The sequence below is a fragment of the Emydura macquarii genome, unplaced genomic scaffold, assembly GCF_026122565.2.
Source record: "Emydura macquarii macquarii isolate MOO-44397 ecotype Brisbane River unplaced genomic scaffold, CSIRO-AGI_Emac_v2 contig_1284, whole genome shotgun sequence".
Lineage (NCBI taxonomy): Eukaryota > Metazoa > Chordata > Testudines > Chelidae > Emydura > Emydura macquarii.
The window spans coordinates 1-106,047 of record NW_027131421.1 but is presented as its reverse complement, the minus strand read 5'-3'; the positions used below and the strand labels follow the sequence as shown (position 1 = coordinate 106,047).

Sequence of the window (106,047 nt, the reverse complement as noted above, 5' to 3'; positions counted from 1 at the left end):
ATCGATCTGAAGTTTCTTTAGTTAGTGTGAAGTTTTCTTCTTCGTTGACACTGTCTTATTTGTGGTGTCAGTCTGAGTCGTGTGGTGCTTAGCTCTGAGCAGGGCCTGCTACACCCCTCTGCTCAAGGGCTGAGGACCCAGACATCTCTCAACCAGCTCCTGGGGCAGGTGTGAGTGTGAATCCACAGCACGTGGTAGAAATCCATGTACCGGGGAGGCTCGACAATTCAGGTTGTCTGATCCATTGTCCATTCGTTGTTCAGTTTCTCTCTCTCACTCCTGTGTCTGTCGTTTTGTGTTGTCTTACTAAAACGTATACAACTACACACATTTGGTTGTGACTACGAACCTTCCCGCTCTGCAGCCGGTCCCTGTAAAACTGCTGGAGCCTGGTTCAGGGACGAGAACCTCCTTATCCTGCTCAGAGCAACGGGGAGCCTAGAACCCCAGTAAATAGCGAATACACCCGACATCGGGCTACACGCGGCACCGAGCGTGACCCCGCTTCGGGGACACTGGGACTCGTGTGTGAGAAGCTGCACCGCTGCGACCGGCAGGTACAAGAACCGAACCGAACCGAACCTTCCTGGCTGCCCCCTCGGGGCTCCCCGCCCCGATATTCACAGCAGGGCCCGGCCGAAGGAAACAGCTCGGAAACGCGCTGTGCCCGCCGCCTGTGCGGTGTAAACCCGGGACCGCCTGCGGGAGCGCTGACGTCATCCGAGCCCGGTTCTGCCGCGATCCGGCTCCGGTCTCGCTTCACTGTCCTTCATCCCCGCTGCTCCGCTCTGTGCGCTGAGCCCTGCCCCCCCGGCCGCCCCCAGAAATCTGACCGCGCTGTGACTCCGCTCCCAGCGCCCCCCCCCCGGGGTTCCCGAGCCAGCGCCGAAGCCGGTGTCAGACCGGAGCAGGGCGGAGGGGCAGGGCTCGGACCGGGGCAGGGCTCAGGCCGGACTCGTCCGACGCCCGCCGGGTGAACGCTGGAGCTGCTCTCGGGGTCGGGGCGGTGACCCGATCTCCTGATTCCGGAGGGAAAGTCCCGATACTCGGGGCTCCGTTTACACGGGCGCCTCTTCCCCCAGCCGCGTCCTGCCCCGGTTGCTCACACTCGCGGCGGCCCGGCGCTGGTGGTTCCCTGGCCCCGTGTCGCTGCGAGGGTTAACGGAGCCCGTGCCCGCCGGATTGCGGGATCACACGGATTAGGAGCGGCCGGCGGCTGCCCGGGCCCGGAGCCCCGCGGGATGAACCGAACTCCCCGGGGTTGGGCCGAGCTCCGTGTGTCGGGCCCGCGCTGCCCCTGCTCGGGGCGGAGCCGTTTCGGGGCCGGGATCGGCCGCCGAGGAGCGGGGCTGTGAGTGCAGCGGGGGCGGGGGTAGCGGGGGGAATCGGGGGGCGCAGGGGGCTGCGGAGCGGGGGGGGGGGTCCCCAGTATCGCTTCTTGGCCTAGTGGAGGATGAGATCCAGTGTAAGCGCTGGTCCCGTCACTGTTCGCCTGCAGTTACCGGTCACACCTGTCCCCGCTCCGGGGTACCCCGCCTGTCCGGTCACTGCACCCCGACCCCCCCGCGCTCTGTGCCCCGCTGAGCCGCACCTTGTGCCGGGATGTCCCGGGACTCCGCCCGTCACACTGCGCGCCCGGCCGGTGTAACCAGCATCCTCATGTCCTAGCGCTGGAATCCCTGCGCTGCGCGGCTGCGAACTGCGCTGCACGGGGCGGTTTGGGGAGCGGGGAGCTGGGCTCGGGGCTTGCCTCGTCCACCCCACGCCGGGGCCGGGCCCGGTGCCCCCGGGGAGCGGCCTGGGGACGGACCGAGCTGCTGTGCGGAGTGACCGCGCCTGGGGCTGGGACCTTCCTTTGCTTATGGCAACGCTTCAGTGCCGAGCTGCTCGCCGGGAATGCGGCGCGTTGCGGGTTCGGATTCTCTGTTTCCAGCCCGGCTCGGAGCCTGGTGCTGCTCTGCGCTTTATACCCCAGGCCAGAAACCCTCGGGCGAGCTCTCCCGGTCCGGCCCGTTCACACCGCCTCTGCAACGCACGCCTTTAACTCCGCGCCGCCCTGCCGCGCTCGCTGCTCCACGCGGGTTTGGAGCCGGGAGCGGGGCCGGGACCTCGCGCCGTGCGCCCCGCACCTGCCCCCGGCGCTGCAGCCCTGCCGGGCTCGGTGCGAGCATGGCCCGGGGGAAGGCGCTGGTGGAAAACGGAGCCGAGATGTTCCGATGTTCCGGTGACCCTTTAACGCCGGGCTGCGGTGTGGAAGCTGCGGCTTTCCTTGGGTTTTACTGTTCAGTGTCTCGTTCCCCGCGTGGGTGTTTGATGCAGGGACGAGTCCCCGCGGAGGTGCTGCCCAGGCCAGGCCGGGCCGATCCGAGCAGAGGACGAGGGAGCTGGCGGCGCTCGGAGTCCGAGGCCCCGCGTTTCCAGCCAGCGGGCGCAGGGCGCCGGGCCGGGGTCAGGGAGCGGCTACGTGCCTGCGGGGGCGGGCGGCCCGGCTCATCCGCGGCCTGGCGTGGCAGGGACCAGTCAGTACCTGGGGCTGAAGCAGAGCCCGAGGAATGGCGGGGGGGGGGGGCTGGATGGTGACGGCCCGGCCGGGGACAGACCTGGGCTGGCGCCAGCCTCTTCCCGGCGGAGGGGCTGAGAGGAAAGCGGTGCCGGCTCCGCTCCGGGCCCTGCCTCTGCCCCTCCTCCGGGAAGAGCTCGGGCCCCCCCCCCCATCCCCGCCCCCCAACTCTGCTTCAGCTCGTCCGCCCGCAAGTGCCCCCAGCGGCTCCCTGGCCGGGCTCAAAGTGGCGGCGGGACGGTGCAGCTGGGCCGCCCTGGCTGGTGCCGGGGTGCGGCAGCTCCGGCCCGCCCCTGCCTCCGGCTGCCCCCTCCGGGCTCCGCACGGCCCGGCCCGCCCCGCCCCACGGGGGAAACTGAGTCTGGCTTTGCACGGCCGGGCCGGGCCCAGCAGCCCCCCTACCATGGACGATGCAGGGGTCGGCACAGCCGTGGGGCGATGGATGACGTCGCTGTTTTAAACCCACCCGAAATGTCCCTGCACCAGATTCCCTCCGCTTCTGCACGGGACTCGATCCGGAGCAGCGGGGACCCGGAGCGACCCCGACACAGAGGGGCGGGGAATGGGGCAGGGCAGAAAGCTGGGAGCGGGGGGAGGAAAGGGGAAGGCAATAGACAGACGGAAGCAGCGGAGGAAGAGCCCAGCCTGAGCGATCCGGTGCTCCGAATCACCCCCGGTGTTGGGCCAGATTCAGCCGTTCCTAGTCAAGGGTCCCCGCTCCCGGCCCCATGGCTCGGGGTGGGGCAGCCCCGCCGCCCAGCGCGGGTCTGTGTGCGGCGGGCCCGTTCCCCTGTACAGGCCCCGCTCTGCGCCCCGACCATATTAGCAGCGGCGGCTGCCGTGTGGACGCTGCCTGCCGCCAGGGAAGGGGGATCTCCGGGTACCCAGGACTGGGGCGGGGGGGAGGAATCGGTGGAGCCCGGCAGCTGAAGCAGCACGACCGCCAGTCTCCCCCCCCCGCCCACCGCCCTCCTGGAGCCCCCTGCAACACTCAGCTCTCCTGCCCAGCGCCCCCCGTCTCTGTTCCCCCCCTGGGGGGCTTCGTGGGGGCCCCGCCGCAGAGCAGAGCGGAGCCTGGTTCCACAATGGCGTGTAGACGCGCTCGGGGCCCGGCCCAGCCTCTCCTCTGCGTCGGGGGCGGGTCGGGGGCGGCTCCGCTCCGCATGCCGGGGGTTGGGCTTCCTGGGTCACTGCGAGCCGCTGCATCCCGGCAGCGGGTCCGCGGGGCGAGCCCGGGTTCCCCGGCCCGTCTCGTCCCCCGGAGCAAACAGGTTCCTGCCCCCCGGACGGGCTGCCCCGCATGGAGCCGGGGGCAGAACCGGGGCTCCCGGCCCCCCGGGACCCCGCGGGAAGAGAGACCCCGAGCGGCGCCCGCACAGGTGAGGAATCGCTTAAACCGGCTCGGAGGGACCGTCCCGGGGTGAGTTTCTCGGCCGGGGGCTTTAAATCCTCGGCAGTTCCAGCCGGGGGAGGTTTAAAGTCGTCCCCGGTGCGGTCCCCCCTCTCGGCCTCATTCTGCGTTTGTGAATGGTTCTGTCTGCCCTGTTCCCGTGGGAAAGACCCCCCCCCCAGAACAGCGGAGAGGCCACGCGGGAAGGGGTGGTTGGCAGCCGGGCGTGGGTGACTCCCCGCGGGTGGAAGCTCTTGGGGGGGGGGGGGGGTCGGGAGAAAATGCAGCTGGGGCCTTACGTTGTCTTCAGTGATGGAGAAGCAGGAGATCAGCTTAGTTTAAAACCCAACCGGCCTCTCCACGCACGTTTGGGGTGTGTGCAAGTAGGGCGAGCCACAGGGGTCAGGGCCTGACCTGGGTTCTGTTCCCAACTCCGCCACCACCTTCTCCAGTTGTGTGCCTCAGTTTCCCTCTGGTAAAACAGGCCAGCTGGTTTACCTTTAACCCCCTTTGCACCTTACTAATGATAACCAGGGTTATGAGGTGAGCTCTGGAAGCCCTGGCCGGCGTCAGGACCCCACTGTGTTCAGAGACGGCCCCTGCTCCAGAGACCGGCCGGGTGACAGAGAGGGCACAAGGGGACACAGAGGGCTGGCAGAGGACATGGCAGACCTGGGAAGAGAGCCCCGGACTCCGGAGGCGGAGGAGTGACTTGAGGAGGGTGTTTAAGCAGCTGGGGTGGGAGACAAGAGCCGGTGCCCAAGGACTCTTTGGGTGCCAGTTTCTGGCCGTTGGTGGTGAGTGCCCGCCCGCGTGCCCGATTTCCCGTCTGATCTGGGCTGAGGTCGCTCTCCCGCTGGCTCAGCTACTTTCTGGGAATTGCTGTGTCGTTCTTAAAGGACGTTTCTAAGCCACGGACATCCGTGTGCGAAGCCGGGACGCCTGCAAAGCGCCGGGGAGACCCGCAGCCGGTTGGGGGGTGTGAAATGTGGGGGCCACTCACAGCAGCTACAGCAAAGGGGGTGTAGCTGGTCTCATCCCTAGATCCTGCACTAGCTGTCCGTCCGTCCGTCCACCCCTGGACCATCTCATCTCTCCCCCCTGCGCTGGGAATGGCTCTGTGCTGCTGCTCCGAGAGCCTGCCGTGCTGGCAGAGTGAAATCGACCTGATTCGTGTCAGGGGCGCAGCAGCCCACAGGGGAAGCAGCCCTGAAAACGGCCAGTGTGGTCGGAATTTCCTGCTGCCGGGGCAATCTCTGAGCAGCACCCGAGGTGCCTGTCTGCAGACTCAGGAAGGCAGAGCGGCCACATGACAGCCTGAATTTGGGTGGAGTTCCTGGTTCGGGGCCTCTCCTCCCACCGGGGGCAGAGTCACAGGGAGGGGATGTTTTGCACCTGAGGCTGGTTCCCTTTCCTCTGAGGTGTCAGGCGCAGGGAGTGACGGGGGTCTGGGTTCTCTCTTTATTCCAGCGCGTGGGAAGGAGGAGGAGACCAATGGGACGCTGCCAGAAGGATCCGAAGGGGACGTTCCCCGGTGTCCGGAGCTGGGGAAAGCCGCCGAGGGGCAGCGCGGGTCAGAGGACCAGCACGGGAACGCTACAGAGGAGCGGGAGGGTAAATCTGCCCATTGTGGGGGCGACGCACTGGACCCGAGTGAAGCCGCCACGGCCCGGCCGGGGAGACTCTACACCTGCCCCGAGTGTGGGAAAAGCTTCGCGCAGAGCTCGCACTTCATCAGGCACCAGACGGTGCACACGGGCGAGCGGCCCTACCAGTGCGCGGACTGCGGGAAGAGCTACCGGCAGAACTCGGACCTGGTCAGCCACCGCCGGCTGCACACGGGCGAGGAGCCCTTCCACTGCGCCGAGTGCGGGAAGCGCTTCCGGCAGAGCTCGGAGCTGATCATCCACCAGCGCAGCCACACGGCCGAGGCCCCTTACCCGTGCCCCGAGTGCGGGAAGCGCTTCCGGCGCAGCTCCCACCGCCTGGCCCACCAGCGCACCCACACCGGCGAGCGGCCCTGCCCCTGCCCCGACTGCGGGAAGGGCTTCCGCACCAACTCGGACGTGGCCCAGCACCGGCGCACCCACACGGGCGAGCGCCCCCACCAGTGCCCGGACTGCGGGCAGCGCTTCAGCGTCCGGTCCACCCTGGTGAACCACCGGCGGGTGCACACGGCCGAGCGGCCCTTCGCCTGCGCCGACTGCGGGCGGGCCTTCGCCCAGAGCTCCACCCTCAACCGGCACCGGCGCACCCACGGGGGCGAGCGGCCCTACCGCTGCCTGGAGTGCGGCAAGAGCTTCAACCGCAGCTCCAACCTGCTCACCCACCAGGTGCTGCACACGGGCGAGCGCCCCTTCCACTGCCCCCGCTGCCGGAAGAGCTTCAACCAGCGCGCCAACCTGCTCACCCACCAGCGCACCCACACGGGCGAGCGCCCCCACCAGTGCCCCGGCTGCGGCAAGCGCTTCAGCCAGAGAGCCAACCTGCTGGTGCACCAGCGGCTCCACGCAGGGGACTGACTCCCCGGGGCATTCTAGGCCCCTGCCTGGCTCGCCGGCCTCTGGAGGCGGCTGGTCGGCGACTCCTCCGGCTCTGCAGCTCACCGGCCGCCCTGACCAGCTCTTCCTGACAGTGGGAGGGACAGAGGGAAACCTCCCTGACTCCCAGCCCTGGAGCTGGACCCGTGGGCCGGGCTCTGCTCTCAAAAGACTTTTAAATGGCACACGGGCTCCCTGGCATCTCTGAAATCTCTGCGGCAAAGGCCTGGGCTGTTAACGCTGATGGAATGGATGGGCCGTAGGCATTAACCTAACCCAGCCGCTGCCCCCGCTAAACAGCGTCAAACCTGGGTCGGGGTGAGCGTGCAGAGACCTCGGCACCACGGCAAACAGCCCGTTAACCTGGTACTCAAGAGACAGGAAAGCAGGTAAAGCCTCTGAAATGTAAAGTACTGAGCCAGCCTTGGTCCTGGAGAGAGTCTGCAAAGGAAAACCCCCTTGTCTGACCGTCTCCTGGATGGCGCCAGAGACTGGGGAAGAGCAGACCTTCGGCGGGGAGAGAAATTGGAGCTGCTGCTGCTGTTACTGTTGTTAAAGTCCGATCCTGTTTCATCCCAGGCGCTGTTTGGGATTCAGCGGGAGCTGGGAGAGGTGCTGATGTCCTCCGGGTCCCGCTCTCTGGCCCGGGCTGGTTAGGAGGTTTCTCATGATCAGGGTGATGAAGGCCAGGGGTCCCAGCAGATGGTCGGTGGCAGTCAGGAGGGTGAAACTCGCCCCAGTAGATCCCGCTGGGTTTTTGGGTATTTCCCCCCAAAGTCTCTCTCTTTAAGGCCCCACACAGGGAAGGGTGGGCGGCCCAGCCCCAGCGCAGCCCCTCCTATTACGTCCATCGATGACGTTTATTTCCACGTGGACAGGCTCGGTGCAAGTTACGTCATTCCCCCATTTTCTTATTTATTAAGTTCAGCCCAAGCACAGCCAGCGCTTGTGCCACATCCGTCGCCGTTCAGCCTCCGCCTGGTTTGTCTCGCACTCTTTAGAACAGTCGTGACTGAGAATAACTTGACTAGCTTCTCGCGCAGGCCGAGACGAAGCCCTGGCTGGGACGGTTTAGCTGAGGTTGGTCCTGCTCTGAGCAGGGGTTGGACTAGATGCCTCCTGAGGTCCCTGCCAACCCTCATCTTCTATGATTCTATGAATCGTAAACCCAACGGGTCCCACTCGGTCTCTGGATGTAATGACCAGAACCCCAGGGACCAGGGCTGCAGCAGAACCCCGTTTATCTGATCTAACTGGGACCGGGCCCAGATCCAGTAATCGGGAGACTGGGCAAAGAGCTGTCCATCCGTCATTTTGGTATGCGGAGTGGCTTTGAAATGGAAGAGCCTTAAACCACACCACGTTCTTATCGACGTAACAGAATACACAACCCCTTCGTTCTCGCGCTCGGTGTCCTGTGCATTTGTTAACAGGCAAACCGAGGGGGGGGGTTTCACACGCTGTACCGGTGTTGATCGTTTTTCCACCCTGAACATTATAGGGCCCGTCTGCGTTAAGGTCTGTTTGATGTTGCACCAGGCAGTGTCTCTGGTTAGCTCGTCTACACAGAACATCCCAAACGGTGCTAGTCTGAAAGAATGAGCATCGTTCCAAAGCGTTGCAGCGCAGTCCGGGTCTTCGTTTACAGCGCACACCATCTGTTCTTTCTTTCACGGCTCTCCAATTCCTGCAGCCCTTCCGATTCTTCGTATGCTCTGTCCCCTTCCCTGAGACTTGATTCTCACTGTCCCGTTATGTCGTCGACTGGTCGGTCCCACTAGATTTGTAAAGGTTAATACAGCCCCGGTGTTCCCCAGGATTCTCCAGTCCTCACCCTGCCCGAGAGACCAAAAATTCACCCAGAGGGGAGGCTCATGGCGGGTGATTTTCACTACGTGAAACTGCCGTCACCAAAGTGTGTCATGCAGGGTCAGAGTCTGGAGTCAGAGTGGCTGGCTTCCCGAGGGAGGCAGGATTGATGCTTAAATCCCAGGTCAGGAGGGAGGGGTGACAGATCTGAAAAGCAGCTGCCTCTTGCACGTCCCTTTCCACGGTTCCCATCAGCTCCCACTCCTGATTGCACTTCCCTTTGCACAGGCCAGCCGGGGGAAAGGCCCTGAGCCAGAGGGTGGCCGGGCTCTGTTTGGGGGTGGACAGGAGCCACGTGGCAGCTGGAGCTGGAGAGAACCCCAGGAATGGTGCCAGAGCCGCACGTGGAACCGGCTGGGACTGGGGGACCCCAGCCGAGGGCAGGTCAGCAGGGGGCCTGCCGGGGAGCAGCAGCGGCTGGGCAGAGACCCAGCGCCAGGGGGCCCAAGGAGAGTCGCTCGCCGAGCCTAGCCTGGGAATAGAGGCTGGACTGGAGTGGGCGCCTCTGGCACGTGGCTGACGAGCCCCCACTCTCCACTGGGCTGCCCGCGGGACCCAAACCGGAGCCGCTGTCGCTCACCTGGAACGGCAGCTGCTTCGGCCTCTGTGCTGGGGGATCTGCGCCCGTCCCCCTTTGCCGCCAACCCCAGTAAATCCCCCTACCTGAGCCGCGTGTCTGAGGGCACATCAGGGCTGGGGCCCACATGGCCACACTAACACCTACAGTGCTAGCCTGCAAGCCGCAGCACAGCGGGCCTCCTGCTGCCCCCCTGGGGCGTGGGGTACAGAGGAACCCCGATAATTTCAGAGGTTTCTCAGCCCTTCCCTGCCCACGTGCGGTGCCGATGGACGGGAAGAAGTGAGTTTATTTTCCCGCGTGACTTGCTCAGACTTGACTAAACTCCAGGGCTGGTGAAATAAGCAGAAGCGGTGGGAGAAGCCGGGCGAGATGCATCCGAAGAGGGCGTGAGCGGCCAGCACTGGCCGGTCTCTGCTGCTGAGGGGTGGTCTGTGTAGAGGGGCCGCGCCTGCCTTTCCCCCTCTCTGCATCGGGGGTTTCTCTCATTCCTGCAAAGCAATTTGAGGGGATCATTCCAGCAAATGAGCCCTTCACTCCTAGTCGCGTCTTTCCCCCATTTCTCCCCTCCATCCCCTCCCAGGTTTTCTCAGCCGGTCAGGGAGATTTCAGTGCTTGGTGAACTATGGAAATTGACAGTAAAAGTTTCAGAAAACATGATGTGTCACAGAGCCAGGGCCATGGGCCCAGCGCCGCCGGGGCCTACAGGCAGGTGGGAGAGGCCAGCCCGAGGCCGAGACGGGAACCAGGTCAGCCTGCGGTGAGGTATGACGGGGCCAGGGCCCCTGTCTCTGGTTCCTGCGCTCAGGAGGTTTCTCTCGGTTCAGGGAGGAGAGACGGAGTCTGGCCGGTCTCTCTCCAGCCCGGAGGAGCAGAGGCGAAAGGGCTGGAAACCCTGACCTAGGCGGAAAGGTTAAAAACATGGGGCCTGCTCAGTCCTGGGAAAAGCAGGCAGGGGGAGGCGGGGGGGGGGGGGGCTGGGGGCAGCCGTCAGATCCCTTCGGGGCTGGCACACAGAGGACGAGGAGCGAGGCTCTTGGGGGGGCCTCTTGGGCAGCCAGGGAGGTTTAGGCTGGATATTGGGAAAAACTGCGCAACCCTGGGAACAGACTGCGGGAGGCCCTGGCCCGGCCCAGCCCGGGCGGTTTTTCAGCCCAGGTTGGACAGACCCCGCTCAGCTGGGGCGGGGTGCAGGGGGCCGGGCTAGTGGGTCCCAGCCCCACATCTCCGATTCCGGAGGAAGGCGGCTCCAGCAGCGGCTGGGGGTTGGGCTTCCTGGGTCAGAGGCTGCTGCATTCGCAGGCGGCCCGGGCTGAGCCGAGCCACTGCTCCGCAGGCCGGCGGGGAGCGCCCGGCTGTGCCCACGGGAGCTGCTGGGCCGGGAGCTGCGGGTGACGGACAGCGCCGGGCGCCGGGCAAGGCGACGCCTCTGCAGGTCCAGGCCGGGATCCCCAAGCAGCGTGTCCCATCCCCGTGGCATCAGGGCGACTGATGCAGCCCTGCTGGGACTGGCCCCAGGGGCGCTGGGCAGGTGGGACTGCGGGGAGCACGAGGGGGGCTGGGTTTCCCCTTTGTCCCCTGGGCTGGTGGAGTCAGGGAGGGAAGCGGCTGTACCATGGGGGAGCCGGTCGCTGCCGCCAGCTCTGGGGTGTGTCTGTCTCACCCATTAGAACAGCTGCTGGCTTGGGAGGCCTGGAGCAGGGTTGCTCGGGGGATGGGGTGGGAGGTTTAAAACCCCTCACTCAGCAACTCACCTCTCACTTTTCAGCACCCTCTTGTGCCCCCTTTGTTCATAGATCCTCAGGCCAGGAAGGACCCTGGGAATATCCCGTCGCCCCCTGCCTTACCCGGCCTGCAAGGGTTTGATTATGGGCACACGTCGGTAAACGCGACCCCGCCTGCGTGCAAACCGGAGAACAAAGATTTCCAGCCAACCGCACGGCCAGGTAAGAAGAACGCTGCTGCAGACCTGATTTACAGCGTGGTCCACGGCTGTTGGCTGTGTGTGTGCTGACAATGTGTGTGTTAACAGTTGTCGGGCTGTAACTCTCTGATTCTCAACATCTACTGTCCTTAAAGAATTGTCTGACCCCCTCCCCGCCGCAATTTCCCATAGCTGTGAAAAGTGAAAGGAATCAAACTATTAAAAATGCACAAACCCCATCATTTTAGCAACTGTGAAATGTCAAGTGATGGAAAGCGAATGAAATGCTGACGAAAACCTCGCCATGACCCGTCGAAACGCCAGAACCAGAAGCTGAATTCAGGCAATAACCCAGGCTGCCGGCCCGGCTGGACACACTCACTGACTAAAGACACAGGCTCGGTATCAATAAACAGCCTGGAACCTTGCTACTTGGGGTGCCGGGGTCCCCATGCAGCTAGTGGGACTGGCACCACCCCTGCCTGAGTGGGGTTTGCCCCAGAGGGGGAAGGTTGAGGGTGGATGGTGGGGGCACCCCCCTTTCATGGAGCATCTCTGCGCTTGTGGGTCCTGGCTCCCTAGTCTCGGCGGGACGAAGGGAGTCCTTGCTGTGAAATGGACTGAAATCGCTCTTCTCGCCCTGACAGGCAGCGGGATGACGGCCATGGCTCGCTCCGGGCCGGCCCGTGCACCCGAGGGCCGGGGAAGTGAAATGGCTGCAGCAGAGCCAGCTGAGGTAGGGGATTGCCAGGGCTGGGGGGCAGCCCCGGAGGAGGGCAGGGAAGACAAAGGACGATAAAAGGAGGCAAAACCCAGGATGCTGTTTTCCGCCGCTCCGAGGAGGCAGCGTGTGGACACCAGGGCCCTGTTCACATTCATTATCACATCCAGCCTGAAACCGGAGCTGGAATTCGGCTGAAATTTCCTGCCATTCCCAGGACAAGGTCCCTGTGGTCTGTGAGGAATGGGGGGTTCCCAGCCGTCCCCGTGGCCGGTCTGCTGGGGTTGCCACAGGGGCCATGGGTGCTGAGCAGGGGACCCTTCTCGTTCCAGGGGCTGGTGACCTTCCAGGAGGTGGCTGTGTATTTCACCAGGGAAGAGTGGGCTCTGCTGGACCCGGCTCAGCGGGCCCTCTACTGGGGCGTCATGCGGGAGAATTACGAGACGGTGGCCTCGCTGGGTAAGGATTCCTGCCCCCGCGGGTACTCGAGCTGGCCTGGTTTGTGGCCAGGGTACTCCCCTTGGTCCCCTCTACTCCCGTGTGAGACTTTCCCCCCCAGAATCAGAATGGAGATACTAATCCGCCCCACCCACAGAGCTGTCTGTATCACACTCCCGTCCAGTCCCCGTTCCCCTCCCTCTGGGGACCGGCTCTGTCCTTGGAGGGGAATCTGGCCTCCACAGGCTCAGAACCCAGAGCGCTGCGTCAGTGTCAGCAAGTCCCTGGCGCTGCCAATCCCTGACGCCCCAGCAGACACCTGTCCCCGGCTCCTCCCAAGGTCTCGATCACCCCGTTCCAGGGCGGGGCTGGGTGAAAACCAGGGAATGGGTTAGTCACTGATACGCGACTCCCTCCTTTCTTCCCCTCAAGCAGGATTCCCGATTTTGAAACCCGACGTCCTCTCCCAGCTGGCACGAGAAGATCCGGGGGTGCAGGATTCCCAGGGATCGGAGGCGAGGGAGATCCCCAGAGACAGCCCCGTAGGTGAGGGAGGCCTCGGTAAAACCGACCCCAAAACCATGGAGAGCGAAACAGAAGCTAGGATGCCCCCCAGGGTCCCGTCAGCTCCCCGGCTTCTGCCTCTTCTCAGCCAGGCCGGGATTGTTCCCAGCCGGTGTGTCACGGCAGACGCTGACCCTGGCTCCCACCCACCCTGCCGCCTCCCGACGGCGCTGCCTTTCCTCTGCGTGATGCCGTGGGAAGTGGAGGCTGAACTGGTGCCCTCCAGGCAACACTTGGGGGGATTCGACTGCCATTTTTCTGCTCCCCCTGACACTAATTTTGGTTTGTTCCCTTTCAGAGGGCTTCATTCTCTGCAGCGCAGGGACCGGCCCGTGTCTGGAGTCTCTCTTTACCCCGCCAGGTGGCGGGATGGCGGCTGAGGCCCCGGAGGAGAGGTCTGAGCAAGCAGAGCTGCGCAGGGGGTTATCCCAAGGGAATGATTCTCGGAGACCTGCGCTGGAGAAAGCCCATGAGAGTCAGTGCAGGCCCGAGGGGCGGCCGGGCAGCCCTGCAGGGAAGCAATGGGGTGAATCCCCTCCCCACGGAGAAGCTGGCGTGAGCCCCGACGGAACGCCGGTCACGGCCGGTATCTCCCCGGGAGAGAAGGCAAACACGTGTGCTGAGTGCGGGAGAAGCTTCACTGTGAAATCATCCCTGGTTCGGCACCAGAGGCTCCACACGGGCGAGAGGCCCCACGCCTGCCCTGACTGCAGGAAAAGCTGCTACGCCAGCACGACCCTGGCCAGCCACCGGCGCGTCCACACCGGCGAGCAGCCCTACCCGTGCTGCGTGTGCGGGAAGGGCTTCCGCGGGAGCGCGGCCGTGGCCACCCACCAGGGCACCCCCACCAGCGAGCGGCCCTTCAAGTGCCCCGAGTGCGGGAAGGGCTTCCGGATACACTCACACCTGACCACGCACCGGCGCATCCACACCGGGGAGCGGCCCTTCGCCTGCGCCGAGTGCGGGCGTCGCTTCAGCCGGAGCTGCAACCTCAGCAAGCACCAGGGGACGCACCGAAAGGAGAAGCCCCACACCTGCCCTGACTGCGGGAAGGGCTTCAACCACAGGTCGTCCCTCGTCATCCACCAGCGACTGCACACCGGGGAGACCCCCTACAAGTGCCCCGACTGCGGGAAGGGCTTCCGGGTGACTTCCCAGCTGGTCACCCACCAGAGACTCCACGCCAGCTACATGCCCTATCGCTGCGCCGTGTGTGGGAAGAGTTTCAGCTGGAGCGTGCACCTTGACGCCCATCAGAGACTCCACGCGGCCACGTAACCGCCCCGGCCAGGCTGGGGGCAGGGAATGATGCCTCTGCCGATTCCCCACCACTGGCTGTGTCCGGTAGCCCTGGCTCTGGGGTCAGGAGGCAGCAGCAGCTGCTCCGAGCTGATCGCTGACCCTATGTGATGCTGCCTGGCCTAACGAGCCCCAGGCAGAGCAGGGGCAGCCCCGATTCAGCCCTCCCGGAGCAGCTGAGGCTCCTGCCGGCCTGGGCTGGGGGGGAGAAGGAACCTGCAATCTCCTGCCTGGTTCTCTGTCCATGGAGACTGGGCCTCACTTCACACCAGCTTGCCCTGCACGGTGGGGCCGGTTTCCAGCGAGCGTAACTGCCCTGATACCCCTCCGCTGGAAGCCAGCTTGGAGCCAGAAGGATCTTAAAATGACACGTGATCCGTGGAACCCCAGCCCAGAACCATGGGCCTGGCAGCGATCGAGGACTTGACGGCAGTGAAGGGGGCAGAGAGGTTGCAGCCAAGTCAGCAGAGCCGGGGTGGGGGTGAAATGCAACCCAGGGCCCTGCTGGGGTCTGGCGCAGCTGGCTGGGGGCCGGGCAGGCTGCCAGGATCTCTCCGCGGTTTGTTCCTGCCAGGGGCCGATCTGCCCTGCAGCCCTGCTGGGTCCCAGCACGCAGGGTGCACCTGACGCTGGGCCAGCCCTGGGAACTCAGGCCACGGGGGCTAAAACTGGGCCTAGATTCTCCTGCCCGGCTGCACCTGAGGGGGGAGGGGGGGGGACAGGATGGAAACCGCTTCCAGCAGCCACTGCTGCACCAGCCTCCCCCCATCACATCCCTGCCATCACCGGTCCCCAGGAGCACCCAACCCCCAGCACCCACCCATGCCCCGCCCCCGGCACACCCAGCCCCCAACCCCACACCTCAGCGCCCCCCCGCACACGCCCCCCGTTGTACTGTCACGAGCTGCCTGGGGGGGGTCAATAAACCCGCCCCCAGCGGGGCTCTGCAGCACCCCTCCGCCTCGCTGGAGTTATTGACCGCGCAGTAGGGGAAACTGAGGCAGGGAGCTTGCTTGTGGCACGGACCCAGGGGCTGCTCCAGGGAGGAGGGGCCCCGTCCCAGGAGTGTATCGGGGGGGGGGGGGGGCAGCAAACCCACCCGCCCCCCCAGCACCAGCTCCCCCCCTGCCGGGCAGCAACGCAGCGTGTCCCGCCGGGTCCCGGCACAGAGGCCACGTCCGAGCCACAGCCGGGGTCACCGACCCCGCCTCTGCGGAGCGGAAACGGGGCTTGTCAAGGAGGCGTCTGGCAGGACCGGGGCTGGGGTTTGATCCGAATCCGGATCCGCTAAATCCGCTTCTGGACCGGCGCCCACCCGGAACCGGAAGTTCAAAGCCCGCCATGTTGGTGCAGTGTCCTCGCCCCCCCCCCACCCGGAACCGGAAGTTCAAAGCCCGCCATGTTGGTGCAGGCTGTCAATCAATCCCTACGGCGCCGGGTGGGCGCGGAAGTGACGTCACACACGCGCCGCGGGCGGGCGCGGCCCCTGCTGGCGGCAGCTGCAGCTTCGCTCCGGTCCCGGCTGCAGCCCCGCGCGGTGACTGCGCCCCGCCCCCGCCCCGCCCCTCGGACAGACAGACAGACAGACCGACCGACCCGGGGCTGGGTCCGCCCCACCCCCCCTGCGAGCCTCCCGCCGCCCCGCCCCCGGGGTTGCCCGGACGCCTGGGTTCTCCCCCCGGCTCTGGGGGGGGGCCAGTGGGTTAGAGCGGGGGGAGGGGCTGGGAGCCCGGACGCCTGGGTTCCCTTCCTCGGGCACGTCACGCACTCTGTCTTGGCCTCAGTTTCCCCGCTTGGGGGTGCAGCCCCGGGGCTCGAACGGGGGTCGCTGTCCCCCCCCCCGGGTATGAATTCCCGGCAGTGGTAAATACCCGCAGACGGACGGTTCGCCCTGCCCCGGACCGGACCGGACCGGGCGGATCAGAGCCGCCGTGGAGCTGGGCCATCAGCCGTCCCGCGCAGCCCTCGGCCCAGCCGGTTTCTGGCCCAGCAGCGCGTGGTTTAGCCCCTGCTCCCGCCCGGTCCGGCGAACCGTCGCCCACGTCCCAGCGGTGCCTCCTGGGGAAAGTCCCGCGCGCATCACGGCCGGTCTGTGGGTCACGGCCAGAGCGTGTGCGTTTCACCCACTGGCCAGGTCAATGGAGAAGAGCTGCTGGGGCTTGTGGGTCCGGCTCTGGGCTGGGTCCAGGGCCAGGCTCTGCCAAGGGAGCCCCCGGCCCTGCCCGCACAGCCCTGGGAGGGGGCGGCGTTAAAAAGAGGGAATGTGCTTTGTATCCGCTTCCCAACAAGTGATCTCCCCTGTTCCCGTCATCCCGGCAGGATCCCCTGCGATCTCCCGCATGGAGGGAAGGGAAAAGCCAAGGGGCCCGGACCCCCAGAGCGCCAAGGAGAGGGGGACGCCGGGAGATGCCTGCACAGGTGAGGAATTGGTGCAGAGTTCCCCTGAGGGCTTTAAGTGGTCAGTAGGATCCTAGCTGGTTTCAGACGCAGCTGCGCGATTGTCCGGCTCTGCGGCAGCTGGGCAGGCTGGGAGCATGCAGCGGCGCCAGGCAGTCTGTCTGCAGACTCAGGCAGGTGGTGCTGGGATCCCCCTTCGGGTTCCGCTTCCCACCCAGACGGGCTGGGGTCTTTAACACGTTGAATCCTGCAGGTGACGGGTCGGCGAGGGAGAGCGAGAAGGGGAATCCAGAGGAGGAGGATCCGGAGCAAGCGGAACCACATGGGACGGTACCAGGAGGACCCCAAGGGAACGGTTCTGGGACCCCAGAGGGTCCGAGCAAGGCAGACAGGTTGTACCGGTGCCAGGAATGCAGGAGAAGCTTCCATCAGAGCGCTCACCTTATCAGACACCAGGCTGTCCACACGGGGGAGAGACCCCACAAGTGTCCCGACTGCGGGAAGGGTTTCGCCCTGAGCTCAGACATGACCCGGCACCAGAGAGTGCACACGGGCGAACGCCCCTACATCTGCCCCGAGTGCGGGAAAAGGTTCGCCCACAGCTCCAACCTCATCCGGCACCAAATCCTGCACACGGAGGAGAAACCCTACAAGTGCCCGGACTGCGGGAAGGGCTTCCGGGTGAGCTCCCACCTCGTCACCCACCAGCGCACCCACACGGGGGAGCGCCCCTACCGCTGCCCCGACTGCGGGAAGGGATTCAGCCACGGCTCCCAGCTGGTCAAGCACCGCCGGACCCACACGGGCGAGCGCCCCTATAAGTGCCCCGAATGCGGGAGGCGCTTTGGGGTCAGCTCCACCCTCATTGACCACCAGCGCACCCACACGGCCGAGCGGCCCTTCGAGTGCCCCGTCTGCCGGAAAAGCTTTGGCCAGGTCTCTGGGCTCAGCCGGCACCGGAGGATCCACACGGGTGAGCGCCCCCACAAGTGCCCGGACTGCGGGAAGGCCTTCCGGGTGAGCTCCCACCTGGCCGCGCACCGGCGCACCCACACGGGCGAGCGGCCCCACAGCTGCCCCGACTGCGGGGAGAGGTTCGGCCAGAGAGCCAACCTGGCCCGGCACCGGGCGGCCCACGCGGGGCGCAAACCCTTCCCCTGCCCCGACTGCGGGAAGGGGTTCGGCCGGAGCGCCCACCTTGCGAGGCACCGCCGGGTCCACACAGGGGAGCGACCCTACCGGTGCCCGGAGTGCGGGAGAGGCTTCGTTCAGCGCTCGGCCCTGACGGCACATTGGAGGCTGCACGTGGGAGACTGACCCTCGGCACCGGGGCTCTTCAGCACCTGGGGAACCCGGGCACAGGCGCCCTGAGGTGCTCGCTGAACCTCTGCCTCCGCAGCCCCCGGCACAGTGGAGCCCCATTGGCTCCCCCCCTCCAGCAACCTGGGGGTGAAGTGGAGGGGAGAGAGAGCCCCGATCGGCCCCTCCCCACCACTGGGTGCAGAGGGGTGCCAGCCGGGGACTGAAGTGGCTCCGAACAGACGTTTCTTCTGATCTCAGGACCCAGCTGAGTTGCAGCGACCGGACAGAGCTGGGAAGTTCCCATCCCGGCGCCGGTTCTGTCTGGAGAGACTTCAGTAGCCTCGGCTGCCAGGGCTTGGTTGATGCCGTGGAAAACAGCAGATGGCTCGGTCCCTGAGCCGCCCCAGCCGAGGGTGGGGGTGTCCAGCAGAGCCACACGGTGCCCGGAGCCATGGATTCGGGCGCCTAGATTGCAACTCCCAGCCTAAAATCACGAGGACGGCGGGTTCTGATCTGGTCTCTCTGTCTATAAGCAGAGCAAACGGACAGACATCCGCAGGCGCAAGCCAGTTGGGAGCGTAAATGTGGCGGAGCGCGGGCGGGCTCGGCGGCCTCACACTGAATCACCAGCATCTCAGCTGCTCAGGGACGGGCCGGCTCAATAAATTCAGAGCGGTGACGTTCAAGCGTTTCTGTCCTTCGGCTAAAATAGCAGGAGCGGGTTAGACGTGAAAAGCGAAGGGGGATGCAGACAGCCGGGGCATCTGGGGGCGCATTGAAAGGGAGACGGTATCGCGGTGGGGAGCTCCGCGGGACCCTAAATCACGCAGTGGGTGTGTCCTGTCTGTTGCTCTGTACACGGCCAGAATAACCCGGGCCCAAAATAACCTACACGCAAACACGGGGCTCTGGCAGCTGCTAACGCACGGAGCACGGTGAGCGCCCCAGCGGCTCGCGGGCTGTTTAAAGAGATGCTGCCCTATCCTGTGTGATAGCATGTGGGAGCACAAGCGTCTCGGCCGTCGAGGGAGAGGCGGCCTCCGTTGATTGTCAGGTGGATGCGCAGTGGTTCTCAGCCTACGGACCAGTGTGGGCTCCATCCACACAATACGCTCACCACCTGTATGGCCCTGAGGATGTCCCCTGGGCCGCAGCTGTGTGCTGATTGGGCCGTGAGCGGCAGCCTGGTAGTTACCCCCACAGGTAGTTGCCCCCCAGAACCATTCTTGGGTTCCTTTCTCTGACGTCTGGCTTAACGGTCCGGTCATTTCAGTAATAAAATGGCCAGGCAATGCCCCGGCCTCTCGCTCCAGGGGTGTGAGGAAGGGCCTGGGGCAGGTTTGAAACGCAGCCTCTGGAACCGGGCCCTGGCTCTGAGGGGCGGGTGTGGTTTTCCTGCTCCCAATTGGGGGAAGAAAGTGGCTCGAGGGCTGAGTTACGGATCCCTCCCCTGGATTCTGGTGTAAACGCCTCCGTCCGTCCCAGGTCCGGGCCTGGCCCCCGTCCCATCCTGTCTGCGTCTCTGAGGCAGCGATGCTGGGTAATGCGGCTCTTGGCAGGGCAGGATATTTCGCCAGCAGGCGAGTTAATTATTGACCGGGCGACGCTGTGAACCAGTCCGGACGCTTTTACCGTGTTATTAGCCAGGTAAGTGATCAGCGCAGCAAACGAATCCCTTCTTTGCTGCGCCAGTAATTCCCATAAACGAACTCGCTCCCCGTTCACGCTGTGTAAACGCGCAGGGCGCTAGGGTCATGAAACAGCCCCTTCACACCGCCATGGAGTGTGGATTTGGCTCCTGAACCCCCGAGGTCGGAGTGTCACTGTGCTAAGGTGTGTATCCTCGTCCACCCCCCGTGGGGCAGGGTGTAGCCCCACAGCGCAGCCGGGGCCGGCCCCAAGTCTCCTAGCGAGCTAGGCAGAGCTTCCAGGCGAGCGCCCAAACCCCCTGGGTTAGTGGTTCAGGATCCTGCAGCGGGGCGTTGGGACCCCACCAGGCACCGCCCGCGGGAGGCGGGTCCGACTCTCCCCGTCCCGCCCCGGGGGTTGGGCTTCCTGGGTCAGCGCCGGCTGCTGCATCGGGCCGTCCGCCGCTCGGCCCGGCCCCTGCCCCGCTGCTGCCCGCCCGGTGCGGGTCCGTGGGGCGGGCGGGGGGAGCCCGGGGTCCCCGCTCCCCGGCCCGGCCGCTGGGCAGCGCCGGTGGTAGGTGATGGAGGGACCCGGGGCGGGAGGGCTGGAAGGGGCGCGGGGAGGGTGCAGACCCCCAACCAGCCGTGGGGCAGGGTACAGACCCCTACCAGCGTCCGCTGGGGTGTTTCTCTCCCCTGGCTGGAGGCAGCGACGGGCGGGGCGGGGGGATAAAATCCGAACCGCCCCTCCTGGCCCCACAGAGCCCCCCCCCTCGCCCCCTCTTGCCCAGGGTGCCTGCAGTGGGGACAGGGAGACCCCAGGAGCTGCTGCCAAGAAAATGCCCCCTGGGGTGGTATCCCCCTCCCTGCACCCCGGCTCAGAGCCACGGGCCCATCTAGCCCGGCATCCTGCCCCCTCCTGCGCCCCGCATGAAGCCAGCCCGGCTGCCCTGGCCCCCGTCCCCGCAGCCCGAAAAGGGGCTGAGTGAAAACCAGGGGCCCTTCTCCGTAACAGATGTGGTGTGGCTGCCTGGCCAGCTCTGATCGCGGCTGTTCCCTTCCCGCCCCAGCAGGATTTCTGATCCCCAGGCCAGACGCGCTGCCCCGGATGGAGCCGGGCACAGAGCCGGGGGTCCCGAGTCCCTGGGGCTTCAAGGCAGAGGAGACCCCGAGAGACGCCCGTACAGGTGAGGAGTCGCTGAAACGGCCTTGGAAAGCAGGGGCGAGCCGCCCAGCATTAGTCACGGCTGCTGTTCTGTGTGTTCACGGCACTCCTGGGCTGGGACCCCGCTGCGCCAGGTGCTGCACGAATCCCCAGGGATGGAAGAGCTCACAGTCCGAGGAGGCCGGACGGGCAAAGGGCGGGAGGGGAACCAGCCCAGCGAGGGCACGTGGCTTGCTCGGGGTCACTTAGTGGATCCCACCCTGCTCTGGGAGTCCGGAGAGCTGGCTTGGGCACGGGCCTGCTGGGTGACCTCGGGCTAGTCACAGTCCCGGCCCCGTGCCTCAGTTTCCCCCTGTTTACAATGGGGTTCATGGCCCTGACCTGCTCGGTGAAGCGCTTTGAGACCCACTGATGAAAAGGGCTAGGGCAGAGCTGGGGATTATTTTCTTTTTTTAAATCTGTGGCTGGATTTCGGCGGCTGAGGGCCAGGGTTTGCTCCTGCAGCTGGGAGCTGCCTGGGAATGGGGTGGCCCTAAACTGTAGGAAGGGGCAACCCTGAAACTGACCAGATTCTTGCCAATTTCCCTTTACTGCCCCCGGGGGCAGCTCAGGCACCAGGGCTGCCTGCCTGCAGGCTCAGGAAAGCAGCCCGGCAGCCTCATGAATCGTCTTCCCCACCGCACGGGCTGGGAACGTCAAGATGTTGCTTTTCGATGGGCACTTGCACCCCGCAGGGGCTCCCGGCTCGGGGCTGTCCCCGAGGGGCAGATTCCCAGCCGCAAAAGGGAGCGTTCTCGCCCTGGGTTACTGGTTTGCCCTCCCCTTTTCTGAGCAGAGCCTGACCCACATCTGGATTCTCTCCCCATCCAGCAGGCGAGGGGGCGGCGAGTGAGAATGAGGAGAATCCGGTGCAGGAAGGTCCGGAGCGAGCAGAACCGGACGGGAGCTTCCCAGGAAGTTCCCGAGGGGGGTTTTCCCGGCGTCCCCCCCAGGGAGCTGCCTGCGGGCGTCAGGAAGGAGACGCCCCGGAGGAGAGACCAGGTGGGGCAGATTTCACGGGTCTCCACGGGGCCGGGGCCCAGCCCAGAACCTGCCCGGGGGACAGACTCTTCACCTGCCCCGAGTGTGGGAAGGGCTTCGCTCAGAGCGCGCACCTCATCCGGCACCAGACCGTGCACACGGGCGAGCGCCCCTACAAGTGCCCCGAGTGCGGGAAGGGCTTCAGCCAGAGCTCGGACCTGACCACCCACCGGCGCATCCACACGGGCGAGGAGCCCTACGGCTGTGCCGAGTGCGGGAAGCGCTTCAGCCAGAGCTCCAACCTGATCCGGCACCAGCGCACCCACACGGCCGAGACCCCCTACCGCTGCCCCGACTGCGGCAAGCGCTTCCGGCGCAGCTCCCACCTGGTCATGCACCAGCGCACCCACACCGGCGAGCGGCCCTACCGCTGCCCCGACTGCGGCAAGCGCTTCAGCCACAGCTCCCACCTGCACCGGCACCGGCGCATCCACACGGGCGAGCGCCCCTACAAGTGCCCCGACTGCGGGAAGAGCTTCGGGGTCAAGTCCACCCTGGTGACGCACCGGCGGGTGCACACGGCCGAGCGGCCCTACGCCTGCGCCGACTGCGGGCGGGCCTTCGCCCAGAGCTCCACCCTCAACCGGCACCGGCGCACCCACGCCGCCGAGCGGCCCTACCGCTGCCCCGACTGCGGGAAGAGCTTCATCCAGAGCTCCAACCTCGTCACCCACCTCATCCTGCACACGGGCGAGCGCCCCTTCCACTGCCCCCGCTGCCGCAAGACCTTCAGCCAGAGCTCCAACCTCAGCCGCCACCAGCGCACCCACGCCGGGCGCAGAGCCCGCCCCTGCCCCGAGTGCGGGGAGAGCTTCCGGCGCCGCGCCGGCCCCTCCGCCCACCGGACGTGCCACGGGGGGGAGGAGACGCCCTCTGCCCCCCAGCAGGGCCAGCCAGCGTGAGGGGCGCGCGCCCCTATCCCTGCTCCTGAGTATCTGGCCTCAGGCACCCCTCTGGCTCTGCCAACCCCGGGCAGCCCCGATCGGCTCCTCCTCGCTGCTGGGTCCCCCACTGACCGGTGTGGGAGGGGGAGAAGGAGCCTGGCCCCCTCCCCCTCTGATTCCCCCGCCATGGAGAACACGTGGCCTTCCTGTGGGGCGGGGGGCCCAGGGCCCTGGTGCTGGGTGGATCGTGTGTGGTGAGCAGGCCCAGTGCTTGGCCAGCAGGAAGGAGAGCCGGCCCTGCTCGCTCCCAATTCCCTGCCTCTCCCCCAAGACGCCTGGAGCTGTGCACCCTGGCAGGGGTACCCCGGATCCCTTGGGGTGAGCGCCCCAGAATAATCCCTGGGCACAGGGGCTTTCCGCTGCTGGGAGACTCGGCCGGCGCCATCACCCCCTTCCCAGCTGTATTTAACCTGCTGTATTTATTACCAGTCGTTACATTCTAGTTTGGTTAATGAAAGGCCCATGACGGCTTCCCAGGATGGCCGAGGCTGCCCGACCGGGCCGGGAGTTCAGCCGGGTCTCTGCTACGCGTCGCTTCGCCTAATTTCTCCTGTCCCCCCGCCCCAGAGATTTCCGTGCTGGACGAGCCCTGAACGTGCTCAGTGAACAGTGCAGGAAAGACAAGGATTCACTGTGGCAGGGAGCTCCGGGGTCCCTTGTGTGGCCTAGTCTTAGCTGCCCAGCCTGTGTTTAACGCAAGAGTTAAACCTCTTTGTAAATTTCCATGCACTTTTTCAGAGCGGGATGAACAGACCCGTGTAAACTGGAGAGCTTTGTAGCATCACGTCTTGTTCCCACGAGGATCGTGGGAGTTGTTCAAGCACAAGGTGGCTGAGTAAATGACTCTCTCCCCAGTGCTGGAGCGTGGTGGTGTGGATTTGCTGTTGCGTCTCACTGCTGGATTTCGTCTTTAGACGGCACCGGTTCAGGTCCTGGTTTCGAAGGCAGCTCTGGTGCAGAAAGGAGAGGGTGGGGGGAATAAAACAATCACACAGCATTTGATTGCAGTGTCGTGGAAAGGCGACTCTGCCCATTAGCGGGGTCAGGGCCCGAGCTCCCGCTAGCGAGTCCCTTGTAGTGTTGCTGGACGACTTCTGACCAAAAAACACCAACGCTGCGTAGTCAGGGGCCAGATTTATCCCATTAGACCCGACAAGGAGAAAACCCAGCTGCTGGCTGACGCGGGGGGAGAAGAGGAGCCCTGTGGGGTGGGCCTGGACCCCCAGACACTGGTGGGCCAGGGAAGCCTGTGTGAGTCCGTGCAGAGCCCCACGGAGCAGGGCTTGGGGGGGGTCCCTTGACAGGGGGATGGAGCTGAGTTATCTGGGCTGTGAACACGGTGCTGGGGGCTCTGAGAGCAAGGGGTCGACAGGCTCACGCTGTACCACAGCCCTGCCACAGGCCCATCTACCCCCGCATCCCGTCTCTGCCCGTGGCCAAGGCCTGCTGCTCTGGGGGAGGACGCCCCCTAGTGGACAGTTGTGGAATAACCGATTTCTTGGGGTTCGTTTTTAAAAACCCCTTTGGCCTTGGAGGTTCTCCTCATCCAAGGGCAGGTCTGGCCCTGCTCAGCTCCTGGTGTCAGCTACATCCTGTGGCGGTGAGTTCCACAGGCTGGCTGTGCAGTGCATTGAAACGACAGCCTTTCCCTGCTGGCGTACGACCTGCTCTCGGTGGCGCTTGATAACCTAGTGTGACTCCCCAGGGCTTCTGGTTTTTGGCTCCAAATGCACGGAAGCAGAACCGTGACTCCGTTACTTCTTGTAACCCCGTCAGTTTCATCTTTAATGCGCCCTGCGTTCTCCTGTTTGACACGACCCAGGGGTTTAAGTCCAGGGCCGAATTGCTTCTGTCTGCCCCCCAGGAGCCAGGCTGGGTGGAACCCAGGTCCCGTCTAGCCGCTGAAATGACTTTGTAGCTGTTTCTGTGTTTCTGGCACGTGAATCTAGCCCAGAAGGTGGGCGGGGGAGAAGATGAAGTGAGCCTCAGGAGACGGGTTCTGTTCCCAGCCCTGCCGCTGTGTGGACTTGGAGACGTCATTTGCCGCCTCTGTGCCTCAGTGTCCCCTTCTGCAGTTAGGGCCTGGTCTGTTTGGATTGCCAGCTCTTTGGGGCAGGGACTGTGTGTACAGCACCTGGCACCGTGGGGTCCTGGTGCTGAGCAGGGAACGCCCCTCAGAGCTGTGGAAATGCCATTTCATTTTAATCCCCCTTCCCCAGCTGAATTTCCCAGCCCCCCGCAGCTCTGCCCCCTGAATTTCACTCTGCTCTGCCCTGTGATCAGACTGGGTCTCCCTGTCCCTACGGGGTCCACGTCTCCCCTCTCCGCCCGCCCCTACCGGGGGGTGCCCCTATAAATACAGCTGCGCCTGGTCTCAGATCTCCAACAGCCGCCCAGTGCCCCAAACATGTGGGGCTCAGGCGGCTGCTCCTGGGGGTCTCCTCCCTGGGCGTGTCTGGGGAACTTTGTCCCATGGCCCAGGCGTTGTGGGGCGGGAACAGGAAACACTGCGAGATTGGGGGTGATGCACTGGGCCCATCGTGGCGGGGGGGGAGGGGGTGCTAACCTGGAGCTGACAGCTGCTGCCGGGCCAGACCCAGACCCCAAGGGCCAGAGGCTGCTCCCCTCCCCCCGGTTTATCCTACAGCCCTAGGTGTCTGTCCCAGGGGTAGCCGGTTCTGTGTGCGTGTCGGCCTGTGTAAACGGGCAGGAATCCCCAAGCTGGTGGCGCTGGGGGCTCGGCCCCCCTGAAACGCAGCCTGGAGCAGGCCCGGTGCTGGAGCGTCCTGGAGCCTCCCCCCCTCTTCGTCTTCCTGCCGTCTCTATTCACAGAGACCATCTGACACCTCCGCTCCCTCCTGCTGCTGCTTTGGGCCTGACCGGGGACCTGGGCGCCCCCGGGGGGGGGGGCAGCATTGCTGCTTTCCAGGGTAGGGCAAGGAGGGAGCAGCAGGGAGGCCTGGCCCCAAATCCTTCCTGTGGAGACGTTTCCGGGGCTCTGACTCGCAGCCCCCCTGCCCTAACCACTAGAGCCCACTCCCGTCCTGCAGCTGGGGGTAGAACCCAGGCGTCCTGGCCCCCAGCCCCCCCAGCTTTATCCCACTAAACCCCGCTCCCGGAGCCGGAGATAGAACCCAGGAGTCCTGGCCCCTCGCACCCCCTCCCCCTCGCCAGGTGTCACCCATAGGCAGGGAGGTGCCCCCCCCCAACACTTTCACTTTCCCTTTGGCTGGCAGACTGGCTGTGTGGGTGGCAGGTGATGGGGCAGCCCCTCCCTCCGCCGTGGGGCTGTTGTCCCTGGCCCAGCCACACCTGGGGCAAAGTCCCTGGGGCGCGGCAGGCTGCAGGTTGTGCCTGGAGAGTCGGTCTCTTGGGGGGCCCAGTGGGGAGCGTCCCGGCCCATGTAGGGGGGAGAGTGACTGGGTTCAGCATGGCTGTGCCCATCCCCCTCCCCCTCCTGCTGCTGGGGGTCTTCGCCGTCCTAGGGGGCTGTTCCGGTGAGTATTGGGGTGTAAACCCCACCCCTGGCACAGGGGAGGGGGCAGGATCCTGTCCCTTGGGGGCAGCGGTGACCCATGGAGGGGGATGGGCCAGAGGGGCAGAAAATGCTTGTATTGGGGTCAGGGGTGCGAATCCAGGACCCCCCCCTTTACCTCCCGGGCCCAATTCTGCTTTCGGCTGCCCGGCTGTGAATCAGGAGCAACCCACTGAGACCAGGGGGTGTAAAGCTAGTGCGAGGCCGGAATCGGGCTGGCCTGGTGCCCCCGCCTCTCCGCTAGCCGGGCACGTCCAACGGTGAACGTTTAACCCTTTCCCAACCGTCTGTACTTGTGGGAACCCCGGTTCACGGTCAGCCCCGCCCCACTCCCTTCCCCAGGACATTGGCCGGGTCACGACCTCAGGCCATGCCTCAGTTTCCCTCCCTCTGGGTCATGGGATTTTTGCGGTGGCTGCCCCGGGCGACGCGGGCGGGGCTGCTGGACGCTCATGACTGGTTAATAAATATTTATGGGGCCCAACAGTCAGGAGCAGGGCCCCTGTCGTGCCAGGCCCTGTACAAACCCGGCCCAACACAGACTGAGGCTCCCATCTCTTCCCACCCTGCAGTGTGGTGTGGGGTCCCGGCTCAGCCCTGAGGGCTGGGGTGGGACGGGGACGAGGGGCTGCCGGCTGACGGGGATGGGGGTGTCTCTCTCCCCACAGATCCCGGCCCACATACACTGCGCTATTTCTACACGGCGGTGTCGGAGCCCAGCCCGGGGCTGCCCCGGTTCACCGTGGTGGGGTACCTGGATGACCACCTCTTCTTCCACTACGACAGCGCCACGAAGCAGGCCCAGGCCCGCGCCCCCTGGATCCGGGCCGAGGGGCCCGACTACTGGGACCGGCAGACCTGGATCGCCCGGGGCTGGCAGGAGGCCTTCAGTGGCAATGTCCGGATCGCCATGGAGCGCTATAACCAGAGCGGGGGTGAGCGGGCAGGGGGCTGGCGTGTGGGGCCCAGCGGTGACCCCGTCCCCCGTCTGGCAGGGACCCCAGACACCGGGCCTAGGGGGCAGCCTGTACCCTGTCCTCCTTCCCCAGGCCTGGCGGTGACCCCGTCCCCCATCCCCGGGCTAGCAGGGACCCCAGACACAAGGGTGACCCGAACCCTGACCCCTGGGCTGACGGTATCCCGAGCCCCGGGCTGAGCCGTGCCCCAATATCCGAGCTGAGCCGTGTCCTGGCCCAGAATCCAGTTCCCGTTCAACGTGACCGACTCGCACCGGGGCGGGGGGTCTGCGGGGGTTGGGGGGGTGTTGAGGGCCGGGAATTGGGGCTAACGAGGCGCTGGGCGTGTCCGGCTGCAGGGCAGCACACCTTCCAGTACACCTACGGCTGCACGCTGCGGGGGGCCGGGTTCCGGCAGTACGGCTACGACGGGCGGGATTTCCTCTCCTACGACGGCCGCGCCGGCGCCTGGGTGGCGCCCAGCAGGGAGGCCGCGATCACCAAGGCGAAGATGGAGGGCGACAGCCACCTGAGCCGGCAGCAGCGGGACTATCTGGAGAGGAAATGCCTTGAGTGGCTGCGGAAATACCTGGCCTACGGGAACGGGATGCTGCAGAGGAAAGGTGGGGGCTGGGGGAGGCCCCCCCCCACTTCAGGGTCGCCCCCACTCCCTGGCCTGTCTGCAGGGCCCAAGCATCTTTTTTGGGGCCCAAACTTGTAACAGGGGCCCCCACACACAGACCCATGGGGTTTGCAGCCTGGGCCGGACCCCTGCAGGGTCTCCGGGCCCCGGTGAAGTGTATCTCCCCCCCCCCATGCAGGGGCCCTGCCTGTCTGAGATGCTAATTATAATGACTCAGGTCACGGTTCCAGGGCTGGACCCCTAGAGGTCAGCTGAGATTTTTGGGGTGCCATGTCATGCAGGCGGGATGCAGGGACCCCTCCCCGGCCAGGTCCCAGTGGTTGGTTTCCCAGGCTCTGTCCTCGCCTGCTTTCCGACCCCTGACACCCTGGGGGGCTCAGGGACCCGGGGGCCGTTCACAGCCTCCCCCTCTTCTCCGCAGAGCACCCGGCCGTGCGGGTCACCAGCAGAGACACCCCCGGCGGCCCCAGCACCCTCTCCTGCCGGGCCCACGGCTTCTACCCCCGGCCCATCGCCCTGAGCTGGCTGAGAGGCGGGCAGATCCGGGAGCAGGAGACGTGGCGGAGGGGCGTCCTGCCCAACGGGGACGGGACCTACCACGCCTGGGCGACGGTGGAGATCAACCCACAGGAGCGGGGCCTGTACAGCTGCCAGGTGGAGCACGAGAGCCTGGCCCGGCCGCTGGTCGCCGTGTGGGGTGAGCACAGGGGGCCTGTGCGTGAATCGGGCGGGGACGGGGGGGTGCTGGAGCACGACGCCCTGTCCTAACAGGTGGGCGTGGGACGGCCGGGGGGGTTCGAGGGTGTCTCTCACGCCTCGCTCCTTGCAGAGCCTGCGCCCCACTCGCCCCTGGTCCCCGCGCTGATTGCAGCCGTCGTGGGGGGTCTCCTGGTCGCTGGGATCGTCGGGTTTCTTCTCTGGAAGAGGCGGCGCTCAGGTAATGGGGGCCCGGCGCTGCTCGGCTTTGGGGTGGGGGGGTCTGCAGGGCAGTCCTGGGGGGGCAGCAATCCAGACCCCCACGTTGGTGCCATGGCACTGCCCGCTGGGGGCTGGCGCCGGGTCTCTCTGGTCTCCTCCTTAGCGCCGGGCTTCTCCTGGGGCTGCGTCGCCCGCTGGGCCCTGGGGCCCGTGCTGGGCCGGGGACGCGGGTCGGAGCCAGTTCCCGCTCACTGCAGGGGAAAAGGGGCCCGGCTACACTGCAGCGGAAGGTGAGTCTGAGCCTGGCGGGCTGGGGGGGGAGGGGGCACAGCCCCGCCTGGGGACCCCTCCTTGGAACGGGGCTCTCGAGGTCCGGGTGCTAACGCCCCGTCGCCGCCTGCTCAGCCCGTCACCCGCCATCCCCTGCGGGGTGCAGGCCCCTCCGCTGTCCGGTCCGAGCCGTGCGGGGCAGGGGCCCATCGTGGCTGGCTCTGCTCCGGGGCAGCTCCGGCGTGATGCGGTTTCCTGGCTGGCGGGGACCGTGGGGGCAGTGAGCTGGGGGGGGGGGGCCGTGGGGGCATTGAGCTGGGGGGATCTGGGGGGTGGGGAGGTGGAACCGATTCCAAAGGAGACGTCTGCCTCTCTGGCACGTCACCCCCAGTTCAGGAGACGCTAACCCCGTCCCCTTCTCCCCACAGCAAAGCACTGCAGCGCCTCTCAGCAAGGTAAGGGGTTCATGGAGGAGCAGGGGAGCCCTTCTGTCCCCAGGTCTGGCCCAGAGCCCCCCAGCAGGGGTGGGGTCCCCGTGGGGCTGGGCTATGAACGGGGCTTGGCGATTCACCCCAGGAGCATCACCTCTAAGCAGAGCAGGGACCCCTGGGCCGCCTCCTCGCACCGGGGTCAGGCTCCCCCTGGGGCAGAGCCAAGAGAGACCGTCCCTGAGATACCACAGCCGGGGCCCTGCCACCCGGGCCCCCTCCTCGCCCCGTCCCGGGGTCTCCCTGGCTCCCCCAGGCACAGCCGGCAGGGACGGTCTCTGAGTCCCAGGGCCACTCCCCGGCGAGGGGCGGATCTAACAGGACAGGTGGGGCGGGAATTCCCTCCGAGGGCGGCCGTGACCCCGGGAGCACACTAACCCCCTGGGCTTGGAGAGACGCTAACCCTCCCTTCTCCCCCACAGGAAGTGACCAGGACTCCAGCGCCTCTCTGCAAGGTAAGAGGTTCATGGAGGAGCAGGGGAGCCCTTCTGTCCCCGGCTCTGTCCCAGCGCATTAACCCCCTGGGCTCGGAGAGACGCTAACCCTGTCCCCTTCTCCCCCACAGCCAGCGACAAAGGATCCAGCAGGGGTGAGTGCTGGAGGGTCTGTGACTGTGGGGAACAGCTGCCGTCACGGAGACCTCTCTGGGGAAACGCCTGCCCTGAGCCCCAGAGCGCCCTGGAGGGAAGCCGGGTGCAGGGCCGGGTCTGTGTCTCCCCACTGCAGGGAGGGCGTTGCAGGCAGGACAGACTGTGGGGGGTCTGTGGCTGTGGGGAGGGGGCTGGGCCGCAGCACGGCTACACCTGCAGGGTTCATTGGACTTTAGCCCCTATACAAGCTGCGATGGGAGGGGGCTGAGTGTGACCCCCTCCTCCCCGCGGTGTCTCTGTCTCTCTCCTCCCCACAGCAGGGCTGGGCCGGGACCCAGATACCAGGTCCCTGAGATCCCAAACCCCTGAGATCCCAAACGCCCCAGCCATTCCCATCCCAGTGGGGCCTACACGGTCCCCCCCCCCAGCCTCTAGCCCTAGTACTTTGTGGGGATAGTTACCCCAGAGCCCCGACCCCAGCCCATTTCTGGGTCTCTGAGACGTTCTGCTCACACCCCGTCGGATCCCTTTGGTGTGGGGTCGGGGGGTCGGCTGGGGGGCAGCTCCCAGGTCACTGCACTAACCCCCCCTTCTCCGTCCCACAGGGAGCGACCCGGGGTATGAAACCAACTCCTCCCTAGGTAAGTGGAGGCGCTGGCTGCTCTCTGGGCGGGCGGCTCCCCCAGCCAAGAGCCCCGGAGCCCCCCATGTCCTGCCCCTCTAGCCGGCCCACCTGGGTGCAGCGCGGGGGATCTCTGAGCACCCTGCCCCCCAGGGCGGGGGTGCAATGAAGGAGCCTGGGCCCCCCCCACCTCTGGGAGCGACACTGCCTGGGATATGGGGCATCTCACCCCCTCTCTGCCCCCTGCTGCGGGAGGGGCTGGAGAATGGCCCGAGGGGGGAGCCCCCATCTGGCTGCAGTGGGTCCCTCTCCGGTGTCAGGCCCTGATCCGTGCGGACGCGGCTCCGGGCTCCATCCTGAACCCCCGTGTCTCGTTCCTGCAGAGTCGGTGGCCGGGCAGCAGCCGGCGGGGGGCCCAGGGACCAGAGAGACCCATCTCCCCGCAGCTGCTCAGCCGCTCCTTCCTGCCCGGGTTTCGGCCCCGCCCGACGGGGATCCCACCCTGGGCATCGTCTAAGCTGGAGTCACCACTGGGATCTCTGCCTGCCTCGGCCGCTGACGGAGCCGCCCTGGCAGGGACGCTGTGGGTTACATAGCTGGAGTCTGTCTAACTGCCAATGAAAAGTGCTGTGTGGGTCACAGACCCTTTGATTTCTGTAAGAGGTTGCATGGCCACTTCCCTGCTCTTCCCACCCTGGTGTCTGTGGTACCTGTGGTACCTCTGTCCTGCCCTGCCCTGCCCTGCCCTGCCCTGCCCTCACCGCATCACACACTTGGCTAGAGCGTGTAACTCTGAATCAGGGCCCCCACATGGCAGGGAAAAGGATGCACTTTACTGGGGCCCAGAGGCCTGGGGGGCCCGGCCCAGGCTGCAACCCCCATGGGTATGTGTGTGGGAGGGGACCCGTCTTACAGGTTTATACTGGGCCTGAAAAAATTATGCTTGGGCCTTGGGCTGAATCACTGAATAAACTAAGGCCTGTTCTCTTCTGGCCCGGGCTTTGCTTTGTGTCTGTCTCTGAGTCCGGCTCTGCTCCTCCACTGCCCCGTTGCTGAGAACTGACAACTCAAGTCAGTGGTGAAGGCATCCCAGACCAAGGCCCGGGGTGTCTCCTGCTGGCGCCGCTGCAGCAGGGCACCGGGAAGAGCCAGGAAAGCCTTTTATTCCCTGGTGGTTCGGCCCAATTTGAATTTACTCTGGATCCTGTTGGAATCAGCCGCCCAGAGCCAGCTAAGGCAGAGCACGCTGCTCTCAATCCCAGCGGATCTGGATCTAGAGATACCCCAGCCCCCTCTGAGCCTCCTCGGCCTGCCCTGGGCAGCTGACCCGGGCGGCTGATGTGTGTCTGTGTTGCAGCAGTGCCCAGTCACGGACGGGTCTCCCAGGGCGCCAGGCGCTGCACACTCAGCCAGTCCCTGCTGCGGCGAGCGGACGGTCTAAGGCCCAGCTCTGGGTAGAGACACTCAGCCGCATTCACGGGGACTCTCATGCGTGGCCCTGGCTGACCCCGGGTGCCGCTGGCCCAAGCATCCATTATCAGCACGTCGCTGCATGTCTCAGCTCGGCGTGTGCCCATGGATCCAGCCAGCCTGGCTCCGCTTGCATCTCCCGTCGCCGGGACTGGCATGACCGGCATTTCCGCCCTCGCTCTCTGCTGCCTGCGCGTGACCCGCCCTGTGCCTGGCTGCCCCGGGGGCTGGCGGGCCCCAGCTGCCGGATCTCAGCCGCGCTGACGCTGCTCTGGGCCCTGCGCCGTGGCTCTGTCCCCATGTGACTAACTCCGGCACTTGCAGCGGAAGAGGAAGCGGAACTTCTCCGTGGGCTGCAGCCGGGCGCCCGCCGACCTCGCCATCTTCTGCCCTGGGCCGGGAGCGGGAACTTGTGGGGCCTGCGGTGAGCGGGAGAGAGTTAAAACCAGCCGCGGCGCCCATCGCCTGCCCCACACACAGCAGACAGATCGCCTGCCCATTGGCCACGTGCCAGGGCCCCACACAGAGCAGACAGACCCACACTCAGCCCCTTTGCTGAATTTGATCCAGCCTCCTATGTCCCCTGGGAAGGGAGGGGCAGAACGGGGGGTGGGCCGGGAGGGGGCGCGGGGGCACGGATGGATCAGTGGGGAAGGGCTCTGGGATCGCAGATGTCACCCAGCCGGTCCTGCTGCCGCTGGTACAACGGGAGAGAGTCTCCCTGGCAACCCGCTGGGAGCTTTGCTGTTCCCAGGGGTTTTATGCGGAAGGCGCCCAGATGCCACGGGGATGGGCGGCAGGATGGAAGCCCGCGGGACAGGCCAAGGAGCAGTGGGGTGGGTCAGGGGGAAGAGGACACGGGGCAGGCAAGGGACAATTTTCAAAAGGGCCCTAGTGGCTTTGGAGGAGAAGCCCCCGTTTCAGGGGGGTTTTAGGGTCACATTTACAAGGGGACAGGGGGCATCAGGGGCTGAAGCAGGTTCGGGGCCGGGCCCCCATCAATATCAAAGGGACTTAATGGATTTGGAAATCTGCCACCAGGGCTTAACCCCTGCTGGGGGGGGGAGGCAGGTCTAAAGGGTTAGTGCCGGGAGCCAGGACTCCTGGGTTCTCTGCCCAGCTCTCAGAGCGGGGTGGAGGCTAGTGGGTGGGGGCAGGGAGCTGGGAGCCAGGACTCCTGGGTTCTTTGCCCGGCTCTGGGATGGGGGTGGGAGCTGGGAGCCCGGACTCCTGGGTTCTTTGCCCGGCTCTGGAATGGGAGAGGGAGCTAGGGGGTGGGGGCAGGGAGCCGGGAGCCTGGACTCCTGGGTTCTCGGCCGGGCTGTGGGAGGTTCAGGCACTTGCAGCCACAGCTCCACGGACTTCCCGTGAGACTCCGGCTCCTAACTCCCTTTGGAAAGCGCTACCCTGGCGCCGGGGTCCCTGCGCTGTGCTGGAATTTCCCTCCCCCCCCTCGCCCTGTGCGTGGGTCTGTCGCAATGGGCAGGACACGCCCGTGGTGCCCAACCCCGCGGGGGGGCGGGTCCCAGGGCGGCAGCCCTGCCCCCCACACAGACAGCAGGATCGCACCCCGCACAGCATGGGGGGCCCAGGCAGCCTCCTCCTCCCCTTCCTCCTGTTGGGGTGCGCTGAGTCACGTGAGTAGGGGCAAACTGCGGATTAACCCCTCCCCCACGGGCTGGGAGGCGGGGGATGGCTGGGAGCCGGCCGGGACTCCTGGGTCCTCTTCCTGGTTAGGGGGGCTGGTGGTTAGAGAGGGGGATGGGATCTAGGACTCCTGGGTTCTTTCCTCGGCTCTGGGAAGGGGAGGGGGATATTTCCTGGGGTATGGGGGGGAGAAATTGCCCAGAGGGGGCGCCCGGCAGCAGGGGTGCCGTGTGCCGGCGTTTGGGGTGCCCGTGGGCAGTGGGTTAGTTTTGGGGGGCTGGGAGCTCACTAGCGAGTCGGGGCCGGATCCCCCGCCCCGGGGCTGATGTCCTGGGTTCGGGCCAGAGGTTCTGTGGGCTGGACGTGTTCACACACAGCTGTGTGACACAACCACCCCCTCCCCACTGCTGTCACCCCAGGTCTGCCCGCCCCCCGCAGCTCTGTGCCTGGGCTAGGAAATGGGGGTTCATGGGGGGTCCGGTTTAGGGGCTCCCTGTGGTGGTGGGGAATGGACGTTTGTGTCCCCGTCTGTCCGTCAGTCTGTCCCTGCTGGCTGGGCGTGTGTGTGAGCGCGTGTGCAAACACCCTGCCCCATTCTCAGCACAGCTGTTCCCTCCCCCTTGCTGTGTGTCAGGTGCCTTGCAGTGCGCCCAGCTGCTGGCGATTCCCCTGGGCCGTTTTGTGGGGCGGGGGGGCTCTCTTGGGTGCTATGGGGTGTTGGGGGGCTGCACTCTTGGGGTTTGAGGAGTGGGGGGTGCAGCCGGATCCTGCTAACACCCCCGCCCCGCCAGGGTCACATTCCCTGCGGTATGTCCTGACGGCCGTCTCGGAGCCCGGCCCGGGGGTGCCCGAGTTCAGCCTGGCTGGCTACGTGGACGGGCAGAGGTTCGTGGAGTACGACGCTGAGGCCCAGCAGATGCGGCCCCAGGCAGCCTGGGTGCAGGCGACCCGGCCCGAGTTCTGGGAGCGGGAGAACCAGGTCCACAAGCTGAGGCAGGCCTGCTTCCGGGGCAAGGTGCGGAGCCACGAGCACCTCTACAACCAGAGCAGGGGTGAGTGCAGACGGGCCCACAGACAGTGGGGGGGCTGGAACACTGCCCTGGGAGCCAGGACTCCTGGGTTCTCTCCCTGGTTCTGGGAGGGAGGTGGGGAGTAGTGGGTTAGGGCAGGGGGCGGCTGGGAGCCAGGACTCCTGGGTTCCAGCCCCAGCTCTTTTCCCCTGACCTGTTGGGTGACCTAAGTCAAGCCAGTTTCCCTGCCTCGTGCCTCAGTTTCCCCTCCCGTTTCTTGTCTCTTTACACTGTGAGCTGTTGGGGGCAGGGACCATCTCCGGCTATGTCTGTGCAGAGCCCCCAGTTGGCCGGGGCCTCCTCACACCTCTTTAGTTCCCAGGAACGGCCGGATCAGAACCAAGGTCCGTCCAAGGACCCAGCGGCAGGCACCAGAGGGGGGCACAGGGCAGGCTCTCTGCTAAGCAGGGCCTGGGGGACCCAAGGACGGGGTCACGGACCTGACGGTGGCCCTGGTTCCGTGGGGCCCCCCCCCCATCCCAACCGCCCCGCTCTGCCCCACCCAGGCTTCCACATCTTCCAGTACGCCTACGGCTGCGAGATCCGGGCGGACGGCAGCACCGGGGGCTTCCGGCGCCTTGGCTTCGACGGGGGCGACTTCCTGACCTACGACGCCGCCCTGCACCGGTGGGAGGCCCCCGCCTGGCAGGCCGAGGCCACCCAGCGCCGCTGGAACGGGGACCCGGTCGCCCTGCAGTATTACCGCAACTTCCTGGAGCGGGAGTGTCCGGCCGCCCTGCGCCGCTACCTGCAGCTCGGAGAGGGGGCGCTGGCCAGGCGGGGTGCGCAGGGGCGCTGGGGGGCAGGGCAGGGCTGAGGGGCCCTGCAGTGAGTCACCCCATAGAGGGGCTGAAGGAGTCCCATGGGCGATGGGCAGGTGGGGGGGAGACACCCTGCCCGGCCCCACGGCTCAGCCAGGCCCCGCCCCAGGGCAGGATTGTTTGCCCCCAACACAGAGCCCCGTTTCCCCCTGGCCTTGGCACCCCTGTTTCCTACACCCCCCCAGTTCTGTCGACTCCATTGACCCATCCAGGGGGTGCCCACCCCCTCTTCCAGCTCAGCTCAGGCCCCCTAACTCCCCCCAACCAGCCCTTGTGCCCTCAGGATGTGGGGCGGGGGGGAGGTCCCTGCTGCTGAGGCCCTGACTCCCCCTTTGGAGGTGCTCCTGCCCCTGTGATGCTCCGGGCCCCTCGCTCTGGATCCGTGTCCGGGCCCAGGGGGCGGGAGGGACGTAGGGGTGGGTGCTGGTAACAGCAGGGGGGTTGTGGGTGCTGCTCCCTGGCCCTGACCCCATGGGCTCCCCCTCTTCTCCGCAGAGCGCCCGGCCGTGCGGGTCACCAGCAGAGACACCCCCGGCGGCCCCAGCACCCTCTCCTGCCGGGCCCACGGCTTCTACCCCCAGCCCATCGCCCTGAGCTGGCTGAGAGACGGGGAGAGCCGGGAGCAGGAGACGTGGTGGGGGGGCGTCCTGCCCAACGGGGACGGGACCTACCACGCCTGGGCGACGGTGGAGATCGACCCCCGGGAGCGGGGCCGCTACAGCTGCCGGGTGGAGCACGAGAGCCTGGCCCAGCCGCTGGTCGCCGTGTGGGGTGAGCACGGGGGCGTTGGAGGGACGGGGTGAGCCAGGCCTGTGGGCGATGGGGACTGACCCCTGTGATGGGAGAGGAGGATCGGGGGGGCTATGGGGCACTGATGGGGGAGGGGATGACTGACCCCTGTGATGGAGAGAGGGGATTTCAGGGGGGTTATGGGGCAGTGATGGGGAGGGGGCGACTGACCCCTGCAATAGGAGGATGGGCTCGGGAACATTAGGGGCACAGGTGGGGTGCAGGGTGACTGACCCCTGTGATGGGGGAGGGGCTCGGGAAGGCAATGGGGCATTGATGGGGGGAGGGAGCGACTGACCCCTGTGATGGGGGGAGGGGTAATGGGGGGGCTCTGGGGCACTGATGGGGGAGGGATAGCGGAGGCGTCTCTCCCTTCCCTCCCAGCCCCTGTCCTGTTCCCGTCTCAGAGCCGCCGTCCGACTCCTGGCTGATGGTGGTGGTGGTGGCTGGCGTGATCCTGGCCGTGGGGGCGGCTGCTGTGCTGGTCGGCCTGGCCTGGAGGAGGAGGCAGTCAGGTATGGAGCTGGGGCGGGGGGCTCCTTGGGCTGCCCCATGCCCCGCGGTGCAGCCCCCAGCGTCGGTGCCGCTACACGTACAAACCCACGGGGCCGGTGGATATTAGCCGCGAAAGCAGTTTTCCTGCCCGGGGCAGGCAAGCGGCAGCGGGTTCAGCTGGTGCCAGCGTCTCCGAGAGCCGGGTCCCTACGTCGTCCTAGGAGAAAGCCGGGCGAGCTGGCGGTTCTGTGCTGGGGAGGGTTTCTCAGTCTGGACGTGTGCTCGCTGGTGGGGCTGGGATTGCCCCCTCTTCACACGCTGACATTCAGGGGGTTTCAAAGCATCTTTGGTGCTTGCCTGGGAGAACAGCGGAAACCCAGCCAAAAACAGCCGGGGCAAGACCTGCCTGGTTTTGCTCAGTTCAGAACGTGTGGGGCCGCCTGCATTTTGTGGCGTCAACGCCCCTGTATTTGTGCCCCCCCTGTCCTAACGAGAGGGGCTGGGGTTTGCCAAGATGGAAACTGAGTAACACCGGAAGAGAGGATCCTGAGGTGTCCCTGAAAGAGCCGGAGCCGGGGCGGGACCGATGAGTTGGTACAGAAGATCAGTGCCGTAGGAAGGCGGCTCAGTCCAGAGGGGCCGTTTCTCCGTCGCCCCCATGAAGTACCAGCCATGCTTGAAGAGGAACAGCTCCCGTGCGATGCAGTGAGAAGCAATCGCCCCTTCAAAAAGGATTTCCGCCCCCGCCCTTTTGCAATCTTCACCTTATTAGCAATTAATTTCTGCAGCAGGCCTAGCCCCGCTCGGCTTTCACCGTCTGCGCTGCCCTCGCTGTAACCCGCCTTCTCTCTGCAGGGCCGCAGGCGGAGCTGTACTCGCAGGCACCGGGTAAGTGAGACGACGCCCTGCGCGGGGCCGTGCGCCCTCAGTCGTCCCCCGCCCGCCGATACCAGCCGGTCCTCGGCGCTGGTCCGTGCGGCCCGGGCAGAGCTGACGGCTGGCTGCAGGTTCGAAGGCACCACGAACGCCCCAGGGGCGCCGGGCCTGCCCCGAGGGTCGCTTTCGTGCTCTTCTCTGTGAAGCCCGTTCCCCAGGGCCCCTGGCGTGAGGTCAGCTCCCCCGGGCCCGGCCCAGACCCCAGCACACCCTGGCCTTGCCCAGCCGAGGATTTGCCGCTGGGGAGACTCAGGGAGTGATTAAAGGGCTGGAAAACCTGCCCTGTGGCGGGAGACTCCAGTGTGGCACGGGGGGATCACCCCACAGCTGGGTCTGCCTTGCCCCGGTTCCTGCCCACGCTCCCTGCCTGGGCTGGGCCATTTCTCTGTGTCCAAATCGGATCAGACCCCGTTAGTTCCCCGTGGGGCAGGGAGGTGGGGGGCTGATCCCAGGGGAGCAGGTGAAACCCCGTGAGACACTGACCCCTTTCCCTTTCCCCCCTCTCTGCAGCCAGCGACCATGGATCGGACAGCTCCATCACAGGTGCGTGGAGGGGTCTCTGTACCTGGGGGGGCTCTGGAGACCCCTGCCCAGAGACCCCAGGCCCGGCCCCTCTGGCAAACCAGCCCGGAGCTCCCTGCCCTCACTCCGGGCTGGGGGTGCTGAGTGCACGGCCGGGTCTGAGCTGGCTCTGTCTCCCGCTGCAGGGAGGGTGTTCCAGGCAGCAGGGGGGCCAGCGGTGTCTCCGGGAGGGGGAGAGTTTGGGGTGGTCTCTCTGGGCAAAGACAGGGAGCCCCCGCCACCAGCCCCTCCCTGGCCCGTAGGGACGCAGCCCTGGGCAGAGCCTGACTCTCCCGTGTCTCCCTCCTGCAGCGCTAACGTAGCCCGTCGGAGCCGGAGGAGAATCCAGACTGTGAAGACACGGACGGGGAGGCCCCGGCCCCCCACCACTGCTCAGCGTTATCTCCCTGTTCTCACTGTGCGCAGCCCCGCGCTGTGTCTGCTGCTTTGGGGAACGACCCCACGTCTCCTGAGCCTCCCGCCTTGGGGGATTCCCTGGGACCCTCTGCCGGGTGCCGCCTGCACCGTGCGCTGCGTTCCTGAGCCTCTGTCGGCTGTGTGGGGTGAATGAGACAGCCCTGCCGGGCACGGCCAGCTCCGAGTCACCGCATGTCTGCGCGGGCACTGAGTGGCTCCCGGCCCTGCTCGGTGCCTCAGTTTCCCCCTCTTGAAAACGGATAATTCTTTAGTTCCCGTCCCGGGGGGCTGTGCGGGTGACTGTTACCGGGCCTTGTCCCAGAGGGCTTTGGGGTGTGTGTGTGTTTGTCTTAGCATTAATGAATCTCTTTAACGCCCGTGGAGGAGTGTTTGTCACAGCGCCCCGCAGCGAGGGGGGAGGTTCTGGCGCTGGCCACGTTGGGTGGACCCGGAGAACCGGGGTTAGATATTTCCCTGGCTCTGACCCGCTGCTGTCCCTTCCCCAGAACCAGGCGCAAACTCCTCGCCCAGCTGTGCGCCTGGTCACAGGGCTCATAGACACGGTCCTCTCTGCGCGCTCCCGCGGTGTGTGCGACGCCTCCTGGCATGGGCCCAGCCTGCGTTTCCTCGCCAGGTCTCTGCCGGCCTGCACCCGGCTGCCAGGTGGATTCCTTGGCTTGCAGACACAGCAAACAAGCAGCTCTCTGAAGAGCCCCGAGCCCACAACATTATCCCAGCGCCCGCCCCGTGAGTCAGACCCAGCCCAGGCCCTTTCTGGGAAATCAGACGAGGAAGGAGAAACCGTCTCTCGCTGGGCTGCAGAGGGAGCTGCTGCCCTGCCGGATCCTCAGCCTGTGCTTGCATCCAGCCCAGCGGGAAACTAGGATCTGGTGCGGCTGGGAAATCCCCTGCTTGCCACAGGGCCTGTGTGACCCACCTGGGCCTCCACTGTGTCCTGCCCGGCCCTGGGGCACTAACCAGGGCACAGGGCTGGGAGAATGCCAGACACCGAGCGGGAACGGACCCTCGCTGGAGGAGCAAAGACCCAGGATGAGCTGGGGGGTGGACTGGGGGGGGGATCACTCACTGCGGTGGGACCCCCTGGCGAGCAGGGGACGATATTCCCCAGGCTCAGGCCTGTGTTCTCCCCACTTTTTTGAGGGGAAAGGGGGCTCTGGACAACCACAGAGGAAAGGCCTAGCTGCCCCTGCCCCACGGAGGTGAGAGAAACAGCCCGGCTGAGGAAGGGTCGGCTCAGCCTATGTGGGGTCGGGCAGCAGTGGCCCTGCCTGGTGGCCGGAGGGAAGGCTCAGGTCTGTGATCGTCCAGGGGCGAGACACTGAAAGTGCAGCTTCCTGCCCCATGGATGGCTGGGCCTCCATAGGGGTCAGTGCGTGGGGTCCCTGGGGGAGACCCAACAGCAGGGCCAGCCATGGGGATGTTAAAGATCCCATGGGGCACTGCCCCACTGTCCTTGGCCAATGTTTCCACCGAGGGTCTGGCTGATGCGCTGTTCCCCAGAGGTGGCTGCATTGCCCTGGTGCTGTGTGTGCGGTGCACAGCCTGTGTGGCCCTTTAGGACAAAAGGTGCTCTAGACACGGCAGGGTTATCCGGCGGCTTCCTCTGCTGCGCTAAGGGAGTCAGACTTTTGCACAGGGGCTACACCTAAAGGCCGGAGCCACGCCCGTGGCCCTGTCGTGCAGGGTGCTGGACAAACATAGCGTGCCTCACAGTCCCGGCCCTAGGCCTAGCAAGGAGGGGCAGAGGGGCTGCAGCAGTGGGTCGCAGGGTCGCCGACGCTCACAGTCTTATCACGGGTCTCGTGATATTTGGCCTTTGTCTCAAAGTCCCAGCTCCTGGAGTCCTTTGAGTATGAGGGAATTTCAGCGTTAGTGTTTTTTTAAGCGAGTTTCACCCTGGTGATTGCAAAGAAAACTTGAAAACGCAAACCCCGAGGACTCAGAAACCAAATAAAAATAACCCAGGATTTTAAAAGCTCATGGTTTTTCAGCTGATCCCTTGGTTTTGTAGGGGGATAATTCATGCCGTTTTATTATTCGCGGTTGGTTGTGGTGCGCATACCTTACAGAAGAGGTGACTTTGGAGAAGGGAGCTGAAGGTGAAGATTGGCAGACTTGCTTGGGAACTGTTGATAAAAGACCATTTTTTCCACACACACTGTGGTTACCCTGTGGAACTCCCTGCCACAGGATATAACTGAGCCCAAGAACTGAGCCAGGGTCACCAAGGGACTGGCAATTTCTGTGGCTCACAAGACTCTCCAGGGTTAGAGTAGTTCCTGCTCAGAATGGGCAGGGGTCTCACACCTGGCACCCAGGGCCTGACCCGATCTCTGACGATCTCAGAGCAGGAGGTGCCCAACTGGCATACAAAGGGCCAGCTGGTGCGATCAGCCTAGCACTTCTGTGGCTCTGCACCGATCTGCACCAGCAGGGCTCTTGCCCCGTGTATCCGAACTAACGGGGGTTTTACCAAGCCTGGCTGGGATGAAGGGCCCCCGAGCCGGGAATCCGGACCAAACAGTCTGGAGGGGGAGCAAACGGGACATATCCGGGGCAGGTCTCCTGGCACAGCTGGTAGGTGAGATGCGGGAATTCAGCCCCACTGGGGTCGTTTAATGCTTCCCCCCCTTTCTATCTCCCCGAGGGGTCAGTGCCCCTTATCCCCTGGACACCGGCTCTCACCCACTAGCCTCCACTCCCTGCCTAGAGCTGGCGCCAGCCTGCATGTGCTTCTTGGCTTTCGTTAAAAGAAAAATCGAATTCCTCACCCTGGTGGCTTGAGAACGTGAGGTGAGGACGATGAAGCGCCGAGGGGACCACAGGGCACATTGCACGCCGGTGATTATGGTTTAAAATAGCTCAGGATTTATTTAACGTTCAGGGCTGGCAATTCTGGACGTTGGGACGGGGAGTATTTGGGGCGGGGGTATTTGGGGGTTACTAGGAGGAACATACAGGCCTCGGACCAATGCTCCATTTAGTCCAGTTTCCTGTCTTCCGCCAGTGTGATTCAGAACGAACAAACACACCCGGCAATCGCGTGCTCCGTCCCGTCGGCCGCTCCCAGCCGCTGGCAGTGGCGGTTTAGGGGACCCGTGTTTGAACTGCAGCGTTTATCTGTGCACACGCCAGCTGTGTCCACAGTGCCAGGCGTCGCGCTATTGACTGGTGGAGGGGTGCGGTGCAGCAGTGGGCCAAGCTGCCCCTGTGACAGGGTGAGAGGAATGTGTGTTTGTACCTCGAGGGAATCGAGTCCAGTTCATCTCAGTAACGAGTTCTGTAGGGCGTCGGTAACGGGGCACAGGGGTCTTCTTGCCATGGGATTGCCAGCTGTCTACATGGCAGGGATCTCGGGGTCAGTGAAGGGCCAGTGAGGGTGTCATGGAGCCACAGGTCGGGTGTCCTGGGAAAGCCTCTTGGAGGACGCCCTCGGGGCGCCAGCCCAACGTTGTGTCTCACGCCGTGACTCGGGGAATGCCACGTGTCTTCACCCCCTCCTGGGACTTCAGCACCCCTGCTTCACACCGTGAGCTCCTGGCAGTGTGGCCCCTGGATCGGGCACCGGAGGGAGGGGTACCCCCCACAGGGAGCGATGCACCCCCCCTTCCTGCCTTCAGCCCCGGGCACAGGCATCATTCTTTTCAGGCCCAGTACAAACTTGTAACATGGGCCCCCTCCCACACACAGACCTGAGGGCTCCGGGCCCGGGTAACGTGTACCCTTTTCCCCCCCATGCGGGGGCTTTGCACAGGCCCCTATTACCCCCCCTCCCCGTCCTGATGTGTTCACACTCGCTGTGGGGTCGCCCTCATCTCACACCAGCAAACAGGCTCCTATTTTACCCCCACGTGACTGGGGCACGGCCGCTTCTGAGAAACCCCTGGGGGGTCCCAGCGAGCAAAGCGGGGCTGGGGGGCGGTGCCCCTTTAACTCCCAGGCTGACGTTCCGACACAGGCCGGCAGGGGGCGCCAGCAGGACGGGGAGACCGATGTCCCCAGAGGACTCTTCAACCTGCTCCTCCGGATTCTGCCCAGAGACCGGTGACGCGGCGGGTCGGCCTGTCGCTATTGGCCCGGCCGGCCCCTCTCTCTCGGCCAATCCCTGCAGAGCGCGGCTCAGCCCCGCAGCCCTGCCTCGCTGGTCAGTGCCGCCGGGCCCCAGCTGTCGGGGTCCCGCTGATGGGGGCGCGGGGGGTCTGGGGGGCCGGTCTGTGCTGGCTCCTCCTCCTCGGGGCCGCAGCCAGCCCGGGGCCCGCATCCGGTGAGTCGCTGCGGGGGTTTAAGGCGTTTTACAAACTTCCTTTAATTGCTTTTAATTTTCACCCCGCTGGGGAATGGGGGGTGCGGGGGGGCCGGGGGTGCGGGGCAGGTCTTGTAGCTCCGCCGGTGCGGAGATGCGAGGCGCGGAACATGTGACCTTCACATGCAAACTGCCAACATCCCAAAATACTCCTGCCTAGCGCCCCAGGGGCTGGCCCCGCCTCTGCCAGGAAACCCCCCCCCCGATATTGTGCAGGGCAGCCGCGTGTCGGCCTCTGTCAGCCCCAAGCGAGAGCCCAGCAGCCGGATCGCAGGGAGAGCCCAGGGCACCGGGCGTCTTAACCAGCTGCAGCGGACTGGCCCTGGCCTGCAGCAGGATCCCGGCCCGGAGAGGTGTAAAACACGCCCAGGTGCTGAGTGGCAGGCACCGAACCCCCCCCCCCCCCAGGCAAACAAAGGTCTCTGCAGGTGGAGGTTAGTGGGGCCAAAGGAGAACAATTCCAGCAGATTGTAAAGAAATCGAGCGGGAGGTTCTGTGCTGTGACCCGGCTTCTCAGTCAGGTGGTTCTGTCAGCATCATAGACTCAGAGGGCGGAAGGGACCGTCTGGGGTAACCCCAGCCAAGGTGCAGGAATCATTGTGTCTAAACCATCCAAGACAGAGGCTCCTTTTGAAAACCTCTGGTGAAGATGCTCCCGAGGCGTCTGTCCCCATGTCCTGCTGTTCTGACAGGTAGGATGTTTGTCCTGAGGTTTCTTCTAAACCTGCTGGGCCGTGGTTTGAACCCATGGCCTCTTGTCCTGCCCTCTGTGGCAAGAGAGAACAACGTCTCTCTGCCTTTGTGATGGCAGCCTTGCCAAGGATTTGAAGACACTGTCGTGTCTGCCCTACATTTTCTCTTTTCCAAACTAAACGTACCCAGGTCCTTCCGCCTTTGCTCACGTGGCTGGCATTCCATCCCTTGGATCGGCTTTGTCACTTGCCTCTGGATCCTCTCCAGTTTCTTTACATCCTGTCTATACACTGGTGACCAAAATTGGACACAGGACACCTGCTGGGGCCTGACCAGGCCGAGCGGAGCAGCTCTGTCACCTCCTGTGACTTGCATGCAATGCCTCTGTTAATGCAGCCCAGCATTGCACGCGCTTTCTGCCGCGTTGCTGACTGTGAAGACCTGCTTTGGTTTTTTAAAACACACATTGACCCTCGTTTTTGGCAAAGACAAACCTGAAAACGTGACCTGTGTGTGTGCAAGTGACACCGTCACACAGCTCATTGCACCCCAGGTAGGTTCATGGGACCTAAACTGCCCAGTCAGTGTTGTGACGGGACGAAGTGGGGACACGCTCGTAAGAGGGGCTAGCAACAGTAGCCCACAGGACGTTGGCAATGCCTCCTAGCTCCCTTCTTTCTCTAGTCCGCCCCCCCCTCCCCCCCCCCCCAGATCTCTCAGGAGTGGGAGCTCTTCCTACAGCTCTGAAAAGGTACACAGGCAGGGGGTGGGTGAGAGCAAAGGGCTTGCCTCCGATGGACCTTCTCAAGTGCATAGAAGGGCAAATCAACCGATCTTAGGAGCCTCGTTTGTTTCCCCCATGCCCCTGTGACCCTCAGAAAGCATGCCAGCCTCCCTCATCAGCCTTCTGCTAGAAAAAAAATGTTTTTCCATTGATAGGTCTCCCTAGTGATCAGATTACAGTGTCAGTTCTGTCTCGGCAAGGAAAAGGCCCAGAGGCTGGAAGTCCAGTTTAATAATTTTGAAGAGGTGAGGTTGCTGCTCAGGATTACAGATCTCTGCTAGGAGAGTCCCTTGAAGTTGAATTTAACTCTTACCTTTTAGGATTTTAGCTACAAAGTGGCAAGAGAGCTTTTAGACCTGCAGAACTGTGTTTACCTCGTGTATTTGGGGGTTTCTGGTTCGGGAATCACACATCCGACTCACTACATTTTGCAGGAAAATCTGACTTCAGCCTTAGGTAAAGCCTACCAGTTTTCAGGCCAATATAACTATTTTTTTGGGAGGGCAGCGTGTTTGTTTTTAGCAGGAAGGGGACAAAATTTGTTTCCTACTGTAAATTCAGTCCTTGCAATTTGTGAACCCCAAGGGGCCAAATCTGGATATTAATTCTTCTGTTTACTGTTAGGTTATTCTCTAGCATTACTCCTTTATAATTGGTCTTAGGAAAACAAAATCCCCCGTATTCCCCTGCCTGTGGTTTTTGTGAAGATAGGACGAGGGTGAGGAAATAGGCCTTGGGGATGGGCAGCTTGGAGAAGGTTAGGAATAGTGGTTGCTGTTTGCTGATGTCTTTTCCTCTCTCAGCAGCTCATTCCCTGCGGTATTTCTACACTGCCATCTCTGACCCTGAACCTGGACTCCCGGCGTATGTCTCGGTTGGGTACCTTGATGACCTCCTCTTTGTGGAGTGTGACAGTCACAGCGGGCTGTATAAGCCACGGGCCCAGTGGATAAAGGACAATGTGGGGGCTGATTACTGGGAGAGTGGTACCAAACGCGGGGTCGCAAAACAGCAGTGGTTCGAAGTGGTCACGAGAATCGTCATGGAGCGCTACAACCAGTCGGGGGGTAAGTCTGGGAGACAACCCACCGTACAGGCCTAAGGGAGAGGGGAATATTTATAGCGCTGGTGTGTTAGTTACCCAGCTTCACAGCCGGTCATCTCTCGGCCGCATCCCTCGTGTCCCTTCCTCGTCTGGTTTATTGGACTCGCGGGGCAACGTAGAAAGTGAAAGGAAAGAGCAGAAGGAGATTCATTTGTTCCCCACATAGAACCGCCCTGTGCCTGACTCTCACCTGTCCTGCCCCTGGGGTCGTCATTTACACCTCAGAAAAGTGGGTGAAAAATGCTGCGATGCCAGAATCCTCCACTCACGGAGGTGGAGCTTCTCACTCCCTGTGCTGATTCCCCACGATCAGCAGAGCAGAATTCCTCTTTGAATCACATTTAGTCCAGTCCTGGCTCCGGTTCACACTCCTGCCTCTCAGCCTTGGGTCTGCTGGAAAGTACGCCAGTTTGCAACGTCCCATGAGGGGCTGTCGCACCAGAGCGGGGTCACGCTCCAGCCACAGTCTCTCTCTGCAGCCCTCCCCCTGCACCAGGATCTGAGCCCTGGTCTATGCTACAAAAGTACTTCAGAATAACCATGTTGCTGAGGGGTGTGAATAACCCAGACTCCTGAGCAATGTGGTTACACCCACCAAAGGGCTGATGTAGACAGCGCTCTGTTGGCGGGAGAGCTTCTGATAACATAGCTACTGCCTCTTCTAAAGATCAGAGGTCTTAGACCGTGTGCGTCCTAGACCGTGTGCGTCTTAGATTGTGTGTGTTTCAGGGACTCACGCTTTCCAGTACAAGAGTGGCTGTGAGATTCGGCAGGATGGCAGCACTGCAGGCTTCCGACAGTTTGCATATGACGGGAAAGACTTCCTCAGCTTCGATCTGGACACTGCTACGTGGATAGCGGCAGCCAAGGAGGCGGAGATCACCCAGCGCAGATGGAATGCGGACCCAGCTGACCTCCAGTACCGGAAGCACTACACGGAGAAGGAGTGCGTCGAGTGGCTAACGAAATACCAGCACTACGGGAAGGAAGCTCTCCAGAGGAGAGGTGAGGGTGGAGTTAGTAGAGCACGGACATACCCCGGAGCAGTGTTTCTCAAGGACTGGTCTGTGGACCAACGCCGGTCCCTGGGATCTCCGTCGATTTCACAAATCTGCGTCACTTTTATGTCTGTAAATAGTTTCTCTGACTCCGCTATTTGTCTGCTCCAAGCATTGAAAAATCATAATTCAGGACAAGAAACATGAGATTTTTTTTTTTTTTTTTAAATGTGGGGTTTTTTAATTTGCCTTTTAGTTACTGGAGGCTGGTCTATGCTAAAAATCAACCACAACGGCTATTGCAGAAGGCATCCCATTCTGGAACAAGGGTGTCCACGTGGGGAATTATTCCAGAAGGATTGCAGAATAGCTTATTCTGCAGTAGCTGTTGTGGTCCATTTCCCTGTGGAGATAAGCCTTCAGTCTCTGGGGTTTATGTTTTCAAGCTTTTCTCCTCAACCATTAAGCTTAGAGACTTATTTTTTATGATGATTAACGGAAGCAGAGAGTCTCCCGCAATCCCATGAATCCGGGAGCTGGGGCTTTAAGCAAAACACCAAATATCGCAAGGGTTGGCAACAGAGAGAGACATGTCGTTGGCTAGGTATCAATATAATAGAGCAGTGGAGAATTCTGGCCACACTGCACGGTGCCCGGAGCTGAGATGGAATGGGACCTCTCCCTATGCGTGGCAAGGGGCTGTCCCCCGCCTGTAACTCCGATTCTCACACCACGACTTCTCTCCAGTGCTTGAGCCTCAAAAGGTTTAATTCTCCAGCCCGTCAGGGAAGGCTGCACCAATGAGGCAGATACCCCAGTACTTCGGCACCGAGCTAGGGACTGGACTGGACTGGAGGACAGCCAGGTTGGATCCCTGGCTCCTCCACAAGTCACTCGGGTCTAGATTCGCAAAGAAACTTACGTGTGGCCCTGTTCAGTGCCTAGAAAATCTCTGGGAGTTAAGCCCCGCTGCTGTTTTTGCAGGAAGCTGGGGGTCGGAGGAAGGGAGCCTCCCCCGTAGTTTTTAGCCCAGTGGTCTGGGCATTGCTTGGAGTGTGGGAGATTCCTGGTTCCAGGCCCCCTCTGCCTGCAGGGGAGATGGGATTTGAGCTCTAGTCACTGAGCGCTGGGGTGCTCTGCCGGGGGGCCCGTCTCTCCTGTTGAAGCCATTCCAGCGTGGATAAATGGGGAGTGACTGGAGCAGGGGGACTGGGCCTGGGGTCTCCCACCTCCCAGCCGGCAGGCTGCAGAGTAATTCTCCGACTTGCTCTGTCTCTGTGGCCGGGTCAGATCCCGCAGGCGAGTTAGACGGAGGAACGCCCGTCTTCATTGCTCTGCAGCTCTGGCGTCGGGACACCTGCCATGAGTCTGCACAGGACCTGCCCAGAGGCAAGAAAATTCCCGGATCCCTGGGCCCTAGAGAACTTGTACTGCAAAAACATAGCTGCCAAGTGAGTTTAGGCGCCTGCAGGATCTGTCAGCAGCCGAGCGGGGGCTTTGTGGATCCCAGGAGGGTCTGTTTCTTGGATTTAGGAGCCTACAGAGGCAGTTGAGTGACCAAGCCCTAGTGCAGATCTAACCCAGAGTCTCTCTGTGCCTCGGTTTCCCATGTGTACGATGAGGATACCAGCCCTGCCTCATGGGGGTGCGGTGAGGATGAATACACGGCAGATTGGGAGGTGCTCAGACGCGATGGTGCTGGGGCTAGATAAGTAAGTAGCTATGAGGGCTGCTGTCTAAATAACTTCCAGTGCCGCTGGCGTTTCAGAACCGACGGCAGTTGAGGTCTCGGACCAGGCAACCCCGGATGGCCTGACGCGCCTCTCCTGCAGGGTCTACGGCTTCTACCCCCGGGACATCGCTGTGACCTGGATGAAGAACGGAGCGATGGGGGAGCACGAGACGTGGCGGGAGGACATCCTGCCCAGCGGGGACGGGACCTACCAGGTTCGGGCCGTCACGAAGATCGATCTCGAGGAGGGAGGCCGTTACTCCTGCCATGTGGCGCACTGCAGCCTGCCGGAGCCGCTCAACGTCCTCTGGGGTGAGGAGAGGGCAGAGAGCACGTCTGGAGAGGCGGGGGAGAATACCGCCAGGGCAGGGCAGGGCAGGGTTAGGGTGAGACCCCTTTGCCCCGATGGAAAGGTAAAGCTGCTCTTTAGAAATTCCTCCCCTTTCCTGAGGTGACGCTGGGCCTCCTTGGAGTCGTACGTCTTCACGGCTGAAGCAAAGCGTGCTGCGTGTTGGGTCTCCCGTGGTAAAACCCTAGTGGAGACAAGGCCCGCAGGCTGCTTCCAGCTCTCCAGGGACTAGCTACACAGAGAGAAAAACAGCCCGTGTCTTGTTTCCACTGGGAGTTGAGCGCGAGAGCCTCCTGCATGTCAAACCCACCTTTTTTGGAGTGAAGACAAGTTTTACAGTGTTAACCTGGGCTGTTACCGGGGTGCTGCCCCTAACCTGGCTCCTGTCCACACACAAAATAAACATCTGGCCCAAGTTTAGTTGTACTTTAAATTCAAGCTGCTGGCCCAGCCGGGGGCGTAGGCTAAAGCCTGGATGGCTCGTTCACTCGGGCTGGTAACCCCGTTCCAATGTCCTCCAGTCCCTTCCCACAGTTCCCCCCTCCTGGCCTGGTTCACAGGCACCCCAGCAGGACAGACCCGTTCTTCCGCAATGCACTGGGGAGGAGGGGCTCCGTTCACTGCGGTAGCTGGGGACTCAAGCCTGGGTGCCCGTCACCCGAGTTAACTCTGCAGTGAGGACGTGCCCCAGTCACACTTCGGCCAGCCCTAGGAAGCCGTGTCCCCATGGTGCTGCGCTAACCCGGGTTAGGTGTGAGGTAGCACTTCTGGGGGCACATCCCCTGATCCTTAACGCTGCGCTCCGCGGCGACGCTCTGCGAATCGGTTTGCAGCGTGTAGTGCGAAAACGGCCCCTGTGTGGACGTGTCTGAGCCCACCACGCCGGGAAACTGAGGCTGGCCGCACGGCTGAGGATAATCCAGACGTCGGGTGAGGCTAGACCAGACAGCATCTCTGTACAAATGTAGCCGGCTCCGTGGGGTGTGGGGTGTAAATGCCAGGTGGGTGTATACACACCGGTAGGTGATTTCTGGCGGAGGTAGAAGGGCAGGAAGAAGAATACGGTCCCGTGGAATTGCAGGAAGGCACCGATCAGCATCCGAGTTAAGTAACCGGGGTCCCAGCCTGCATCCGCATTGCAAAGCGGGCAGGATCCAGCCTGGCGTCTAACCCCCACCCCGGCCGGATAAGCTAGCCTGGGTTCAAAGTACACCCATACCTGTATCCAGGGTTTGTGTGTGTGGACAGTAGCGGGGGTTGGGTTTAAGTCCTGGTCAAGGCCAGGGTGAACGGTGCAGTGAAGACACATGGAAAAACACCATGTTCGATTGTGTGAACAGATTTCAAAGTGACACGAGTTCAGAGAAGCTTCACTGCCCCAGAAGCTGATTCCTGAACAAGTCACTCCCCCTCACGTGGTCTCTCTCTCTGTCTCTCGCGCAACCCACGGTCCCTCCGCTGTCTGGTGTTTTGGGGAGCGGAGTTGTGTAGTTTTACGGTTTCATTTTGTGATGTGGGGTTCTGGTGAGAAAGGGGCATCTGAGCGTCTACACAGCATCCCCTGCGGAGAGTTGTACATGTTTGTGTTCATTTGGAAGACTTTTTGTTTTTAATCCAGTCCATGATTCATGAGCATCTATCCTACTTCTCAGCTTGGGTCCTGTATCTTTCCCTTTCCTCCGGCGTTTGCACCTCAGACTGGGAGCCAGGACTCCTGGGTTCTCTGCCCAGCTCTGGGAGGGCAGTTGTGGGGCCCAGTGGGTTAGAGCAGGGGGGCTGGGAGCCAGGACTCTGGGGGCTGGGTATCTCATGTATTGTAGATGAATAACCCCCGTGGAGGCTATATGGAAGTTTGCATGTGAGTTACATAGATCTGGTGCGAAGGGGAGGGGGCGTGGCTATCAGACACCGCCCGGATGTGGGGGGAAAAGGACTGACTCCTCTAACGAGGGAGGGCCCTGCAGCACGTGCTCCCAAAGCGGGAGGGGGATACTGATCTCTGTAACGGGACAAGAGTGTTCTTTCCATCTCCACTGGCTCCTTTTCCGTTTCAGAGCCGAAGGCCGGCTGGGTCCCCGTGGCGGCTGGAGCGGCTGCTGTTGTGTTGGCTGCAGCGCTCGCAGCCGTCGGAGTCGTCATCTGGAGACAGACCCGCTCCGGTCGAGGGCCTGCGGTGGGTGGTTTTCCTGCCGTCTGTGGGCTGGCTGGGCCGTGCGGCACCGAGACAGAGCCCGGGGTCAGTGCCGTGTGGGCCAGAGGTGCTGGGATGGGAGCTGCTGCTGGGCCAGACCCAGACACGATGGAGGGCGGGTGGCTGCTCACGCTGAGCTGTCTCTTTCCCTGCCCCTTGTACTTAAATCTGTTGTGGGGCCTGAGTCTGCGAGCCCCGAATGTCCGTGCTGGCCCCAGGGCCTCAGTTCTGGGTTGTGGACGCAGCCGGAAGCCATCTCCTGCCCTGGGAGCTGCAGTCAGTGAGATCTGCCTTCTCTCCGCAAGGAGAAAGGCAGCTGGCTATTCCCCTCCGGGTAAGAGACACCCCCCGACCCGCCCGTCGCCCCCCCTGTGCTAATGTCTGTGCTGCTGTTAACGTTGTGAGGATCTCAGCCCAGAGGACAATTATCCGGAGAGCACGTGGACCACCCCCCCGCATGTTCTGGGAGACACTAACCCACCTTCTCCCCGCCACAGGAAGCGACCAGGGATCCAGTGTTACCTGTCAGCTCGGCGCTCTTGGAGAACCAGGCCGCAGAACCCCGACTGTCTGTCTCACCTGAAACATCCCCCCCCCAGCCTCAGCTTGACCCAGGACCCATCCGAGACGGACTTACCGAAAGCAGTGAAAAGGCCGAGGGGGACCTGACTACACCCCTCTGAGCAAGGGTGACAGGATTAAGGCAACTCCCCTAACCTCAGCTGCATCGGAGATGTCAGAAGGAGGCGTCTCCGTCAGCTCCGAATGCAGAACAGAGCCTCAGCTGCACCGAAGATGTCAGAAGGGGGCGTCTCTGTTGGGAACGGCACGCCGAACGGAGAGCCAGGGACCGCACTGAACTCTGGGACCAGCGAAGCAGGGCAGGGTGGGAGATCTCTGTTCCAGATGTTAAAGAGCCCACATCTGCGCACCCCCAGCTCCGCAGTTATCAGCCAGTTCGAGCCATAGATCGTTTATTGACATCCAGAGCGCTGGATCTGCCTGACTGCAGCGTGAGCTGCCTGGGAGGGACACGGCCCAGAGCCAGGAATGATCAGTTCCTGTTGTCCAGCCTGAACAAAACCACTCTGGGATAGTCATCCTTTCCCCAGAAACAAACCCGGCGCTCTCCCATGAACCATTGTTTCTTCCCTACAAAAACCCTCCCCGAGATCAAACCTCTCTTCTGATGCCTGGATCCAAAAGCTGCATCAGCTCCACGGGGACTTCGCCTGTTCCTAGCGGATCTGTTGGGGGCTGTGCCTGGCTCCAGCGCTCCGGGCCCTAGGCTGGACAGCCTGTCTGCTGGGAACCGTCCACCGGGTCACGCTGCGCTGAGCGGGGACAGCCCAACTCGCTGTCTCTCTGCCTCTTTTCAAGCCCACTTTTCCCCTCAGACCTAATCCGATCCCTCCGTCTCTCAGCCCAGGTGTAACTTTCTACACCTGACTTTTGTAGTCCAGCCTGGGCTAGGTTTCCCCAATACCCCAATTAACCGTGTCACCTTGTGACTGGTTGTTCTTCTCTCCTTGTGCTGTTAGTATGGTAAGTTCTGTACCCCTGGCAATAAAATAACTGTTACGATCACACTCGGTGCCTGACTCTCCCCAGCTTCATTAACTCCTTCGTGTTCTCGGCTTCCCGATCTCGCTCTGCAGCATCACTTCTCTTACCTGAGCCAAAGATCCCTGGGGCGCCCCAGAACCCTGCGGGGTTTGCTCATCAAGGGGGTTACTGCGAGGACCGGTGCAGAGTGAGGGTGGGGACAGCGACGTGCTAAACCTGGGGCATATACGGGGGCAGCTCGGCAGTGCTGCTCTGCCCCCCCTCTGGAGTCCAGGGGCACATATGGGGCAGCTGGAATGTGCCATTCAACCCAGCCCGCTCAAGATTTACTCTAGTCTGGTGCGGTGCCAGGGGCATAGAAAAGTGGCAGCTGGAAAGTGCCGTTCAACCCAGCCTGCTGAGATCAAGGACGTATAAGGGGCCAGCGGCGAGAGCTGATAAACCCGCTCGGCTCAGACGCGCTCTGTTAATCTGTGAATGTGGGTGTGGGTGTTTGTCACAGCGCCCCGCAGCGAGCGGGGGGAGGTTCTGGCGCCAGCCACGTTGGGTGGACCCGGAGAACCGGGGTTAGATATTTCCCTGGCTCTGACCCACTGCTGTCCCTTCCCCAGAACCCGGCACAAACTCCTCGCCCAGCTGTGTGCGTTGTCACAGGGCTCATAGACACGGTCCTCTGTGTGTGCTCCTGCAGCGTGCGCGTCCGGCGCGGGCCGGGCTCCATGTGGGTTCTGATCCATTTCTGTGGCAGGGAGCCTGGCCGCTGGCGGTTTTCTGGTCCCTGTACCACAGAGCGGCTGTGAACTCTTACACCAGCTGTTTAAATGAACCTTTCCTTTGCTCTCAAAGCCTGCACAAAATGAATCAAACTGTCACGTCGCAAGGACACAGTTTTACCAGACAGAATTGAAACGTTGGGTCGTCGTCGGGCGATGAAGACGGGACAATTGGTTTTGCCGTTTTCCCGTCAGACATTTCACTGAAATCATCGTGGTCCCGGGACGTGTCCCCCTTCGCATTAACTGCATTTTTGAATTCACTGAATTTCTGGTAGCCCCGTTTCTAGCCCTGCTGGCGGCTGGAAGACACGACGCCCCCAAGGGCTCAGCCCCAGAGGGTATTTCAACAGAACCAGGATCTGAAACGCCCCATGGGAATTTTTAAGATGATCTCACAATTTTTGTGACCCCCTCAGAGATACAGATACAGCGTTCCTCCTCCGGGATCCCTGGCTGCGCTCTGAGGACGGGACCCTCAGCGGCTGTGCGGCACCGTCTGATTTACCCGGGGGGGGAGGGGAGATCTGGCCCAGCGGTGCTGGGTGACGCTACGTATCCGGGCTGTGTGGCGCCAGCAGAGCTGTGCGTGCTGGCGAGCCCCGTTGCGGGCTGGCTTTGAGGTTTGTGTTTCCTCCTCCCTCCGCCCCTCTCGTCCGTCCCCGGCCGCGTCGCCACCGCAGAGCTCCTGACGGTTGTGACGTGTGGTCTTTTTCTGAACGCCCCAGCTTCTGATTTCATGTGAAAACCCCCGAACCGCCAGCGTTCGCTGCACACAGCAGGTTGCCAGGCTGCAGGGTTGCAGAGCACCAGGCGAAACACAGATGTTTTGTGGGGCCTGGCCCCTGGCATTTGATCGGCCGGCCTGGCAATGCGGCACAGGCAGAAATGGACCCTACCCTGCCCTAGGGGTGGGTCTCCAGCATCAGCCCGCGTCACGATCTGCATCAAGGTAGCCCCCCTGGCTGATCCATCACTGCTGGGGCTTTCAGTGCACAGCTCTGGGGGGCTCTGTCGGGCCGCCTACGGCAGAGCGTGCAGCCTGCCCGGACAGGGGTGTGCAGACCCCGTCATGTCCCAAGGGGCCAGGATTCTGTCCACCTGCCTGTTAGGCTGCAGATCAAAGAGCCGATTAATCCACGTCATTACTACAGAGCCAAGGCAGAGCAGGCCGGGAGAGGCTCAAACCCCGCGGCTCTGGCTGTGGCCGGGGCAGAGACACAACCACTCCTAGTCCGTGTGCACGGGGGGAGCGGCTAATCCAAACCGGACCAGATTAGGTCTGAGTTCATGCAGCTCACACCATATGTTGCTCTGGTCTGGGGCGGCTCATGCTAGGTCATGCTGTAGCCACAAACCACACCAGCCCGTGGGCCGCCTTGGGGCAGCGCGGTGCAGATCCGGGTTAAAATACCCACAGCGTCCGCCAGCCTGGGCCAGTTAGCGACGCCTCCTGGCATCGGCCCAGCCTGCGTTTCCGCTCCAGGTCTCTGCTGGCTGCCGGCTGCCAGGTGCATTCGTTGGCTGCAGACACAGCAAACAGGAAGCTCTTTGAAGAGCCTTTATCCCAGCGCCCGCCCCACCCAGCCCAGGCCCTTTCCGAGAAATCAGACGGGAAAGGAGAAACCGTCTCTCGCTGGGCTGCAGAGGGAGCTGCTGCCCTGCCGGATCCTCAGCCTGCGCTTGCATCCAGCTGAAAGGGTAACTAGGGTCAGGTGCGGCTGGGGCAGGGAAAACCCTAAGGACTCAGAAACCAAATAAAACTAACCCAGGCTTTTCCAATCTCATGATTTTTCAGCTGCTCCCATGGCTGCGCAGGGGGTTAGTTCACACCGTTTTCATATCTGGGGTGGGTTGTGCTGCGCGTGCCTTGCAGAAGAGGTGACTTTTGAGGAGGGAGCTGACGGCAAAGGTTGGCAGACTTGCTTGAGAACTGCAGCTAAAAGGCCATTTTCCCCCCAGGCACTGAGTGGTTACCCTGTGGAACTCCCTGCCACAGGATATAACTGAGTCCAAGAACTGAGCCAGGGTCGCCAAGGGACTGGCCATTTCTGTGGCTCACAAGACGCTCTAGGTCTAAACTAGTTCCTGCTGACAGGGGGCGGGGATCTCACGCTTTGCCCTGCAGGGCCTGCACCGATCTCTGACAATCTCAGACTAGCAGGCGCCCAGCCGGCATACAAAGGGCCAGCCGGTGCGGTCAGCCCAGCTCTGCAGTGGCTCTGTGCCAATCTGCACCAGCGGGGCTCCAGCCCCGTGTACCCGAGCAATGAGGCCCGCACGCCGCCTGCGCTCGGAAAGCTTTATTGTGTATAGAAGAGGGGCCGGGCCCGAATTCATTCGTCGTAAAACTTGGGGATGTCGTCCCCCAGGAAAACTTGCTCCACGGCTCCTGCCTTGGTGACGGTGACGAGATAAATGACCCCCCCGCTGGAGCCATCCCGGCTCATCGCCAGGGCGATGGCTAGGGAGAGAGAGAGAGAAAGAAGGGGTAAGTGAAGTGGTGTCGCTAGAGGGGAAAAGCCCTTGGCCCCACTCCTGCCCCCCGGCCCAGCTGGTCCCCGCCCCCTGGAGCTGCGCTGTCCCTGGGCAGGCGCAGGTACCATTCTTGGTGAATTGGCGACACTCCTCCGGAGACATCCCGGGCTTGTAGGCTGCGTCCACGTAACCGTAGATGTAGCTGCTGCCGGATCCCCCGATGGCGAAGGGCTGGCGGGTCAGCATCCCCCCCAGCGTCCCGTACACCTGCGGGAGTGAACAGGTGAGAGGCCAGGCCTGGAGTAGGCGGGGGCCGGGGATGGGGCCTGCGTGCCCCAGACGGGCCGTGACTAGGGCTGGAATTCAAAGCTTTGGGCGCTTACCCAGCCCGGGGATAGGGGGCTGGGTATGGGGCCAGCAGGGTCTGGGTTCAGATCCCCCCAGGGGTGCTGGCCGGGATCCCGGCTGCATGATCTGAGCAGCTATGGACATGGGAGGGAAGGGGGCAGCGTTAACGGGGGTTTTACCAAGCCTGGCTGGGATGAAGGGCCTCCAAGCCAGGAATCCGGATGAAACAGCCTGGAGGGGGAGCGAACGGGACGTAGTCCTGCTGTGAGCAGGGCGTTGGACTAGATACCTCCTGAGGTCCCTTCTAACTCTATGATTCTATGTATCCGGGGGCAGTTCTGGCACGGCGGGTAGGGGAGATGCGGGAATTCAGCCCCGCTGGGGACGTTTAATGTTCCCCCCTTCCTCTCTCCCCGAGGGCTCAGTGCCCCTTACACCCTGGACGCCGGCTGGGCCGGGAGCGTAAGTGGTGGCTCGGACGCTGCAGGGAGCCAGGCTGGCCGAGGGGCGCTGGCTGTGGGAAAGGAGGAGGGATGCTGTGGAGGGCCAGGCTGATGGACAGCAGGACAGCGCCCCCCCCACCCCAGCTGTGTCCCCTCCCCCGCAGCCTCACCTGCCCCCCTTTCCTCCGGTCCCAGCCCGCCACCATGAGATGGGCCGACAGCTCCTCCTTGTATTTGTAGCTGATGCCTTTCACCAGGCTGGCGGCTGCCAGGACCAGCGGCGCATCCTCCATGTCCAGGCTGGGGGGGGAAGAACAGGGGAATGGGGGGGTCAGTGATAACTGGAATCGCAGCCCCCCCATCTCCACCCACCCATCCCAGGGCCCCTGCCTGGCCTCTCCCCGCCCTACCTGTGCAGCTCCAGGTGGTAATGCACCATGTCGGCGACGGCCTGGGCGTCCGCGGCGGAGCCGGAGAGGGCGCAGTAAATCTGCTCGTGCAGGGGGGCCAGTTTATCGAAGACCCGGTTCACCACGGCCTCCCTGGGGAGGGGGGGAGCAGAGAATCCAGATCTAGCTGTGAACCCCAGAGCGCCCAGCGGAGCCGGGCCTGGTAACAGCCCTCGGCCCCAGCCCCCCCCCAGACTCAAAATGCAGGAACTCCCTGTTCCCAGGCCCCCGTGGTGGGGGGGACACACGCTCCCTGCTCTAGATGCAGAAGGGAAAGGGTTAACGCCCCACCAATCCCAATCCTGCTCCGCCTGCCCATCAGGGACAGGCTTTGCACCTTGGCGTCCCAGCAGGGGCAGGTGCTGTGGGTGCGTCGCTGGAGAACCGGGTGCAGAACCAGGGGCCTGCGTGGACGCTTGGAGAAGCTGCTCCTGGCTGCTGCAGAGACCCGGGGTGGACGCAGCCCAGGCCAGGAGCCTGTTTCCCGAGGGCCAGGTTTGTGTCTCTGATTTTTTGCTCCGCGACCCCTGGAATGGCCAGACCAGCTGCTCTAAGGAGGTGGCGATGCAGGGAGCCGGTTCCCAGGGAGTGGGGCTCTGAGCTGGCTGGAAATCCAGACACAAGTGGGAATTTCTGCTGGGCCCCGGGGGAAGCAAAGGGACACAGGAAAGGAGCCGGTTGGAGGGGGCGTGAGGCTGTGACATGGGCCCGGCTGAGGCAGAATCTCAATCACAAAGGCCAGGTGGGAACCAGACCTGGAGAGCAGCGCCCAGGGGAGGAAATCAGCCAGCGTCCCTGACAACCAGGCCACTTTCCATCCAGTGGCCCTAACGCGAGGGCGATTCCCGCAATCCATCAGGGCCGGAAAAGCCTCTCACCAAAAAGTGAGGAGGAAAATCTGTGCCTGACCCACGGTGATGGACGGAGCCGGCGCCACACTGCAGAGCCCTGCCCCAGGGCAGGCATGGACACGGGGGGTGCAAACCCCAAACACGTGTGTGACCCTGTCCTGGAGGGGGAGTGACAGAAACTCCCCCCGCACCGGGGTCAGCAGTGATAATTCACCCCGACTTCTGCCTGCGCCTGGGGCTTGTCCCATGGCGGGGAGGCCCCCGGTACTTACCCTGCAGACACCCGGGAGTCGGAGCCCACCACGACCCCGCCGTCAAACTCCACCGCCATGATGGTCGTCTGGGGAAAGGGAGGAGACGGGGGCGTCAGGGCCGGGAACCTCGTAGCCCAGGGAGACTGCTGAGGGGCACCCCACGCCCTGCGGGGAGCTGGCACAGGAGTCCTGGTGGGGGTCCAAGGTTCCCCCACCAAACCTTCTCGCTGGGAGAAATGCTCAGAGCAGACTGGCAGTGTCTGGGTCTTGGGGGGCACAGCGCTGACCCCGCCACGGCAATAGGGCGACAGAGGAACCTCCGCCCGTGAAGCCCGCAGTGAAAGCCCCAGCAGGGCAGAAAGCATGCCTGGCCCGGGCCCTGCAACTCTGCTGGTGGGAACGGCGGGGAAATGGGAGCCAGGACACCTGGGCTCTCTCCCAGCCCTGGGAGGGAAGTGGGGTCTAGTGGTTACAGAACAGAGGCCTGGAGCCAGGACGCTGGGGCTCTGGGAGGGGAGTGGGGTCTAGTGGTTACAGCAGGGGGGAGGGGCTGGGAGCCAGGGCTCCTGGGTTCTCTCCCAGCTCTGTGCGGTGTGGAACCAGGGCCCTAGAAATGAAAGCCCCTTGTCATGGTGTCTGCCCCAGCTGGTCACTAAGTGGGGGTCAGATGGGGGGGCTCTGGGATTTGCTCACACATGGCAAAGGGCCCTTTGTGACGTGTGATAAACTCCTGGCCTCACCCAGCACCTGGACACAGAGACCTGGAGCTGATCACGCCCAGGCGGGCGCTGGCGCCTGCTTCCCTGAACTGGCAGGCGGTGTCTGAGTTACTGATACGGCACATTTACAACAGGGCATGCCCAGCTGGGGTGCCAGGTTCGGGGCGACGGGGAGCACACGGTGCCCCCCAGCCAGAGTCCCATGTTCTGCGGCCAGCTGGTCTGACCCAGGCCGCCTGGTCCAGTGCAGAGACATACGGAAATAGTCACTGGGGGGGTGCCAGAGACTGTGACTGTGTGGTCCAGTGGTTAGGGCACCCCCAGCCGGGGCTGGGGAGACCCTGGGTCCTGTCCCCCTTTCATTATTTATCCAGAGGGCAACAGCTTCCGAGGAGAGATGGAGGGAGCCCCCCCCCCCGAACAGCCTGCAGCCCTGTGGGGGTAGCACTGCCCTGGGGGAGGGGAACCCCTGGTTCAAATCCCGTCTCCCCGCAGGGACAGGTTCCCCACGTCCCCGGCGTGTGCACGACCTGCCGGGTTAGAAGCTGGGTTTTGAAATGGACCCGACCCAGTAAGTGGCCTCGGCGCCTGGCCCTGCACGACTGGGCCGCTGAATGGCTGCCCTACCCGGGTGGTGGATGGCTAGCGGCTTAGGCGGGAGCCAGGCATCCGGGCGCCTACAGGGTGCAGGCCCAGAGGCGGGAACAGGCGCTGGGGGAGGGGGGGGTGCAGGCCCAGAGGCGGGAACAGGCGCCGTGGGGCTATTACTCTGAAAAACACAGGTGCCCAGTGAGTTTAGGCACCGCCAGGGCTAGGCGGGAGATCTGTGGCTCACAGAGGAGCTGGGACTCAGGGGTTTAGGCACCATGGAGTCTCTCGCTCCCTGGCAGGTTTCCTAACCCTTCAATCTTTCATGCGGCTCTGCTCTGACCCCGGCCCAATGTATCCACATCCCTCGTCAATCGTGGGCCCAGAACGGGGCCCAGGATCCAGCCGTGGTCGCACCAGGGCCAAATCCAGAGGGAAAATCACCTCCATGTCCCACTAGCCCGGCTGTCCACGGTGCGGCCGGGAGCTGCTGTTCAGCTGATTACCCCCGTGACCCCACCTCGCAAAGCACCTTCATTTAGTAATTGACCCGCCGCCCATGGCGAGGGTGTTTTACAGAAGGGGGCAGCTAAAACACAGCCAGGGAGAGAACCCAGGAGTCCTACCCCTCCCCCCCCGCTCTAGCCACTAGACCCCACTGCCCTCCCAGAGCTGGCACCACCAGGCTGCATGGACTCCTGGGTTCTATTCCTGGTCTCTGGGGAGGGGGCAGGGTCTAGGCACACGGGTGCCAGGAGGGGAAGTGGGACGCTGCAGGGAGGGGCAATGGGGGGAGCAGGAGCAGAGGGGGGTGGCAGGGAGGGGGGATGGGGCGGCGGGTAGGGGACATGGGGGCAGCAGGCGGGTGCCAGCCGACCCCCCCCCCCCCGCGAGCCCCTGTAAAGGCCCAAAGGACAGAGTTAGCGCAGCCCCGTGGGACAGGGAAAGCGAAAGCGAAGTGGCTCCGGGCCGGGCTTGGGGGGGAGGGGCTGGACCGCCCGGATCCCGCCGCCCTCGGGACCCCCGAACCGGCAGTGCCCGGGGGGGTGCGATCCGAGTCAGGCAGCAGCTGGGGCAATTAATGGGGCGCCCCCACTTCCCCCCCTGGGATCCCCCCCCTGCGCCCCCCAGGGGAATCCCGGCCCCGGCCCCACTTACCCCCGTGCGGACCTCCCCGTCCGCCCAGCCGGGCCCCCCCAATCCCGCCATGGTGCAGCGACCCCCGCAGCGGAGAGCACCAGCGCCCGGGACAGCTCCGGGACCAGCCGCGCGCGCCCCGCCTCCCTGCAGCGCCGCCCAGCCCCGCCAGGGGGCGCCCGGACCAGCGCCGCCGGGAACCTGCCCCGGCCCCTTCTGCCCGGCAACAGGTGATGCCAGGCCGGGGGCGGGGCGGGGCTGGGAGCTTCCCTCCCCCCGGGGCGTCCCAAGCCGCTTGCCCCATCCATCACCCGCCGGGAGAGGGGCGGGGCTGGGCCCTGACACCGGGGTGAGGGGCGGGGGTGACGGGAGGCTGGGGGGGTCCCTAGAACCCCTGCACACCCCCAGAATCTCACCAGCAATCAGGGGTCCTGCCCCCCAGCCCCGGGGGGGGGAGGCCTGGCCTGGGGAGGGGGTGCAGAACGAGCCCACCCCACACTGGCCCCATGAGTGGGGCTGGCTGACCTCCCACGCAGGGTCTCGGTGCCCCGCAGGGTGTGTCTACACGGCTACACAGTGCAGTGTAGACGGGGCTCGGGCCAGGCGCTAACACCTCGGGAGCAGGGAGGGTCCCGGAGCCCCGGCTCCAGCCCCCGCCCGAACGGCCGCACGGCGATTTCTAGCACCGCGGACGGCGGCCTGGCCCTGAGACTGGTGCGGGGGCTGTTTATTGCCGTGTGGACGGCCCCTCGCTCACTGAGCCCCCACCCAGGAGACAGGCCCAGGCTGGTCAATGACACGTGTGTCTGCCCAGCCTCCTGAGATGTCACTGAAGGGGGGCGTGTGCGGGCCCGGAAAGCGTCTCACACTCACACCCCGTCAGAGCAGCCGGGCTGAGCCCGAGCCGTGATCCCGTCCGTGCACCAGGGCCCAGCTTGCCGTGCCGGGAGTGGGGAGCCGGGCCCAGCCAGCCCCACGGGACAGGAGCCACTTCAGCCAGGACGGGGGCTTTTGTGGGTCGAAGCGGGACAGTCCAGCGAAACCCAGGACTGCTGGGGAGGAATGGGGGTGGCACTTGTTTGGGGCTGGGGAAACCTGGGCTCAGCTCCTGGTTCTGCAGGTCATTGGGGGCCTCCGTGTCCCCACCTGTAATGTGGGCGCAATGACCCTGGGGGGGGGTTGCAGGGGGTGCAGCAGGGGCTGTGACATCATTACACCGCTGATTGTGGCACCACGGTGACGGGGCCAGACAGGTTCCAAAGCGAGACCCCCGGATCCCAGGGCCTGCGCTCACCTAGCCTGCCCCCCCGTCCCGCTGGGGCACGTCTGCACACAGTGCACGGGGGGGGGGGAGCAGAAATCCACGTATACCAACGGCTTCAATAACCGCCTCCCCCCCGAAAGCTGCAGGTGCTAGGCAGAGCCTCAGCACTTGAACTGCAAACTGGGGGGAGAGGGTGCAGAGAGGGGAGGGGCACCGGAACTGCACCGGGGGGGGGGATTTATTAATTCATGCAACAACAATTCACTCCCGCCTCTGCCCCGGTTCAGCCCTGACCCCGGCGTGGGAATTCCCCCCCCCCCCCAGCCCCGTCCGCTGGGGAAATGCCCCGGAGCCTGGATCTCAGAACGGGGGGGTGCGGAGCCCCCAGTCCAGCCGTCCTCGTGCCGTCATTTGCTATGGGGAGGGGGGGGCAGTTTCCCTCCCCCTTCTTCGTACGATGATGTGCTCCATTTGTCATCCCCTCCCCCCGACTCAGCGCCTCAGGAATCGCGGCCCACGTGCTGCGCACACCCCCCCCCCCACCCGGAATTTAGTGCCGCGCCCCCCGCCGGGGCGGGCTCCGCTAATCCGCTTTCACTTTCACTTTGTGGGAAGCCGCCGCCTTTCCCAGAAGCGGAGCCGGGCGGCCAGGGGCTTCCCAGGCGCCGGGAGGCGAGGCGAGCCCGCTGTCCGTCCGTCCGTCCTGCCCCTCCTGGCCCTGCCTCCCGCGGCCCCTGCCTCCCGGCGGGTTGTCAGTGGCCGGCCTGGGCAGTGCTGAGAGGGGCAGAAATTGCCCCGGCGCCCGGGCTCCGCTAAGCCCGGGGGGAGCCGCCGCCAGACGCCGAGACCCGCCCGGAGCGAACCTGCAACCAGGAGCGAACCTGCAACCTGGAAAGGGCGAATTTCTGGTGTCACTCCGGCGCGGGCGCTGAGGCGCAGTGAGCCGAGCGGCCGCCAGAGGGCGCGGCGGGGACTTGGGGACTTAGACACCTGCTGCCGGAGCCGGCCGGGACCGGCCCTGCCCAGCCCCCGAGGATGAAGCGCGGCATGGCCTGGGTCTGCCTCCCGCTGGCCGTGCTGCTGGACTTCCTCTGCCTGCGCCTGGCGCTGCTGTTCTGCCCCCTGCTGCCGGCCTGGGACCCCCTGGCCCTCACCTGGGGGGTTGCCCTGGGGCGCTGGGCGCTGCTGAGCCTGAGCGCCCAGGCTGCCCGCGGCAGGGGGCAGGGCCTGCCCGGGGGGCTGCAGGAGGCGCTGCTGCCCCTGGCCGCCCTGCTGAGCCTGCCGCTGCCCTGCTACCTGACCCTGCAGGCGCTGGCCCAGCCCCGGGCGCCCCGCGGGGAGCTGCTGCACGGCTGGGGGCGATGGGACGTCTTCGGCCTGACCTACGGCCTGGCGGGGCTGGTGGCCGCGCTCTGGCACCAGCTGTGCCCCTCCGGGAAGGGGGAGCCGGCGCCCAGGGCCTCGCTGGGCCGGCTGCTGGCCTGCATGAGGCCCGACCTGCTGCGCTTCGTGGCCGTCGCCGGCTTCCTGGTGCTGTCCTCCCTCGGTGAGTCGGGGGCCCGGGGGCGATGGAAGGGGAAAGGCCCCGTGTGCGGTTCCCTGCCCACCCCAGCCAGCCAGCCAGCCAGCCAGCCCCCCAGCCCTGGGGCCAGGTCGGACAGGAATCGTGCCGGCTGTTTATACGCTGTCATGTTCCTGGGCAGAGACTGTCTCTTCCTGTCCGTGCAGCTCCCGGCGCGACGGGGCCCTGATCTCAGCCAGCCTGTCTGTGCAGTGCCGGGCACAACAGGGCCCTGAGCCGGGCGGAGGTCTCTGTGCATGGTGCAGTAGCACTGAGCGGTTTGGAGGTGCACAGATAGCCTGGGCCGGGTCTCCCTGCGCTGCCGTGGCAGTTACAACAGCCGCGGATGCTCTGCCCTGCCCAGCGTCAGTGCCAGGGAATCAGCGGGTCAGCAGGGTGGGATCCCCTGCCACGCTGCAGGATTTGTTGTGTCTAAACCCTCCAGGCTCCAGCCTCCTTTTGCCCTTGGTCCCGGGCGCTGTTGGACCCGCAGAGCAGGCAGGGGTGGGTCACGGGCTCCCGGGCGCAGGGTGGTTGGATTGTCTGGCTGTTCACAGCAGAACGAAGGCCACACAAATATAGGGAATGACCCTGAATGGGTGGGAGGTAGCCGCTCCCAGTTCTAACCACTAGGCCCCACTCCCCTCCCAGAGCCAGGGATAGAACCCAGGAGTCCTGGCCCACCTCACTCTAACCACTAGACTTCGCTCCCCTCCTGGAGAACCCAGGAGTCCTGACCCCCCATGTGCTGTTGGCTTGCAGGGGAGATGGCCATTCCCTACTACACGGGGCGCATGACCGACTGGATCATGAGCGAGGACGACCCCTCGGCCTTCGTCCAGGCCATCTGGGCCATGTCCCTCCTCACCGTCGGCAGGTGGGGGCTGCTGGGGTCCTGGGGGTGGGGGTCAAAGGGTCTAGAACATGGGGTGCAGAGGGGCTGGGTCATGGGGGGTGGAGGGGAGCTGGGGACAAGGGGTGTTGGATCTGTAGAGCAAGATCCCTGCAGGAATTCAGGGGCAGGCCTGGGAGGGTTGTGGCTCCGGTTGGGGGGCAGGGAGTTGGGGGGCAGGCAGTAGCCCCATCACTGATCCCCCCCCCCCGCTTCTCCCCCCAGCGCGGTGACGGAGTTCGTGTGCGACTGTATCTATAACGGCACCATGAACCGGATCCACAAACGCATCCAGAGCCGGGTCTTCAGCTCCGTCCTGGGCCAGGAGGTCGCCTTCTTTCACACCAACCGCACCGGTACGGGGCCCCCGCCTCCTGCCCCACACCGACCCCACAGACTGCCCCCCACGGCCCAGGGCTGCCCCCCGCCCTGAGCTCCCTGCTCCGTCCTGGGCCAGGAGGTCGCCTTCTTCCAGGCCAACCGCCCTGGTACGGCACTGACCCCCACACCCAGAGCCCCCAGCCCACAGCCAGGCCCTGCCCCATTGTCCCAGGCTCCCTAGCTCCTCCCTCGGTCTCCCCACACGCACCACACCTCAGGTCTCCAAATGGATGAGCAGGATGGATGGCTGGACACGCTGCAAAGAATGGACGGATGGACACGCTATGCGTGAGGGAGGGATGGACTGGTAACAAGGATTACTGCGGGATGGGTGGGCAGATGGACCAGGGATGGATGGATGGACAGGTCGCTCTGGAATCCCTCCAGGATCTATCCCCCCCATCCCCACACTGACCCTCCCCCGCCACCCTGTGCTCATCCCGTCTCCCCCCGGCCAGGGGACATCACGTCGCGGGTGACGGCCGACACGGACGCCATGAGCGAGGCGCTGAGCGAGAAGCTGAGCCTGCTGATGTGGTACCTGATGCGGGGAGTTTTCCTCTTCGCCCTGATGGTGCGGGTGTCACTGCGCCTGGCGCTGTTCACCACCGTGGGGCTGCCCGTCGTCCTGCTGGTGCCCAAGCTCTCTGGGAAGTTCCACCAGGTACCGCGCCCCCCACCCCACAACCTGCCCCCCAACCTGCTCAGCCCCACGCCCCCACCCGGGGTAAATAAGCAGTGGCACAAGGTACCGGGGCTGCGGTGTTATACTTAGAAAAGACGAGCAGGATCTTATTCAGGGGGACACGGCGATACACCATATTTCTTGTACATGGAAGAATATTAAAAAGCAGCCCCATTCACACACACACTCATAAACTTCTGCAAACCGGTGTGATGTAATTACCAGTCCTTTTATGTGTTGGTCGAGCCGGCCCAGTGACCAACTAGACTGGGCACGAGGAGGGAGCCAGGCCTGTGTCCAACGTGAATCCGATGCTCCAAGATGACAATTGCAGAACGAGACCCAAAGTTCCCGTGTCTTTACCCATCTTTGATGCTCGCTGCTCTCCTGTCAGCCTCTGGGCCTGGCTGTGTGCTGCTGCCGCTGGGCTCAGCACCGGTGTTAATCACCCGCTCATTGCAAGCAGGACGGGTCTCTGATTTCTGTGCTTTGTTTGCTCGCAGGGAAAACAAGGCAAGTCCTGTAGCACTTTAAAGACTAACATTTCGTGGGCTGCTCCCACTGCTCAGATGCATCCCAGGGCAGATCTTTCTGTGCTTTTGGCTCGTTTATTTGCACGTTAGGTCGTTGCTGGGTGTTCTTTGGCCGTCAGGGTAAGGATGAGGCAGCCGGTGTCTTCACTCCCTGTCTGGTGTTACCGCCGTTTGGGCTGGTGTCTTCTGATGCCTGCACAGACACTCCTCACTCACACACACAGGGAATTTATCAAGATGTTTCAGGTTCAATAGTGCCAGGTTCAGGACCAAGCTCGCTGCACGAAAGGGACACGATGGAGTCCACCCCTGCCCCACGGAGCTGCACTGTGCCGTTGTCAGGACCGTTTCTCTGGGCCTCTCTCTCGCTTGCCCCCTAGAACAAGGTGTCCCCCCCTGACTTGTTTGCACGGCTCCTGGGGGGGTCTCACAGCTGTCACACCGGGAGGTTTAGCTAACCACCGGCTGTTCTGCTCAGAGCTCTGCTCTCGGGTTGCTGTGGGGCAGGCTCTGGCCTGTGCTGTACATGGGGGTCACCCTAGATGGTCACAGTGAGCCCGTCCGGCCTTGGAATGTAGGACTCTCTTGATCTGTGATGATCTCCAGCCTCCCCCAGCGCTCCGGGGCGGGAAAGGGGATGGAGGGGGAGGGATGCCCAGAGGTCTCCCCGCTCTGACCCTTCGCTCCCCCCCCAGAGCCTGGCACAGCGGGTGCAGGAGTCCCTGGCCAAGGCCAACGAGGTGGCGGTGGAGACCTTCCAGGCCATGGCCACGGTGCGCAGCTTCGCCAACGAAGACGGGGCCGCCCGGCGCTACGGGGAGCGGCTGCAGGAGACTTACCGGCTCAACCGGCAGGAGGCAGCCGCCTACGCCGCCTCCATGTGGACCAACAGCGTAAGGGGGGGGGGTGCCCTGGCAGCAGGGGGCAGTCACAGCAACCGGAGACGGGGCTGCCATGGCAACGGGGGCGGGGGTTGCAGAGGCAGGGATGCAACCTAAATGAAGGCTCTGGAGACTGTGCCGAGGAGGCCAGGGGAGTGTCGTAACCCTGGGGCAGGGGACACGAGTCACTATCCCTGGGGTCGGGGGGTGCAATATTCCTGGGGGCAATGGGGGGTGGAAGAGGGGCCAGAGGAGGGCGACGGGGCACCCCCTGGATAGTTCAGGCTGGCTCCTCCTCCCCATCAGGATGGGGCCCCCCATTCGCCCAGAGCTCTGAGTTCCCATCACTCTCCCGTAGAGTGGGGGCCCCCAGAGCTCCAAGGGGGGGTGAGGACCGTCACCCCCCCCATTAATGCTCCGTGTCCCCCCAGCTGTCGGGGCTGGCACTGAAGGTGGGGATCCTGTACTACGGGGGGCGGCTGGTGACCGCCGGGGGCATCAGCACCGGGGACCTGGTCACCTTCGTCCTCTACGAGATGCAGTTCACCACCGCCGTGGAGGTGAGTGGGGGGGGGGCTCCCCCATTCCTAGAGCTGCTGGTCACCTCCCGGGGGATGGGGATGGGGACTATGGGGGACACACCCAGCCCTGACCTTCCGTCCCCCCAGTGCTGCTTCCCATCTACCCCAGTGATGGGGGGTGGTTGGGTGTGGGGGGGCTATGGGGCGAGCTCACCCAGCCTGTACCCCTCCTTCCCCCCAGGTGCTGCTCTCCGTCTACCCCAGCGTGCAGAAGGCCGTGGGCTCCTCAGAGAAGATCTTTGAATACATGGAGAGGACGCCCCAGATCAGCCCCCCTGGGACGCTGGCCCCCCGACCTGCGCGGGCACCTCCAGGTGCAGGACGTCTGGTTCTCCTACCCCGGCCGGGAGGACGCCCCCGTGCTCACGGTCCCGGGGGGCGGGGGATGTGGGGGGGACGCAGCGCAGTGTCTGGGTCAGGGCATGGGAATTCAGGGGGGACGGGGGGGATCCAGAGCAGAGCCAAGGCTTGGGGGGCAGGAGATGGGGAGATTATAGGGGGGCTGGAGGGGAGGAGGATCAGGGGGCAGAGTGGGGGTTGTGGGGGCAGAGCCATTGGGGGGAGGAGTGCTGGAAGGCCCAGGGCTGGGGGAGGGTCTCCCCGTGTTTGATTGTCCCCTCCCCCCAGGGGGTGTCTCTGGAGCTGCGCCCCGGGACGGTGACGGCGCTGGTGGGCCCGTCGGGCGCGGGGAAGACGGCGCTGGTGGCCCTGCTGGAGCGGTTCTACGAGCCCCAGCGCGGGCGCCTGCTGCTGGACGGGCGAGACCTGCGGGAGTACGAGCATCGCTATCTGCACGGCAAGGTACCCTGTGCCCGCCCGGCCCCCCGGCATCCCCTCCCCCCACCATTATCTGCACAGTTGGGTACCCCCTGCTCGAGCGTCTCCACGCCCCCTTGCACATCAATGTCTGGGGCACCCCTCGGTGCCCTTCCCTGCCCCACATGGGGCAGGGATCCCAGGCCTTGTATGGGGTAGTTCCCCACAGCAGGACCCCCTCAGGGGTCCAGCTCCAGCCTGTCCCATCTCTAAGCCCCCGTGGGCTCCCCCACAGCCCCGTCAGCGTCCCGTTGGGTGTGGCGAGTCTGTGCAGTCTCAGCCCCCCCAATCTCCTGGCCTCACCCCCGCCCCTCTCCCCCAGGTGGGGCTGGTGAGCCAGAAGCCGGTGCTGTTCGCCCGCTCGCTGCATGAGAACATCGCCTACGGGCTGGGGAAGCGCACCCGCCAGGAGGTGATAGAGGCCGCCCGGCGCGCCAATGCCCACCCCTTCATCGCCCGGCTGAGCCACGGCTACGACACAGGTACCGGCCCCCCGCTGTCTCCCTGGGACCCCGATACACCCCCTGGGACTCCTGTACCCCTCCCCCAGCATCCCAGCACCCACACCCCTTCATCGCCCGGCTGAGCCACGGCTATGGCCCAGGCACTGAGCCCTGTATAGCCCCTGGGGCCCCTATACCCCTCTCCCGGAGACCCCAATATCTTCCTAGGATCCCAACTGCCAGGAACCCTTATACCCCTCCCCCAGGACCCCCACCTTCCGGGGACCCTAAGACTCCTGCAGCCCCATGGCTATGACACAGGAACTGGCCCCAACCCCATCCTGGTTCCCCCCCTCAGCACCCCTTCCCTTCCCCCATGGCCACAGCACAGGCACCAGCCCTGACCCCCCCCCCCGAACCCTCTGCCCGCAGTACATGACAGTCCTCAGCACCTGAGCCGCCCCGCAGACCCCGCCCTGCCCCAGTGTGTGTGTGTTGGGGGGTGGAGCGGGGGGGCTGCTCGCACCCTGTACAGGACACTGATCTCAGCTCTTCCCCACAGACGTTGGTGAGATGGGGGGCAGATCTCGGGGGGCAGAGGCAGGGGGTGGCCATCGCCCGAGCCCTGCTCAGGGACCCCCGAGTCCTGATCCTGGACGACGCCACCAGCGCCCTGGACACGGAGAGTCAGCTGCAGGTGAGTGACACGGGGGGAGGGCTGCGAGTCGCGAGTGAGGGGTGCTGGCAGAGCTGGGGGAGCCCAGGGCTGGGGTAACGGGGCTGCAGGTCAGGAGCGAGGGGCACCGAAAAAGTCAGCTCATGGACACCCCCAGAGTTGATCGGATCCATTGGTTGGGGCTGGGGGGGCTGTAGCTGGTGAAAGGGGGGGCCCCACACACAGCCCCCCACATTCAGACCCTTCGTAAGCCCGGACACCTGTCCTTGCAGGTGGAGAAGGAGATTTACGAAGGCGCCCAGGCCCGGCGCTCGGTGCTGCTCATCGCCCATCGCCTGAGCGCCGTGGAGAGAGCCGACCACATCCTGGTGCTGGAGGATGGGCAGATCCGGGAGCAGGGCACGCACGGGGAGCTGCTGGCGCGCCGGGGCAGCTACTGGCGCCTGGTGCAGAAGCAGCTCAATGGGAACGAGGGGGGGGGCATGGAGGCCAGGCTGGAGGCTGGGGGCCTGTGAGGCTGGCACCAAGGGGCATCCTCTGAACGGGGGGGGCTCTACGCTCCCCCTGCCTGCGTGGCTCCTCCCCAGGGTTGAGGGGATTCTCAGAGCCCCCCCACACGGCTCCTTCCCTCCTCCCCCCAAGAGCTAGCACGGCGCACAGGACGCAGGACCAGAGGTCGTGAAGGGGGCTCGGTCTCTGGACAACCCCCAGTGCTGAGACACGGGGCCCCCTCCCCAGCCGGGGGGGCTGCTGGCGGAGCAGGGGGGGCGAGCAGGCAGCTGTTGTTTTTCTGGCTTGTGTGTAATAAAGGGTGTTTGTTTTTTCACGTGTTTCCTGCATGATCCTTGGGGTCGGCCCCCCTCCAGGCAGTGGGACACCCCCAGGCCCGGCCCCGTATCCAGGCGCCTGGAGCCCCTTGGGGACAGGATCCCCCTTGGAACCTGCTGCTGGGTCCCTGCCCTTCCCTCCCCTGTGCCCTGGGGGTTCCCTGCTGGTCCTGTGGCCCCCCTAGGCTGGGGAGTGGGGGACCCCGTGGTGCCAACCAACCGGTGCCAACTCTGCTGGGTCTGAGAGCTGTAAGGCCAGGCTGGGAACAGGAAGGGGGTAGCGCCGGGGGCGGGGGAGGCAGCTGCGAACGCCCCCGAGCCGTGCCAGAGCGAGGGAGGGGCCATGGCCCGAGCTCGGCTCGGGGCTGGGGTGGGGGAGACGCGTCAGCAGTTACCAGGCAGATCGGGCTGCAACAGGTTAGCGATCCCCGCCCCCCCCCCCCCCCCACGTGTGCGCCCGGCGCCGGAGCAGCGCCCCTGGGGGCGGGTGGGGGCAGCGCAGGGAGGGTCACACCCCCCCCCCCCCCCACTGCTGCACGGTACCGCGCGGTCACCGCCCCGCCCCACCATCTCCCCGCCCTGCGCCCCGGCGCGCTGCATCCGTGCCACATTCACCCCCTGGCTGCGCAGGGCTGGGGGACCCCTCCCCAAGGATTTCCCGCCCCCTCAGCAGCCTCTGTCCCCCCTCCCCCCCTCTGCGCCAGGACACCCCCTGCCTGCGCCCTCAGGGACCCCTCTCCAGGCGCCCCTGGACTGTGGGGCTGCGCCCGTCAATGCCCAGATGTTCCCTTTCCCCGAGGAACCCCCGCACCCGCTAGCCCCCCCGGTGCCCCCTCCCCGGCACCCCCCCCCTCTCCGTGCGCCCCCCTCTCCAGGGCGCCCTTGGCCCGGGCAGGGCGGGGACGTTCCCGGCCCCGGTCCCTCCCCAGCTGCCGCTTTCGGTTTCTCTTCCCCCGGCGCCCGCCGCTCAGAGCCGGGCGGGAGGCGCAGGGAGGCGGATGGCGCTGGTCGAAGTCTGCGGGGCCCCCCGGGGGGCTGGGGCTTGGGCGCCCCCGGAGTCGCCGCTGCGCCCCGGGGACCGGATCACTACAGCTTCGGCCTGCGGGGGCCCGAGCTGGCCCTGCCCAGGGGGGAGCAGGTCAGTGCGGGGGGAGGGGGGTGTTGTAGCGCCACAGATTTGGGAGGGGAGGGGCAGCACGGTGCGGGTGGGGGGGCAGGGTAAGGTCAGTGCCATGGGGGCAGGGCAGTGGGGGGCAGAGCCCTGGGGGTGGGGGTCATGGGTGGGGGCCAGAGATTCCTATCATGAGGGAACAGGAAGGAGAAAATCCCATGAGGATGGGGGGACAAAGGGGGCAGAATCCTGACACTGGGACACCCCCTCTGACAATCACCCCCCTTTTTCTCCCCCCCCAGCCGGCCCAGTTCCTGCAGACCTACTCCGAGGAGGGCCGGGACCGGGTGCGGATCGAACTGGCCCATGGCACCACCACCCTGGCCTTCAAATTCCAGCACGGGGTCGTGGTGGCCACCGACTCCCGGGCATCGTCCGGCAAATACATCTGTGAGACCCGGCCCCCGCACAGGGGCTCCCCTCCCCCCAGCACTGGGGCGCCCCCTCCCCATTCATCCACCCCTTGGGCTGGTGGGCTCACCCCAGGGTATGGGCTGGGCAGTTCACCCTCCCTTCCCCCCCGTGGTGCTGGCTGATGAACCAGGCCTCGCCCAGCCTGGGCCCGTCCGACCCTCATCGCAATGCATCCCTCCACCCCCCACCACGTGCCAGTGACTTTCTGCATCCCTCTGCACCCCTGTGTCACTCAGCCCACGCCACCCCCAGTGCCCTCTGAGATCCCCCCGCGCCCCTTAGCTTTCCCTCAGCCCACCAAGCCCAACACCTCCTGCACCCCCGTCCCCTGCCCAGCAGCCCCCACATGCTGCCCCCCCAAGAGTGTGTGTGTGTGTCCTAATGTGTGTGACGGCCTCAACCACCCCTCCTTCCCGCCCACTCGCTGTGTGTGTGTACGTGCCCAGAGAGAAACACCCTCCCCCGCCCGTGTGTGTGTCTGTGTGTGTCTCTGCATTGGGGCCTCCTGGCCAAGCCTGTCTCTCCGCCCACCCTGCAGTTCAACAAGGTGATCGAGATCAACCCCTACCTGCTGGGCACCATGTCAGGGCAGCGCCGCCGAGGCCAGTACTGGGAGCGGCTGCTGGCCAAGCACTGCAGGTGTGTGTGTGTGTGTGAGTGTGCGCGTGTGCGTGTGAGTGTTCGTTCGTTCGTTTGCGTTCGTTCGTTTGTTCGTTCCCTGCCTCCTGGCCAAGCACTGCAGGTGTCGTCCACCCGATGGGCCCCCACCCCAGCTCTGGGCGAGGGTGGTACAGGGGCTGCTGGGCTGTTTGGGTGGGGCTAGGGGGGTGTTGGGTTTGGTGGGCAGAGGAAACGTTATGGGGTGCAGGGGGAATGGGGTGTTGAGGGGTGTTTGGGAAGGTGAGTGGGTGCAGAGGGCATTTGGCGGTGCAGAGGGGCATGGGGGAGTGTTACAGGGCGCAGGGGATTTGGGGCCACCGGGGGGGACCCTGGGTGCTCACCCCAGCTGTTCCCCCCCCCCCAGGCTCTACGCCCTGCGGAACAAGGAGCGGATCAGCGTCTCGGCCGCCTCCAAGCTGCTGGCAAACATGCTGTGCGAGTACCGGGGCATGGGGCTGTCCGTGGGCAGCATGATCTGCGGATGGGACAAGAAGGTAGTGGCCCTAGGCCCCGTCCTGATCCCCCAAGCCCTCTCTCAGCACCCCAGCTCTGAGCCCCCCAGCCCTGCATCCCCAGCACCCCACCCCCGAACCTCCTGCACTGGGAGCCTTGAGTCTGGGTCCAGCTACAGCGATCTCCATCCCTGAGACCCCACCCCAGGATCCTGCCTCCTCCCTGAACCCCAATCCCCCACCTCTGAGCCCACACACCCCCTGCTGTCTCCGAACCCCCAATGCCCTGCAGCCCCCCTGACTGTCTCCCCCGGCAGGGCCCCGGCCTGTACTACGTGGACGATAATGGGGCGCGTCTCTCCGGCCCCATGTTCTCCACGGGCAGCGGGAACACCTACGCCTACGGGGTGATGGACAGCGGGTACCGGCCCGACCTGAGCGTGGAGGAGGCCTACGACCTGGGGCGCCGCGCCATCGCCTACGCCACCCACCGTGACGCCTACTCCGGGGGCGTCGTCAACAGTAAGGGAAACAGAGGGTGGGGACAGGACAGGGACCCCCCGGGGGGTGATTGCCCTGGGTTACTGTCCTCAATACCTGGGTCCCATGCCCCCAATTCTTGGGGGTGAGCATCTTGCACTGCCGTCCCGTACACCTGGGTCCTGACCCTTTGCTTCCCAGGGCTCCCGAGGGGTGAGTGCCCTGCCCTGCCATCCCGGACGCCTGGGTCCCATCCCCTCACACCCAGGGGTGGGAGCTCTGTGCTGCCATCCAGGACACCTGGGTTCCATCCCTTCACTCTCCGGGTCCTGGCAGGGCTGGTGCCTGGCCCTGCCCTGTCGTCTCTGGTGCCTCGGTCCCAGCCTATCACAGTCTCTGCCCCCCGCGGCTGGGTGCTAGGAATCACGCTGGCTGCCCCTCACTCTCCCATGTCTCCCCCTCCCCCAGTGTATCACATGAAGGAGGACGGATGGATCCGGGTTGGACGGACGGATGTCAGTGGCCTGCTGCACCAGTACACGGATGCCAAGCAGTGATACGGGAACAGACCTGGCACCCCACATCCAGGGATGAGCCGTAGGGATGGAGCGGGCAGAGAGGGAGGAGCAGGACGTGGGTCAGCGAAAGGAGTTTCTGTGTGTGCTGGAATAAAGTGAAATGGTGAACCCTGCATTTGCCGGTGTCCATGTCACGGTGTCTCCTGGCAGCGCGGGGTGGGGAGAGTGACACGGGGCAGTGGGGGGGTGCAAGGGGGGGGGTCCAGGGATGAAACGGGGAGAGCCACAGAAATTCGGGGAGTTTAATGCAGCCTTGGAAACCCAGCAGCTGTCCCACACAGAGCTCCGCCGGCGCCCTCACTGCCGACCCACAGCCTCTGCTATCCCCCCTCCCCGCCCCTCCGCAGCTCCGCCGGTGCCCCTACTGCCGACCCACAGCCCCCTGCTATTCCACTCTACGCTAACAGTTTAAGCGCAGGGACCCTTGGGAGCCCAGCCCCATTCACCACGCTGGGGCCAGGCGCCGCTGAGGGGTTTCACAGCAGGCAACGGTTTGAAGCAGAGTCTCCCAGCGACACCCACCCTTGGGTGTCTCTAACCTGCAGAGATTTGGCCTCCTCCTCCCCCCCAAGACTCCCGCTGTAATCCGAGACTCCTGGTCTGGCTGGAGAAGGATGCGGGGATTCCCCGGCCAGCCACATAACATCTGGATTGTCCTGTCTTGTCTGACAGGCCTGGGAACCCGGAGCGCTCAGGTGGGATCTGGTTCCATGTACAGTGCCAAGGCAGCCACTGAGCCACGTGATTACAGAGTAAAATAGTTACATGCCCAGATGGGGTGAGACGCGCCGGTTATGGGAGTGGAACCAATGTCTAGAAAGCGAGACGAAGCCAGGCTGGGGGGATTGAGAGAAGGATTTGTACGGGGCCAGCAAGGTAGATGATGGGAGGAGACATCCCCCAGTGCACCAGGTCAAACGCTGCGCCGGTGAGAACAAAACGCCGCTACAGTCGAGTGGTTTGCAGCTGTGCAGAGTTTGTAAACTTACATCCGTTTGCATGGTCACAAAGTCTCTTGCATCCACGCGGCCCGGAAGCCAGAATCCGAAGCTTCGATTTGCACCACGAAGGGGTTTGTAAAGTCTGGTTATTTTAACACCGGCTCCTTGGTTCAAATGTCCTGTAAGGGTTGAAAAGCATCGCCCCGTCCATTCGCTCCGGCTCGTGTCTCCGGTGTAGATCTGGTACAGGAGCGGTGATGGGCCTTGCATTAGATACAGGCCTCTGGCAGTACCAGGCCAGGCCAAGGGCAGACTAGCCTGGGTTGGGTGGTTTTGTTTCGGAGGCGAGGGGAATTCGATATGGCCTCACGTTTGCCCTTGTCCTGTTTAATGTTGTACTCAGCACCCTGGGTCGGTTATGGGGCCGGGGGGGGGGGGGGGGGGGGGGATGGATGGCTAGATCGTCTCCACAGTGCCCCCCAGTCCCGCGCAGACCCCTCTCCCTGGTTCCCGGCCCCAGGGCGGCACAGTGGGTGAATCATCTCAGGGCTGGATCATAGCATTTCCACCTCTCCAACCCCCTCCCTGTGCGAGGAGCCCCCAGCCTGTTCCCAGCCCCACAGTCACTTGGCGGGGGGGGGGGGGTCTGGCCACCTTCGCACCTTACCAAGGAAATAAGGAAAGCCCCCCCCCCCCCCCCCTGTTTGCCTACAGCCTGCACCCCTGCCTTGCAGCCCTCTGGCCTGATTCCCGAGTGGGAGCTGGGTCCCCCGGCCCCAGCCAGGTGGGCCCCCCAGAGGCTGAGAATCCAGCTGGGCCTGTCGGTGCAGGGAGCTGCTGGGCTGCCAGGGATGGGGCTGGTGCACAGAGCTGGGAGCAGGGGCCGGGGACAGGGGCAGGGGGCTGGTGTATGCGGTACCTGGGGCTGGGGCCGGGCTGAGCTAAGGGGGGCTGGGGCTGGGTGCAGGGCGAGGGGCTGGGGCTGGGGCCGGGGCCGGTGCCCGGGGCTGGGGGCTGCTGCGTCTGGGGTGCAGCCCGCGGGGCCGGCGAGCAGCAGCGGCTGGTGCAGGCCGGGCTCCCCCTGGCGGCCGCAGCCGGCAGCAGCAGCGGGCGGGGCCCGGCCCGGGATCTTCCCCCCCCCCGATGCCGAAAGCGAAACCGGGTCCGCGCTCGAGCGGGGTCCGGCCGCGCAGCCCGGGGAGAAGCGACAGAGCCGGGGCTGCAGGTACCGGAGCCGGGGGGCAACGGGGGTGCCGCGAGCAGGGGAGAGGCGCGTTGCACCCCTGAATTCCCTCCCCAGGCAGCGCGTCCCCCCCGCAGCATCCCCAGTTTGTTACTGGTGCAAACGGGGCGGGGCCCTCAGCCTGACTGGGGTGTGCTGGGAGCAGGGGTTGCAGGCTAGGAGTTGGATGGGGGCAGGGATGGGGCAGGGAGTGGGGTATGGGGGGTGGATGGGGGGCAGGGGGTGGGGGCTGGGCGGTGGGGGGCTGTGAACACCCTCGATTAGCTGCTCCCCTTCTCTCTCTCTCTGCAGACGCCGCTGCCATGCCGCCGCCCCTCACCCTGCGTCTGGGCGGCCCCCTGCTGCTCTGCGACCTGGCCCTGCTGGCGCTGCTGGCCCGGGGCACCCCCACCCTGGCCCCCCTGGGGCTGCCGGCCGCCTGGCTGGAGGCCGCTGTCCGTTTGCTGGGGCTCTGGGGGGCCTGGGCGCTGCTGGCCCCGGATCGGCCCCCCAGGGCCCTGGCTGCCCTGTGCCTGGTGCCCCCCTGTACCTCACCCTGCGGGGCTGCCTGCCCCTGCCCGACGTGCCCCCCACCCTACTGGCCGGCGCCCCCTGGGCCTGGCTGCTGCTGAGCTATGGGGCGGTGGGGCTGGCCCAGCTCACTTGGGGGGCCCTGGGGCAGAGGGACAGGGCTGGGGGGCCCGGTGCTGAGGACAAGGAGCGGGAGTCCCGGGCCACCCTGCGCCGGCTGGTGGGGCTGTCCCGGCCCGACGTGCCCTTCCTGTCCGGGGCCTTCGTCTTCCTCACCCTGGCTGTGATCGGTGAGTGGGGCGGAGAGGGGCACAGACCCCCCGGGTGGGAAATACAGGGGGCAGGATGCCGTGGCCTCCCCCCGCAATGGGGTTTGTGGGCCTGAGGCTGGATGGGCCCATAGGTGTGATCCAGGGAGGGAGGGTCCTGGGTGGGGCCCTTGCTCTCTCTGGGGCGCTGGTCCCCCCAACCCTGCCCGTGTCTCTGTGGCAGGCGAGACCTTCATCCCCTACTACACGGGCCGTGTCATCGACATCCTGGGCAGCGCCTACGACCCCGACGCCTTCGCCACCGCCATCGGCCTCATGGTCCTGGCCTCCTTCGGCAGGTGAGACCACACGGCCCCCCAGCCCCGGGGAGATCCCCCCAGTGCCCCATGGGCCCCCCAGCCCTGGAAAGACAGCCCCAGAGACTCCCTAGCCTCCAAACTGCCCCCTGGGGCCCCCCCCTGCTCTCAGAAACCCCACCCCTACCCACTTTGCCCTCAAGCCCCTGGGTACTCCCCCTCCCCCCGAGCCCCTGTGGGACCCCAGCCCTGCCTAGCCCCAGGGGTGGTGATTTCCCCACATCACCCCCCGCAGCCCCTCGACAGATGGGAACGTGAGGTCGGTTACAGGATGACCCTTTTAGAAGAACGTCTGTCTGTCTGTCTGTCCGTCCCCCCCAGCTCCCTGGCTGCCGGCTGCCGCGGGGGCTTTTCATGTTCACACTGGCCCGGCTCAACATCCGCATCCGCCCTCCTCTTCTCCTCCCTGGTGCACCAGGACCTGGCCTTCTTCCAGCAGGTCAAAACAGGTGAGTCCCCCCCCCCAAGCTCCTACCCGGCCTCCCTTGGCATACCCTCCCCCCCAGTTTCCCCCTCCACTGGCACCTGCGTCCCCCCTGCAGTGCACCCCCAACCCCCCCGAAACCCCCCAGCACCCCATCATCTCACCCCCTCGGCCACCCGAGATCCTCCCTCCATGCAGCGTTCCCCCCCACACTCCTGGCTCCCTGCAGTGTCCCTGTATCAATGGGGCAGCCCCCCAGGTCCCCCAAGCATTGGGGACCCCTCTTCCCACCCCCCAGGGCAGACCCGCATCTCACCGTGTGTCCCCTCTGCCCCGCTCCAGGCGACCTGACCTCACGCCTCTCCAAGGACACCGGCATGATGAGCCGCTCGGTGCCGGCCAACGCCAACATCTTCCTGCGCAGCTTGGTGAAGGCGCTGGGCCTGTACGGCTTCATGCTGGGCCTGTCCTGGCGCCTGACGCTGCTCACGCTCCTCGAGACGCCCCTCACCATGGCTGCCCAGAACCTCTACGACGCCCGCCGCCAGGTACGGGGTGGGGGAGAACCCCCCCCCCCAGGGTCTGAGACCCAAAGCATTCCAGGGCAGGGGAGAAAGTCCCTTTACGGGGCTCCCCCTCTCTGGGCCCAGAGGGAGCGGCCCTCCAGCCCTTCCCGCAGGGAGAGGAGGCTCCCAGCTCACAGACCCACCATCCCCAAGGTTCCCAGACCTTCCTTTGGGGCGGGGACCCCCCCCAGCTGGTCTCAGCCGCCTGATCCCAGCCGTCAATGCTCCCTGTGTGAGATGCGCTTTGACACTCAAACACGTCTGTGAGTGTCTTGGGGCCGGGGCTGTCACTTCGTTCTGTCTGTGCAGCACCTGACACGGGGTCCTGATCCGTGATGGGGGCGCCCAGAGGCAATTGCAATACACATGCATAATAATTGTAACAGCGAGGCTACGACTTCCATATGGAGACTACTCCAGCGTAGCTGGGCCAGCCTCCGAGTGTAAACACGCCAGCGCGGATGGACGGGGTGTTTCCCTCGCTGTAGGACGGCCACCTCCATCGACAGCCCTTTTCTATCCAAACAGCTGCGTCTACACTGGCCTAGGTCTGCAGAGGGGTTCACAGCCCTGACCATGTCGTTCTGCCAGTGTGACTGCAGGATAGACACAGGCCCAAGGCAAACACCCAGGACCCAGGGAGATGGGCCACCCTTAGAGAGCCTGAAGACGCTCTGTCTGCATAGTTTATGGGGATGGATGGATGGGTGGATGGCTTCTCCCAGCTGCTTACCCCCCAGAGAAAGGTCGGGGTGACTGGGCCGTGGTGTGTACGCACTGTGCGGGGAGCAGCAGGCTAATGAATCTCACAGACAAAGCAGAGCAGAGCCAATGGCTGGAGCAGAAGCGTGATGAATTCGGACTGGAAAGGAGGGGCAGGTTTCACCCAGGGAGGGGCTTAGCCGCTGGAACAGCTGCCCCGGGGACGGGGCGGATTCTCCAGCCCTGGGAGGATCGGGATTTGGGCGGCTCTTTCCCGGAGAGCCCCACCAGCCAGGCTTTGGGGCTGGATGCCGGGGTCCGGGTGCGAGTCGCTGGCCGGGGCAACACAGGAGCCCAGACTCGACGGGCAGGTTGGTCCCTTCTGGCCGTGACGTCTCTGCCTCCCTCCCCGCCCAGGCCGTGCTGAGGGCGATCCAGGACTCCATGGCGCGCTCCAGCGAGGTCGTGCGCGAGTCCATCTCCTCCATAGAGACCGTGCGCAGCTTCGCCACCGAGGGGGAGGAGTCGCGGCGCTACGATGCGGCGCTGGACGAGACCCACCGGCTGAAGAACCGCCGCGACCTGGAGAGGGCGCTCTACCTGCTCTTCCGCCGGGTGAGCCGGGGACCCAGGCGTCCGGGGAAAGAGGTTCATGAACCAGTGAGGGAGCCAGCAAGAGGGGACCCAGACATCTGGGCTGGCAGCTCACAGTCTGGTGGGTGCGGGGGCAGGGGACCCAGCTGGCCAAGGAAGGGGGGTTGCTCTCTGATGAGGGAACCCAGGTGTCCGGGCATGGTAGTTCATGATCCAGCGGCTTAGCTGAGGGAGAACAAGGGACCCAGGTGTCCGGGGAAGGCATTTTGCAGCCCGACAGGTGAGCTGGGGACAGGGAGGGACCTGGGTGTCCAGGAGATGCTGATAGTGAGACGGGGTGAGCTGGGGAGAGGGGACCCAGGCATCCGGGGCTGAGGGTGTTCATTTTAGGTTGGGATGCCCCGTGCCCCCCTCCCTGCTCCCCCCGTGACTCCGTCTCCTCCCCCAGCTGCTGCAGCTGGCCGTGCAGGTGCTGATGCTGTACTGCGGGCACCAGCAGATCCGCGACGGGCTCCTGACCAAGGGCAGCCTGGTCTCCTTCCTCCTCTACCAGGGGGACGTGGGCAGCTACGTGCAGGTGAGGGGCCCTGCGCCCGGACGGGGCCACCTCGACCCGTCCGTCATCCTCTGTCTGTGCGTCCATCCGCACGCCCACCCCCCATCCCTCCAGCTAGCTCTGACGCTCTGCTCCCGCCCCAGACCCTGGTGTACATGTACGGGGACCTGTTGAGCAACGTGGGGGCAGCGGAGAAGGTCTTCGAGTACCTGGACCGGGAGCCGGCTGTGCGCACTGAAGGGAGGCGGGCGCCGGAGTCGCTGCAGGGACACGTCTCCTTCCGCAATGTCTCCTTCTCCTACCCCTCGCGCCCAGACCGCCAGGTGCTAAAGGTACATACAGCAAAGTGACTGCACCCTGTCCCCTGCTCTGGGCCCCTTCACAACCCCAGGGCGCCTGGCCCTTCCCCCTGGGAGGGGATCCCCCAGCTCACAGCCCCTCTGATCTGCAGCCCTCCCTGCTCCCCGTGTGACAGGCGTGTTGATATTCTCCCGTCGTTCCAGGCCGTGTCGTTTGAGCTGCGCCCCGGGGCGGTGACGGCGCTGGTGGGGCTGAACGGCAGCGGGAAAAGCACGTGCGTGGGGCTGCTGGAGCGGTTCTACGAGCCCGAGGCAGGGGAGATCCTGCTGGACGGGGTGCCCATCCGGGAGTACGAGCACCGGTACCTGCACCGCCAGGTGAGGGCAGCGAGAAGCAGGGGAGGGGCCTGGGCTGCCGGCGGGGAGGTGGCTGCGGCTCACTGGGTGTGACGAGTTGAGCAGGTCTCAGCCCCTAATACCGCCCCCTCTAACCTGCAGGTGGCCCTGGTGGGGCAGGAGCCCGTGCTCTTCTCCGGCTCCGTCCGGGAGAACATTGTCTACGGGCTGCGGGGCTGTGAGGAGGAGCAGGTCACCGTGGCAGCCAGAGCAGCCCACGCCTCTGGGTTCATCGCGGAGCTGGACAGCGGCTTTGGAACGGGTGAGTCACCATGGCCTGCGTTGCTGGGGCTCCTGGGAAATATCCCCCCTGCTCTAACCACTAGATCCCACTCCCCTCCCAGAGCCGGGGAGAGAGCCCAGGAGTGCTGACCCCTCCCTCTCTCTCTGACTCGTGCAGACGTGGGGGAGAAGGGCGGGCAGCTCTCAGCGGGGCAGAAGCAGCGGATCGCCATCGCCCGGGCCCTGATCCGCCGGCCGACCGTCCTGATCCTGGACGAAGCCACCAGCGCCCTGGACGTGGAGAGCGAGTGTGCGGTGAGTGGTGAGATCTGAACTCGGAGCCTGGCTGGCCTGGGCATCTCCAGTCTTCATCCTAACACGGCTCTGGTCCTGCCCCTAGATCCGCCAGTCGGTGCTGAGCCGGGGGCTCCGGACCGTGCTGGTGATCGCCCACCGCATGCAGACGGTGGAGAACGCCGACAGGATCGTGGTGCTGGAGGGCGGGGCGGTGGCCGAGGAGGGGACGCACGCCGAGCTGATGGAGCGCGAGGGGCCCTACTACAGACTGGTGCAGAGAGACCTGGCCGAGTAGCCACCGACTCGGGGAGTAGTCCATCGGCATGGCAGCCTTATGATCATCCCCCCCACCGCCTGGCGCAGTGTAAACAGGAGCTGTTTACAGCAGCTGTGATGATTTTATCATTGGGGGTCGCTGGCTTTATCTTGTGCTCAGGTTCAGGGGCTGTCACTGTCCAGGGTGTCCCAGCTGGGGTGTGCACAGGGCTGGTGGAGCAATTTTTATAGTTGGGGGGGGGGGAGGGCCTGAAAACCATTGAAAAAACCCTGCAAACCTTGTATATGAGGGAAACCACTTCAAGCTGAGGGTGCTGCCGCCCCCCCGAGCACCCCTAGTCCCAGCGCCCCTAGACACACATGTGACACGGGCTGGGAGGAGAGGAGGGTTTTGTAAAATAAATTAAAGCAGTGAAACAAGTCAGAGACGAGTCTGAGCGTCCTTGGATGGAAACGGCTGGGGATGGAACCCAGGCGTCCTGGCTCCTAGCCCCTCTCCCCCCGCGCTCTCACCAATAGCAGTTCTTCCTGAACCCTGCTGTGACTAAGCTGCCGAAGCCCAGCCCAGGGCCGGTTGCTGACCGAGGGGGGCGCGGGAGGGACAGATTTGGGGTGAGGAGGCAGGTTGTAGAACAGCTTCTAACCCCAGCCCTGCACTGGGAGGCTGGTCTTGGTGCTCTATAATTACGGCCAGCAGGGGGCGCGCCTGGTGTTTTTGTGCAGGTCCTACACCAACTCTTGGTCCCTTTGCACCTACAAAGCAGCAGCTCCAGGCTCACACTTGTTCTGTCGGGGGGGGGGTGTGTGTGAATGCAGCCGGATCTTGCACTGCGGGGGGGGGCGGGTGAGGTGACGTCACAGGGCCCCACACACCCTGGGGAGGGGCAGGAGGGAGGGGGTTATTCTGCTTCTCCAGGACAAAGGTGCAAACTCCCTCCCTGGGTGCCTAGGCCAGGGACTGCAGCAGGAGGAGCCGACCCAGGGCTGGTCTGTATCTCACTACGCAGCACGGCCGGGAGCCAGGGCCCTGCTCCCCTCGTCCAGGGGCTGCCTCCCAGCGCCACACGCCCCTGCTCAGGACACAAGAACTGGACTGGGGGGGGGAAACCTGGTAACTGCATCTCCTGCACAAGTTCTCACCCCCTGTGACGGCGTCCCCAGGACCAGGGCTCTGGAACCACTGGGGCGCAGCCAGGCAGGACCCTGGTGCTTGGCATTGCCCCCCCCCCGGTCTCCACACACCAACACAGCTGCCCTGACTCTGGCCTCTCAGGCTCCAGCCCCCTGCACCACCCATGAGCCCCCTTTCCAGGATGCTGGGGAGCCCTACGGGCCCCAAATTGCCGGGCACCGACCATGCAGTCAGAAGCGATGCCCAGCCAGCGCAGGAGTCTGAGGGGTTATTAGATCCCAGGGTCACAGCGGAGCCAAGCTTCGCTAGCAGCTGAACTAGGAGTTACAGCAGCGACCACCCAAGGAGCCCCTATCCCTGGGTGCTGCTCCCAGCCCATCCTGCCCCCTCTCAGAGCTGTCCCCTTGCCATGCCCCCTGGGCTGCACCTGCCACGCCCTGTAAGAACTGGTGGGGCCAGGGCGGGAGGGACCAGGTCTGTGTACGTGTGGCCCCGGGGGGGGGGGGCGTTTGCCCTCTGCTGGTCTCTGCAATGATCACACAGCCGGGTCCCATCTCCGACATACATGAGTAATGTGGAGAAACTGAGGCACACCCAGCACTCAAGAGAAAACCCAGGAATCTCTCCACTTTGTCACATCTCCCCCCCCCCCACCCCAAGACCGGCCTGAGCAGGGTCGTCTCAGCCAGTGACCAAGGGACATTTGGGTGTCACAGCATCAGCTATCACATTAGCTCTCCCCGCAGCATGGCCACCGCCATAGCGCCATCCTGGGGGGTCAGATTCTGCCTCACGAGCTCAGCGTTCGCCCCCGTCATCGGGTGTGGCCAGGTCAGAGGCGAGGGCTCCGTGTGCACAGTGACAGGCCGACCAGATACAGCTGCAAGTGCTTGAGAGCCCCCCCATGCCAGGCCCCCCCCCCCCCCAGTCTCTAGGACAGCCTGGCTCTGCTCCTGGGGCAGCAGCCTCTTGCTCCAGTACACCCTGCAGTGCCTCTCCCCCCCCCCCCCCGCCCCCCCAGCATCGGTTTGCATCAGCCCCGCACCCAGCCCTGTCCGAGGCGCCTGTGAGCAATGTAACGGGCTTGTCGAAACCTGGATTGACCAGAAACGGGCCCTGGATCAGAGCACAGCGCCTTCCTGGCCTGGCTTGGGCCAGACCCCCACCCCCTTGTCTGCCCCGCCCCCCCCCCCCCAGGCTAGAGCGCTGCAGTGAGGCGCAAAGCGCTGGTAGTACCCACCCTCCCGCTAAAGGCCTGGGCCTGGTTCTTGGGCTGGGGGACAGGCCAGTCTCTGCTCACCTCCACCTTAGCCAGCTCTGGCTTTAGCCGGCCGCCACCCCACCTTGTGACCCACACTGTAACCTCAGCCATCCTCGCCCTCTGGCAGGGTCACAGGAGCAGCAGTTGGCCCCGTCCAGGATCCCGGCCAGTAGAAGTTCTGCAGCAGCCACTGCCTGGGGCTCTGGGTCCCCTGAGAGTGGGATAGCGTGGGCCGTACAATAGCCTGCGGTGGTGATTCTGGGGACACACCCCCCCCCCCCCCCCCCGCTGTTGCCGGATCCCCTGGCCAATCCTCCAACTCCCTCCCCATTGCACCTTGGCTGGCACCAGATCGAGCCCCCCCCCCCCCATTTCTTTGGGGCCCTCAGCCCCCCACTGCAGAGGAACCCTCGCCATGGGTACCACCATTGGGGGGGGGGGGGGGGTCCAACACCCCCCCTCCCCCCCCCAACCAGGGTCAGGTAGGTATCGGGCACCCACCAGCCTGGGCCCACCACCTCGGGGCGGCCCCGCACTCCCCCACTGAGCTGGTCTGGTGCCCCCCCCCGGGAGGCACTGTGATGCTGCCACTGCCCCCCCCCCTTGCCCAAGGCAGCCGTCTCCTCCTCTGGGGAAGCCCCCCCACCCAAGTAACAATCGGCGGAGTTGGCTGGCCCCACCCGACCTTGAGCCATGGGCATCGCGCCCCCCCCCCCCCACCAGGAACGGCACCGCCGGTCTCGTTGGTCTCGGGGACATCGGTCTGTCCCAGCGTTAGCCGTACCTCACTGGGGGGGGGGGTTCCCCTTCTGGGGGCCCCTTGGTGGCTCCCCTGGGGTGTCCCTGACCTGGCTCCGTCCCCCTTTGGACCCAGTCCATGTCCTGACCCTGTCCCCAAATTCATCAGCCAGCCTGTCTGCAGCCCACAGAGCCTAGACTACTTGTCCCTCAGCCACAGCTGCCGGTCAGCTGCTCTCCTACATCTGCTCCAGACCCACCCCTTCGAAGACGTCCCCCCAGCTGACAGCCCCGGCTCCATGGGCCCATTTGCGGCTGTAATCCCTCTGCAAGGTGGGGGGGTCACCCTGGGGTCGTTTTTTCCAGGATACCTCAGGGATCAGCACAATCCTCAGCAGCAGCCTCCTGGGACCCCTCGTAGCCCCTTGTCTTCACCTGTCCATCCGTCCGTCTGGCCGTCCGAGCATCCCTACAGCTCTTGGCCCCAGGAGGGGGGTTGGGTACTGCAGCCGATCTGCAGGGGCCCTGCTGCCAGTCACACGGCTTCTCACAGGCAGTGGGTGGGCGTCTCTATCCCCTCCCTCCTTGCACGGGGCCAGCAAGCCAGTGTCTATGGGCCCTACAAAGTTGGCACCCCAGAGTCTATTCCCACTCACCGTGGGGGGTTCCCTCTGATGGGGGGGGGGGGCTCAGCCCAGGCTGCAACCCCCATCACCATGAGGAAAAAATGTTTCATGGCTCATGAGATTGTCCGTGTGGGACGAGGGATTGGGGTGTGTGTGTGAGTGTGAGAGAGGGGACCCAGGTTACAAGTTTGTTCTGGGCCTGAAAAACTGATGCTTGGGCCCTGCCCCCAGCCCTGCCTCTCAGCCCCGTCCCGCTCACGCCATCTTTGTTTTCCAGCTCGCCTGCGTTGACAGGGGACGCTGCTCGCTCTGCTCTGTACGGCCCTGGGAGGAACGGCCTTGCAGAGCATTGCCCCGACGTAAGGCCACACGCGCTGCTCGGGGGTCAAGTCGTGGTCTCCTGGTACTGCCCCTCTGAGCCTGCAGCACGCCCGCTTCTCTCTGCGACCTCCCCTCTGCGGGGCCACTGGCCTGTCACATGTGGTGGCTAGGAGCCCTTTGCGTTAGTCACAGCAGCAGAGCCAGGCTGCGCCACCTCTCCCATCTGCAGGGGCGGGGACCCTCCCTCGGTCCCGCTCACCCCAGATCTGGGTGCAGGCCGGCAAATACCCCGAGTGGAGCAGCTCAGCCTCTGCCAGCCCTGCTGAGCCCCACCCTCTGCTCAGCTCCACCACGTCCTTCTCCAGGCGACGCCGGTTCTCATCTCACTGCTCCCCGCGCTCTCCCCTTAGACCCACTGCTCCAGCACCACTTACTGCCAGACACTCGTCCGCCCGCAGGGAGCCTCTACCGTCCTCTGCTACCACGTGTGACCCCATCCACGTGGTACTTCCCTTCCCCCCCCACAGGCCCCATCAACACAAACTGGTCCCTGCAGCCCGGCCAGTGTAACCAGTGCGGTACAACACGCCATGTGTGGTGCGGTTAAACACGGCTCGTCTCATACACCAGGGGAACACACCGCCCTGGATTAGCAGCTTTCCAGCCATTCAACTCTGTGCAGGCCAGGGGTGGTACAGACTTCATTTCGCTACCCCAGTAGAAGAGTCACCCCCACCCCACAAACAGTTACGCTGGTGCAAAACTTGGGTGGCTCAGGCCTGAGGGGGGGAAGGGTTACATACCCCATGTGCGAGTGTCTGTACGTAACCCCCAGAAACACAGACACTCCACACAGCCGGAGTTACTGGGGTCGGAGAAATGACCGGTAACAGGAAGGAAAACCCCTCAGAACAGAGCCCGGCCCACACACCCTCCCCGGGAGCCTGTCAGCTCCAGCAAGGCAAGGCCCCAGCTGCCCTCTGAAGAATTCATTCTCCCCCGCTGGCTGCAGGCCGCTACCCCTGAGCAGGGCTGTGTCGACCCCCTACCCCTAGGGCCAGCCCCCCATGTTTCCCACCAGCCCCTGTCGATCTGTGCCGCTGCTGCCTAGTCCCACCCCAACACCCGTTATTCACCCCCAAGCACTTCTGACCACCACAAACCCAACATACACATGTGCCGCCCCCTTCCTGCCGGGCCCCTCTGTTCCCCAGCCCTACGATACACCCCATTCCCCGACCCGCCAGACACAAGCCTGCAAACGGGGTAAGGAGAGATTAAAAACCCAACACCGACATTTATTGTGTCCCCATGACAGTTACAAGAGATTTACAAGCTCTGTTAATATCACTATTTAAAATGCTTTTAAAAATCTTAAGCAAAAAAAATTACATCCGTCACACGCAAAAATCAACCATTGGGGAGCAGAACTGGTGCTTTGTCTACACACAAATTAGCACCAGTTCAGTCAGCGGACACTGGTTCTGGTAGAAGAAGTGGCCTTTTTTGATGTCGCTGAAGTCACTTGGGAATCAGTTTGAATCAAAACAAGCCACGTCTTACCCCAGAATAAAGTGTCCACACAGAGATTTACCTGAGCACTTTAAACGCACCTTTAGTTACACCCGTGCAAATCACACTATGGCAAGGCACTGGAGTGCCCAGTGACCTGACAGCAGAACAGAGACATCAGGTTAATACCTCAATTAGTGCAGAACTAGAAAGCTGGCTCTAAGTTACAATCAGCGACACACACTGATCTGTTTGCTTTACCAGCGCCTACCAGCAATGCATCCCAGCCAATGGTACATTTTTCTATTCAAACAAGACCCGCAGCGCTGTAAGTTAATGTTTGCAAAACCAAGGTAATTATACAGAAATCAAGCGATCAGCGACCCCGGAGAACCCAGCCCTGCAGCCCAGGCGCCTGCAATGGGGAAGTGGAAGCTGCAGTTGCTGTCTCAGAGCCGGCGTTTCATCGGGTACAATCACGGCAAAGGGCTGTGAGCAGAGAGCGGAAGGCGCTGACGAGCTGTGGCATTGCCAGGAGCCTGATCTGCTCCGGTCTCTCTCCTGGCGTCTGGCTGCGCAGGGGCCGATCGGCTCCGTTACGCTGCAGAAACGAGACAGGGAGAGTCAGAGCCGGGGGTCAGGGTGAGCAGAGTCAGCAATGCCAGCTCCGCGGCTGGGCGCTCGGTGTCACGCTCTGACCGGGGCTACAGCCTGCGCCGAGGGGGGTGAAGCTGTGCAGTGTGTCCCCAGCTACGGCAATCCCTGGCCCCTGCCGCTAGTGCAGAACAGTGACAGCCCAGATCCGTTCTCTGGCAGAGTCACCGAGACACAATGGGCCCCCCCAGCACCTGCTGCCTGGAGCCCTCCCTGCAGAGGGGAGATGCAGCCCCCACACTCAGCACCCCGACTGCAGTGAGATCAGGGGCAGGCTCCCCACAGCTGGCTGCTCAGAGGGCAGGGCCTGGGGACCGAGGGGCAGGGGTCTCCCCCTAGAGGCCTCACTGAGTCCCCCAGCTGGTTCCCCTCACTTACCCTTGACACAAGTGTCAGATCCCTGGTTGCTTCCTGGGAGGGTGGAAGGAGAAGGGGGTGTTAGTGTCTCCGGCACACACCGGGTCCGGGTCCCCTGCCCGGCCCCTCGTGTCAGCGTTTACCCCACGGCAGGGTGGGTGTGATGTGCTGCACCAGCCGGGCGAGCCAGGGGGAACCAGGTGTGGGGCTGGGAACTGCAGCCCAGGGCAAATTTACCTGGCATCGCCCCCCCTCAATAAGGACTGGGACGTGCTGGGGTGAGATTTTCAGAAGCACCTCGGTGACTCAGGAGCCAAAACCCCATTGAAATCAGTGGGGCTGGGACGCCTACATCACCCCAATCGGTGCACGACACGTCCCAGCACCCCACACCCAACTCCCGGCCACAGCAGGAGGCGGCAGGGCTAGACACAGGCCAGACACCGCCAGGGCCGAGTCTGCAGTGGGGCTGGGGTGCATATGGCTGCAAACCCCCCCGCTGGCACAGCTGCGCGCGCGTGCGCGCGCACACGCACACACACACACACCCCCCCCCCCGCTACTGACTTCACAGGCTGCCGACGACGGCAGGTTCAGAATTTCAAAGCAGCCGAAGGGAGTTGGGTGCTAGAACTCCCCAGACTCCCAATAACTCCCCTAGGTTCCTTTCAACTCAGTCTAGTGAGGGCTCATCTACAAGGGGAAATCGACCAGCCTAGCGATGGGTGATAATTCAGCTCTGCCCGTCAATTTCCCCATGTAGAGAAGCCTCCAGTGTCACCAAAACAGCAGAGCTCCCCCCCCCAAAAAGAGGGGCTCCTGGGCTGCGTTAACAGCCCCATGTCTCAGGGCAGCCGCCCGTCCCCTGGGCTAGCATCACCGCACGTCACCTACCGGAGCTGGCAGAGCCGTCGTGAGCTGTGTGGGGAGAAGGAAGCCGGGTCAGTGTCTCGCAGAACGCAGGTCCCCGTCCTCCCCTGCCCCACACTCGTGACACACGGAGACGCCCCAGTAACGGAGCCGGATGTCGGTGTTCTGCCGTTGTGCCGGGTACCCAGCGATGGGTGACCTACATGGAGCAGCTGGGCCCGGACGGGTACAGCCAGGGCGTGTCACTGCCCAGGACGGGCGCTAGCCGGACCCACCGCTGCAGCTCCCCAGCCTCCGAGCGGCCGTGGGGGGGCTGCCTGGTACAGGGTCACCCAGGGTCACCCAGCGACCGGCACGGGGGGGGGGGCTCAGCACTCACCTGCAGCCGCTTTGTAGCCGCTTTTCTTCTTCCCTGCAGAGAGAAGCAGATTGCCATGAGCTGGCTGCTCCGGGCAGGACCTGGCTGCGATCTGAGCCCGTGGCCCAGAAACGAGGTGCCCGGCCCACCCCAGGGCAGGATGACAGGCTCTGCAGGGACCATTTCCCTACCTGGGTCTGGCTGCTGAGCCTGGCTCCCCCTCTGTGCACCACGACCTGGCTCAGGGTCCTGGCACCAACTCAGATTTGGTGCTGCCACCCCACGTGCCAGGTCACAGCACCCCTCACAATGGCCACAGCTCGGGGCCCAGAGCAAACTGCCCCTCTGCCCCCAGGCGGCCCTGGCCAGCAGCAGAGCAGGGCAGTCACACAGCCCTGACGCAGGGTCTGTACCGCGGCTTCCCCTGGGCTGCGTGCAGGGCCCAGCCAGCGTCTCCTGGCCCAGGCCCTACAGTGACGGGCACTGCACCACGGCCCAGCACAGACGGCGCCAGCCCCCCCGGCACTTACTGAGGCAGAGAACAGCTCCCGCGATGACAGCCACCAGCACGAGAACCCCGAGAACGATCCCCACGATCAGCGTCACGCTGGACTTGGGCGCTGGAACGGGAAAGGGCCAGTGAGCAGGGGACACACCGAACCCTCCTTCACTGTTACACGGGTCAGTCACCCCGATCCCCATCAGTGTCCTGTGTGCCCCCGAAATCCCCTCCCCGCATCCCAGGGGTCAGTCACCGCTCTACCCATCAATGCCCATAACACCCCCCTTCCCTGAAACCCTCTCCCCCTATCCCAGGGCCCGTCCCCTCACCCCAGGGCACTCTCAGATCCTCCATCAGGCTGGGGTGCTCCACGCAGCAGGTATAATCCGTCTCTTTGCTGGGGTCGATGTCTATGGTCGCCCCGGTCTGGTAGGTCCCGTCCCCGCTGGGAACCACTCCCCAACGCTTCATCTCCTGGGGCACGGCCACCCCCTTCTTCAGCCACACGACGGCGACGCTGCGCGGGTAGAAGCCGTGCACCTGGCAGGAGAGGGTGGTGAGCCCGTCCCGGCTCAGCCGGTCGCTCACCTGCACCCGCGGTTGCTCTGGGGGGAGGAGACATGGAGTTAGCGGGAACCCCTGAGCCGGATCCACTGGGGCAGCAGCCGAGGGGGCTGGAATCCCCCGTGGGAGGCTCCGGCTCTGCCCCCTGCACAGGGAGACCCAGCAGCTGAGCCCCCCCCACCTCTCTCAGCCCCGTGCCCACGTCTGCTCTGCCGTCCAGCCGGAGCAGGCAGCGCCCGGGCCATGGAGCGCGGGGACAACCCGGCCCTGCCCTGGGCAGAGGGATGGGACCCGCTGCAGCCGCGCTCTCACGTCTGACTCTGACACGGGCCGGCCCAGCACCCCGAGGGCTCTGCTCGGTGGGGGGGTCTGAACAGGGCGGGTGGGACAGGAGATGAACAGTGGCTCCTGCAGCAACGCTGGGGCCTCGCCCGATGGGGGACAAACACCCCGGCACAGACAGCGCTCAGCATGCCAGGGGGGGGGGGGTATCTACAGTGAGGATACACCCCTCAGTGACCCCTGGGCCGGATGTGCCCCTCCCGCACCTATTGTCCGCAGCGTCTCCTGCCTGTAAAATAGGAAATTCTCTTTGTTTGCAGAGGGACAGAGAGTGAATGAGCCAGAGACACATTCCCCCCCATGGCCCCACCCAGCAGGAGACGGGGGGAGGCAGGAGAGATTCCACTGGGGAAGACACACAGTGATGAGAGGATCACACGGACAGTCTGGCCCTGTGCCGGGCAGGGTGTGTCTGGCTCCCTTTCCTCTCCCTGACAGGGGCTGAGGCATGGGGGGAGAGGGGGGGGAAGGGGCGAGGGGTGGGGGAGAAGATGAAGCTCCCCACTCTGCTCAGTGACACTTTTAGGAGGGGATTGGGGGTGGAGGGGGGAGGTCCCAGCTGACCTTTCCTCTGCAGAGCGTCCTTCCCATACTCCAGGTATTTTTTCAGCCAGTCAATGCAGATCTCCTCCAGGTAGTTCTTATCCTGCTGAAGATTGTCCTTCTCAGCCTCCCATTTCCTCTTGGTGACTTGCGCACCAGCATCTGCTGCTGTCCATGTCAGGGTGTCCTTGTCGAAGCTAACGAAGTCTCTCCCGTCATAGGCATATTGGTGAAAAGCCCCAGTGGTGCCGTCACCCCGGAGATCGCAGCCGTACATGAGCTGCAAGGTGTGAAAGCCTGAAACACACACACAGCCAGAGGCCCCAGGGCTGGGTCAGGGCTGCAGCCAGGCAGCAGATCCAGCCTGTCCCTTGGAACATCCCCTCCTCCCATGGCACGGGGCCTGCGCCCAGGTGGGTCCCTTCCCGCATTGTGTGGGGTCCTGTGCTGACCCCCTGCCTGTGCCAGGCTGGGCACCCCCCAGTCCCTGCCTCCCACCTCGTCCTCCAACCCCTCAGCTCCCCAGGACCGGCTACTGAGCTCCCCACCCCCACCCTGGCCCCGAGCGCAGGGCACCAGCGGGCGGGCGGGTGATAAAGGCAGCAGCAGGACCCCTTGTAACCGGCAGCTGCACCGGGGGGGCAGCCCATGCTCCCCAGGAATGGGATGGGCTGCAGAACACCCCTATAGTCCCAGGGCAAAGGAAGGGGAGGGGGCACCCGAGGGTCCCTGACTCCTGGGACGTTGGGTGGGGGGGGTTTAAGCTCCCCATGATCTAGGGGTGACAGGAGTATTTCAAGACAGCCACGGCCCCACCAGGGCCGATCACGCTGTTCCCACCAGGGGGCAGGCAGCAGCCACAGAAGATGGCACTCAGTCATGGACCACGGCCCCTTGGCTAAGATGGCCCCTACCGCGGGGCAGGCAGCAGACACAACCCACGCGGGATCCACACACCCTGGTAGTCACACACCCCCCAGCTGGGATACGCAGACATCCCGTGTACACACAAGGACCTACAGTCCCAGTGTCGAGTGACTCTGGGTGCCCCGTTTTTGGGTCCCTACTTGGGACCTGTCTGATGTTCAGCACATGACGCCCCCACCCTGTGACAGCCAGGCCCCTGGAAGGGGTCTCAGGTCCGGTCCCCCCCAGTCACTCCTCCCTTTAGGCCGTTCAGGCCAAGCCATTACATGTGGCTTGGCGTGTCTGACAGCTGCACCATCTGTGTCCCTGGCAGCAGCCTCGGCCCCCCCGCAGGGCAGCCTGGGCACCCCCCGGCTTAGCTTCACATCTACATAGCAAAGCCTGAGCCCCGGCACTGAGGGGAGGCTGCCGTGTTACGTGGTCCCCGCACGTGAGGCATTTCACAGCACAGACAGGAGCTCTGACAAAACACTGCTGGGCCCGGCAGCAGGAGACGGGATAGATGAGCTGGAACGAGCCCCTCTCCCCCAGCCCCCCATCTCCTTACTCTGGGGGGCACCTCTCCAAACCAAGGCGCAGAATTGACTACGGACCACCTGGGAGGGTTTGAGCCACTGAATTTGGTGGGAGAGAGTGGGGGGGCCGGGGAACAAGCCTAGGAAGATTCGGCGTGAGAACAAAGCAAGAGCTAAGAAGCTGCACAGAGCGGAGCAGCTGGGCCAGAGGCGCCAGGTGCAGGGGTGCACCAGGCAGGTGAGAACCAGGAGCTGCATGGAGGAGAGCCAGCTGCCGCCCCGGGGCTTGCAGGAGACTTACAGCACAGCCTGGAGCCGACAGGACAGCGAGACCCACCAGCCTGAGCTCCCCAGGTGCTAGCATCGGTGTGCACGGCTGGCTGGACTGAGCCAGAGAGGTGGGGGCTGCACTGGTGTGGGGCAGACAGGCGGTGTGTCTAGCCAGTCATGGGGGGCTCTGTGCTGTAGCAGGGACACTGGAGCCTGTGTAGCCCTTTCGACACCCTGACCTGGGTCTGCCCTGGCTTTGCCTGGGGTTAGGTAAAACTCTGGTGCTGTTGTTAACTGCTGCTTGTTCCTGGGGTGCTTAACCCCAAACACCAAGGAGGGAGGCTGCTGTTTGTCCGGAGGTGTGTGGCTGGGACCCTCTTCCACCCTGGGAATCTCCCACCTGACCCTATGGATCCTTCTGCTCCCCCCCCATCTCCTTTGGGGTCCCCCTTTCCCCTGGCCCAACTCCCCCAGTGTCCAGGCCATCTTCTCTGCTTTCCCCCACCCCTCCTTCCCCAGGGTCTCTTCTCAGCTGCCAGCTCCCCCCTGTCACTGCTCCCCCCTTTGATCTCTCCCAGCTGGGTCTCAGCTCCCCCCCCCCCCTCTAGCCCATCCCACCCGACTTGTCTCTGCTGCATCCCCACTCAACTCTCCCTTTCCAACACCCCCCATGATGTCACTCGTTCCCTCCCTGCCCCCAGGAGCCCCTCCCGGCCACAGCATCCACCCCACCTTCCTTCCCAGCTCTGGGCAGCCCCTCACCCCCTGTGCCCTCCTCCTAGCCTGCCCTACAACTCCTCTGTCCCAGCTGCATCCCCAGCTCCTCCCACCCCTCCTCCTGCACCAGCCCCCGGCTCTTCTGTCTTTGCCTCTTACCATGTCCCTGCTCCTCCACCCCTGCTCCAGCCCCATCTGTACCCTCTGCCCCCCGCCCAATTCCTTCTGCCTCACCCCAGCCTCTCTGCCTCAGCTGCCCTTGCCCCCAGCTCTCTCTGCTGCTCTGCCATCCTGGGCACTGCTCAGGGCCTCTCCCCTCCAGCACAGAGCTCAGACTGGGGGCAGGGGGGTAACTGGCAGGGAGAGGAGCCTCCTGCCCTGCACAGACTCAGCCCAGGCTCCTGGCACCTCCTGCTCCTTTGCCCATGGCGCACGCAGACTTGCAGACACACGCCTGGCTCAGCACACTGGGGGTGACACTCGCCGAGTGCAGCCTGCTAACAGCACCAGGCCCATGGGCGGGGCGCCAGGAGAGCCAGCACTGGCACAGGGAGCGTCCCCTCCACAGGTGGGTTGGTCTCTGAGCTACACCCAGCTGCAGGGGAGCTCAGCCGGTCTGTCTCCTGCGCCCAGCACTGGGCAGCCCCGTGGCTCTCCTGACACACACAGATCCAGCGTGCCATGGGGTTGGGTCTACAAACCCGCCCGGGGGTGAGACAATCCCATTAAGGCAGCAGGAGCCAGGTATCGAAACCCACCCCCACCAGGTCAGAAAGTCCCCCCACCCCAGTGCACCAGCCGGGCTGTGCCCAGCACGGGTCCACACCGGGGGATGTAGCGGTAAGCCACCTCTGCAGCTCCTCAGTCTGCCGGGTGCCGGCCGGGTCCTCGGAGCAGGGCAAAGCGGCTCTGACCACGCTGGCACTGCCCACGGAGCACCACAGCTGCCAGAGGCTGCAGCGTCCCAGCCACAGCCCTACCCCAGGGAGCAGCTCCCGTCCCTGTCCCATGGGAGTCCCAGGGAGTCTTCCCAGGCCCGGAAGCTGCCCCTGGACAGGTGATGTCCCTGCCCAGACAGTGATAAATGGGGCTCAGCGCACCCCAGGGCTGCTCTATGGTCGCCTCCCTCCCACAGTGATCCCCTGGGTGTCCTCCCGCCCCCTGACACCCGCACGCCCCTGCCCCAGCACCCCCGCAGCTGAGAGGTGTTTCCGGCTGGGAGGGGCAGAGGGAGCAGCACACACAGTTCTCACCGCAGGGCAGGGGGACCCGGTACAGCAGCCCTGCCCCACCTGTCCCCTATGAACCAGGGTCAGTCTGTGCTGCCTGCCCCTCTCCTCTCCCACCCCCCGCCTGGGAAAGGAGAGGCAAAGAGGGGCAGGCCTGGGGCTGGGGGCACAGAATTCATGGAGGAGGATGCTGGGTTTGGGGAGAAGTTGGAAGCTCAGCACCACCTGGCAGCCCCAGAGCCCTGCAGTGGGGCTAGAACCCCCCAGCTCTGGGCATAGGGACAAGTCGGCAGCACTGGGGCTGCCCCACACACTTGTGTGTGTGGGGCGGGGGGAATTAAAACTCAGGAACAACAGCCCCCAACCCAGTCTGATCTGAACATGATCTCACGCTGGTTTGGGCTGATCTCCTGCTATTGTGGGGTCTGACTCACGATCTGTGTCCATCCGAGGCTGGCCGGGCTAGGGGCAGGGGGAGAGGGGTGCAAGGCGGGGGGGCCTGAGCCCCAGATTTGCTTTGCAGCCGCTCTGCCCATGCGCAGGGTGTGGGTGAGTCAGGGTGGGCGTGGGGGGGTGGGTGAGCAGGGAGCTGGGGGGGCTGGCAGCCCTGCACCCCTTGCCCAGCCACGAGGCCAGAGGGGAGCACACAGGGGTCTGGCCCCAAAGCTCTCTCTCTCCCCAGCACTGCCCCCCCACGCTGGTCAGAGGGGGGCTGGTGGAAGACTGGTCGGGGTGATGATCCAGGCCCTGCTCTAGGACAGGGCACCCCGGGTTCAATCCCGGCTCGGCCAAGTCTCCGTGTGTGACCGTGGGTCAGGGCCCACGCGCGCCCAGCTGTGCACTGGGGATACCCGCCCTGCTCCACGGCGGTGAGGACACAGATCAGAGTGTGAGGGGCTGGGAGCTCCCCGGGAAAAGCCCTGCCTGGGAGCTGGGCATTGTTATTAATGGCACATGCCAGCGAGCCGGGCTGCACCGAGTGTCTGCACAGCTGTGAGCGGCACCCGCGGGGTGGGGGGAGACTGAGGATGGATTGGGGAATGGGGGGAGGTGGAGATGCAGGAGGGGAGTCGGGGGGTACCAGGAAATAAGGGGCCCAGACGAGGGGAAAGCCTGAGGCTACAGCAGAGGGAGCAGGAGGCGGAACGTGGGGCAGGGGTGTGTGGGGAGCACAGACGAGGGGAGACCCCCCCTTTCAGGGACACTAGGGTCCCTGTGGTGTCCCCTCACCCCTGCCAGGGGGGCTGGGGAAGGAACCTGCTGGGAGGCAGCTGCACGGGGGGGGGGAAGGACCCCCCAGGCAGGGGGCTGCTCTCTGCCCTGCGCACTCTGGCCACCCCCCCCCCAGCACTGCCTGGCTGTTTGCTCCCTCCTCTCCTGCTAGCCCCACCCTGGCACCCCCCAGGAGCCAAACCACAAACCAGAGCCAATAACCCTGGCACGGCCCTGCCCAGCACGGCAGGGGGGCGCTACCCTGCCCCATGGGCGGAGTTTGGGGGCAATGATTTATGATTTTAACCCCTGCCCTCTGTGCCACCCAGCCCTGCCCCCAGGCATCCCAGACTGAGTGGAGTATGGAGGGAGGGGCCCTGCCCCCAGGCGCTGGCCTGTGGGGGGCGCTGGCCAGGCCCTCCTCGTAGGAAGCGCCCCCCACTGACATCCCCCCGCACACCAACCCAGCCCCTCCACCTCCTGTGCTGGGCTCAAGGAGGCAGCTGGGAATGTATGTGTGTAGGTGGGGGGGGAAGGGTTCTTCTTCTGAGGCTCTGGCCAGCACCCCCCACTCAGGCCAGCACCATCACCCCCCTCGGTACCCCACTGCTGCCGCAACCACCAGCCTCACGGGGTGAGGGGGAGACAGCAGGAAATGGGGCCGCAAACCTGACCCTCCCTGCCCATGGGGCTCTGCCGCTGATGGGGGGGGGTCATGCTCCCTCCATGGGATGCCCTAACCTCCCTGCCCCTGCCCCCCACATTCAATATTCAAACGCTGCCTCTGCCTTTCCCCAGGGCTGCCTGGTGCCGGCGGCAGGGCCGGGCCCATCTGTGTCTGTGCAGCTCCCAGCACCCTGCCAGTCCCCCCCCCCAAGCCCCTGGCCCCACTCTATGGCCCTAACAGACATGAAGCATTTTTTAAAAGATGGGCAGGGGCAGGAGGCTGGGGAGGGGCAGGGAGGCGAGGCAGGGCAGTGAGAGGGGAGAGGGCTGAGTGGCAGCTGTCTCAGGGCTAGCCCAGAGTAGCAGATACGTGTGCAGCGGTGGTGCAGTGTGACCCGCATGTACAAATACTCTGATGGGGGATCCCCCCCGGAAGCCTTGGCCCCAGGAAGGCATAACCAACTATCCCCACATTACAAAACAGATTCCCACTGACTGGAAGTTTCCTCTGGGGGTTACGGGGGCTGCAGATCTGCCACTCCCCCCTGCAGCCCCAGCAGCACAGCCAGACCTGCCAGGCGCTGCTTAGGGGGCAGGCGGTGGGGTGGGGGGGAATTCCAACATGAAGCTGGCCTGGGGGGACAGCTTCCTGCACCCAGGACAACGGCCCCTGCGGGCCAAGCGTTGGGAACAAATCTCTGGGCACGGCGGCAATAAACGGGGAGTCCCTGCGGCAGAGGAACTGGGGGATGGACCCGCCCGGGCTGTTTATCCAACCAGCCAGAGACACGCTGCAGACACAGGGGTGGGGTTGTGGCCTGTGACTGCAAGAGGAAATGGCCAGGCTGGCAGGACACATTTTCCTCTTCATTTCCCCAGCTACGAGGCCACAGACCCGTAACCCAGGTTCCCACTGCAGAAGACCCTGGGAGGGGAGGGGGGTCGCACAGAAGCACAGCCGGGTGCTCAGCTCCTTCTCTGCCATGGCAGAGGTCAGCGCCGGCCCCTCCTAGGCAGGCAGTGTCGCTGGTGCTGAGCGTCCAGCTGTGCACGGGGAAGGTGTGAGCGGGGCAGGCAGATCTCACCCTGCAGGGCGCAGGATCCCTCGGCCCGGAGGCTGCTGCCACTCTGGGCGCGGGGCGCGGATGTGGGTGCTGGGCAGGCTGGGACGTGGAGGCTGCAGCATCTCAGCCAGCCTGGCCCAGCAGGTTTGAGGCTGTTTTCCTTCTGCTGGTGGCTGGCAGAGAACAGACCGAGCACTGCCCCGCACAGAGCCCGGGTGTGACGGACGCGGAGCTCGAGGGTCCATGAACACCCAGCCTGCGCCAGAGCCTCCCGGCTGAGACGGAGCTGGGCAAAGAGGGGGAGGTGCCATTACTGGGGCCCTGCGAAAACAGGGGCAGCTTCTAGGCTAGACCCAAGTCTCCGTTTGAAGAGCCCCCGATCACTGGGAACACACAGGACTGAGCCGTAAGGGAGAAGGCCCTGAACTCCCACCCCCCGGGGGAGGGGACACTCCCAGGAAGGGCACCTGACATGGTCCGGAGGGGCTCAAAGGGCCTGAGTCGGGCGTGAAGGTCCCACGGCGACACCCAGCGAGCGCTGGCAGGATGGAGCCAGGATGAAGCTGTGAGGAAACGTCCCCGTCACAGAGACCCTCTGCCTGCCCGGGGTGTGAAGCTGTGAGACCAGCCGCTTGACATGGCAACAGACTGAGCTGTGGGTCCGACCCCCGCAGGAACGCCCAGCTATGCGTAGAGGCGGTGCAGGAGACAGGCCCAGTTCCTGCAGCACAGCTTGGACGGCCCCGGGTTCCAGATCAGGGAGAACCTGTGGGAGGGGCCTGGACGGCGGCAGGGAGGAGATGCCGCTCTCAGCCAGCTGGCAGTGCGGGTGCCTGGCTCAGGGTGACAGCCGTCGCTGGGACAGCAGATCCTGCCCTACAGGGGACAAGGGGGCAGACCGAGCCACACTCCGATCCGGGAACCAGGCCTGCTCGGCCAGTACGACCCGCTAACGTTATCAGGCCCCTCCCTCCTCATCGCCCGCAGCTAGAACATGGGACGAGGGGCCCGGCTGCGTGTCCAAGTCCTGTCCTGCTGGCACAGGCCGTCCGGCCCCGGATCCCCTGACTACAGTTAACAGAGCTACCTCTGGGGAGCAAGGGCCAGGCGTGCAGGGGGCCAACTGGCCACCCCCGGGAGCCTATCACCCCCGGCCCCTGCGGTGTGTGAGCGAGGCAAACGGGTCTCGGTGACACCACAAATTCCCTCCCCAGGCACAGGAACACGTCTGGGCGCAGACGCCAGGCACTCGAGCCAGCGCAGCCCTGCATCGCCCCTCGCCCGCCAGGGTTCGCTTTCCTTGAACACCCCAAGCTCACATCCCTGGGGGCTTCGCTGCACCCAGGACAGCGGAGGGTCGGCTTCCTTCTGCGGGGACGATGCCTCGTCCAGCCCTGGTCGCAGACGCAGGCCCCTGCACTGGGGTCTGGCTGAGCGGGAGGGAGTTGCTCACCCATGGGGACGGGCCCCGAGTTCTCAGCTAGTCACCCTGAGCCCCACCCAGTTCACACTGCTTCTCCTGCCCTGCTCCGGGCCGGACTCCTCTCCAGGCGAGCTCCCTGCCCTCAGGCTGGCGCTGCACGCAGCACAATCCCGTCCAGCTCGGCCCTAGGCACCGAAGGGACCTGAGCCGAGCCACCATCGATGAGTCACGAGGCTCTGGGGAAGCCGGACTCTCCGGGTGCAATGCACAGACGGTGGATACGACTGGCGAGGTCTCGGAGCACTTGCACACGCTGCAGCGCGTCCACACACAGCAGACACCCCAGCCGTGACACCAGGGCGGCTGAGACGTCCCGCAGGCTGCCGGCCGAGCTGGGCAAAGCAGCGAATTCTCCATCTCTGAAGGAATATCCCCCGTCAGACTGTGTGTCGAGCTCTCCGCGGGGTGGGACCCAGTTTAGAAAGAACCCGAGGCCCCAGAGTCTGAATTGCCTGGGAGGTGGTTTGTGCCGCTCCCCCTCTGGCTGGGGGGTCACTGAGGATGGCCAGAGGTGACCCCTTCCTGTCCGAGGGCAGCGGCCAGGACAACGGACTGTGGCAGTTCCCGGGTGCTGCGGCGAGGTTGAAGGGCAATGAGCTGCACCGGACATGCTGGGACCCAGCGGTGACCCGGGGACACCTGCAGTGACGCTGACGGACGGGATGGGGGGCTGCGTCTGTCAGCTCTGCTGAGGACAGACGGGCCCTTGCTGATCACCGTCGGGTGGGACTTCAACGTCTGTCCTGAATCGGGGCTTCCTCAGCATCCCCCGGAGCTGTTTCCGGCCGAGCCCAGCCCTGGTGCAGGGACAGACGGGAGTTGGTGCCTTGTCCCCTCTCTGGGGCTGATTCTGTTCCCCAGCCTGCAGATGAGGGACCCCAACTGTGCCTCCCCCGCTCCTGAGGCCTGGACGCAGGGAGACAGGATCTGTGCGTGAGGATGGATCGGGCAGGCCCAGCACACGCTGGCTGGACAGTGCAGACCCCACGTGGGGCGGTGACGGGAGAACAAGGCTCCGCACGCCGGAGAAGCGACCATCTGTGCACGGCTCCCTCCGTCTGCTCCGGCAGCGAGTCACCCGGTGTCTGGGGGAGCAGTTGGCCTGTGTGTGGGTCACCCCCGGATCGGCTGCTCTGGCCCCAGCCCGTCTTCCCCTGCAGCCGCCAGGACGGTCTGACCTGCTGACGGGCTGGGCTGGAGGCCTGAGGGTGGCCTGGCTTGGAACAGGATTTATATCCCGCCTGCGGGCCCTGGCAGGAGCCGGGTGTCTTTGCTTTGTCTGAGGAGTCGCCACCGGCTCATCCGCCGACTGCCCAGAAACGTCCCCTCCTGAGCACCGGGACGATGCTACAGTACCATGGCCTGGCCAGCTGCCTGCCCGGGCACAGCTGCACCTGCCGACGGGTGACGCACGGCAGCCCTGGCTCCGGCTCTGCCACGGAAATCGCGCCGAGACGCCCCAAGAGTTTCCTGTATCAGAGTCACATAGGCCGTGTGTCCGTCCGTCTGGCCAGTCCTGCTGGGCAGAGCAGGGGACGCAGCGGGAGCTCTCAGGGACGCAGCGGCTGCCTCGCAGCATCTCCAGAGGGTCGTGTCCATCCCCCCACGTGTGGGGCACCAGGATTTCATCTCCCTGCTGAGCCGTTGCTGGGCCTTAGCTGGGGTCGGCGCCGCATCCGCTCAGGGCAGGGCTCGGAGGGAGGCTGGTGTGCGCTGCACGGCTGCTCCGCCGCCTGCTCCGGCTCAGCTCCTCCTCGCGCCGACAGGAACAGGGGGTTTGGTCGGGGACCCTCGGGCAGCGAGGCTGCTCTTGTGAGCTGGCCCCTCCTCTCCGTCTGTCTGTCCGTCGGTCCCACACGGGTCCTCGGTCCATCTCACCTGGAAGCCGCCCTCACACCTGGGTTGGCAGGATCCCCGCTGGAGTTTTCCTGCTCCCAGTCCGAGAGCTGTCCCTCTGCCCGGGGACGCGGGGGGGCCCTGCGCCTGCCACAGCTGGGTCTGTGCCACCTCCTTGCCAACCTGCGCCCCCCGGAGAATCAGCAGCTGCAGCCGGCTCTGAGCCGCACCCGGCTGAAGGGCTCCTGGGCCTGGGTTTCGCTCCCCGCAGCTGCTCTGCTTCCCTGGCCCTTGGGGAAGGGAATGGGCCTGGTGGCCGTAGGGACTGGTCCGGGTGCCCCGTGGCCGCTCACCATCAGATTGTGAGGGGGCAGGGACAGCTCTCGCTGGAGGGCTTGGGGATCCCCTAACAGAGGGGGGGTCCTGTTCCCTGCCTGTACCCCACTGTTTGCCCAGCACCAAGTCCCTCGCCTGCGTCTCCGCAGCAGGAGGCTCTGAGCCCGTCTGCCCAGCGCAGGTCACCCCGGGGGGAAGGTCGTACACCAGACGCAGTCCAGCCCGGCAGGGGTGGGAACGCCCAGGGCTGCCAGTGGGAGGGGGCCCTGGGAACACACAGCCTGCGGCAAACCCAGCCTGCGCTGGCAGCCGGGGAACCCCGGGGAGTCTGTGCTGCCAGCCCCTGACGTCTGCCCCCAGCCCTGGGCACGTCTGTGGGGGGGCACGTGGGACGAGCTGTCCAGCCTGCAGCTTTGCTGCTCCTGGCGCAGGAGAGGGGCTCCGTGTCAGTCCTGCCCCGGCCGGCTCTGCTGAGACGCACAGGGCGGCTGGTCACAGAACCCCAGAGATCCCCAGCCAGGCACCGAGGGGGGGCGGGGGGGTCAAGCAGCCCCCTCTTCTCCTCCACGCTGCACTCCACAAAGGTGAGTGGGGGGCACTGATGAGAGGTCGGGTCCCTGAGACCCAGCCCCTAACTCCCCCGTGTGCACGTGTGGGGCAGACCCAGCCAGGGAAGCAAACCCGGCTCGGCTCTGCTCTGCAGCAGGGGTCTGGGACCGCCCTGCAGCACCGGGGCAGAGCAGGGACCTGGCGGCTCCTCCGTGGCGCCCGGGCAGCGACTGGCGGGTCCGGCTCTGCCTGTGTCACTGCAGCCGCTGGGGCCGGTGCCGGCGCAGCCGGCAGGAAACCGTGTGTGCAAACCCCGCGCTGTGGGGCCGATCTCCCGAGCAAGCTGGGTCTGACGCGGGGGGTTCGGACGCTCGGTCGGTGACACTGATCTGCAGCCTTTCCTCACAGCTGCCGGGAGCCGCCCCGACAGGAACTGCAGCCCTGGGGGGCCTCTGCCCCACTTATACACCCAGCCCAGCCCCCCACAGCCACATACACCTTCCCACCCCACATGCACTGCTCCTGCCCCCCAGTTCCAGCCCAGTCCCTTCCCTGGGGCTCTCCCAGGGCCCCCCACGGCGCTGCCCTGTGTGTGTGTGTGTGGGGGGAGGGCAGAGAAAGCTGTGTGGGGGGAGGAGCCAGGACACCCCAGGGTGGGGGGGACCTTAAAGCTCAGTGCTGGGAGTGGGAGCTGCTCGGGGGGCAGGAGGGAGGAGGGTCTGAGTGGGGAGGCAGCACCCCCCATAGCGAGGGGCCTGGGACTGAAGAATGGGGGGCAGGAGGGAGTGCAGAGCCCCCCACCCCACACGTCAGCAGCGGGCTGTGAGGGCCGGCCCTGCAGCCCCATTGCTCAGAGGATGGGCAGACAGAGCCGGCCTCTCCCCCCAAGCCCTGACTGCTGTGGGGATGGGAGACGCGCTGATGACCTTTCCCCACGGCTGAAGCCACCTGCCTAGAGAGCTGGCAGGAACACCCCTCTGCGTCCTGCCCCACCTCTCCTCCCGCGGGGGGGGGGGGGGGGGCGGCGGGCCCGGTGCAGCTGCAGGGACCCAGCAGCCGGAGCCTGAGCCCTGGGGCCACCTGGGCACAGAGGAAAATCCAAGGGGCCTGACGGGTCATGGGGCCGCCTGCACCGCGGTCACTGGTGGGGCTGGAGCCCAGCTCTGCCCCCCGGGTTGCAGTCCTGCTCCCCAGCCCTGCGGCCCCCCGCTGCTAAACACACAGGGGCAGATCTGTGGGGGAGGAGGGAAGGGACACCGACAGCACCCACCTCCCTCAGCGCTGGGCATTGGGAGGGTCCTCAGCCCATGTGGGGGGGTCTGGGACACTCTGAGGGGAGACCCCCGCCCGGAGCCGGAGGGGGAGCAGGGGTGTGTGGGAGGGGGCAGGAGGGAACCGGGGAGTGTGGGGGGGGAAGAACAGGAGTAAGTAGGAGGCTGCTGCGTCACCAGCCCCAAGAGGGCAAACGGCCAGACTGTGTCTGTGTCAGGGCAAATCCTGCCCCCCGCAGACACTGCCCCCCAAGCCTCCCCCCATCTGAGCCCAGCAGGTGGGCTGGAGATGGGGGGTGTGGGGTGAAGCTCACTCCTGGGTTCTCTGCCCCCCCACTCCATTGGGGTCGCTCCCTGTCCCTGATGGCAGTAAGTGGGGGTGGGGCAGGCAGGAACTGCCTCTGATGCCCCCCACTGCTGCACCGGCCCCCCTCCCCCACACACAGCAGGGAGCTGGCAGGGGCTGAGCCGCCCCCTTGCTTGGGGGGTGGGGGGAGAAGCCGGGTCAGCAGTGGGTCCAGTGCTGAGACCCCCTGAGCCCCATCAACGTGCCCAGATACGATACAGCCCTGGGGCTGGGGGGACAGAGCTGGGGGGGGGTACATGGGGAGAGGTGGGGGGGCAGGACAGTAGCTGGTATTGGGGGGCAGAGGTAGGGAGTGAGAGAGGTGACAGGGGTGGGGGCCAAGCCCCGGGACTGCAGGGGGCGGGACATGGGGGGCAGGACAGAGGCGGGGGGAGCAGGGGGAGAAGCCCAGCCCCGGTGTGACCCCCCCCGCCGGGACATGTCAAGCCGGGCGGGCTGTGGGGCAGCGTGTGACCCGCGCACGTGGGGCTGCGAGGCCGGGCCCCCCCGCTCGGGGTGTGGGGAGCGGGACGGGGGGGCTGGGACCGGCCCGGCCGGAGGGGGGAGGGGCAGCGGGGGCCGGTCTGTGCCGGGCGGAGCAGCCGCGGTGATGGGGCCGGGCGCAGCCGGGGGGGTTCAGGGGGGCGGGATGGCGGGGGCGGGGCGCGAGTCGCTGCTTGGGGGGGCCACTAACGTCCGCGCTGAACCCGCCCCCCCGCACCCCCCTTCACCCCAGCCCCCCGCACTCACCCGCGCTCTGGTTGTAGCGCCCGCGCAGCGTGTTCAGGCTCGCGCGGAACTGGACTGCCAGTGCCCTGCAAGAGCTGCGTGTTCCGCTGCCAGTACTGCGGGTCCTCGATCCGCGCCGTCCACGGCGCGCGCGGCTCCTCCCTGCCCCGCGCGCTGTCGTAGTGTCCGTCAGCTGGTCGTCCACGGAGCCGACGAAGATGAAGTCGGGCAGCCCCGGGCCGGGCTCCGACACCCCCGTGTAGAAATTGCGCGCCGAGTGTGTGCCTGGCGGAAGGCAGGGGGGTCAGAGCGAACCGAACCGAACCGGCACCGACCGACCCGCCCGACCGGCCCGTGACTGCGGCGGGCTGCGCGCAGGGCGCTGGGCCCGGGAGCGGGCGGGCCCCACACAGCAGCCGGACGGGAGGCGATGGGGGAGGGGCCGGGAAGCGGGGGGGGAGGTGCGGAGGCTGGGCGGTGCGTAGGGAGGGGCAGGGGACGGGCCCAGGGCTGGAGGGGCGGGGCAGGGTTGGCAGCGGGGTGTGAAGAAGGAGCCCAGCAGGGGTGTGGGGAGCAGGGGCTGGTTATGGGGCAGCTCAGCACATCGCACCGGGAGGAGCCCCCCGCGGAGGGGGCAGGAGAACGGGCGGGGGGGGGGGGGGCAGGAGCTGAAGCTGGGGCTGCGGGGGGCGCGGGGGCCGTGCACACAATTTACCGTCACTGAGTCACACTGCACCTGCCCCCAGGACCCCTGTAGGGATCGAGGCCCCCGTTGTGCCAGGCGCTGCATGGGCCCTGCCCCACAGAGCTCACAGCCTGATGCCCCCTCCCTGCCCTCGGGTTCACCCCACAGATCCACAGGCAGGGTCACGGCCAAGGGGGGAGGGGCACAGATCCCAGACAAAGGGCCTGGGGTGCAGAGACTGACCCTTGGTCCCCTCCCCCTCCCCACACCTTATCTGGGCAAAGTCACCCACAAACACACATTCAGCTGCCACCATCCCTAGACCCACAACTCCCAAACCTGCCTCTGCCCCACACCTGTTTGCTCCTGCCCCAGCTGCAGTCTGGCCGGGCTCTGACATCTCCCTGGGGGTGTCCAGTCACCAGCTCAGGCTCAGTGTGGTTAAATCAGAGCTGCCCACCCTCCCCCAGACCTGCCTGCTGCCCCCCGACACCCCACCACCCCTGCCTGCCAGGCACACCCGGAACCGGCTGTCACCTTGCACACACACCGCGCTGGGCCCTCCAGCCAGACCCTGTCTGCACCTCGCTGCTTCTGTCTGCAGAGCAGCTCTGAGCCGGCCTGTCCCAGCCACCCCCACAGCTAAACCCGGCCAGGCTCTCCCCACCTCGTGTCTGGACCCACGGGACATCCTGCCCCGGCTGTGACACACGCAGCCTCACCCCGCTCAGACCAGTCACCGCGCGGCTCAGAGACCATCTCCAGCCCCTCAGTCTGAGCACAGCTCCCTTCGCTCGGTGCCAGCCCGGCTCCATCTGCTACCGCAGCAAACAGCAGCTGCCGCACGTCACTTCTGGGGCCCTTCCTGGCCTGTCCCCACCCGCCCCATCATCTCATCGTGTACCCAAACATCGCCTCTCACCCCCATCGGCCACAGCCCAGCCTTCATCACCCGCTTCTTACATTCACAAACAGCCCCTTCGCACTGTCTGCCGCGCTGCCCCCAGCTTGGGAGGAGCTACCACAAACACCCGCAAAACTACCTCATCCTCCTCCAAAATCCTCCACAACACGACAC

General features: G+C 64.9%; 9 protein-coding genes and 1 pseudogene across 10 annotated transcripts; 8 read left to right on the top strand and 2 right to left on the bottom strand.

Moving 5' to 3' along the window:
- Positions 1-3,287: 3,287 nt before the first annotated feature.
- Positions 3,288-22,497, top strand: LOC137154694 (zinc finger protein 91-like). The gene is made up of 6 exons (XM_067550446.1): positions 3,288-3,939; positions 5,421-6,414; positions 13,216-13,365; positions 13,435-13,819; positions 16,712-17,584; positions 21,457-22,497. The coding sequence occupies exons 1-6, from the start codon at positions 3,861-3,863 to the stop codon at positions 22,354-22,356; spliced, it is 3,381 nt and encodes a 1,126-aa protein (XP_067406547.1). The 5' UTR covers positions 3,288-3,860; the 3' UTR covers positions 22,357-22,497.
- Positions 10,749-12,963, top strand: LOC137154695 (uncharacterized). Its single transcript, XM_067550447.1, has 3 exons — positions 10,749-11,596; positions 11,914-12,040; positions 12,455-12,963. The coding sequence occupies exons 1-3, from the start codon at positions 11,312-11,314 to the stop codon at positions 12,961-12,963; spliced, it is 921 nt and encodes a 306-aa protein (XP_067406548.1). The 5' UTR covers positions 10,749-11,311.
- Positions 22,498-25,828: 3,331 nt separating the features above from the next.
- On the top strand, positions 25,829-30,937 carry LOC137154688 (class I histocompatibility antigen, F10 alpha chain-like). Its single transcript, XM_067550439.1, has 10 exons — positions 25,829-25,895; positions 26,602-26,868; positions 27,249-27,512; positions 27,954-28,229; positions 28,362-28,469; positions 29,149-29,175; positions 29,631-29,663; positions 29,774-29,797; positions 30,404-30,439; positions 30,804-30,937. The coding sequence occupies exons 1-10, from the start codon at positions 25,829-25,831 to the stop codon at positions 30,935-30,937; spliced, it is 1,236 nt and encodes a 411-aa protein (XP_067406540.1).
- Positions 30,938-34,331: 3,394 nt separating this feature from the next.
- LOC137154693 (class I histocompatibility antigen, F10 alpha chain-like) lies at positions 34,332-41,126 on the top strand. Of its 2 annotated transcripts, XM_067550445.1 has the most exons (7): positions 34,332-34,589; positions 35,114-35,389; positions 35,924-36,199; positions 36,625-36,732; positions 37,568-37,600; positions 38,159-38,191; positions 38,522-41,126. In XM_067550445.1, the coding sequence occupies exons 1-7, from the start codon at positions 34,454-34,456 to the stop codon at positions 38,530-38,532; spliced, it is 873 nt and encodes a 290-aa protein (XP_067406546.1). In that variant the 5' UTR covers positions 34,332-34,453; the 3' UTR covers positions 38,533-41,126. The 2 variants fall into 2 exon arrangements, 1 of the variants encoding a protein (XP_067406546.1); XR_010920282.1 differs by lacking the exon at positions 38,522-41,126 and having other exon boundaries at positions 36,602-36,732.
- Positions 41,127-42,829: 1,703 nt separating this feature from the next.
- LOC137154687 (major histocompatibility complex class I-related gene protein-like) lies at positions 42,830-50,234 on the top strand. Its single transcript, XM_067550438.1, has 4 exons — positions 42,830-42,911; positions 45,234-45,494; positions 46,262-46,537; positions 48,299-50,234. The coding sequence occupies exons 1-4, from the start codon at positions 42,830-42,832 to the stop codon at positions 48,715-48,717; spliced, it is 1,038 nt and encodes a 345-aa protein (XP_067406539.1). The 3' UTR covers positions 48,718-50,234.
- Positions 50,235-55,437: 5,203 nt separating this feature from the next.
- On the bottom strand, positions 55,438-60,546 carry LOC137154696 (proteasome subunit beta type-9-like). Its single transcript, XM_067550448.1, has 6 exons — positions 60,430-60,546; positions 57,983-58,050; positions 56,821-56,952; positions 56,581-56,710; positions 55,745-55,886; positions 55,438-55,605 (listed from the first exon to the last, which is right to left on the bottom strand). Exons 1-6 carry the CDS (start codon positions 60,478-60,480, stop codon positions 55,478-55,480), a joined length of 651 nt encoding a protein of 216 aa, XP_067406549.1. The 5' UTR covers positions 60,481-60,546; the 3' UTR covers positions 55,438-55,477.
- Positions 60,547-62,569: 2,023 nt separating this feature from the next.
- LOC137154691 (antigen peptide transporter 1-like) lies at positions 62,570-69,944 on the top strand. Its single transcript, XM_067550442.1, is given in 13 exon segments — positions 62,570-63,218; positions 63,996-64,110; positions 64,351-64,481; positions 64,965-65,170; positions 66,420-66,617; positions 67,037-67,165; positions 67,368-67,477; positions 67,479-67,554; positions 67,814-67,987; positions 68,325-68,484; positions 69,008-69,029; positions 69,031-69,142; positions 69,394-69,944. Coding segments are annotated over 13 exon segments (2,187 nt in total). The 5' UTR covers positions 62,570-62,707; the 3' UTR covers positions 69,637-69,944.
- A 1,002-nt stretch (positions 69,945-70,946) lies between these two features.
- LOC137154690 (proteasome subunit beta type-8-like) lies at positions 70,947-73,796 on the top strand (annotated as a pseudogene).
- A 2,308-nt stretch (positions 73,797-76,104) lies between these two features.
- On the top strand, positions 76,105-82,107 carry LOC137154692 (antigen peptide transporter 2-like). The gene is given in 14 exon segments (XM_067550443.1): positions 76,105-76,406; positions 76,409-76,687; positions 76,890-77,004; positions 77,344-77,366; positions 77,369-77,414; positions 77,416-77,471; positions 77,789-77,994; positions 79,132-79,329; positions 79,757-79,885; positions 80,008-80,196; positions 80,368-80,541; positions 80,662-80,821; positions 80,960-81,096; positions 81,182-82,107. Coding segments are annotated over 14 exon segments (2,121 nt in total). The 5' UTR covers positions 76,105-76,189; the 3' UTR covers positions 81,374-82,107.
- Positions 82,108-86,699: 4,592 nt separating this feature from the next.
- LOC137154689 (major histocompatibility complex class I-related gene protein-like) lies at positions 86,700-104,352 on the bottom strand. Its single transcript, XM_067550440.1, has 8 exons — positions 104,306-104,352; positions 91,156-91,431; positions 90,015-90,290; positions 89,714-89,803; positions 89,205-89,237; positions 88,850-88,873; positions 87,977-88,009; positions 86,700-87,545 (listed from the first exon to the last, which is right to left on the bottom strand). Exons 2-8 carry the CDS (start codon positions 91,409-91,411, stop codon positions 87,541-87,543), a joined length of 717 nt encoding a protein of 238 aa, XP_067406541.1. The 5' UTR covers positions 91,412-91,431; positions 104,306-104,352; the 3' UTR covers positions 86,700-87,540.
- Positions 104,353-106,047: the final 1,695 nt, after the last annotated feature.

Coding starts and splice junctions, on each gene's coding strand:
- LOC137154694 (XM_067550446.1), top strand. CDS start 3,861: ATGGAGCCGGGGGCAGAACCGGGGCTCCCGGCCCCCCGGGACCCCGCG. Junction 3,940..5,420: donor CCCGAGCGGCGCCCGCACAG/GTGAGGAATCGC, acceptor TCTTTATTCCAG/CGCGTGGGAAGGAGGAGGAG. Junction 6,415..13,215: donor CAGTGCCCCGGCTGCGGCAA/GCGCTTCAGCCA, acceptor TGAGTGCGGGAG/AAGCTTCACTGTGAAATCAT.
- LOC137154695 (XM_067550447.1), top strand. CDS start 11,312: ATGCAGCTAGTGGGACTGGCACCACCCCTGCCTGAGTGGGGTTTGCCC. Junction 11,597..11,913: donor CTGCAGCAGAGCCAGCTGAG/GTAGGGGATTGC, acceptor TTCTCGTTCCAG/GGGCTGGTGACCTTCCAGGA. Junction 12,041..12,454: donor CGAGACGGTGGCCTCGCTGG/GTAAGGATTCCT, acceptor CCCCTCAAGCAG/GATTCCCGATTTTGAAACCC.
- LOC137154688 (XM_067550439.1), top strand. CDS start 25,829: ATGGCTGTGCCCATCCCCCTCCCCCTCCTGCTGCTGGGGGTCTTCGCC. Junction 28,470..29,148: donor CTGGAAGAGGCGGCGCTCAG/GTAATGGGGGCC, acceptor TTCTCCCCACAG/CAAAGCACTGCAGCGCCTCT. Junction 29,176..29,630: donor CTGCAGCGCCTCTCAGCAAG/GTAAGGGGTTCA, acceptor TCTCCCCCACAG/GAAGTGACCAGGACTCCAGC.
- LOC137154693 (XM_067550445.1), top strand. CDS start 34,454: ATGCGGCCCCAGGCAGCCTGGGTGCAGGCGACCCGGCCCGAGTTCTGG. Junction 35,390..35,923: donor GGGGGCGCTGGCCAGGCGGG/GTGCGCAGGGGC, acceptor TCTTCTCCGCAG/AGCGCCCGGCCGTGCGGGTC. Junction 36,733..37,567: donor CTGGAGGAGGAGGCAGTCAG/GTATGGAGCTGG, acceptor TTCTCTCTGCAG/GGCCGCAGGCGGAGCTGTAC.
- LOC137154687 (XM_067550438.1), top strand. CDS start 42,830: ATGGGGGCGCGGGGGGTCTGGGGGGCCGGTCTGTGCTGGCTCCTCCTC. Junction 45,495..46,261: donor GCGCTACAACCAGTCGGGGG/GTAAGTCTGGGA, acceptor TGTGTGTTTCAG/GGACTCACGCTTTCCAGTAC. Junction 46,538..48,298: donor GGAAGCTCTCCAGAGGAGAG/GTGAGGGTGGAG, acceptor CTGGCGTTTCAG/AACCGACGGCAGTTGAGGTC.
- LOC137154696 (XM_067550448.1), bottom strand. CDS start 60,480: ATGGCGGGATTGGGGGGGCCCGGCTGGGCGGACGGGGAGGTCCGCACG. Junction 58,051..60,429: donor ACGGGGAGGTCCGCACGGGG/GTAAGTGGGGCC, acceptor CCCTTTCCCCAG/ACGACCATCATGGCGGTGGA. Junction 56,711..56,820: donor TACCACCTGGAGCTGCACAG/GTAGGGCGGGGA, acceptor TTCCCCCCCCAG/CCTGGACATGGAGGATGCGC.
- LOC137154689 (XM_067550440.1), bottom strand. CDS start 91,411: ATGTACGGCTGCGATCTCCGGGGTGACGGCACCACTGGGGCTTTTCAC. Junction 90,291..91,155: donor GGACGCTCTGCAGAGGAAAG/GTCAGCTGGGAC, acceptor TCCTCCCCCCAG/AGCAACCGCGGGTGCAGGTG. Junction 89,238..89,713: donor GGGAGCTGTTCTCTGCCTCA/GTAAGTGCCGGG, acceptor TTCTCTCTGCAG/GGAAGAAGAAAAGCGGCTAC.